This window comes from Cervus elaphus, chromosome 33, assembly GCF_910594005.1.
Source record: "Cervus elaphus chromosome 33, mCerEla1.1, whole genome shotgun sequence".
Classification (NCBI taxonomy): domain Eukaryota; kingdom Metazoa; phylum Chordata; class Mammalia; order Artiodactyla; family Cervidae; genus Cervus; species Cervus elaphus.
In genome coordinates, this window is record NC_057847.1 from 7,183,399 (window position 1) to 7,325,340 (window position 141,942).

General features: G+C 52.5%; 1 protein-coding gene and 7 pseudogenes across 1 annotated transcript; all 8 read left to right on the forward strand.

Moving 5' to 3' along the window:
* The first annotated feature begins 24,599 nt into the window (after positions 1 to 24,599).
* On the forward strand, positions 24,600 to 24,717 carry LOC122688792 (annotated as a pseudogene).
* Positions 24,718 to 30,919: 6,202 nt separating this feature from the next.
* Positions 30,920 to 31,038, forward strand: LOC122688864 (annotated as a pseudogene).
* A 6,240-nt stretch (positions 31,039 to 37,278) lies between these two features.
* LOC122688876 lies at positions 37,279 to 37,397 on the forward strand (annotated as a pseudogene).
* A 6,239-nt stretch (positions 37,398 to 43,636) lies between these two features.
* On the forward strand, positions 43,637 to 43,755 carry LOC122688781 (annotated as a pseudogene).
* Positions 43,756 to 50,217: 6,462 nt separating this feature from the next.
* LOC122688887 lies at positions 50,218 to 50,336 on the forward strand (annotated as a pseudogene).
* A 6,233-nt stretch (positions 50,337 to 56,569) lies between these two features.
* Positions 56,570 to 56,688, forward strand: LOC122688897 (annotated as a pseudogene).
* A 5,457-nt stretch (positions 56,689 to 62,145) lies between these two features.
* LOC122688277 (liprin-alpha-1-like) lies at positions 62,146 to 113,487 on the forward strand. The gene is given in 27 exon segments (XM_043894176.1): positions 62,146 to 62,184; positions 72,118 to 72,216; positions 72,684 to 72,848; positions 73,502 to 73,576; positions 74,926 to 75,153; positions 77,005 to 77,181; positions 79,495 to 79,718; positions 81,515 to 81,743; positions 84,059 to 84,282; positions 86,081 to 86,312; positions 88,338 to 88,367; positions 91,021 to 91,172; positions 91,999 to 92,149; positions 97,280 to 97,423; positions 97,863 to 98,036; positions 100,763 to 100,837; positions 100,945 to 101,059; positions 101,062 to 101,144; positions 102,730 to 102,789; positions 103,284 to 103,310; positions 109,515 to 109,690; positions 109,780 to 109,887; positions 110,184 to 110,383; positions 111,791 to 111,895; positions 112,008 to 112,187; positions 113,095 to 113,204; positions 113,410 to 113,487. Coding segments are annotated over 27 exon segments (3,654 nt in total). The 5' UTR covers positions 62,146 to 62,151.
* LOC122688898 lies at positions 63,000 to 63,118 on the forward strand (annotated as a pseudogene).
* Positions 113,488 to 141,942: the final 28,455 nt, after the last annotated feature.

Sequence of the window (141,942 nt, forward strand, 5' to 3'; positions counted from 1 at the left end):
GCTGCCCATGGGGCCAACGGAGTGCTTACCGCTCAGGTTTGTCCAGAGACTGGACGCATTCCTTGTCTTTGGAGGACTGAATATGCTTTTCAGTTTTTTCCCGTTCAACTCACTCTGCTCTCCGGACAAACAAAAACCAGGCAGTTTTTAGATAATGATCTTCAATACAGCAAAACTCTACACATTTTCATATCTCTTAGCATCTGTCTGAGGTAAAGCTTGACCTAATACATGAGGTATTTTAAAGTGTATCTGTGAAATGCAAACCAGACCATCTCCAAATCTCCCAAATAGTATTGCCTATCAAAAGTGCAAGTGAAACTCTCTCAGTCCGGTCTGACTCCTTGTGACCCCATGGCCTATACAGTCTGTGGAATTCTCCAGGCCAGAACACTGCCGTGGGTAGCCTTTCCCTTCTCCAGGGGATCTTCCCAACCCAGGGATCAAACCCAGGTCTCCTGCAATGCAGGCGGATTCTTCACCAGCTGAGCCACAAGGGAAGCCCAAGAATACTGGAGTGGGTAGCCTATCCCTTCTCCAGGGGATCTTCCTGACCCAGGAATCGAACCGGGGTCTCCTGCATTGTAGGCAGATTCTTTACCAACTGAGCTATCAGGGAAACCATTATTGGCTATTGGTGATGTGCAAAATAGTTATTCCAGCATGGTTTAAATCAATATGATTTCCCTTTCTTGCTTTGGAGCTGCTTATAATACCCTCTAGAGGGACTTCTGTGGCAATCCAGTGGCTAGGATTCTGAGCTTCCACTGTAGCGGGGCACAGGTTCAATTCCTGCTCAGGGAACTCAGATCCCACATGCCAGATAAACTATAAGACTCTCTGGAATGCAGGAATTTTACTTAAAAATGGTAGTTCTTATTCAGAAGTTAATCAAATTAAATCTGGAAGGAATTTGATCCGAAAACTCTTATAAGATTTTTAAAACAAAAAGTGCCTATTTACCTATTGCAATCATTGTCTATGCCTATCTGCTTTGGGAGAAAGAAAAGTACAGTTGAATTATTAAGTTATGCAACAAAAATAAAAGATTTTGATTCTCCTGAATTTTCTTTTTCATTCAAAAATAGCTCCAGGCTTCTTTTCCTCCCAAGTGTCTTCTTTTATCCTTGAAACTCTCAAGCTAAAACTTAGTAATTCTAAATTTGTGTGTTTATGGGAGAGGATTCTCTACATTTTAACAGAAGGTAGAGAACTTTATAGGCTGACCAAAACACAAACTTATGCTTTATGGAGAATCTGGATGATTTTGATTTTAATGTCTCTATCATTCACAGAGATGTTTCAAAACAGCCTAAATACTTCATTGCCTAAGTGTATGAAGAAGTTTGAGTAGATCACCCTATCTCGGATTTGAGTCTAGTCCTCAGAAGGGAAAATCCCTTCAAGATTATTTGTTGTTTACACAGAAAAGCAGCCCAGCCAAAAACTGCTGGACATGACAGAACCTGATCAACTTTTAAGTGAAGGGATGGTTCTGTTTTGAACTCACGGATTATTCTGAAAGGCAGGCATTTCTCTTGATGGGATTAACTAGCAAAGACTAGTTCCTCCAAGAAAACTTCTTTTAGCAGGGAAAGTTGATTTGATGACAGACTGGCCAATCTTGACGGTTTGATAAATTTTGCTTTTGGAATATGATGTGACAGAAGAATACTGACAAGTAAAGCTACACCATCTGCTGCAAAGCCTGCCTCGCCCACCTCAACCCCTACTATAACCAGGCTCTCTCCAGAACAACACAGAACCTTGTATTTGCTCTGGATTGTGCCACACATACCACCATGTCTTACTGGTGATGCGCAGACATGTTGACAACTTCTGCAAGAGACGGGCCACGCCCTGTGCATCTCTGTGGTCCTGGTGACCAGTCTGACTCATGATGTGCTCAGGCGTCTGCATCCTGGGCTCCGAATTCAAGGATTCAACCAAATGCAGATCCAAACTATTTGGGGGAAAGTTCCATAAAGTTCCCAAAGGTAAACTAGAATTCCCTGCACTCCAGCAGTCACTGACACAGCATGTCTGTCACATGAGGCGTTTTAAGTCCCTGAGGTGATTAAAAGTGCACAGGAGGGCAGGGTGGGGTGTTCTATGCAAGAACTGTGTCATTTTATTTAAGGGACTTCAACACCTTTTTTGCATCAATGCTCCCTCGTGCCCCCCTCCCTGCAGATATCCAGGGATGACTACATAGCTGTTGCTCAGTTGCTAAACCGTCCCCGCCTCTCTGCGACCCATGGACTGCAGTATGTCAGGCTTCCTTCACTATCACCCTGAGTTTGCTTACACTCATGTCCACTGAGTCAGTGATACCATCCACCCATCTCATCCTATGTCGTCCTCTTCTCTTGCCATCACTTTTTCCTACCATCAGGGTCTTTTCCAAAGAGTCAGCTCTTCACATCAAGGGGTCAAAGTACTGGAGCTTCAGCTTCAGCATCAGTCCTTCCAATGAACATTCAGGGTTGATTTCCCTTATGATTGACTGGTTTGATCTCCTTGCATTTCAAGGGATTTTCAAGAGTCTTCTCTAGCACCACAATTCAAAAGCTTCAATTCTTTAGCACTCACCTTTCTTTACAGTCCATCTCTCACATCCATACAGGACTACTGGAAAAACCATTGCTTTGAGTAGATGGACCTTTGTTGGCAAAGTCATGTCTCTGCTTTTTAATATGCTGTCAAGGTTTGTCACAGCTTTACTTCCAAGGAGCAAGCATCTTTTAGTTCTGTGGCTACAGTCACTGTCTACAGTGATTTTGGAGCCCAAGAGAGAATATCTGTCACAGTTCCCACTTTTCCCCCATCAATTTGCCATGAAGTGATGGGACCAGATGCCATGATATTTGTTTTTTTAAATGTTGAGCTTTAAGCCAGCTTTTTCACCCTCCTCTTTCACCTTCATCAAGAGGTTCTTTAGTTCCTCTTTGCTTTCTGCCATTAAAGTGCTATCATCTGCAGATTTGAGATGGTTGAATTTCTCCTGGCAATCTTGATTCCAGCTTGTGATTCAGCCAGCCCAGCATTTCGCATGATATACTCTGCATAAAGTGCTTCCCAGATGGCACTAGTGGTAAAGAACATGCCTGCCAATGCAGGTAATATGTAAGAGATATGGGTTTGATCCCTGGGAAGGGAAGATCCCCTGGAGGAGGGCATAGCATCCCACTCCAGTATTCTTGCCGGAGGAGAATCCATGGACAGAGGAGCCTGGCAAGCTGCAGTCCACAGGATCACACAGAGCTGGACACGACTGAAGTGACTTAGCATGCATGTGTGCACTCTGCATATAAGCTAAATAAGCAGGGTGACAATATGCAGCCTTGACATACTACTTAGCAGGTAGGAAATTCTTAAAATGCTGAAAAGTTAAATCAGTAATTCAACAGGAAGACAGAAGGCCTCCAAGTCCAGAGAGAAGACAGAGGTCAAAGGAGGAAAGATAATGACAGGACACTGGAAACAAGAAATAATGAGGATGCAATGACATGCAGAACACGCCAGCTGTCTACCATCACCTGAAGAGCACAGTGAGAGTCCATGTGAGGTAATGCCAATCCAAAACAGACACCTAAGCATGCATGAGGCAGAGCTAGTTATTTCACGTGTTAGGACACAAACAAGTAGATGAAGAAGTAAGACAGTTACACTCAGCAAAAGCACCTGTGAATTCACTCATCTGTGTATTCATTCAATATCACTCTCTCATGTAGGAATCATCAATGTGTTACTCAGGAGTATGAGTATAAAGGTGTAAGAAGCAGGACTAAAAGGGATGCCCAGGTGGCACAGCGGTAAAGAATCTGCTTGCTAATGCAGGTGATGCAAGAGATGTGGGTTCAATCTCTGAGTTGGGAAGATCCCCTGAAGTAGGAAATGGCAACCGACTCCAGTATTCTTGCCTGGAAAATTCCACAGAAACAGAAGCCTGGCAGACTACAAGTCCACAGTGCAGCAAAGAATCAGACATGACTGAGCGCGAGCGTGTGCGCACACACACACACAGAGGACTAAAACACCGTAGATCTTTAAGCAGTATTCACCAAATCTACACATTTTACTATTCATCAGTACACTAAGACCAACTGCTTCTTCTAGCCCATAATGTCAGTTTTCTCCTTGCAAACTTGTGCAAATCTTGTAAAACAAGAGTCAGTTATTTTCTACCTTAAGGCCCCAAATTCTTTTTCTTATCGGCAACCATCAACTATGTCAGACTAGTGACTACCAATCTGTACAAGAACCTAAAGTTCATCCGGATAATTCTGACTCTGTTTGGCCCACAAAGTGAAGTTACTCTCAAGGGTTCTTCGCTGGTCCATCAGTTTAAAGTCAGGTTTTAAAAAGGATGAGTATTAGGGATTTATTCATCCACCCTTTCAATCAAAGGCCGACTGATTACTATACACCAGATACTGGAGATGAAAATATACATACTGGGCTTCACGTTCAAGGAAAATCCCACCACACAGCATTCCATGCTGCTCATAACACCATTCTTATTTGCTCAACCCTGCTACAGCGATCTTCCACTGCTTTTAAAACTGTATGTCACTCTTTCTATATACGAAGGAGGTGCTAGTGAGCTCACTATCATTCCACAGTTTCCGCCGAAATAGGTTCTTTTCACCAAACATATGGACAATGCAACCACACATTCACATTTCAGTTAACCACATAGAAGAATTTCCAAGTTTCAAACATTCGAATAACAAGCCCTCCCTCTCCCAGCCTCACAAGACCAAATTGTTTCCGTCTCCAGCACAGGGACTGCGTGCCCCTTCCCACTCCCACCCCAATTATCTGCAGGTTTCTACCAGAATTTCCTTTTCCCATGATTCCCCGTCTGCCTAAAAATGAAATAGACCTATTGCTGCTCAGTTAGAGGCTCTCACTCACCACTCACGAGTGTCACTAATGTTCGCTTCGTTCCTCCCTGAGACTCACGGCACCTAACACCCCAGACACAGCTCTCACCCACCCGCTGGCCAGAGCAGAGGGCATTCCTGGCTGCCACGAATCACCACGTATTTTGACCTCCATGGGCCGAAACCAACATACCCTGCAACTGATGGCTGCTCCTCCAGCTCCTGAGAGAAACTGTAGCTCCCAGAGAGGAGAGGCTTGGGAGCAGGCGACGCAGAGGGAGGGGAGGCTGTCAAGAGAGACCGTGGACTTTTCTGTGGCCAAGTCTGTTGACAGTGCTCAACCAGTGTTTCTCAAGTGGGGTTCCAGGGAACACTGGGGTTCCAGGGTCCTGAGATTCATTAAGAATTGCTGGGTGGTACATACTATAGTAATAAGGGGGGTTCCAAGGTAGCTCAGTGGGAAAGAATCCGCCTGTAATGCAGGAGATATGGGTTCAATCCCTGGGTTGGGAGGATCCCCTGGAGAAGAAAATGGCAACTCGCCCTAGTATCCTAGCCTGGTGAATCCCACGGACAGAGGAGCCTGGCAGGTGGGGTAGCAAGAGAGTCAGACACGACTTAGTGACTAGACACTAGACAACTAGTGAACATTCATGAACAGGAATAGCATTTGATGGTTTTAACATTCTTCTTGACAGATGCATCATCCACCCTTCCCCTCCTTGTCTCCCTTGATTGCAACAACTCATCTTTAGCTGGACAATTAGTCAATTAAAGGAATAGTCAAATGTCTTTATGAGGATATAAAATTCCTATATTTTCCTTCACTGAACGTTGGACAAAAAAGTGTTGCCTGCCATTTTAGTAAACAAAGAATGTTGCTTGCCATTAAGCTCTTGGTCACTGCAGCTGCCCCTGATGGTGTACCTGAAGGGATTGGGGTGGAGAGAAGCAGGATGCAGGCCCCAGACAGACCCCTTTAACATGCACATCAAAGGAATGATTTCAGTGAGCCCAGACTCTTATATCTGCCCATTCACAGAAAGGCAACTATAATCATTAATTTGAGATGTCGGCTTATTTGTGATTAGCAGTAATCTCGATCTTTGACGACGTGATTTTTGTTTTGTTTTGCCACAAAGACTTCTTCTATACATCCTGGCTCCTCCCTTCCCTCTTTGAGCTCTCTCCCTCATAGCTCTCTGAGATGCTGTCTCCCAGGCTATAGTTCTCAGTAAGGTCCCCAAATGAAACATAATTCTCAACTTTTAGGTTGTGCTTTTTTTTTTTTCCTAGTCAATAACTTATTTAGGAAATTGAATGATTCTAGATCTGTACTTGGTTCTGAACTTTTGTTTACTCACCAATATACAAAGTATTGCCAACATGTGATTGTGATATTTCCAGGGGCCCTGAGTAGCCATTCAGTTTGAGATTGCTGTGTGTCAGTGTCCACCATCACTATGGGTCTGTCCGCTATTGCTGTGTGCATGTGTCCACCACAGCTATTGTCTGTGTCTCCATTGCTGTGTGTCTGTGTTCACCATTGCTGTGTGTACATGACTACCATTTTGCAAATTCCCCTCAGCCCTTGGCATTTAACAACATTCCAGTTGTTCGTTTTACCTGGGGAGGAAAGATTTGTGGGACTGTGGTATCTTTGTCTGTGGACTGTGAAGAATACATGTCTTGAAAAGCTAGTTTTCAAGTTTAGAGGAAATACAGGCCTACAAGTAATATAGAGACCACCCATAAACTCTGAGATGTATGATGTATTAAAGGTCTATTTAAGTAGTCATTTAATAATACAGAAGGATTTTTCCTTGAAATTGCTGAGACATCCTCAGTTCAACCCAGAAAATGCTGTTCCATTCCTAATGTACTTAACATGCATAGTTTTAAATTTTTTTATTATTTTTTATATTTTGGCTGTTCTGAGTCTTTGTTGCTTTGCGTGGGCTTTTTCTAATGACAGCAGGCAGGGGCTACCCTCTAGTTTCAGTGCTCGGGCTCCATTGCAGTAGCTTCTCTTGCTGTGGAGTACAGGCTCCAGGGTGCATGGGCTTCAGTAGTTGTGGCTCGTGCATTTAGTTGCCCCACGGCATGTGCAGTCTTCCCAGACCAGGGACCCACCCTCTGTCTCCTGCATTGGCAGATGGATTCTTAACCCCTAGACCATCAGGAAGGCCAACATGCATATTCTCTCTTCAAGTAAGATGAGAGAAACTAACCACCAGATGGATGATTGTAAAATTAGGAGGTGGGTTTCAAACACACAACTAAATAATTACAGGTTAAGGTGACAAGTGCTAGGATAGAATTCTGTGGGAAGAACAGGGTAGTTGCTGAAGAGGTGACAATTACTTGGTCTTGGGGGACCTGGAGTAATCTTCATCATGAGGCAAGATTTGAGGCCATTTGTAAAAGTTTGTATAAGCTTGAGAGAGGATATGAGGACTTTCCCAGCAGGTGGGAGAAAGTTTGCTGAAAGGCACAGATGTGGAAAACATTACAATATTTGGGGTAAGGAATTCTGTGTTGGTGAAATTGACCCACAGGAAAGTTGAAATTGGATTTGGGTGAAGCCGAGACTGACAGGGATGGATATGGTCAGATGGCTCTGGGGTGGCAGTGATAAGAGAGGGGGAAATCTGCTCCTGAGATTTTTATCAGGGCTGACTGAGTTAGGAAGTGGTACCTAACTGGATGCAGGCGGGGAGAGTCAGCTTCTTTCCTGGGTGTCTGGAGCAGATGGCCATATGCCAATGTTGGGTATTCAAAGGAGGTACATGTGTGGGGAAATTAAGGAACAGGTGACCAATGGGCCCTGTTGATTTGTTTTTTCTTTTAAGTTTTTACTTGAAATAATTCCAGATTCACAAGAAACAGCATCCATAGTACCCAAAGGTCCTGTGTAGCCTTTCCCCAGTTTTCCCCAATGATGACATCTCACAGAAGTATAGCACAATGTTAAAACCTGAAAACTGACATGGGTATTTTTTATGGACCTTTTTTCAGTTTTGCCAGTTTCACATCCACTTGTGTGTGTATGTGAATGAGTGTATGTGCATGCATGATTGTGTGTGTAGTTCTATACAGCTGTATCACATGTGCTGATTTGTCTAACCGTCACTACAATCAAGAGACAGAATTGTTGGAAATTCCCTGGTGGTCCAGTGGTTAGGACTCAGAGCTTTCAGTTCTGGGGCCCAGGTTCAATCCCTGATAGGGACCGATCCTGCAAGTCATGCAGCCAACTGAAAAAAAAGATACACAATTGTTCCACCTCTGCAAAGATCCCTTTCCTCTTTACTAATCCCTGACAGTTTCTATTCTGATTTCCATCTCTTAGTTTTGTCATTGTGAAAGTGTTATATAAATGGAATCATGTAGTATGTAACCCATAGCCTTTTGATACTGGCTATTTTCACTCAGTATTAATTCTGTTGCAATCCAGCCGAGTGTTGAGTGTATCTAAAGCTCATTTCTTTGCACTGCTGAATAATATTCCATGGTATGAATGCTCTAACATTTGTTTATACATTGAGGGATCTTTGGGTTGCTTTCAGGATTGAGCTATTTGCTGCCCAATTCTGTAATTTGATTATGGAACTTCCACAGGACTTCCTCCAACAGACTCTTAGAGGGCACAGACAAAACCTTGTGAGCACGAGGAGCCAGGAAATAGGAGCAGTGTCCCCACACGAGACTGAGCCGTGCCTGCCTGTGAGTGTCCAGGAGTCTGGCGGAGGCATGGGTCGACAGTGCCCTGCTGGGGGTCACAGGCCCTGAATACAACAGTGCGGGCACAAGGCCTGTTGAAGGAGGTTGCCATTACCAGAATTACCCCTAGCAGAACATTAAGTTTCTTTTTTTAATGAAGAATAATTGCTTTACAGAATTTTGCTGTTTTCTGTCAAACCTCAGCATGAATCAGCCATAGGTATGTGCATTTTTGTGCTGATATAAGTTTTCTCCCACTGTTCGTGGGTTTCTCAAGGCAGGAAAACTGAAGTGGTTTACCACTCCCTTCTCCTGTGGACCACGTTTTGTCAGAACTCTCCACCGTGATCCGTCCCTCTTGGGTGGGCCTACATGGCATGGCTCATAGTTTCATTGAGTTAGACAAGGCTGTGATCCATGTGATCAGTTTGGCTAGTTCTCTGTGACTGTGGTTTTCACTCTGTCTGCCCTCTGGTGGATAAGAATAAGAGGCTTGTGGAAGCTTCCTCATGGGAGAGACTGACTGTGGGGGAAACTAGGTCTTATTCTGGTGGGCGGAGCCATGCTCAGTAAATCTTGAATCTGACTCTCTGTTGATGGGCGGGGCTGTGTTCTCTCCCCCTTGTTTGCCCTGAGGCAAACTGTGGTCCGGGTAATTGTGGTAATGGTGACCTTCAAAAGGAAGTGTGCACACACTGTTGTGTTCAGCGCCTGGACCCCGCAGCAGGCCACTGTCGACCCGTGCCTCCACCAGAGACTCCTGGACACTCAGAGGAAAGTCCGGCTCAGTCTCTTGTGGGGACACTGCTCCTCTCTCTTGGCTCCTGGTGTGCACAAAGTCTTGTACTGTGTTTGCACAAACAAACATGTACTCCAAATCTGTGTCCCTGGTCCTGTGGAAGTTCTGTAACCAAATCTCACTGGCCTCCAAAGAGAATTCCCTGGGGGTTCTAAGCCGCCCTTCTGGATCCCCAGGTTGGGAAATCTGTTGTGGGTCCTAGAACTTTCTTAACAGGGTGAGAATTTCTTTGGTATAATTGTACGGTTTGTGGGTCATCTGCTCGGCGGCTCTGTGGTGGTGCAAACGGTGACCTCCTCCACGAGGGCTTATGCCACACGCTGCATGACCCAGGTCTGCTGCAGCCAGAGCCCATGACCCCATGGCTGGCCACTGCTGACCCAGGCCTCTGCAGGAGACACTCAGACACTCAAAGGCAGGCCTGGCTCAGTCTCTGTGGGGTCTCTGGGTCCTGGTGAGCACAAGGCTTTGTTTGAGCCATCTGAGCATCTCTGGTGGGTATGGGGTTTGATTCTAAACATGATTTCGCCCTTCCTATCCTCTTGTTGGGGCTTCTCCTTTGTCCTTGGACATGGGGCATTCACACCATGGATTACTATACAGCAATGGAAAGAAATGAGCTTTCAATACACTCAACACTTGGCAGTATTGCAACAGAATTATACTGAGTGAAAATAAGTCAGTATCAAAAGGCTATGGGTTACATTCTATATGATTCCATTTATATAACACTTTCAAAAATGACAAAATTAAAGAGATGGAAAATAGAATAGTAATAGGCCTTGGAGTACGAAATGAAGCAGGGCAAAGGCTAACAGAGTTTTGCCAAGAGAACGCACTGGTCATAGGGAACAGCCTCTTCCAACAACACAAGGGATGCCTGTATACATGGACATCACCAGATGCTCAATACTGAATCAGATTGGTTATATCATTTGCAGTCAAAGATGGAGAGGCTCTATACAGTCAGCAAAAAAAGACCAGGAGCTCACTGTGGCTCAGATCATGAGCTCCTTATGGCCAAGTTCAGACTTAAATTGAAGAAAGTAGGGAAAACCCCTGAATCTGCCTACAATTCAGGAGACCTGGGTTCGATGCCTAGGTCAGGAAGATGCCCTGGAGAGGGGAATGGCAACCCACTGCAGTATTCTTGCCTGGAGAATCCCATGGACAGAGGATCCTGGCAGATGACCGTCCGTGGTGTCACAAACAGTTGGAGACCATTCAGGTATGACCTAAATCAAATCCCTTATGATTATTCAGTGGAAGTGACAAACAGATTCAAGGGAGTAGATCTGATAGACAGAGTTCCTGAAGAACTATGGACGTAGGTTCATGATATTGTCCAGGAGGCAGTGATCAAGACCATCCCCAAGAAAAAGAAATGCAAAAAGCAAAATGGCCATCTAAGGAGGCCTTACAAATAGCTGAAAAAGAAGCGAAGCTAAAGGCAAAGGAGAAAAGCAAAGATATACCCATCTGAATGCAGAGTTCCAAAGAAAAGCAAGGAGAGTTAAGAAAACCTTCCTCAGTGAACATTGCAAAGAAATAGACAAAAACAACAGAATGGGAAAGACTAGAGATCTCTTCAAGAAAATCAGAAATACCAGGGGAACATTTCATGCAAAGATGAGCACAATAAAGGCCAGAAACGGTTTGGACGTAATAGAAGCAGAAGATATTAAGAAGAGGTGGCAAAAATGCACAGATGAACTATGCAAAAAAAGATCTCCATGAGCCAGATAACCATGATGGTGTGATCCCTCATCTAGAATCAGACATCCTAGAGTGTGAAGTCAAATGGGCCTTAGGAAGCATCACTACAGACAAAGCTAGTGGAGGTGATGGAATTCCAGCTGAGCCATTTCAAATCCTAAAAGATGATGCTGTGAAAGTGTTGCACTCAATGTGCCAGGAAATTTGGAAAACTCAGCAGTGGCCACAGGACTGGAAAAGTTCGGTTTTCATTCCAATCCTAAAGAAAGGCAATGCTAAAGAATATTCAAACTACTGGACGATTGCACTCTTCTCACATGCTAGCAAAATAATGCTCCAAAGTCTCCAAGGCAGGCTTCAACAATATTTGAACCATGAACTTGCAGATGTTCAAGCTGTATTTAGAAAAGGCAGAGGAACAAGAGATCAAATTGCCTCCATCCATTGAATCATGGTAAAATCAAGAGAGTTCCAGAAAAACATCTACTTTCTTGACTGTGCCAAAGCCTTTGACTGTATGGATCACAACGAACTGTGGAAAGTTCTTAAAGAGGTGGAAATACCAGACCACCTTACCTGCCTCCTGAGAAATCTGTATACAGGTCAAGAAGCAACACTTAGAACTGAACATGGAGCAATGGACTCCTTTCCAAATTGGGAAAGGAGTATGTCAAGGCTGTATATTGTCACCCTGCTTATTTAACTTACATGCAGGGTGCAAAATGCTGGGCTGGATGAAGCACAGCTGGAATCAAGGTTGCCTGAAGAAATATCAGTAACCTCAGATATGCAGATGATACCACCCTTATGGCAGAAAGTGAAGAGGGACTAAAGTGCCTTTTGATGGAAGTGCTAGAGGAGAGTGAAAAAGCTGGCTTAAAATTCATCATTGAAAAAACTAAAATCATGACATCCGGTCCCATCACTTCAAGGCAAATCGATGGGGATACAATGGAAACAGTGACAGACTTTATTTTCCTTGGCTCCAAAATCACTGCATATGGTGACTGCAGCCATGATATTAAAAGACCCTTGCTCCTCGAAGAAAATCTATGACAAACCTAGAGAGCATATTAAAAAGCAGAGACATTACCTTGCTGAGAAAGTTCTGTCTAGTCAGAGCTATGGGTTTTCTGGTAGTCATGTATAGATGTGAGAGTTGGACCATAAAGAAAGCAGAGCATTGGAGAGTTGATGTGAACTGTGGTGTTAGAGAAGATTCTTGAGAGTCCCTTGGATTGCAAGGAGATCCAACCTGTGAATCCTAAAGGATATCAGCCCAGAATTTTCATTGGAAAGACTGATGCTGAAACTGAAGCTCCACTACTTTGGCTACCTGGTGTGAAAAACTGACTCATTGGAAAAGACCCTGATGCTGGGAAAGATTGAAGACATGGGGACAAAGGGATAGCAGAGGATGAGCTGGTTGGATGGCATCACTGACTCGATGGACATGGGTCTGAGCAAGCTCCGGTGTCGGTGTTGGACAGGGAAGCCTGGCGTGCTGCAGTCCATGGGGTCATCAAAAGGCAGGCATGACTGAGCGACTGAAGTGAACTAAACTGACCAGTTTCCTCCTTTTGAGAGAAATGCCCAGCATATGTTAAATGTATGTTTAGAATGTATTTTTAAGAAGGTGCCAGACTATTTTCCAGAATTGCTGTTCAGTTCAGTTCAGTTGGTGATATCAGCACCAGGACCCAGGAGAAAGAAACAGTGACCCCACAGGTGAGTTGCCTGGGATGTCCAGGAGTCTCCGGCAAAGGCGTGGGTTGGTGGTGGCCTCCTGCAGTGCTGGGGGCACGGACTGTAGCAGTACATGCATGGGATCTTTTGAGGGAGGTCACCGTTCTCTTCATTCAGTTCAGTTCTGTTCACTCACTCAGTCCTGTCCGACTCTTTGTGACCCCATGGACTGCAGCATGCCAGGCCTCCCTGTCCATCACCAACTCCGAGAGTTTATTCATACTCATGTCCATTGAGTCAGTGATGCGATCCATCCATTCATTAACTCCACCATAGTTTGGTCCCAGGTAAATAGCTGGAGTAACAGGCAAATTTGGCCTTGGAGTACGGAAGGAAGCAGGGCAAAGGCTAACAGAGTTTTGCCAAGAGAACGCACTAGTCCTGGGAAACACCCTCTTCCAACAACACAAGAGAAGACTCTACACACAGACATCACCAGATGGTCAACACCGAAATCAGATTGATTATAATCTTTGCGGCCAAAGATGGAGAAGCACTCTACAGTCAGTAAAAACAAGACTGGGAGCTGACTGTGGCTCAGATCATGAACTCCTCATTGCCAAACTCAGACTTAAATTGAAGAAAGCAGGGAAAACCAGTAGACCATTCAGGTATGGCGTAGATCAAATGCCTTATGACTGTACAGTGGAAGTGAGAAATAGATTTAAGGAACTAGATCTGATAGACAGAGTGCCTGAGGAACTATGAACGGAGGTTTGCGGCATTGCACATGAGACAGGGATCAAGACCATCCCCATGGAAAAGAAATGCAAAAAGGCAAAATGGTTGTCTGAGGAGGCCTTACAAATAGCTGTGAAAAGAAGAGAAGGGAAAAGCAAAGGAGAAAAGGAAAGATATTCCCATTTGAACACAGAGTTCCAAAGACTAGCAAGGAGAGATAAGAAAGCCTTCCTCAGCAATCAGTATGAAGAAATAGAGGGAAACAACAGAAAGGGAAAGACTAGAGATCTCTTGAAGAAAATGAGAGATACCAAGGGAACACTTCTTGCAAAGATGGGTTTGATAAAGGACAGAAATGATATGGACCCAACAGAAGCAGAAGATATTAAGAGGTGGCAAGAATACACAGAAGAACTGTACAAAAAAGATCTTCACGACCCAGATAATCATGATGGTGTGATCACTGACCTAGAGCCAGACATCCTGGAATGTGAAGTCAAGGGGGCCTTAGAAAGCATCACTATGAACAAAGCTAGTGGAGGTGATGGAATTCCAGTTGAGCTGTTTCAAATCCTAAAAGATGATGCTGTGAAAGTGCTACACTCCATATGCCAGCCAATTTGGAAAACTCAGCAGTGGCCACAGGACTGGAAAAGGTCGGTTTTCATTCCAATCCCAAAGAAAGGCAATCCCAACGAATGCTCAAACTACTGCACAATTGCTCTCATCTGACATGCTAGTAAAGGAATGCTCAAAATTCTCCAAGCCAGGCTTCAGCAATACATGAACCGTGAACTTCCAGATGTTCAAGCTGGTCTTTAGAAAAGGCAGAGGAACCAGAGATCTAATTGCCAACATCCACTGGATCATCGAAAAAGCAAGAGAGTTCCAGAAAAACATCTATTTCTGCTTTATTGACTATGCCAAAGCCTTTGACTGTGTGGATCAAAATTAACTGCAGAAAATTCTGAAAGAGATGGGAGTACCAGACCATCTGATGTGCCTCTTGAGAAACCTATATGCGGGTCAGGAAGCAAAAGTTAGAACTAGACATGGAACAGCAGACTGGTTCCAAATAAGAAAAAGAGTAGGTCAAGGCTGTATATTGTCACCCTGCTTATTTAACTTATATACAGAGTGCATCATGAGAAACACTGGGTTGCATGAAGCCCAAGCTGGAATCAAGATTGCTGGGAGAAATATCAATAAACTCAGATATGCAGATGACACCACCCTTATGGAGGAAAGCGAAGAGGAACTAAAAAGCTTCTTGATGAAAGTGAAAGAGGAGGGTGAAAATGTTGGCTTAAAGCTCAGCATTCAGAAAACTAAGGGCATGGCATCTGGTCCCATCACTTCGTGGGAAATAGATGGGGAAACAATGGAAACAGTGTCAGACTTGATTTTGGGGGGCTCCAAAATCACTGCAGATGGTGATTTCAGCCATGAAATTGAAAGATGCTTATGGCTTGGAAGGAAAGTTATGCCCAACCTAGATAGCATATTAAAAAGCAGAGACATTACTTTGGCAACAAACGTCCATCTACTCAAGACTCTGGTTTTTCCAGTGGTCATGTATGGACGTGAGAGTTGGACTGTGAAAAAAGCTGAGCGCCAAAAAATTGATGCTTTTGAACTGTGGTGTTAGAGGAGACTCTGGAGAGTCCCTTGGACTGCAAGGAGATCCAACCAGTCCATCCTAAAGGAGATCGGTCCTGGGTGTTGATTGGAAGGTCTGATGCTGAAGCTGAAACTCCAGTACTTTGGCCACCTCGTGCGACGAGTTGACTTATTGGGAAAGGCCCTGATGCTGGGAGGGACTGGGGGCAGGAGGAGAAAGGGATGACAGAGGATGAGATGGCTGGATGGCATCAGCGACTCAATGGACATGTGTTTGAGTAAGCTCCGGGAGTCTGTGATGGGCAGGGAGGCCTTGAGTGCTGTGATTCATGGGGTTGCAAAGAGTGGGACAGGACTGAGCGACTGAACTGAAATAGCAAGGAGGAAGCACAACTCCACCCATCAACAGAAAGTTGGATTAAAGATTTACTGAACATGGCCCTGCCCATCAGAACATGACCCAGTATCCCCCACAGTCAGTCTATCCCATCAGGAAGCCTTCATAAGCCTCTTATCCTTGTCCATCAAAGGGCAAACAGACTGAAAGCCACAGAATGGCTGTACCGTTTTAATATTCTCAGAGGCAATACGTGAGAGATCTAAGTTTGCTACATCCTTGCTACTGTCACCATTTAAAAATTTTTAGCTGTTGTAATAGATGGATGTATGGCAATATCTCTTCATCATTGTAATGGGCAATTTTCTAATGGTAAATGACCATCTTCAGTTCAGTTCAGTTGCTCAGTCATGTCCGAATCTTTGCGACCCCATGAACTGCAGCACGCCTGGCCTCTCTGTCCATCACCAACTCCCAGAGTCCACCCAAACCCATGTCCATTGAGTCGGTGATGCCATCCAACCATCTCATCCTCTGTCGTCCCCTTCTCCTCCTGCCCCCAGTCTTTCACAGCATCAGGGTCTTTTCCAATGAGTCAGCTCTTCACATCAGGTGGCCAAACTATTGGAGTTTCAGCTTCAGCATCAGTCCTTCCAATGAACACCCAGGACTGATCTCCTTTAAGATGGACTGGTTGGATCTCCTCACAGTCCAAGGGACTCTCAAGAATCTTCTCCAACACCACAGTTCAAAAGCATCAATTCTTCTGCGCTCGGCTTTCTTTCTAGTCCAAGTCTCACATCCATGCATGACCACTGGAGAAAATGACCATCTTAGCATGTGTTTATCTTCTGTGTGTTCTCTCAGTGAAGTCTCTGTCTTTTGCCCATTTTCTTGTTAGATAGTAGGCTCACTGTCACTCCTCTGCGCCACCTCATTCTGCCTTGTTGCTGCTGGGGTGGGGGGTAGGAGTGCCATCTGCCCCCTGCTCAGACACCAGGGAGGAGGTTGGGGCAGTGGGTTTCTGGGCAGCACATCCTCCTGCCAACCAGCTTTAGCACATCCCTGCAGGTCGGGGGGAATGTTCGGTTCTCCACTTGGCCACACTGACTCCAAGAGGGGTCAGTTTTCTTTTCATTTTTGGTTGGTCAACAAGTATTAAAAATGAGGTTTTTTCCTACCAGACATCCTTTCCCCAGTCCTTTGTGTAGAGCTGGTCCTGGGCCCAGGCCTCTCTAGCACCCCATCAGGGATGAAGAAAGAAAGAAAACCCAGGAGCTTACATCAGTCCTCAGGTTGTGACGTTCCTGCCTGGTCCCCTTCCCTGCATTTTTCATAGTTTTCCTGTATGTGCTGGTGTCTAAGGCCCCAGACCCCTTTGTTAGTTAGCCTGGGGCTCAGTAGAGCTCCTGTGGAGAGACATTGGTGTTGGCCCTTGACGTCAGGAGGTGATGGGTGAGGGCCTGGACCTCACTGGACGAGGCCCGAGATCTGCGTTTTCTTCATACACTGGGGGTGAGCCTCTTGGTGATGACGCCTGTCTGTCAGGGCTCCGTGACACTGTACACACAGGACACCTTGCAGGCGCCTGCCTGTTCCTAAGGGCACAACAGACAGCAGCTCTTGTTCTCCTATAGGTGAGACTCTTGGCTCCAGAAGGTCATTTCTGAGCTTAGTGGGAGAACAAAAGCCAGATGATGGGGATTCCAACACCAAGCACTTGGTGAGGGAAGTCAGTTTGCCTCTGAGATTCTGAGCTGGAGAAGGAGAGAGAGGCCTGTGAAGGAGGGAGAAGGAAGCCTGGAGCTCAGGCAGGACAGGAGGAGGAGCTGAGGGGAGCGGAGAGAGGGGAGGCGTGCAGGTAAATCACAGGGAGAGGGCCGTGCCGCTGGTGCTGTCAGGGGAGCACAGGGGCAGAGACGGGAACGCTGCCCCGGAGGCCAGGGCAGGCTCCCTCAGCCCGCATCCAGCGCAGGGCTGCGTTCCTGACCGACGTCTCCGCGGCCTGTGACCTGTGCTTCCCCAGAATCAGACAGCCACTGCCTCCACTCCTGGTGGTCACTGTTTCCATTGTGTAAAGAAGAGAAAAGAGACTGAACAAGGAGACAGGAGGTTAGAAAGAAAAGAGTGAGTTCACAGTGATTTACATGTATAGTAAGCGCCACTCTTTTATTACTACTACATCTCGTGTTTAGTAACCATCTGCTTTATTTCAGTGAGGAGAAAATTGACGTTATCCATGTGCTTACGTCGGTTTCTTTCTGCTCGGTACTGGGCCTCGTGTATCTGTTCACGGCTGTGACGTGTGCTTGAAGGAAACATGCATTCCTCCAGTGCTGCCGTGATACAGGGGGATGCGGCTGGTGGAGGGTGAAGGAGGCCTCCCCAGAGCAGAGAGGCTGGAGCTGAAGCCAGGTGGCTGTGGGTGTGGCCAGGGTGAGAGGTGTGGGGGATGTTCTAGATAAAGGATGCGGCGTTTGTGGATGAGGAACCAAAGGGAAGCTGGTGAGGGCAGACTTGCTCAGCGGGAGCGGGCAGGACACAGACAAGGGGTCAGGGAAGGGGGCCAGGCCCTGGGAGCTTAGCAGGTGCCCAGGGTCTCTGTGTGGGTCCAAGAGTGAGGATAGTGATATCGTCCACAGGATACTGTGACACAGGTATGAGTGGGGACGATGGGAGCACAGGCACAGATCCACACCTTTACAGTCGAGCGGCCCACCATTTAGGACAGGTATCCGAGCCTTGGATATGATGGGGACCAGGCGGACCCCCGCGTCGTGGACAGACGGAGGCTCCACACGTGGGGATGGAGAGGGCAGAGCAGTGGGGGTGGAGGATGGTGAGCAGTTCCGAGGCTCGGCCGTCCATCAGCTCCCAGCTGGGTGACTCGTTCCTGCTTTACTGTCATCAGGACCACTGAGGAAGACGTGAGCAAGGTGTATCTTTAGAGTGTTTTGGTCCAAGATGCTTCTGCAGTGTCCAGATGAAAATGTCTAGGGAGTAGTTGCCTGTGTGGATGTGGAGGGAAAACCAGAGCTGATCACAGAAACACAGGCTGAAGACATTTGTCCCGGGTGGTTGGGTGGGTGCGGGTCAGGTGAGGGGGGCTGGAGGCGGTCACTGGGGGTGAGGGGAAGTCCAGGGACAGAGGGTGTGATGCTGTGATGACAGGAAGCAATGCCATGCGGCAGACACGAGGGCGAGAGTTGATGCCCTTTGAGGATCAAGGCAAAGGTCTGCAGATGAGATTGAGTATAAAATCATGCGGGGACGGTCGAGGCTGAGTGAGGGAGCTGGTGAAAGTCTGGCTCGCACAGTGTTTCCACCTGCGTCCCTGGGAACCCTGGCTCTTCAGGAGCGTTTGTATCACATCCGCTCTGTCTCTTTCTGACACGCACACTTGTTTTATAGTCAGTTGATTATGAGAATTGCTGTCAAAATGACATAGCTCTTCCAACAGCATAACTTCTGGAAGTATTTATTTAGCGTGGCGTTGTCTAGTCACTAAGTCGTGTCTGACTCTCTTGCTACCCCACCTGCCAGGCTCCTCTGTCCGTGGGATTCACCAGGCTAGGATACTAGGGAGAGTTGCCATTTTCTTCTCCAGGGGATCCTCCCAACCCAGGGATTGAACCCATGTCTCCTGCATTACAGGCGATTCTTTCCCACTGAGCTATGTTGGAACCCCCTTATTACTATAGTATGTACCACCCAGCAATTCTTAATGAATCTCAGGACCCTGGAACCCCACTTGAGAAACACTGGTTGAGCACTGTCAACAGACTTGGCCACAGAAAAGCCCACGGTCTCTCTCGACAGCCTCCCCTCCCTCTGCGTCGCCTGCTCCCAAGCCTCTCCTCTCTGGGAGCTACAGTTTCTCTCAGGAGCTGGAGGAGCAGCCATCAGTTGCAGGGTATGTTGGTTTCGGCCCATGAAGGTCAAAATACGTGGTGACCCGTGGCAGCCAGGAATGCCCTCTGCTCTGGCCAGCGGGTGGGTGAGAGCTCTGTCTGGGGTGTTAGGTGCCGTGAGTCTCAGGGAGGAGCGAGGCGAACACTAGTGACACTCGAGAGCGGTGAGTGAGAGCCTCTCCCTGAGCAGCACTGGGTCTACTTCATTTTTAGGCAGATGGGGAATCATGGGAAAAGGAAATTCTGGTAGAAACCTGCAGATAATTGGGGTGGGAGTGGGAAGGGGTACGCAGTCCCTGTGCTGGAGACGGAAACAATTTGGTCTTGTGAGGCTGGGAGAGGAAGGGCTTGTTATTCGAATGTTTGAAACTTGGAAATTCTTTTATGTGGTTAACTGATATGTGAATGTTTGGTTGCATTGTCCATATGTTTGGTGAAAAGAACCTATTTCGGCAGAAACTGTGAAATGATAGTGAGCTCACTAGCACCTCCTTCGTATATAGAAAGAGTGACATACAGTTTTAAAAGCAGTGGAAGATCGCTGTAGCAGGGTTGAGCAAATAAGAATGGTGTTATGAGCAGCATGGAATGCTGTGTGGTGGGATTTTCCTTGAACGTGAAGCCCAGTATGTATATTTTCATCTCCAGTATCTGGTGTATAGTAATCAGTCGGCCTTTGATTGAAAGGGTGGATGAATAAATCCCTAATACTCATCCTTTTTAAAACCTGACTTTAAACTGATGGACCAGCGAAGAACCCTTGAGAGTAACTTCACTTTGTGGGCCAAACAGAGTCAGAATTATCCGGATGAACTTTAGGTTCTTGTACAGATTGGTAGTCACTAGTCTGACATAGTTGATGGTTGCCGATAAGAAAAAGAATTTGGGGCCTTAAGGTAGAAAATAACTGACTCTTGTTTTACAAGATTTGCACAAGTTTGCAAGGAGAAAACTGACATTATGGGCTAGAAGAAGCAGTTGGTCTTAGTGTACTGATGAATAGTAAAATGTGTAGATTTGGTGAATACTGCTTAAAGATCTACGGTGTTTTAGTCCTCTGTGTGTGTGTGTGCGCACACGCTCGCGCTCAGTCATGTCTGATTCTTTGCTGCACTGTGGACTTGTAGTCTGCCAGGCTTCTGTTTCTGTGGAATTTTCCAGGCAAGAATACTGGAGTCGGTTGCCATTTCCTACTTCAGGGGATCTTCCCAACTCAGAGATTGAACCCACATCTCTTGCATCACCTGCATTAGCAAGCAGATTCTTTACCGCTGTGCCACCTGGGCATCCCTTTTAGTCCTGCTTCTTACACCTTTATACTCATACTCCTGAGTAACACATTGATGATTCCTACATGAGAGAGTGATATTGAATGAATACACAGATGAGTGAATTCACAGGTGCTTTTGCTGAGTGTAACTGTCTTACTTCTTCATCTACTTGTTTGTGTCCTAACACGTGAAATAACTAGCTCTGCCTCATGCATGCTTAGGTGTCTGTTTTGGATTGGCATTACCTCACATGGACTCTCACTGTGCTCTTCAGGTGATGGTAGACAGCTGGCGTGTTCTGCATGTCATTGCGTCCTCATTATTTCTTGTTTCCAGTGTCCTGTCATTATCTTTCCTCCTTTGACCTCTGTCTTCTCTCTGGACTTGGAGGCCTTCTGTCTTCCTGTTGAATTACTGATTTAACTTTTCAGCATTTTAAGAATTTCCTACCTGCTAAGTAGTATGTCAAGGCTGCATATTGTCACCCTGCTTATTTAGCTTATATGCAGAGTGCACACATGCATGCTAAGTCACTTCAGTCGTGTCCAGCTCTGTGTGATCCTGTGGACTGCAGCTTGCCAGGCTCCTCTGTCCATGGATTCTCCTCCGGCAAGAATACTGGAGTGGGATGCTATGCCCTCCTCCAGGGGATCTTCCCTTCCCAGGGATCAAACCCATATCTCTTACATATTACCTGCATTGGCAGGCATGTTCTTTACCACTAGTGCCATCTGGGAAGCACTTTATGCAGAGTATATCATGCGAAATGCTGGGCTGGCTGAATCACAAGCTGGAATCAAGATTGCCAGGAGAAATTCAACCATCTCAAATCTGCAGATGATAGCACTTTAATGGCAGAAAGCAAAGAGGAACTAAAGAACCTCTTGATGAAGGTGAAAGAGGAGGGTGAAAAAGCTGGCTTAAAGCTCAACATTTAAAAAAACAAATATCATGGCATCTGGTCCCATCACTTCATGGCAAATTGATGGGGGAAAAGTGGGAACTGTGACAGATATTCTCTCTTGGGCTCCAAAATCACTGTAGACAGTGACTGTAGCCACAGAACTAAAAGATGCTTGCTCCTTGGAAGAAAAGCTGTGACAAACCTTGACAGCATATTAAAAAGCAGAGACATGACTTTGCCAACAAAGGTCCATCTACTCAAAGCAATGGTTTTTCCAGTAGTCCTGTATGGATGTGAGAGATGGACTGTAAAGAAAGGTGAGTGCTAAAGAATTGAAGCTTTTGAATTGTGGTGCTAGAGAAGACTCTTGAAAATCCCTTGAAATGCAAGGAGATCAAACCAGTCAATCATAAGGGAAATCAACCCTGAATGTTCATTGGAAGGACTGATGCTGAAGCTGAAGCTCCAGTACTTTGACCCCTTGATGTGAAGAGCTGACTCTTTGGAAAAGACCCTGATGGTAGGAAAAACTGAGGGCAAGAGGAGAAGAGGGCGACATAGGATGAGATGGTTGGATGGTATCACTGACTCAGTGGACATGAGTGTAAGCAAACTCAGGGTGATAGTGAAGGAAGCCTGACATACTGCAGTCCATGGGTCGCAGAGAGGCGGGGACGGTTTAGCAACTGAGCAACAGCTATGTAGTCATCCCTGGATAGCTGCAGGGAGGGGGGCACGAGGGAGCATTGATGCAAAAAAGGTGTCGAAGTCCCTTAAATAAAATGACACAGTTCTTGCATAGAACACCCCACCCTGCCCTCCTGTGCACTTTTAATCACCTCAGGGACTTAAAACGCCTCATGTGACAGACGTGCTGTGTCAGTGACTGCTGGAGTGAGGGAATTCTAGTTTACCTTTGGGAACTTTATGGAACTTTCCCCCAAACAGTTTGGATCTGCATTTGGTTGAATCCTTGAATTCGGAGCCCAGGATGCAGACGCCTGAGCACATCATGAGTCAGACTGGTCACCAGGACCACAGAGATGCACAGGGCGTGGCCCGTCTCTTGCAGAAGTTGTCAACATGTCTGCGCATCACCAGTAAGTCATGGTGGTATGTGTGGCACAATCCAGAGCAAATACAAGGTTCTGTGTTGTTCTGGAGAGAGCCTGGTTATAGTAGGGGTTGAGGTGGGCGAGGCAGGCTTTGCAGCAGATGGTGTAGCTTTACCTGTCAGTATTCTTCTGTCACATCATATTCCAAAAGCAAAATTTATCAAACCGTCAAGATTGGCCAGTCTGTCATCAAATCAACTTTCCCTGCTAAAAGAAGTTTTCTTGGAGGAACTAGTCTTTGCTAGTTAATCCCATCAAGAGAAATGCCTGCCTTTCAGAATAATCCGTGAGTTCAAAACAGAACCATCCCTTCACTTAAAAGTTGATCAGGTTCTGTCATGTCCAGCAGTTTTTGGCTGGGCTGCTTTTCTGTGTAAACAACAAATAATCTTGAAGGGATTTTCCCTTCTGAGGACTAGACTCAAATCCGAGATAGGGTGATCTACTCAAATTTCTTCATACACTTAGGCAATGAAGTATATAGGCTGTTTCGAAACATCTCTGTGAATGATAGAGACATTAAAATCAAAATCATCCAGATTCTCCATAAAGCATAAGTTTGTGTTTTGGTCAGCCTATAAAGTTCTCTACCTTCTGTTAAAATGTAGAGAATCCTCTCCCATAAACACACAAATTTAGAATTACTAAGTTTTAGCTTGAGAGTTTCAAGGATAAAAGAAGACACTTGGGAAGAAAAGAAGCCTGGAGCTATTTTTGAATGAAAAAGAAAATTCAGGAGAATCAAAATCTTTTATTTTTGTTGCATGACTTAATAATTCAACTGTACTTTTCTTTCTCCCAAAGCAGATAGGCATAGACAATGATTGCAATAGGTAAATAGGCACTTTTTGTTTTAAAAATCTTATAACAGTGTTCAGATCAAATTCCTTCCAGATTTAATTTGATTAATTTCTGAATAAGAACTACCATTTTTAAGTAAAATTACTGCATTCCAGAGAGTCTTATAGTTTATCTGGCATGTGGGATCTGAGTTCCCTGAGCAGGAATTAACCTCTGCCCCACTACAATGGAAGCTCAGAATCCTAGCCACTGGATTGCCAGAGAAGTCCCTCTAGAGGGTATTATACGCAGCTCAAAAGCAAGAACGGGAAATCATATTGATTTAAACCATGCTGGAATAACTATTTTGCACATCACCAATAGCCAATAATGGTTTCCCTGATAGCTCAGTTGGTAAAGAATCTGCCTACAATGCAGTAGACCCCGGTTCGATTCCTGGGTCAGGAAGATCCCCTGGAGAAGGGATAGGCTACCCACTCCAGTATTCTTGGGCTTCCCTTGTGGCTCAGCTGGTAAAGAATCCGCCTGCAACGCAGGAGACCTGGGTTTGATCCCTGGGTTGGGAACATCCCCTGGAGAAGGGAAGGGCTACCCACGGCAGTGTTCTGGCCTGGAGAATTCCATGTCCTCTATAGGACAGGGGGGTCACAAGGAGTCAGACACTACTGAGAGAGATTCGCTTTCACTTTTGATAGGCAATACTATTCGGAAGATTTGGAGATGCTCTGGTTTGCATTTCACAGATACACTTTAAAATACCTCATGTATTAGGCCAAGTTTTACCTCAGACAGATCCTAAGAGATATGAAAATGTGTAGAGTTTTGCTGTATTTAAGCAAACCCTGGCTGGGCCAGGCGGGTTGTGGCCGGGGTTGGCGGTCTGCGGAGGCGGGGCGGCCTCGGACGGCCATCGGGCTGCCGGCCCTGGCCGACCAGAGTCCAGTCGCAGGTCGTGCGGCTCAAGTGCAGCCCGCGGCCCTTGGAGAGGTGTGGCCGGCTGGCCTGACTGGCAGGCAAGTCAGACCGAAAGGGAGGCGCAACGCAGGGTTCTTAAGGTTCTAAACGCGCCAGGCTGCAGCCAGCCCCGACTAGGGCCATACCACCCTGACACGCCGGATCTTGTCTGATCTGGGAAGCGAAGCAGGGTCTGGCCTGGTTAGTACTTGGGTGGGAGACCGCCTGGGAATACCGGGTGCTGTAGGCTTCCTGCCTCCCCTGTCCTTTAGCCCTGGCTCCCCCGGCGCGGTTGGCCGCCCCGAGCCCCACCTGCCCCTGGACCCTCGCACCCGGCGCGATCAGAGCCGTCGCCTGCCTTCCAGCCGGCCGGCCAGCCGGCCTGCCGGCGGCCCTCGAAGACAGCAGCGGCCCAACTCTTGGGTCCCCGCAGCCCCAGCCCCTCCCCCGGTGGGTGGCCGGGGCCCCGACTCCCGCCGCAGGCCTGGGTTGCCTCCGGATTTGGCTTCCAGGAAACCAGATGACAGTCGGGTCTCCATCTGGGGCTCCCTTGGCATGCCTCAGGCAGTCCCGGGGGCTGCCCCAGCCCGAGCCCCAGCCCAGTACTCCCAGGCGACCGTTCGCGCGCGCGCGCGCGCACACACACACACACACACACACACACACACACACAGAAACACACAGACACACCCCGCCCCGGACAGGTGAAGAGCTGCAAAGCACAGGGAAGGGAGACTCAGAAAGAGGGGAGAGAGTCCTAGTCTGGCAGAGACAACCCTCACAACCCTCACGTTCGGTTTCAAAAGACCCGTGGTCCAATGAATAACAGGGCGGATGTAGATAGAGTGGTGGCGGAGTCAGCCAATGCACAGACAGCGAGGGCGGAGCGCGCGCAGCGAGCCTCTGACGGCGGGCGGGCGGCGTGCGACGCAGTCGGGCCCCCTACGCGCTGCGCCCTGAGCGGCGGTCGGTATCGGTGCTGGAGACGGCGGCGGCGACGGTTTCGTGGCGGCCGCGCGCTGCTCTCTGAGCGGCGGGTGGTGGTGCGGCCTAGCCCCTCACTCCTGACACTTCCCCTCCCCCAGCGCACGGCGGTAAGTCGGGGGCCGGGGTGGTGGAGGCCGGAGACCGGCGGGCTCCTCCTCCACTCTGGGAGGGCGGGTGGGCGGGTGCGCGGGGCGTCCCAGGCCCTCTCGGCGCCCCAGTCTCGCGCCCTAGCGCGCACCTTCTGCCCTGGGGGAGCGGGCCCCGAGGCCTGGCTCTTGAGGCTCTGAGGAGGGATTGCTCTCTGTGGGGTCTGGGCCCGGGGCTCTGGCGTCAGAGCCTCCCTTGAGTGAGCGTTTCTCGAGCAGGTTGGACTCCTTCATTTGCCCGGCAGTGATTAGGTGGGCAGGCCCTCTGCGGGAGCAGCGCCTTGAAACCCCGAGGGACGGTTTCCTCAGCACTTCGCTGATCACCGAGCGGGATTGGGCTTTCTTTGTTTTGGCTTCTCCAAGGAGAGATTTGCAACCCCAGGGGAGGGTGAGTGGGTCGGGAGTTTGTGAGCTTATGAAAACTGCATCTGAGAAAACTAAGGTCATTGAATGGAGTGAAACCTTACTTTTTGTTCTCCCACGTGTCCCGCGTAAAGCCAGGCGAGAAACGGTGTGGTTTCTGGATTACTTACTCTAGGCATAAGGACCTTGGAAATTAAGTCAATTGAGTATATGAACAATGTTTCTTGAGAATTTGGCACATTCTCTGTGTTTAGAATTGAACCGAAGTATTTTTCATTTGTGTCTTTTACCCAGGAGATACTCATACCACCCCTCCCCAAGATTTAACAATCAAGAATGTCTTCAAACATTGTCAAATGTTACTTGGGAGGCAAAACTGCCTCTCAGTGAGACTGCTGCTGTACAGAGAATAGTCCCAATATTTCAATAAAAACATCTTACCTTTAAAAAAAAGAAGAAGAAGAAAGAGGGAGAGAGAGACAGCAAGAGGACCACACAGATTCCCCACACCCAGCCCCACCCCCACGCCTCCACACCCTCCCCCGTCCATCGTGGGTGTGCACCCGGGCCCCGGTCGGCCTGACCACAGCCTCGCCCACCGACACCCTCACACACACACTCTCACACACTCACCCTCTGGTCTGGGGGCGGGGGCTGGGTCTTGCCTTAGGTAGCCAAGCTGAAGGGGACCTTTGAGACTTCGGCTGCGAGGAAGTCTTGGGGACCCCACGGGGGACTGCCAGCCCCGGGGCACCGCGTCCAGCCTGGGCCGCCCCAAGGGAACGCCCCCTCCCTTGGGGAAGCGGCTTCTTCCGCAGGGCCTCTCTCTGGGGTGGTCACGGTTGTGCCAGTGTGTCTGTCGCGGATCGGATGCCATCCTCTCTCCCGTGTCTGTCTCCCTCTGTGTGTCTCCACCTGTGTGTGTGTGTGTGTGTGTGCGTGTGTGTGTCCGCGCGCGTGTCTGTCTTCATCTCCCTCTGGCCGTCTGGGAGTCTGTCTCTGAACCTTCGTCTCTTTCTGCCTCTGAGTCTCCTGACCCCCGGCCTCTCACAGGCGCTGTGGGTCTGGCTCTGGCTGAGGAGCTTGCGCCGGCCGGCTGTCTCCCTTGGCCTGGGTGGGTGCGAGTGTCTGTGTGTGTGTCCGTGTCCGTGCCCCTGCCTGTCGCTCGTCCGGTCTCTCAGGAAGGTCCTGTGCTTGGCGGGCGGCGTGGGGACAAGGGGGGGCCGCGGTCGGGCGAAGGGGCGGGGCTGCCGCGCTCCAGTCGCCGGCGGCGGCCCGCCCGCAAGCCAGACACCTCCGGGGCCACTTGGGCCTGAGCAGCAATCCGGAGGGGTGGGTGGGGGGCCCGAGCGGGGGGCGGGCCTGGAGAGGCCCAGGGTGGGTGGGCGCCGAGACCTCCGCGCCCCTCACCCCAACCCCCAGCCCAGGCCTGCACGCCCGACCGGCCGGCCGCTCGTGGTCCCGGCAACCCTCCGGGCCCCCGGGCCGGGCCAGGCTTGCTTGCCAGGGTGGCGGTGTGCGGGGACGGGGCGGCGTCGGCCGGGCTGCCGGGCCTGGCCGGCCCGAGTTCGGTCGCTGGTCGTGCGGCTCAAGTGCAGCGCGCGCCCCGTGGGAAGGTGCGGCCCGGGCTGGCTCGACCGGCACGTCAGAGCGAGAGGGAGGCGCAGCGCAGGGCTTTGAAGGCGCCTGGCGCCAGCCGCCTCCCTCTGATGAGATCATACCACCCTGAACGGGCCAGATGTCTTCTGATCTGGGAAACTAAGCAGGGTTAGTTAGTACTTGGATGGGAGACCCCCTAGTAGTTAGGAGCTCCAGGCTTTTGCACAAAGTAGACGACAAGCCAACGTATAGGTGATGAAACGTTTATCGTGAAAAATCCAATGAAACCTGAATTCAAAGATGGTTTATGGCATAGAAGCAAGTGTTTTCCATTAGGTTCCTCCTCCCCCACCCCCCCGGAATTAACTTGCCTGATGGTTTCCCATTAGCATAATGCTTAGTTTTTATTCCTTCTTTCCTTGTCTGTATCCATCTTTTTGCATCATCATGTGGTGCCTTATTGGCATAATTTTCCGCCTTTTGTCTTTTTTGTAACTTTTCGAAAAAGGACTTCTTAGGCATTAACATACTGATATTTCCGTAAGGGGGAACTACTTCTTCCCTACAACTGCATTGAAAAAATTTGACGTTGAGAAAATCTGTTTTAATGTAGCAGGATTATTATTTTATCTTTCCAATCTAGCATTTGTTAAATCCTTAACTGCTGATAAGTGTTCAGGCTTCCCTGGTGGCTCAGCTGGTGAAGAATCCACCTGGCATGCAGGAGACCTGGGTTCGATCCCTGGGTTGCAGAGACCCCCTGGAGAAGGGAACGGCTACCCACTCTAGTATTCGGGCCTGGAGAATTCCATGGACTGTATAGTCCCTGCGTTCGCAGAGTCAGACATGACTGAGCGACTTTCACGGGTCACCAACAACGATTCAGCCTGAAATAAGAACTTTCAAAAATCTTTGAACACAGACGCTCTAACTTATTTTCCCTCTGGGATCAATATCCTGCATTTCCTTTCAGGTTAGGTATACACAATAGGCACAGAACTCTCTTTTTATGTATTTTATGTGCATATAAATTAACATCCTAGCAAATTTAAAAGAGAAACACTAAAGACAGTATTGCACAGAGCAGTCTCTGTTAAATGCCCCATTATCTCACTGAAGTTCCTATACACATGCAGGGACTGAAGGAGGACAGGAAGATGGCAGAAGAGCAACCCGCGAGCCACTGCTGTGTCTGTGCACATCAACTACAGACTGCAAGGTAAGGACCGTATTTTACATAAATAGAAACATCGTTACAATTCAGATTTCCTTTTTAAGTTGCCTCCATAATTGGTTTGCAATAGCAACAGATTCTCCCCTTTCTTCATAGCCATACGCCAACACGTATCATTTTTAAAAATCTATTAATGTCAGACAAAACCATCACAATGCTTCAGGAGTGACTTCAAGAAAACTCCAGTCAAGTCACAGTACTCAGGCAGGTGGGTTTAATAAACAAGTCCTAGGTAGATATCAATCCACCTCAAAGTGGGCAGTAATGTTGGAACACATCTAGGATTTCCTTTTTAAACACACGCTCCAAGGAAAGCAGTACTGAATTTACCAGAGGAACGGTAAAAAGAGGACATCACTGGAAGGGAGTTTACACAGCCAGTCTGGCCCTGCGGTCTGACGCTGGGGCAGCATCTGTCTGCTCGCTTGGCCCCTGTGTCCCTCGGGGAGGACACGGGCTCGGGAGTGCAGAACAGTGTCATCACCAGGACTGCCCGGAGCTGCTGCGAACATCCAGAAAGTTGCACTTGAAGAGTTCTTTAGAGGGCTTCCCTGGTCATCCAGTGGCTGCTCCCAATGCAGGGGCCTGGGTTCCATCTCTGGCCAGTGAACTAGATCCCATACACTGCAAGTAAGAGTTTGCACGCCACAATTAAAGATCCCATGTGTGGCAACCAAGACCTAGTGCAGCTTACAACAAAGAAAAAGGCACCACACGTTCTTTAGAAAGTGCTATAAAAGGCTATGAACGATTGCTTCTACGAAGCAAATAGTAAGAAATACGTGTATTAGTTGCTCAGTTGTGTCCGAGTCTTTGTGACTCCATGGACTATGTAGCCTTCCAAGTTCCCCTGTCCGTGGAATTCTCTAGGCAAGAATACTGGAAGAGGTCGCCATTCCCTTCTCCAGGCGATCTTCTCAACCCAGCCGTGGAACCCAGGTCTCCTGCATTGCAGACAGATTCTTCACCACCTGAGCCACCAGGGAAGCCCAGGAAATACGTAGACCGGACTCCTATGAATAAAGACAGGTGCCATTAGAGAGAAAATAACCTACTAGGTTCATTTAGTTCTATTATTGCGCTTCTCCTTGGGAGTTAAAAATAAGAGTACTTCTGGAGAAACTGACAAAGCTGTGATTTATCTTAATGAAAGACTTGTGATGGAGATCTTGAAACCTGTTTCCTGAAAGAAATGAGTTATAAATATATTTCTTAAGCCTGGTGGCAACGTTTCTAATGACAGAATTCATCTCCCATGCAGCTCAATGAGTCCCTGTTTTTAAACAAGAGAATGAATGAAAGCGTTGAGTGCAGCAGCCATGAGATTCCCTACCGTCACAGCTCACAGTAAGGCAAGAAGGATCAAAGTAACTGTTGTCTGTCTGTTTTAGCAGTTGGTGACAATCCAGTAGATCCTGTCTTCAATTCACGTAGAACTCTTTAAGGAAGAGTGTGAAGGCCCTCAGGAAGGTCCCGTGCTTGGCGGGCGGCGTGGGGACAAGGGGGGCCGCGGTGGGGCGAAGGGGTGGGGCTGAGGCGCTGGGGTGGACCGCGCAGGTGGCTCGCGGTGGGTTTGGGCCCTGGGCAGGTGCCGGGCAGGATGGGCACTCAGGGCCCCGGCTGCGCTACGCCTACGCCCGCGGGAGGCTCAGAGGACCGAGGGCCGCGGTCCGCGGCGGGCCCGAATCAGACACCTCCGGGGCCACGTGGCCCTGAGCCTGGAAGGCGAGTGGGGCGGGGCGCGGGCGCCGACAGGGGGCGGGCCTGGAGAGGCCCAGGGCGGGAGGGCGCCGAGACCTCCGCGCCCCTCACCCCAACCCCAGGCCCAGGCATGCACTGCCAGCCGGCCACTCGGGGTCCAGGAAGCCCTCCGGGGCCCCGGGCCGGGCCAGGCGGGTTCTGGCCGGGCTTGGCGGTGTGCGGAGGCCGGGCGGCGTCGGACGGCCGCCGGGCTGCCGGCACTGGCCGACCGGAGTCCGGTCGCAGGTCGTGCGGCTCAAGTGCAGCCCGCGGCCCTTGGAGAGGTGTGGCCGGCTGGCCTGACCGGCAGGCAAGTCAGACCAAAAGGGAGGCGCAACGCAGGGCTCTTAAGGTTCTTAAGGCGCCTGGCTGCAGCCACCTCCGTCTAGGGCCATACCACCCTGAACGCGCCAGATCTTGTCTGATCTGGGAAGCGAAGCAGGGTCTGGCCTGGTTAGTACTTGGGTGGGAGACCGCCTGGGAATACCGGGTGCTGTAGGCTTCCTGCCTCCCCTGTCCTTTAGCCCTGGCTCCCCCGGCGCGGTTGGCCGCCCCGAGCCCCACCTGCCCCTGGCCCCTCGCACCTGGCGCACTCAGAGCCGTCGCCTGCCTTCCAGCCGGCCGGCCAGCCGGCCTGCCGGCGGCCCTCGAAGACAGCAGCGGCCCAACTCTTGGGTCCCCGCAGCCCCAGCCCCTCCCCCGGTGGGTGGCCGGGGCCCCGACTCCCGCCGCAGGCCTGGGTTGCCTCCGGATTTGGCTTCCAGGAAACCAGATGACAGTCGGGTCTCCATCTGGGGCTCCCTTGGCATGCCTCAGGCAGTCCCGGGGGCTGCCCCAGCCCGAGCCCCAGCCCAGTACTCCCAGGCGACCGTTCGCGCGCGCGCGCGCGCGCACACACACACACACACACACACACACACACACACACACACACAGACACACAAAGACACACACAGAAACACACAGACACACCCCGCCCCGGACAGGTGAAGAGCTGCAAAGCACAGGGAAGGGAGACTCAGAAAGAGGGGAGAGAGTCCTAGTCTGGCAGAGACCACCCTCACAACCCTCACGTTCGGTTTCAAAAGCCCCGTGGTCCAGTGAAGAACAGGGCGGATGTAGATAGAGTGGTGGCGGAGTCAGCCAATGCACAGACAGCGAGGGCGGAGCGCGCGCAGCGAGCCTCTGACGGCGGGCGGCGTGCGACGCAGTCGGGCCCCCTACGCGCTGCGCCCGGAGCGGCGGTCGGTATCGGTGCTGGAGACGGCGGCGGCGACGGTTTCGTGGCGGCCGCGCGCTGCTCTCTGAGCGGCGGGTGGTGGTGCGGCCTAGCCCCTCACTCCTGACACTTTCCCTCCCCCAGCGCACCGCGGTAAGTCGGGGGCCGGGGTGGTGGAGGCCGGAGACCGGCGGGCTCCTCCTCCACTCTGGGAGGGCGGGTGGGCGGGTGCGCGGGGCGTCCCAGGCCCTCTCGGCGCCCCAGTCTCGCGCCCCAGTCTCGCGCCTTCTGCCCTGGGGGAGCGGGCCCCGAGGCCTGGCCCTTGAGGCTCTGAGGAGGGATTGCTCTCTGTGGGGTCTGGGCCCGGGGCTCTGGCGTCAAAGCCTCCCTTGAGTGAGCGTTTCTCGAGCAGGTTGGACTCCTTCATTTGCCCGGCAGTGGTTAGGTGGGCAGGCCCTCTGCGGGAGCAGCGCCTTGAAACCCCGAGGGACGGTTTCCTCAGCACTTCGCTGATCACCGTGCGGGATTGGGCTTTCTTTGTTTTGGCTTCTCCAAGGAGAGATTTGCAACCCCAGGGGAGGGTGAGTGGGTCGGGAGTTTGTGAGCTTATGAAAACTGCATCTGAGAAAACTAAGGTCATTGAATGGAGTGAAACCTTCCTTTTTGTTCTCCCACGTGTCCCGCGTAAAGCTAGGCGAGAAACGGTGTGGTTTCTGGATTACTTACTCTAGGCATAAGGACCTTGGAAATTAACTCAATTAAGTATATGAACAATGTTTCTTGAGAATTTGGCACATTCTCTGTGTTTAGAATTGAACCGAAGTATTGTTCATTTGTGTCTTTTACCCATGAGATACTCATAACACCCCTCCCCAAGATTTAACAATCAAGAATGTCCTCAAACATTGTCAAATGTTACTTGGGAGGCAAAACTGCCTCTCAGTGAGACTGCTGCTGTACAGAGAATATTCCCAATATTTCAATAAAAACATCTTACCTTTAAAAAAAAGAAGAAGAAGAAGAAAGAGGGAGAGAGAGACAGCAAGAGGACCACACAGATTCCCCACCCCCAGCCCCACCCCCACGCCTCCACACCCTCCCCCGTCCATCGTGGGTATGCACCCGGGCCCCGGTCGGCCTGACCACAGCCTGGCCCACCGACACCCTCACACACACACACTCTCACACACTCACCCTCTGGTCTGGGGGCGGGGGCTGGGTCTTGCCTTAGGTAGCCAAGCTGAAGGGGACCTTTGAGACTTCGGCTGCGAGGAAGTCTTGGGGACCCCACGGGGGACTGCCAGCCCCGGGGCACCGCGTCCAGCCTGGGCCGCCCCAAGGGAACGCCCCCTCCCTTGGGGAAGCGGCTTCTTCCGCAGGGCCTCTCTCTGGGGTGGTCACGGTTGTGCCAGTGTGTCTGTCGCGGATCGGATGCCATCCTCTCTCCCGTGTCTGTCTCCCTCTGTGTGTCTCCACCTGTGTGTGTGTGTGTGTGTGTGTGCGTGTGTGTGTCCGCGCGCGTGTCTGTCTTCATCTCCCTCTGGCCGTCTGGGAGTCTGTCTCTGAACCTTCGTCTCTTTCTGCCTCTGAGTCTCCTGACCCCCGGCCTCTCACAGGCGCTGTGGGTCTGGCTCTGGCTGAGGAGCTTGCGCCGGCCGGCTGTCTCCCTTGGCCTGGGTGCGTGCGAGTGTCTATGTGTGTGTGTCCGTGTCCGTGCCCCTGCCTGTCGCTCGTCCGGTCTCTCAGGAAGGTCCTGTGCTTGGCGGGCGGCGTGGGGACAAGGGGGGGCCGCGGTCGGGCGAAGGGGCGGGGCTGCCGCGCTCCAGTCGCCGGCGGCGGCCCGCCCGCAAGCCAGACACCTCCGGGGCCACTTGGGCCTGAGCAGCGATCCGGAGGGGTGGGTGCGGGACCTGAGCGGGGGGCGGGCCTGGAGAGGCCCAGGGTGGGTGGGCCCCGAGACCTCCGCGCCCCTCACCCCAACCCCCAGCCCAGGCCTGCACGCCCGACCGGCCGGCCGCTCGTGGTCCCGGCAACCCTCCGGGCCCCCGGGCCGGGCCAGGCTTGCTTGCCAGGGTGGCGGTGTGCGGGGACGGGGCGGCGTCGGCCGGGCTGCCGGGCCTGGCCGGCCCGAGTTCGGTCGCTGGTCGTGCGGCTCAAGTGCAGCGCGCGCCCCGTGGGAAGGTGCGGCCCGGGCTGGCTCGACCGGCACGTCAGAGCGAGAGGGAGGCGCAGCGCAGGGCTTTGAAGGCGCCTGGCGCCAGCCGCCTCCCTCTGATGAGATCATACCACCCTGAACGGGCCAGATGTCTTCTGATCTGGGAAACTAAGCAGGGTTAGTTAGTACTTGGATGGGAGACCCCCTAGTAGTTAGGAGCTCCAGGCTTTTGCACAAAGTAGACGACAAGCCAACGTATAGGTGATGAAACGTTTATCGTGAAAAATCCAATGAAACCTGAATTCAAAGATGGTTTATGGCATAGAAGCAAGTGTTTTCCATTAGGTTCCTCCTCCCCCACCCCCCCGGAATTAACTTGCCTGATGGTTTCCCATTAGCATAATGCTTAGTTTTTATTCCTTCTTTCCTTGTCTGTATCCATCTTTTTGCATCATCATGTGGTGCCTTATTGGCATAATTTTCCGCCTTTTGTCTTTTTTGTAACTTTTCGAAAAAGGACTTCTTAGGCATTAACATACTGATATTTCCGTAAGGGGGAACTACTTCTTCCCTACAACTGCATTGAAAAAATTTGACGTTGAGAAAATCTGTTTTAATGTAGCAGGATTATTATTTTATCTTTCCAATCTAGCATTTGTTAAATCCTTAACTGCTGATAAGTGTTCAGGCTTCCCTGGTGGCTCAGCTGGTGAAGAATCCACCTGGCATGCAGGAGACCTGGGTTCGATCCCTGGGTTGCAGAGACCCCCTGGAGAAGGGAACGGCTACCCACTCTAGTATTCGGGCCTGGAGAATTCCATGGACTGTATAGTCCCTGCGTTCGCAGAGTCAGACATGACTGAGCGACTTTCACGGGTCACCAACAACGGTTCAGCCTGAAATAAGAACTTTCAAAAATCTTTGAACACAGACGCTCTAACTTATTTTCCCTCTGGGATCAATATCCTGCATTTCCTTTCAGGTTAGGTATACACAATAGGCACAGAACTCTCTTTTTATGTATTTTATGTGCATATAAATTAACATCCTAGCAAATTTAAAAGAGAAACACTAAAGACAGTATTGCACAGAGCAGTCTCTGTTAAATGCCCCATTATCTCACTGAAGTTCCTATACACATGCAGGGACTGAAGGAGGACAGGAAGATGGCAGAAGAGCAACCCGCGAGCCACTGCTGTGTCTGTGCACATCAACTACAGACTGCAAGGTAAGGACCGTATTTTACATAAATAGAAACATCGTTACAATTCAGATTTCCTTTTTAAGTTGCCTCCATAATTGGTTTGCAATAGCAACAGATTCTCCCCTTTCTTCATAGCCATACGCCAACACGTATCATTTTTAAAAATCTATTAATGTCAGACAAAACCATCACAATGCTTCAGGAGTGACTTCAAGAAAACTCCAGTCAAGTCACAGTACTCAGGCAGGTGGGTTTAATAAACAAGTCCTAGGTAGATATCAATCCACCTCAAAGTGGGCAGTAATGTTGGAACACATCTAGGATTTCCTTTTTAAACACACGCTCCAAGGAAAGCAGTACTGAATTTACCAGAGGAACGGTAAAAAGAGGACATCACTGGAAGGGAGTTTACACAGCCAGTCTGGCCCTGCGGTCTGACGCTGGGGCAGCATCTGTCTGCTCGCTTGGCCCCTGTGTCCCTCGGGGAGGACACGGGCTCGGGAGTGCAGAACAGTGTCATCACCAGGACTGCCCGGAGCTGCTGCGAACATCCAGAAAGTTGCACTTGAAGAGTTCTTTAGAGGGCTTCCCTGGTCATCCAGTGGCTGCTCCCAATGCAGGGGCCTGGGTTCCATCTCTGGCCAGTGAACTAGATCCCATACACTGCAAGTAAGAGTTTGCACGCCACAATTAAAGATCCCATGTGTGGCAACCAAGACCTAGTGCAGCTTACAACAAAGAAAAAGGCACCACACGTTCTTTAGAAAGTGCTATAAAAGGCTATGAACGATTGCTTCTACGAAGCAAATAGTAAGAAATACGTGTATTAGTTGCTCAGTTGTGTCCGAGTCTTTGTGACTCCATGGACTATGTAGCCTTCCAAGTTCCCCTGTCCGTGGAATTCTCTAGGCAAGAATACTGGAAGAGGTCGCCATTCCCTTCTCCAGGCGATCTTCTCAACCCAGCCGTGGAACCCAGGTCTCCTGCATTGCAGACAGATTCTTCACCACCTGAGCCACCAGGGAAGCCCAGGAAATACACGTAGACCGGACTCCTATGAATAAAGACAGGTGCCATTAGAGAGAAAATAACCTACTAGGTTCATTTAGTTCTATTATTGCGCTTCTCCTTGGGAGTTAAAAATAAGAGTACTTCTGGAGAAACTGACAAAGCTGTGATTTATCTTAATAAAAGACTTCTGATGGAGATCTTGAAACCTGTTTTCTGAAAGAAATGAGTTATAAATATATTTCTTAAGCCTGGTGGCAACGTTTCTAATGACAGAATTCATCTCCCATGCAGCTCAATGAGTCCCTGTTTTTAAACAAGAGAATGAATGAAAGCGTTGAGTGCAGCAGCCATGAGATTCCCTACCGTCACAGCTCACAGTAAGGCAAGAAGGATCAAAGTAACTGTTGTCTGTCTGTTTTAGCAGTTGGTGACAATCCAGTAGATCCTGTCTTCAATTCACGTAGAACTCTTTAAGGAAGAGTGTGAAGGCCCTCAGGAAGGTCCCGTGCTTGGCGGGCGGCGTGGGGACAAGGGGGGCCGCGGTGGGGCGAAGGGGTGGGGCTGAGGCGCTGGGGTGGACCGCGCAGGTGGCTCGCGGTGGGTTTGGGCCCTGGGCAGGTGCCGGGCAGGATGGGCACTCAGGGCCCCGGCTGCGCTACGCCTACGCCCGCGGGAGGCTCAGAGGACCGAGGGCCGCGGTCCGCGGCGGGCCCGAATCAGACACCTCCGGGGCCACGTGGCCCTGAGCCTGGAAGGCGAGTGGGGCGGGGCGCGGGCGCCGACAGGGGGCGGGCCTGGAGAGGCCCAGGGCGGGAGGGCGCCGAGACCTCCGCGCCCCTCACCCCAACCCCAGGCCCAGGCATGCACTGCCAGCCGGCCACTCGGGGTCCAGGAAGCCCTCCGGGGCCCCGGGCCGGGCCAGGCGGGTTCTGGCCGGGCTTGGCGGTGTGCGGAGGCCGGGCGGCGTCGGACGGCCGCCGGGCTGCCGGCACTGGCCGACCGGAGTCCGGTCGCAGGTCGTGCGGCTCAAGTGCAGCCCGCGGCCCTTGGAGAGGTGTGGCCGGCTGGCCTGACCGGCAGGCAAGTCAGACCAAAAGGGAGGCGCAACGCAGGGCTCTTAAGGTTCTTAAGGCGCCTGGCTGCAGCCACCTCCGTCTAGGGCCATACCACCCTGAACGCGCCAGATCTTGTCTGATCTGGGAAGCGAAGCAGGGTCTGGCCTGGTTAGTACTTGGGTGGGAGACCGCCTGGGAATACCGGGTGCTGTAGGCTTCCTGCCTCCCCTGTCCTTTAGCCCTGGCTCCCCCGGCGCGGTTGGCCGCCCCGAGCCCCACCTGCCCCTGGCCCCTCGCACCTGGCGCACTCAGAGCCGTCGCCTGCCTTCCAGCCGGCCGGCCAGCCGGCCTGCCGGCGGCCCTCGAAGACAGCAGCGGCCCAACTCTTGGGTCCCCGCAGCCCCAGCCCCTCCCCCGGTGGGTGGCCGGGGCCCCGACTCCCGCCGCAGGCCTGGGTTGCCTCCGGATTTGGCTTCCAGGAAACCAGATGACAGTCGGGTCTCCATCTGGGGCTCCCTTGGCATGCCTCAGGCAGTCCCGGGGGCTGCCCCAGCCCGAGCCCCAGCCCAGTACTCCCAGGCGACCGTTCGCGCGCGCGCGCGCGCACACACACACACACACACACACACACACACACACACACACACACAGACACACAAAGACACACACAGAAACACACAGACACACCCCGCCCCGGACAGGTGAAGAGCTGCAAAGCACAGGGAAGGGAGACTCAGAAAGAGGGGAGAGAGTCCTAGTCTGGCAGAGACCACCCTCACAACCCTCACGTTCGGTTTCAAAAGCCCCGTGGTCCAGTGAAGAACAGGGCGGATGTAGATAGAGTGGTGGCGGAGTCAGCCAATGCACAGACAGCGAGGGCGGAGCGCGCGCAGCGAGCCTCTGACGGCGGGCGGCGTGCGACGCAGTCGGGCCCCCTACGCGCTGCGCCCGGAGCGGCGGTCGGTATCGGTGCTGGAGACGGCGGCGGCGACGGTTTCGTGGCGGCCGCGCGCTGCTCTCTGAGCGGCGGGTGGTGGTGCGGCCTAGCCCCTCACTCCTGACACTTTCCCTCCCCCAGCGCACCGCGGTAAGTCGGGGGCCGGGGTGGTGGAGGCCGGAGACCGGCGGGCTCCTCCTCCACTCTGGGAGGGCGGGTGGGCGGGTGCGCGGGGCGTCCCAGGCCCTCTCGGCGCCCCAGTCTCGCGCCCCAGTCTCGCGCCTTCTGCCCTGGGGGAGCGGGCCCCGAGGCCTGGCCCTTGAGGCTCTGAGGAGGGATTGCTCTCTGTGGGGTCTGGGCCCGGGGCTCTGGCGTCAAAGCCTCCCTTGAGTGAGCGTTTCTCGAGCAGGTTGGACTCCTTCATTTGCCCGGCAGTGGTTAGGTGGGCAGGCCCTCTGCGGGAGCAGCGCCTTGAAACCCCGAGGGACGGTTTCCTCAGCACTTCGCTGATCACCGTGCGGGATTGGGCTTTCTTTGTTTTGGCTTCTCCAAGGAGAGATTTGCAACCCCAGGGGAGGGTGAGTGGGTCGGGAGTTTGTGAGCTTATGAAAACTGCATCTGAGAAAACTAAGGTCATTGAATGGAGTGAAACCTTCCTTTTTGTTCTCCCACGTGTCCCGCGTAAAGCTAGGCGAGAAACGGTGTGGTTTCTGGATTACTTACTCTAGGCATAAGGACCTTGGAAATTAACTCAATTAAGTATATGAACAATGTTTCTTGAGAATTTGGCACATTCTCTGTGTTTAGAATTGAACCGAAGTATTGTTCATTTGTGTCTTTTACCCATGAGATACTCATAACACCCCTCCCCAAGATTTAACAATCAAGAATGTCCTCAAACATTGTCAAATGTTACTTGGGAGGCAAAACTGCCTCTCAGTGAGACTGCTGCTGTACAGAGAATATTCCCAATATTTCAATAAAAACATCTTACCTTTAAAAAAAAGAAGAAGAAGAAGAAAGAGGGAGAGAGAGACAGCAAGAGGACCACACAGATTCCCCACCCCCAGCCCCACCCCCACGCCTCCACACCCTCCCCCGTCCATCGTGGGTATGCACCCGGGCCCCGGTCGGCCTGACCACAGCCTGGCCCACCGACACCCTCACACACACACACTCTCACACACTCACCCTCTGGTCTGGGGGCGGGGGCTGGGTCTTGCCTTAGGTAGCCAAGCTGAAGGGGACCTTTGAGACTTCGGCTGCGAGGAAGTCTTGGGGACCCCACGGGGGACTGCCAGCCCCGGGGCACCGCGTCCAGCCTGGGCCGCCCCAAGGGAACGCCCCCTCCCTTGGGGAAGCGGCTTCTTCCGCAGGGCCTCTCTCTGGGGTGGTCACGGTTGTGCCAGTGTGTCTGTCGCGGATCGGATGCCATCCTCTCTCCCGTGTCTGTCTCCCTCTGTGTGTCTCCACCTGTGTGTGTGTGTGTGTGTGTGTGTGCGTGTGTGTGTCCGCGCGCGTGTCTGTCTTCATCTCCCTCTGGCCGTCTGGGAGTCTGTCTCTGAACCTTCGTCTCTTTCTGCCTCTGAGTCTCCTGACCCCCGGCCTCTCACAGGCGCTGTGGGTCTGGCTCTGGCTGAGGAGCTTGCGCCGGCCGGCTGTCTCCCTTGGCCTGGGTGCGTGCGAGTGTCTATGTGTGTGTGTCCGTGTCCGTGCCCCTGCCTGTCGCTCGTCCGGTCTCTCAGGAAGGTCCTGTGCTTGGCGGGCGGCGTGGGGACAAGGGGGGGCCGCGGTCGGGCGAAGGGGCGGGGCTGCCGCGCTCCAGTCGCCGGCGGCGGCCCGCCCGCAAGCCAGACACCTCCGGGGCCACTTGGGCCTGAGCAGCGATCCGGAGGGGTGGGTGCGGGACCTGAGCGGGGGGCGGGCCTGGAGAGGCCCAGGGTGGGTGGGCCCCGAGACCTCCGCGCCCCTCACCCCAACCCCCAGCCCAGGCCTGCACGCCCGACCGGCCGGCCGCTCGTGGTCCCGGCAACCCTCCGGGCCCCCGGGCCGGGCCAGGCTTGCTTGCCAGGGTGGCGGTGTGCGGGGACGGGGCGGCGTCGGCCGGGCTGCCGGGCCTGGCCGGCCCGAGTTCGGTCGCTGGTCGTGCGGCTCAAGTGCAGCGCGCGCCCCGTGGGAAGGTGCGGCCCGGGCTGGCTCGACCGGCACGTCAGAGCGAGAGGGAGGCGCAGCGCAGGGCTTTGAAGGCGCCTGGCGCCAGCCGCCTCCCTCTGATGAGATCATACCACCCTGAACGGGCCAGATGTCTTCTGATCTGGGAAACTAAGCAGGGTTAGTTAGTACTTGGATGGGAGACCCCCTAGTAGTTAGGAGCTCCAGGCTTTTGCACAAAGTAGACGACAAGCCAACGTATAGGTGATGAAACGTTTATCGTGAAAAATCCAATGAAACCTGAATTCAAAGATGGTTTATGGCATAGAAGCAAGTGTTTTCCATTAGGTTCCTCCTCCCCCACCCCCCCGGAATTAACTTGCCTGATGGTTTCCCATTAGCATAATGCTTAGTTTTTATTCCTTCTTTCCTTGTCTGTATCCATCTTTTTGCATCATCATGTGGTGCCTTATTGGCATAATTTTCCGCCTTTTGTCTTTTTTGTAACTTTTCGAAAAAGGACTTCTTAGGCATTAACATACTGATATTTCCGTAAGGGGGAACTACTTCTTCCCTACAACTGCATTGAAAAAATTTGACGTTGAGAAAATCTGTTTTAATGTAGCAGGATTATTATTTTATCTTTCCAATCTAGCATTTGTTAAATCCTTAACTGCTGATAAGTGTTCAGGCTTCCCTGGTGGCTCAGCTGGTGAAGAATCCACCTGGCATGCAGGAGACCTGGGTTCGATCCCTGGGTTGCAGAGACCCCCTGGAGAAGGGAACGGCTACCCACTCTAGTATTCGGGCCTGGAGAATTCCATGGACTGTATAGTCCCTGCGTTCGCAGAGTCAGACATGACTGAGCGACTTTCACGGGTCACCAACAACGGTTCAGCCTGAAATAAGAACTTTCAAAAATCTTTGAACACAGACGCTCTAACTTATTTTCCCTCTGGGATCAATATCCTGCATTTCCTTTCAGGTTAGGTATACACAATAGGCACAGAACTCTCTTTTTATGTATTTTATGTGCATATAAATTAACATCCTAGCAAATTTAAAAGAGAAACACTAAAGACAGTATTGCACAGAGCAGTCTCTGTTAAATGCCCCATTATCTCACTGAAGTTCCTATACACATGCAGGGACTGAAGGAGGACAGGAAGATGGCAGAAGAGCAACCCGCGAGCCACTGCTGTGTCTGTGCACATCAACTACAGACTGCAAGGTAAGGACCGTATTTTACATAAATAGAAACATCGTTACAATTCAGATTTCCTTTTTAAGTTGCCTCCATAATTGGTTTGCAATAGCAACAGATTCTCCCCTTTCTTCATAGCCATACGCCAACACGTATCATTTTTAAAAATCTATTAATGTCAGACAAAACCATCACAATGCTTCAGGAGTGACTTCAAGAAAACTCCAGTCAAGTCACAGTACTCAGGCAGGTGGGTTTAATAAACAAGTCCTAGGTAGATATCAATCCACCTCAAAGTGGGCAGTAATGTTGGAACACATCTAGGATTTCCTTTTTAAACACACGCTCCAAGGAAAGCAGTACTGAATTTACCAGAGGAACGGTAAAAAGAGGACATCACTGGAAGGGAGTTTACACAGCCAGTCTGGCCCTGCGGTCTGACGCTGGGGCAGCATCTGTCTGCTCGCTTGGCCCCTGTGTCCCTCGGGGAGGACACGGGCTCGGGAGTGCAGAACAGTGTCATCACCAGGACTGCCCGGAGCTGCTGCGAACATCCAGAAAGTTGCACTTGAAGAGTTCTTTAGAGGGCTTCCCTGGTCATCCAGTGGCTGCTCCCAATGCAGGGGCCTGGTTCCATCTCTGGCCAGTGAACTAGATCCCATACACTGCAAGTAAGAGTTTGCACGCCACAATTAAAGATCCCATGTGTGGCAACCAAGACCTAGTGCAGCTTACAACAAAGAAAAAGGCACCACACGTTCTTCAGAAAGTGCTATAAAAGGCTATGAACGATTGCTTCTACGAAGCAAATAGTAAGAAATACGTGTATTAGTTGCTCAGTTGTGTCCGAGTCTTTGTGACTCCATGGACTATGTAGCCTTCCAAGTTCCCCTGTCCGTGGAATTCTCTAGGCAAGAATACTGGAAGAGGTCGCCATTCCCTTCTCCAGGCGATCTTCTCAACCCAGCCGTGGAACCCAGGTCTCCTGCATTGCAGACAGATTCTTCACCACCTGAGCCACCAGGGAAGCCCAGGAAATACGTAGACCGGACTCCTATGAATAAAGACAGGTGCCATTAGAGAGAAAATAACCTACTAGGTTCATTTAGTTCTATTATTGCGCTTCTCCTTGGGAGTTAAAAATAAGAGTACTTCTGGAGAAACTGACAAAGCTGTGATTTATCTTAATAAAAGACTTCTGATGGAGATCTTGAAACCTGTTTCCTGAAAGAAATGAGTTATAAATATATTTCTTAAGCCTGGTGGCAACGTTTCTAATGACAGAATTCATCTCCCATGCAGCTCAATGAGTCCCTGTTTTTAAACAAGAGAATGAATGAAAGCGTTGAGTGCAGCAGCCATGAGATTCCCTACCGTCACAGCTCACAGTAAGGCAAGAAGGATCAAAGTAACTGTTGTCTGTCTGTTTTAGCAGTTGGTGACAATCCAGTAGATCCTGTCTTCAATTCACGTAGAACTCTTTAAGGAAGAGTGTGAAGGCCCTCAGGAAGGTCCCGTGCTTGGCGGGCGGCGTGGGGACAAGGGGGGCCGCGGTGGGGCGAAGGGGTGGGGCTGAGGCGCTGGGGTGGACCGCGCAGGTGGCTCGCGGTGGGTTTGGGCCCTGGGCAGGTGCCGGGCAGGATGGGCACTCAGGGCCCCGGCTGCGCTACGCCTACGCCCGCGGGAGGCTCAGAGGACCGAGGGCCGCGGTCCGCGGCGGGCCCGAATCAGACACCTCCGGGGCCACGTGGCCCTGAGCCTGGAAGGCGAGTGGGGCGGGGCGCGGGCGCCGACAGGGGGCGGGCCTGGAGAGGCCCAGGGCGGGAGGGCGCCGAGACCTCCGCGCCCCTCACCCCAACCCCAGGCCCAGGCATGCACTGCCAGCCGGCCACTCGGGGTCCAGGAAGCCCTCCGGGGCCCCGGGCCGGGCCAGGCGGGTTCTGGCCGGGCTTGGCGGTGTGCGGAGGCCGGGCGGCGTCGGACGGCCGCCGGGCTGCCGGCACTGGCCGACCGGAGTCCGGTCGCAGGTCGTGCGGCTCAAGTGCAGCCCGCGGCCCTTGGAGAGGTGTGGCCGGCTGGCCTGACCGGCAGGCAAGTCAGACCAAAAGGGAGGCGCAACGCAGGGCTCTTAAGGTTCTTAAGGCGCCTGGCTGCAGCCACCTCCGTCTAGGGCCATACCACCCTGAACGCGCCAGATCTTGTCTGATCTGGGAAGCGAAGCAGGGTCTGGCCTGGTTAGTACTTGGGTGGGAGACCGCCTGGGAATACCGGGTGCTGCAGGCTTCCTGCCTCCCCTGTCCTTTAGCCCTGGCTCCCCCGGCGCGGTTGGCCGCCCCGAGCCCCACCTGCCCCTGGCCCCTCGCACCTGGCGCGCTCAGAGCCGTCGCCTGCCTTCCAGCCGGCCGGCCAGCCGGCCTGCCGGCGGCCCTCGAAGACAGCAGCAGCCCAACTCTTGGGTCCCCGCAGCCCCAGCCCCTCCCCCGGTGGATGGCCGGGCCCCGACTCCCGCCGCAGGCCTGGGTTGCCTCCGGATTTGCCTTCCAGGAAACCAGATGACAGTCGGGTCTCCATCTGGGGCTCCCTTGGCATGCCTCAGGCAGTCCCGGGGGCTGCCCCAGCCCGAGCCCCAGCCCAGTACTCCCAGGCGACCGTTCGCGCGCGCGCGCGCGCGCACACACACACACACACACACACACACACAGAGACACACAAAGACACACACAGAAACACACAGACACACCCCGCCCCGGACAGGTGAAGAGCTGCAAAGCACAGGGAAGGGAGACTCAGAAAGAGGGGAGAGAGTCCTAGTCTGGCAGAGACCACCCTCACAACCCTCACGTTCGGTTTCAAAAGCCCCGTGGTCCAGTGAAGAACAGGGCGGATGTAGATAGAGTGGTGGCGGAGTCAGCCAATGCACAGACAGCGAGGGCGGAGCCCGCGCAGCGAGCCTCTGACGGCGGGCGGCGTGCGACGCAGTCGGGCCCCCTACGCGCTGCGCCCGGAGCGGCGGTCGGTATCGGTGCTGGAGACGGCGGCGGCGACGGTTTCGTGGCGGCCGCGCGCTGCTCTCTGAGCGGCGGGTGGTGGTGCGGCCTAGCCCCTCACTCCTGACACTTTCCCTCCCCCAGCGCACCGCGGTAAGTCGGGGGCCGGGGTGGTGGAGGCCGGAGACCGGCGGGCTCCTCCTCCACTCTGGGAGGGCGGGTGGGCGGGTGCGCGGGGCGTCCCAGGCCCTCTCGGCGCCCCAGTCTCGCGCCCTATCGCGCACCTTCTGCCCTGAGGGAGCGGGCCCCGAGGCCTGGCCCCTGAGGCTCTGAGGAGGGATTGCTGTCTGTGGGGTCTGGGCCCGGGGCTCTGGCGTCAGAGCCTCCCTTGAGTGAGCGTTTCTCGAGCAGGTTGGACTCCTTCATTTGCCCGGCAGTGGTTAGGTGGGCAGGCCCTCTGCGGGAGCAGCGCCTTGAAACCCCGAGGGACGGTTTCCTCAGCACTTCGCTGATCACCGTGCGGGATTGGGCTTTCTTTGTTTTGGCTTCTCCAAGGAGAGATTTGCAACCCCAGGGGAGGGTGAGTGGGTCGGGAGTTTGTGAGCTTATGAAAACTGCATCTGAGAAAACTAAGGTCATTGAATGGAGTGAAACCTTCCTTTTTGTTCTCCCACGTGTCCCGCGTAAAGCTAGGCGAGAAACGGTGTGGTTTCTGGATTACTTACTCTAGGCATAAGGACCTTGGAAATTAAGTCAATTAAGTGTATGAACAATGTTTCTTGAGAATTTGGCACATTCTCTGTGTTTAGAATTGAACCGAAGTATTGTTCATTTGTGTCTTTTACCCATGAGATACTCATAACACCCCTCCCCAAGATTTAACAATCAAGAATGTCCTCAAACATTGTCAAATGTTACTTGGGAGGCAAAACTGCCTCTCAGTGAGACTGCTGCTGTACAGAGAATATTCCCAATATTTCAATAAAAACATCTTACCTTTAAAAAAAAGAAGAAGAAGAAGAAAGAGGGAGAGAGAGACAGCAAGAGGACCACACAGATTCCCCACCCCCAGCCCCACCCCCACGCCTCCACACCCTCCCCCGTCCATCGTGGGTATGCACCCGGGCCCCGGTCGGCCTGACCACAGCCTGGCCCACCGACACCCTCACACACACACACTCTCACACACTCACCCTCTGGTCTGGGGGCGGGGGCTGGGTCTTGCCTTAGGTAGCCAAGCTGAAGGGGACCTTTGAGACTTCGGCTGCGAGGAAGTCTTGGGGACCCCACGGGGGACTGCCAGCCCCGGGGCACCGCGTCCAGCCTGGGCCGCCCCAAGGGAACGCCCCCTCCCTTGGGGAAGCGGCTTCTTCCGCAGGGCCTCTCTCTGGGGTGGTCACGGTTGTGCCAGTGTGTCTGTCGCGGATCGGATGCCATCCTCTCTCCCGTGTCTGTCTCCCTCTGTGTGTCTCCACCTGTGTGTGTGTGTGTGTGTGTGTGTGTGTGTGTGTGTGTGTGTGTGTGTGTGTGTCCGCGCGCGTGTCTGTCTTCATCTCCCTCTGGCCGTCTGGGAGTCTGTCTCTGAACCTTCGTCTCTTTCTGCCTCTGAGTCTCCTGATCCCCGGCGGATCGGATGCCATCCTCTCTCCCGTGTCTGTCTCCCTCTGTGTGTCTCCACCTGTGTGTGTGTGTGTGTGTGTGTGTGTGTGTGTGTGTGTGTGTGTGTGTGTGTGTGTGTGTGTGTGTGTCCGCGCGCGTGTCTGTCTTCATCTCCCTCTGGCCGTCTGGGAGTCTGTCTCTGAACCTTCGTCTCTTTCTGCCTCTGAGTCTCCTGATCCCCGGCCTCTCACAGGCGCTGTGGGTCTGGCTCTGGCTGAGGAGCTTGCGCCTGCCGGCTGTCTCCCTTGGCCTGGGTGCGTGCGAGTGTCTATGTGTGTGTGTCCGTGTCCGTGCCCCTGCCTGTCGCTCGTCCGGTCTCTCAGGAAGGTCCTGTGCTTGGCGGGCGGCGTGGGGACAAGGGGGGGCCGCGGTCGGGCGAAGGGGCGGGGCTGCCGCGCTCCAGTCGCCGGCGGCGGCCCGCCCGCAAGCCAGACACCTCCGGGGCCACTTGGGCCTGAGCAGCGATCCGGAGGGGTGGGTGCGGGACCTGAGCGGGGGGCGGGCCTGGAGAGGCCCAGGGTGGGTGGGCGCCGAGACCTCCGCGCCCCTCACCCCAACCCCCAGCCCAGGCCTGCACGCCCGACCGGCCGGCCGCTCGTGGTCCCGGCAACCCTCCGGGCCCCCGGGCCGGGCCAGGCTTGCTTGCCAGGGTGGCGGTGTGCGGGGACGGGGCGGCGTCGGCCGGGCTGCCGGGCCTGGCCGGCCCGAGTTCGGTCGCTGGTCGTGCGGCTCAAGTGCAGCGCGCGCCCCGTGGGAAGGTGCGGCCCGGGCTGGCTCGACCGGCACGTCAGAGCGAGAGGGAGGCGCAGCGCAGGGCTTTGAAGGCGCCTGGCGCCAGCCGCCTCCCTCTGATGAGATCATACCACCCTGAACGGGCCAGATGTCTTCTGATCTGGGAAACTAAGCAGGGTTAGTTAGTACTTGGATGGGAGACCCCCTAGTAGTTAGGAGCTCCAGGCTTTTGCACAAAGTAGACGACAAGCCAACGTATAGGTGATGAAACGTTTATCGTGAAAAATCCAATGAAACCTGAATTCAAAGATGGTTTATGGCATAGAAGCAAGTGTTTTCCATTAGGTTCCTCCTCCCCCACCCCCCCCGGAATTAACTTGCCTGATGGTTTCCCATTAGCATAATGCTTAGTTTTTATTCCTTCTTTCCTTGTCTGTATCCATCTTTTTGCATCATCATGTGGTGCCTTATTGGCATAATTTTCCGCCTTTTGTCTTTTTTGTAACTTTTCGAAAAAGGACTTCTTAGGCATTAACATACTGATATGTCCATAAGGGGGAACTACTTCTTCCCTACAACTGCATTGAAAAAATTTGACGTTGAGAAAATCTGTTTTAATGTAGCAGGATTATTATTTTATCTTTCCAATCTAGCATTTGTTAAATCCTTAACTGCTGATAAGTGTTCAGGCTTCCCTGGTGGCTCAGCTGGTGAAGAATCCACCTGGCATGCAGGAGACCTGGGTTCGATCCCTGGGTTGCAGAGACCCCCTGGAGAAGGGAACGGCTACCCACTCTAGTATTCGGGCCTGGAGAATTCCATGGACTGTATAGTCCATGCGTTCGCAGAGTCAGACATGACTGAGCGACTTTCACGGGTCACCAACAACGGTTCAGCCTGAAATAAGAACTTTCAAAAATCTTTGAACACAGACGCTCTAACTTATTTTCCCTCTGGGATCAATATCCTGCATTTCCTTTTAGGTTAGGTATACACAATAGGCACAGAACTCTCTTTTTATGTATTTTATGTGCATATAAATTAACATCCTAGCAAATTTAAAAGAGAAACACTAAAGACAGTATTGCACAGAGCAGTCTCTGTTAAATGCCCCATTATCTCACTGAAGTTCCTATACACATGCAGGGACTGAAGGAGGACAGGAAGATGGCAGAAGAGCAACCCGCGAGCCACTGCTGTGTCTGTGCACATCAACTACAGACTGCAAGGTAAGGACCGTATTTTACATAAATAGAAACATAGTTACAATTCAGATTTCCTTTTTAAGTTGCCTCCATAATTGGTTTGCAATAGCAACAGATTCTCCCCTTTCTTCATAGCCATACGCCAACACGTATCATTTTTAAAAATCTATTAATGTCAGACAAAACCATCACAATGCTTCAGGAGTGACTTCAAGAAAACTCCAGTCAAGTCACAGTACTCAGGCAGGTGGGTTTAATAAACAAGTCCTAGGTAGATATCAATCCACCTCAAAGTGGGCAGTAATGTTGGAACACATCTAGGATTTCCTTTTTAAACACACGCTCCAAGGAAAGCAGTACTGAATTTACCAGAGGAACGGTAAAAAGAGGACATCACTGGAAGGGAGTTTGCACAGCCAGTCTGGCCCTGCGGTCTGACGCTGGGGTAGCATCTGTCTGCTCGCTTGGCCCCTGTGTCCCTCGGGGAGGACACGGGCTCGGGAGTGCAGAACAGTGTCATCACCAGGACTGCCCGGAGCTGCTGCGAACATCCAGAAAGTTGCACTTGAAGAGTTCTTTAGAGGGCTTCCCTGGTCATCCAGTGGCTGCTCCCAATGCAGGGGCCTGGGTTCCATCTCTGGCCAGTGAACTAGATCCCATACACTGCAAGTAAGAGTTTGCACGCCACAATTAAAGATCCCATGTGTGGCAACCAAGACCTAGTGCAGCTTACAACAAAGAAAAAGGCACCACACGTTCTTTAGAAAGTGCTATAAAAGGCTATGAACGATTGCTTCTACGAAGCAAATAGTAAGAAATACGTGTATTAGTTGCTCAGTTGTGTCCGAGTCTTTGTGACTCCATGGACTATGTAGCCTTCCAAGTTCCCCTGTCCGTGGAATTCTCTAGGCAAGAATACTGGAAGAGGTCGCCATTCCCTTCTCCAGGCGATCTTCTCAACCCAGCCGTGGAACCCAGGTCTCCTGCATTGCAGACAGATTCTTCACCACCTGAGCCACCAGGGAAGCCCAGGAAATACGTAGACCGGACTCCTATGAATAAAGACAGGTGCCATTAGAGAGAAAATAACCTACTAGGTTCATTTAGTTCTATTATTGTGCTTCTCCTTGGGAGTTAAAAATAAGAGTACTTCTGGAGAAACTGACAAAGCTGTGATTTATCTTAATGAAAGACTTGTGATGGAGATCTTGAAACCTGTTTCCTGAAAGAAATGAGTTATAAATATATTTCTTAAGCCTGGTGGCAACGTTTCTAATGACAGAATTCATCTCCCATGCAGCTCAATGAGTCCCTGTTTTTAAACAAGAGAATGAATGAAAGCGTTGAGTGCAGCAGCCATGAGATTCCCTACCGTCACAGCTCACAGTAAGGCAAGAAGGATCAAAGTAACTGTTGTCTGTCTGTTTTAGCAGTTGGTGACAATCCAGTAGATCCTGTCTTCAATTCACGTAGAACTCTTTAAGGAAGAGTCTGAAGGCCCTCAGGAAGGTCCCGTGCTTGGCGGGCGGCGTGGGGACAAGGGGGGCCGCGGTGGGGCGAAGGGGCGGGGCTGAGGCGCTCCGGTGGACGGCGCCGGGGGCTTGCGGTGGGTTTGGGCCCCGGGCAGGTGCCGGGCAGGATGGGCGCTCAGGGCCCCGGCTGCGCTATGCCTACGCCCGCGGGAGGCTCAGAGGACCGAGGGCCGCGGTCCGCGGCGGGCCCGAATCAGACACCTCCGGGGCCACGTGGCCCTGAGCCTGGAAGGCGAGTGGGGCGGGGCGCGGGCGCCGACAGGGGGCGGGCCTGGAGAGGCCCAGGGCGGGAGGGCGCCGAGACCTCCGCGCCCCTCACCCCAACCCCAGGCCCAGGCATGCACTGCCAGCCGGCCACTCGGGGTCCAGGAAGCCCTCCGGGGCCCTGGGCCGGGCCAGGCGGGTTCTGGCCGGGCTTGGCGGTGTGCGGAGGCCGGGCGGCGTCGGACGGCCGCCGGGCTGCCGGCACTGGCCGACCGGAGTCCGGTCGCAGGTCGTGCGGCTCAAGTGCAGCCCGCGGCCCTTGGAGAGGTGTGGCCGGCTGGCCTGACCGGCAGGCAAGTCAGACCAAAAGGGAGGCGCAACGCAGGGCTCTTAAGGTTCTTAAGGCGCCTGGCTGCAGCCACCTCCGTCTAGGGCCATACCACCCTGAACGCGCCAGATCTTGTCTGATCTGGGAAGCGAAGCAGGGTCTGGCCTGGTTAGTACTTGGGTGGGAGACCGCCTGGGAATACCGGGTGCTGTAGGCTTCCTGCCTCCCCTGTCCTTTAGCCCTGGCTCCCCCGGCGCGGTTGGCCGCCCCGAGCCCCACCTGCCCCTGGCCCCTCGCACCTGGCGCACTCAGAGCCGTCGCCTGCCTTCCAGCCGGCCGGCCAGCCGGCCTGCCGGCGGCCCTCGAAGACAGCAGCGGCCCAACTCTTGGGTCCCCGCAGCCCCAGCCCCTCCCCCGGTGGGTGGCCGGGGCCCCGACTCCCGCCGCAGGCCTGGGTTGCCTCCGGATTTGGCTTCCAGGAAACCAGATGACAGTCGGGTCTCCATCTGGGGCTCCCTTGGCATGCCTCAGGCAGTCCCGGGGGCTGCCCCAGCCCGAGCCCCAGCCCAGTACTCCCAGGCGACCGTTCGCGCGCGCGCGCGCGCGCACACACACACACACACACACACACACACACACACACAGACACACAAAGACACACACAGAAACACACAGACACACCCCGCCCCGGACAGGTGAAGAGCTGCAAAGCACAGGGAAGGGAGACTCAGAAAGAGGGGAGAGAGTCCTAGTCTGGCAGAGACCACCCTCACAACCCTCACGTTCGGTTTCAAAAGCCCCGTGGTCCAGTGAAGAACAGGGCGGATGTAGATAGAGTGGTGGCGGAGTCAGCCAATGCACAGACAGCGAGGGCGGAGCGCGCGCAGCGAGCCTCTGACGGCGGGCGGCGTGCGACGCAGTCGGGCCCCCTACGCGCTGCGCCCGGAGCGGCGGTCGGTATCGGTGCTGGAGACGGCGGCGGCGACGGTTTCGTGGCGGCCGCGCGCTGCTCTCTGAGCGGCGGGTGGTGGTGCGGCCTAGCCCCTCACTCCTGACACTTTCCCTCCCCCAGCGCACCGCGGTAAGTCGGGGGCCGGGGTGGTGGAGGCCGGAGACCGGCGGGCTCCTCCTCCACTCTGGGAGGGCGGGTGGGCGGGTGCGCGGGGCGTCCCAGGCCCTCTCGGCGCCCCAGTCTCGCGCCCCAGTCTCGCGCCTTCTGCCCTGGGGGAGCGGGCCCCGAGGCCTGGCCCTTGAGGCTCTGAGGAGGGATTGCTCTCTGTGGGGTCTGGGCCCGGGGCTCTGGCGTCAAAGCCTCCCTTGAGTGAGCGTTTCTCGAGCAGGTTGGACTCCTTCATTTGCCCGGCAGTGGTTAGGTGGGCAGGCCCTCTGCGGGAGCAGCGCCTTGAAACCCCGAGGGACGGTTTCCTCAGCACTTCGCTGATCACCGTGCGGGATTGGGCTTTCTTTGTTTTGGCTTCTCCAAGGAGAGATTTGCAACCCCAGGGGAGGGTGAGTGGGTCGGGAGTTTGTGAGCTTATGAAAACTGCATCTGAGAAAACTAAGGTCATTGAATGGAGTGAAACCTTCCTTTTTGTTCTCCCACGTGTCCCGCGTAAAGCTAGGCGAGAAACGGTGTGGTTTCTGGATTACTTACTCTAGGCATAAGGACCTTGGAAATTAACTCAATTAAGTATATGAACAATGTTTCTTGAGAATTTGGCACATTCTCTGTGTTTAGAATTGAACCGAAGTATTTTTCATTTGTGTATTTTACCCATGAGATACTCATAACACCCCTCCCCAAGATTTAACAATCAAGAATGTCCTCAAACATTGTCAAATGTTACTTGGGAGGCAAAACTGCCTCTCAGTGAGACTGCTGCTGTACAGAGAATATTCCCAATATTTCAATAAAAACATCTTACCTTTAAAAAAAAGAAGAAGAAGAAGAAAGAGGGAGAGAGAGACAGCAAGAGGACCACACAGATTCCCCACCCCCAGCCCCACCCCCACGCCTCCACACCCTCCCCCGTCCATCGTGGGTATGCACCCGGGCCCCGGTCGGCCTGACCACAGCCTGGCCCACCGACACCCTCACACACACACACTCTCACACACTCACCCTCTGGTCTGGGGGCGGGGGCTGGGTCTTGCCTTAGGTAGCCAAGCTGAAGGGGACCTTTGAGACTTCGGCTGCGAGGAAGTCTTGGGGACCCCACGGGGGACTGCCAGCCCCGGGGCACCGCGTCCAGCCTGGGCCGCCCCAAGGGAACGCCCCCTCCCTTGGGGAAGCGGCTTCTTCCGCAGGGCCTCTCTCTGGGGTGGTCACGGTTGTGCCAGTGTGTCTGTCGCGGATCGGATGCCATCCTCTCTCCCGTGTCTGTCTCCCTCTGTGTGTCTCCACCTGTGTGTGTGTGTGTGTGTGTGTGCGTGTGTGTGTCCGCGCGCGTGTCTGTCTTCATCTCCCTCTGGCCGTCTGGGAGTCTGTCTCTGAACCTTCGTCTCTTTCTGCCTCTGAGTCTCCTGACCCCCGGCCTCTCACAGGCGCTGTGGGTCTGGCTCTGGCTGAGGAGCTTGCGCCGGCCGGCTGTCTCCCTTGGCCTGGGTGCGTGCGAGTGTCTATGTGTGTGTGTCCGTGTCCGTGCCCCTGCCTGTCGCTCGTCCGGTCTCTCAGGAAGGTCCTGTGCTTGGCGGGCGGCGTGGGGACAAGGGGGGGGCCGCGGTCGGGCGAAGGGGCGGGGCTGCCGCGCTCCAGTCGCCGGCGGCGGCCCGCCCGCAAGCCAGACACCTCCGGGGCCACTTGGGCCTGAGCAGCGATCCGGAGGGGTGGGTGCGGGACCTGAGCGGGGGGCGGGCCTGGAGAGGCCCAGGGTGGGTGGGCGCCGAGACCTCCGCGCCCCTCACCCCAACCCCCAGCCCAGGCCTGCACGCCCGACCGGCCGGCCGCTCGTGGTCCCGGCAACCCTCCGGGCCCCCGGGCCGGGCCAGGCTTGCTTGCCAGGGTGGCGGTGTGCGGGGACGGGGCGGCGTCGGCCGGGCTGCCGGGCCTGGCCGGCCCGAGTTCGGTCGCTGGTCGTGCGGCTCAAGTGCAGCGCGCGCCCCGTGGGAAGGTGCGGCCCGGGCTGGCTCGACCGGCACGTCAGAGCGAGAGGGAGGCGCAGCGCAGGGCTTTGAAGGCGCCTGGCGGCAGCCGCCTCCCTCTGATGAGATCATACCACCCTGAACGGGCCAGATGTCTTCTGATCTGGGAAACTAAGCAGGGTTAGTTAGTACTTGGATGGGAGACCCCCTAGTAGTTAGGAGCTCCAGGCTTTTGCACAAAGTAGACGACAAGCCAACGTATAGGTGATGAAACGTTTATCGTGAAAAATCCAATGAAACCTGAATTCAAAGATGGTTTATGGCATAGAAGCAAGTGTTTTCCATTAGGTTCCTCCTCCCCCACCCCCCCGGAATTAACTTGCCTGATGGTTTCCCATTAGCATAATGCTTAGTTTTTATTCCTTCTTTCCTTGTCTGTATCCATCTTTTTGCATCATCATGTGGTGCCTTATTGGCATAATTTTCCGCCTTTTGTCTTTTTTGTAACTTTTCGAAAAAGGACTTCTTAGGCATTAACATACTGATATTTCCGTAAGGGGGAACTACTTCTTCCCTACAACTGCATTGAAAAAATTTGACGTTGAGAAAATCTGTTTTAATGTAGCAGGATTATTATTTTATCTTTCCAATCTAGCATTTGTTAAATCCTTAACTGCTGATAAGTGTTCAGGCTTCCCTGGTGGCTCAGCTGGTGAAGAATCCACCTGGCATGCAGGAGACCTGGGTTCGATCCCTGGGTTGCAGAGACCCCCTGGAGAAGGGAACGGCTACCCACTCTAGTATTCGGGCCTGGAGAATTCCATGGACTGTATAGTCCATGCGTTCGCAGAGTCAGACATGACTGAGCGACTTTCACGGGTCACCAACAACGGTTCAGCCTGAAATAAGAACTTTCAAAAATCTTTGAACACAGACGCTCTAACTTATTTTCCCTCTGGGATCAATATCCTGCATTTCCTTTTAGGTTAGGTATACACAATAGGCACAGAACTCTCTTTTTATGTATTTTATGTGCATATAAATTAACATCCTAGCAAATTTAAAAGAGAAACACTAAAGACAGTGTTGCGCAGAGCAGTCTCTGTTAAATGCCCCATTATCTCACTGAAGTTCCTATACACATGCAGGGACTGAAGGAGGACAGGAAGATGGCAGAAGAGCAACCCGCGAGCCACTGCTGTGTCTGTGCACATCAACTACAGACTGCAAGGTAAGGACCGTATTTTACATAAATAGAAACATAGTTACAATTCAGATTTCCTTTTTAAGTTGCCTCCATAATTGGTTTGCAATAGCAACAGATTCTCCCCTTTCTTCATAGCCATACGCCAACACGTATCATTTTTAAAAATCTATTAATGTCAGACAAAACCATCACAATGCTTCAGGAGTGACTTCAAGAAAACTCCAATCAAGTCACAGTACTCAGGCAGGTGGGTTTAATAAACAAGTCCTAGGTAGATATCAATCCACCTCAAAGTGGGCAGTAATGTTGGAACACATCTAGGATTTCCTTTTTAAACACACGCTCCAAGGAAAGCAGTACTGAATTTACCAGAGGAACGGTAAAAAGAGGACATCACTGGAAGGGAGTTTGCACAGCCAGTCTGGCCCTGCGGTCTGACGCTGGGGTAGCATCTGTCTGCTCGCTTGGCCCCTGTGTCCCTCGGGGAGGACACGGGCTCGGGAGTGCAGAACAGTGTCATCACCAGGACTGCCCGGAGCTGCTGCGAACATCCAGAAAGTTGCACTTGAAGAGTTCTTTAGAGGGCTTCCCTGGTCATCCAGTGGCTGCTCCCAATGCAGGGGCCTGGGTTCCATCTCTGGCCAGTGAACTAGATCCCATACACTGCAAGTAAGAGTTTGCACGCCACAATTAAAGATCCCATGTGTGGCAACCAAGACCTAGTGCAGCTTACAACAAAGAAAAAGGCACCACACGTTCTTTAGAAAGTGCTATAAAAGGCTATGAACGATTGCTTCTACGAAGCAAATAGTAAGAAATACGTGTATTAGTTGCTCAGTTGTGTCCGAGTCTTTGTGACTCCATGGACTATGTAGCCTTCCAAGTTCCCCTGTCCGTGGAATTCTCTAGGCAAGAATACTGGAAGAGGTCGCCATTCCCTTCTCCAGGCGATCTTCTCAACCCAGCCGTGGAACCCAGGTCTCCTGCATTGCAGACAGATTCTTCACCACCTGAGCCACCAGGGAAGCCCAGGAAATACGTAGACCAGACTCCTATGAATAAAGACAGGTGCCATTAGAGAGAAAATAACCTACTAGGTTCATTTAGTTCTATTATTGCGCTTCTCCTTGGGAGTTAAAAATAAGAGTACTTCTGGAGAAACTGACAAAGCTGTGATTTATCTTAATAAAAGACTTCTGATGGAGATCTTGAAACCTGTTTTCTGAAAGAAATGAGTTATAAATATATTTCTTAAGCCTGGTGGCAACGTTTCTAATGACAGAATTCATCTCCCATGCAGCTCAATGAGTCCCTGTTTTTAAACAAGAGAATGAATGAAAGCGTTGAGTGCAGCAGCCATGAGATTCCCTACCGTCACAGCTCACAGTAAGGCAAGAAGGATCAAAGTAACTGTTGTCTGTCTGTTTTAGCAGTTGGTGACAATCCAGTAGATCCTGTCTTCAATTCACGTAGAACTCTTTAAGGAAGAGTCTGAAGGCCCTCAGGAAGGTCCCGTGCTTGGCGGGCGGCGTGGGGACAAGGGGGGCCGCGGTGGGGCGAAGGGGCGGGGCTGAGGCGCTCCGGTGGACGGCGCCGGGGGCTTGCGGTGGGTTTGGGCCCCGGGCAGGTGCCGGGCAGGATGGGCGCTCAGGGCCCCGGCTGCGCTATGCCTACGCCCGCGGGAGGCTCAGAGGACCGAGGGCCGCGGTCCGCGGCGGGCCCGAATCAGACACCTCCGGGGCCACGTGGCCCTGAGCCTGGAAGGCGAGTGGGGCGGGGCGCGGGCGCCGACAGGGGGCGGGCCTGGAGAGGCCCAGGGCGGGAGGGCGCCGAGACCTCCGCGCCCCTCACCCCAACCCCAGGCCCAGGCATGCACTGCCAGCCGGCCACTCGGGGTCCAGGAAGCCCTCCGGGGCCCCGGGCCGGGCCAGGCGGGTTCTGGCCGGGCTTGGCGGTGTGCGGAGGCCGGGCGGCGTCGGACGGCCGCCGGGCTGCCGGCACTGGCTGACCGGAGTCCGGTCGCAGGTCGTGCGGCTCAAGTGCAGCCCGCGGCCCTTGGAGAGGTGTGGCCGGCTGGCCTGACCGGCAGGCAAGTCAGACCAAAAGGGAGGCGCAACGCAGGGCTCTTAAGGTTCTTAAGGCGCCTGGCTGCAGCCACCTCCGTCTAGGGCCATACCACCCTGAACGCGCCAGATCTTGTCTGATCTGGGAAGCGAAGCAGGGTCTGGCCTGGTTAGTACTTGGGTGGGAGACCGCCTGGGAATACCGGGTGCTGTAGGCTTCCTGCCTCCCCTGTCCTTTAGCCCTGGCTCCCCCGGCGCGGTTGGCCGCCCCGAGCCCCACCTGCCCCTGGCCCCTCGCACCTGGCGCACTCAGAGCCGTCGCCTGCCTTCCAGCCGGCCGGCCAGCCGGCCTGCCGGCGGCCCTCGAAGACAGCAGCGGCCCAACTCTTGGGTCCCCGCAGCCCCAGCCCCTCCCCCGGTGGGTGGCCGGGGCCCCGACTCCCGCCGCAGGCCTGGGTTGCCTCCGGATTTGGCTTCCAGGAAACCAGATGACAGTCGGGTCTCCATCTGGGGCTCCCTTGGCATGCCTCAGGCAGTCCCGGGGGCTGCCCCAGCCCGAGCCCCAGCCCAGTACTCCCAGGCGACCGTTCGCGCGCGCGCGCGCGGGCGCGCGCACACACACACACACACACACACACACACACACACACACACACACACACACACACACACACAGACACACAAAGACACACACAGAAACACACAGAAACACACAGACACACCCCGCCCCGGACAGGTGAAGAGCTGCAAAGCACAGGGAAGGGAGACTCAGAAAGAGGGGAGAGAGTCCTAGTCTGGCAGAGACCACCCTCACAACCCTCACGTTCGGTTTCAAAAGCCCCGTGGTCCAGTGAAGAACAGGGCGGATGTAGATAGAGTGGTGGCGGAGTCAGCCAATGCACAGACAGCGAGGGCGGAGCGCGCGCAGCGAGCCTCTGAAGGCGGGCGGGCGGCGTGCGACGCAGTCGGGCCCCCTACGCGCTGCGCCCGGAGCGGCGGTCGGTATCGGTGCTGGAGACGGCGGCGGCGACGGTTTCGTGGCGGCCGCGCGCTGCTCTCTGAGCGGCGGGTGGTGGTGCGGCCTAGCCCCTCACTCCTGACACTTTCCCTCCCCCAGCGCACCGCGGTAAGTCGGGGGCCGGGGTGGTGGAGGCCGGAGACCGGCGGGCTCCTCCTCCACTCTGGGAGGGCGGGTGGGCGGGTGCGCGGGGCGTCCCAGGCCCTCTCGGCGCCCCAGTCTCGCGCCCTAGCGCGCGCCTTCTGCCCTGGGGGAGCGGGCCCCGAGGCCTGGCCCTTGAGGCTCTGAGGAGGGATTGCTCTCTGTGGGGTCTGGGCCCGGGGCTCTGGCGTCAAAGCCTCCCTTGAGTGAGCGTTTCTCGAGCAGGTTGGACTCCTTCATTTGCCCGGCAGTGATTAGGTGGGCAGGCCCTCTGCGGGAGCAGCGCCTTGAAACCCCGAGGGACGGTTTCCTCAGCACTTCGCTGATCACCGTGCGGGATTGGGCTTTCTTTGTTTTGGCTTCTCCAAGGAGAGATTTGCAACCCCAGGGGAGGGTGAGTGGGTCGGGAGTTTGTGAGCTTATGAAAACTGCATCTGAGAAAACTAAGGTCATTGAATGGAGTGAAACCTTCCTTTTTGTTCTCCCACGTGTCCCGCGTAAAGCTAGGCGAGAAACGGTGTGGTTTCTGGATTACTTACTCTAGGCATAAGGACCTTGGAAATTAACTCAATTAAGTATATGAACAATGTTTCTTGAGAATTTGGCACATTCTCTGTGTTTAGAATTGAACCGAAGTATTGTTCATTTGTGTATTTTACCCATGAGATACTCATAACACCCCTCCCCAAGATTTAACAATCAAGAATGTCCTCAAACATTGTCAAATGTTACTTGGGAGGCAAAACTGCCTCTCAGTGAGACTGCTGCTGTACAGAGAATATTCCCAATATTTCAATAAAAACATCTTACCTTTAAAAAAAAGAAGAAGAAGAAGAAAGAGGGAGAGAGAGACAGCAAGAGGACCACACAGATTCCCCACCCCCAGCCCCACCCCCACGCCTCCACACCCTCCCCCGTCCATCGTGGGTATGCACCCGGGCCCCGGTCGGCCTGACCACAGCCTGGCCCACCGACACACTCACACACACACTCTCACACACTCACCCTCTGGTCTGGGGGCGGGGGCTGGGTCTTGCCTTAGGTAGCCAAGCTGAAGGGGACCTTTGAGACTTCGGCTGCGAGGAAGTCTTGGGGACCCCACGGGGGACTGCCAGCCCCGGGGCACCGCGTCCAGCCTGGGCCGCCCCAAGGGAACGCCCCCTCCCTTGGGGAAGCGGCTTCTTCCGCAGGGCCTCTCTCTGGGGTGGTCACGGTTGTGCCAGTGTGTCTGTCTCGGATCGGATGCCATCCTCTCTCCCGTGTCTGTCTCCCTCTGTGTGTCTCCACCTGTGTGTGTGTGTGTGTGTGTGTGCGTGTGTGTGTCCGCGCGCGTGTCTGTCTTCATCTCCCTCTGGCCGTCTGGGAGTCTGTCTCTGAACCTTCGTCTCTTTCTGCCTCTGAGTCTCCTGACCCCCGGCCTCTCACAGGCGCTGTGGGTCTGGCTCTGGCTGAGGAGCTTGCGCCGGCCGGCTGTCTCCCTTGGCCTGGGTGCGTGCGAGTGTCTATGTGTGTGTGTCCGTGTCCGTGCCCCTGCCTGTCGCTCGTCCGCTCTCTCAGGAAGGTCCTGTGCTTGGCGGGCGGCGTGGGGACAAGGGGGGGGCCGCGGTCGGGCGAAGGGGCGGGGCTGCCGCGCTCCAGTCGCCGGCGGCGGCCCGCCCGCAAGCCAGACACCTCCGGGGCCACTTGGGCCTGAGCAGCGATCCGGAGGGGTGGGTGCGGGACCTGAGCGGGGGGCGGGCCTGGAGAGGCCCAGGGTGGGTGGGCGCCGAGACCTCCGCGCCCCTCACCCCAACCCCCAGCCCAGGCCTGCACGCCCGACCGGCCGGCCGCTCGTGGTCCCGGCAACCCTCCGGGCCCCCGGGCCGGGCCAGGCTTGCTTGCCAGGGTGGCGGTGTGCGGGGACGGGGCGGCGTCGGCCGGGCTGCCGGGCCTGGCCGGCCCGAGTTCGGTTGCTGGTCGTGCGGCTCAAGTGCAGCGCGCGCCCCGTGGGAAGGTGCGGCCCGGGCTGGCTCGACCGGCACGTCAGAGCGAGAGGGAGGCGCAGCGCAGGGCTTTGAAGGCGCCTGGCGCCAGCCGCCTCCCTCTGATGAGATCATACCACCCTGAACGGGCCAGATGTCTTCTGATCTGGGAAACTAAGCAGGGTTAGTTAGTACTTGGATGGGAGACCCCCTAGTAGTTAGGAGCTCCAGGCTTTTGCACAAAGTAGACGACAAGCCAACGTATAGGTGATGAAACGTTTATCGTGAAAAATCCAATGAAACCTGAATTCAAAGATGGTTTATGGCATAGAAGCAAGTGTTTTCCATTAGGTTCCCCCCGCCCCCCGAATTAACTTGCCTGATGGTTTCCCATTAGCATAATGCTTAGTTTTTATTCCTTCTTTCCTTGTCTGTATCCATCTTTTTGCATCATCATGTGGTGCCTTATTGGCATAATTTTCCGCCTTTTTTCTTTTTTGTAACTTTTCGAAAAAGGACTTCTTAGGCATTAACATACTGATATGTCCATAAGGGGGAAAGACTTCTTCCCTACAACTGCATTGAAAAAATTTGAACTTAAGAAAATCTGTTTTAATGTAGCAGGATTATTATTTTATCTTTCCAATCTAGCATTTGTTAAATCCTTAACTGCTGATAAGTGTTCAGGCTTCCCTGGTGGCTCAGCTGGTGAAGAATCCACCTGGCATGCAGGAGACCTGGGTTCGATCCCTGGGTTGCAGAGACCCCCTGGAGAAGGGAACTGCTACCCACTCTAGTATTCGGGCCTGGAGAATTCCATGGACTGTATAGTCCCTGCGTTCGCAGAGTCAGACATGACTGAGCGACTTTCACGGGTCACCAACAACGGTTCAGCCTGAAATAAGAACTTTCAAAAATCTTTGAACACAGACGCTCTAACTTATTTTCCCTCTGGGATCAATATCCTGCATTTACTTTCAGGTTACGTATACACAATAGGCACAGAACTCTCTTATTGTGTCTTTTATTTGCATATAAATTAACAGCCTAGCAAATTTAAAATAGAAACACTAAAGACAGTGTTGCGCAGAGCAATCTCTGTTAAATGCCCCATTATCTCACTGAAGTTCCTATACACATGCAGGGACTGAAGGAGGACAGGAAGATGGCAGAAGAGCAACCCGCGAGCCACTGCTGTGTCTGTGCACATCAACTACAGACTGCAAGGTAAGGACCGTATTTTACATAAATAGAAACACAGTTACAATTCAGATTTCCTTTTTAAGTTGCCTCCATAATTGGTTTGCAATAGCAACAGATTCTCCCCTTTCTTCATAGCCATACGCCAACACGTATCATTTTTAAAAATCTGTTAATGTCAGACAAAACCATCACAATGCTTCAGGAGTGACTTCAAGAAAACTCCAGTCAAGTCACAGTACTCAGGCAGGTGGGTTTAATAAACAAGTCCTAGGTAGATATCAGTCCACCTCAAAGTGGGCAGTAATGTTGGAACACATCTAGGATTTCCTTTTTAAACACACGCTCCAAGGAAAACAGTACTGAATTTACCAGAGGAACGGTAAAAAGAGGACATCACTGGAAGGGAGTTTACACAGCCAGTCTGGCCCTGCGGTCTGACGCTGGGGTAGCATCTGTCTGCTCGCTTGGCCCCTGTGTCCCTCGGGGAGGACACGGGCTCGGGAGTGCAGAACAGTGTCATCACTAGGACTGCCCGGAGCTGCTGCGAACATCCAGAAAGTTGCACTTGAAGAGTTCTTTAGAGGGCTTCCCTGGTCATCCAGTGGCTGCTCCCAATGCAGGGGCCTGGGTTCCATCTCTGGCCAGTGAACTAGATCCCATACACTGCAAGTAAGAGTTTGCACGCCACAATTAAAGATCCCATGTGTGGCAACCAAGACCTAGTGCAGCTTACAACAAAGAAAAAGGCACCACACGTTCTTCAGAAAGTGCTATAAAAGGCTATGAATGATTGCTTCTACGAAGCAAATAGTAAGAAATACGTGTATTAGTTGCTCAGTTGTGTCCGAGTCTTTGTGACTCCATGGACTATGTAGCCTTCCAAGTTCCCCTGTCCGTGGAATTCTCTAGGCAAGAATACTGGAAGAGGTCGCCATTCCCTTCTCCAGGCGATCTTCTCAACCCAGCCGTGGAACCCAGGTCTCCTGCATTGCAGACAGATTCTTCACCACCTGAGCCACCAGGGAAGCCCAGGAAATACGTAGACCGGACTCCTATGAATAAAGACAGGTGCCATTAGAGAGAAAATAACTTACTAGGTTCATTTAGTTCTATTACTGCGCTTCTCCTTGGGAGTTAAAAATAAGAGTACTTCTGGAGAACCTGACAAAGCTGTGATTTATCTTAATAAAAGACTTCTGATGGAGATCTTGAAACCTGTTTCCTGAAAGAAATGAGTTATAAATATATTTCTTAAGCCTGGTGGCAACGTTTCTAATGACAGAATTCATCTCCCATGCAGCTCAATGAATCCCTGTTTTGAAACAAGAGAATGAATGAAAGCGTTGAGTGCAGCAGCCATGAGGTTCCCTACCGTCACAGCTCACAGTAAGGCAAGAAGGATCAAAGTAACTGTTGTCTGTCTGTTTTAGCAGTTGGTGACAATCCAGTAGATCCTGTCTTCAATTCACGTAGAACTCCTTAAGGAAGAGTGTGAAGGCCCTCAGGAAGGTCCCATGCTTGGCGGGCGGCGTGGGGACAAGGGGGGCCGCGGTGGGGCGAAGGGGCGGGGCTGAGGCGCTCGGGTGGACGGCGCCGGTGGCTCGCGGTGGGTTTGGGCCCCGGGCAGGTGCCGGGCAGGATGGGCGCTCAGGACCCGGCTGTGCTACGCCTACACCCGCGGGAGGCTCAGAGGACCGAGGGCCGAGGGCCGAGGGCCGCGGTCCGCGGCGGGCCCGAATCAGACACCTCCGGGGCCACGTGGCCCTGAGCCTGGAAGGCGAGTGGGGGGGGGGGGGGGGGGGGGGGGTGTGGGTGGGGGTGGGCGCGGGCTCCGACAGGGGGCGGGCCTGGAGAGGCCCAGGGCGGGAGGGCGCCGAGACCTCCGCGCCCCTCACCCCAACCCCAGGCCCAGGCATGCACGGCCAGCCGGCCACTCGGGGTCCAGGAAGCCCTCCGGGGCCCCGGGCCGGGCCAGGCGGGTTCTGGCCGGGCTTGGCGGTGTGCGGAGGCCGGGCGGCGTCGGACGGCCGCCGGGCTGCCGGCCCTGGCCGACCGGAGTCCGGTCGCAGGTCGTGCGGCTCAAGTGCAGCCCGCGGCCCTTGGAGAAGAGTGGCCGGCTGGCCTGACCGGCAGGCAAGTCAGACCGAAAGGGAGGCGCAACGCAGGGTTCTTAAGGTTCTTAAGGCGCCTGGCTGCAGCCACCTCCGTCTAGGGCCATACCACCCTGAACGCGCCAGATCTTGTCTGATCTGGGAAGCGAAGCAGGGTCTGGCCTGGTTAGTACTTGGGTGGGAGACCGCCTGGGAATACCGGGTGCTGTAGGCTTCCTGCCTCCCCTGTCCTTTAGCCCTGGCTCCCCCGGCGCGGTTGGCCGCCCCGAGCCCCACCTGCCCCTGGCCCCTCGCACCCGGCGCGCTCAGAGCCGTCGCCTGCCTTCCAGCCGGCCGGCCAGCCAGCCAGCCGGCCTGCCGGCGGCCCTGGAAGACAGCGGCGGCCCAACTCTTGGGTCCCCGCAGCCCCAGCCCCTCCCCCGGTGGGTGGCCGGGGCCCCGACTCCCGCCGCAGGCCTGGGTTGCCTCCGGATTTGGCTTCCAGGAAACCAGATGACAGTCGGGTCTCCATCTGGGGCTCCCTTGGCATGCCTCAGGCAATCCCAGGGGCTGCCCCAGCCCGAGCCCCAGCCCAGTACTCCCAGTCGACCGCGGGCACACACACACACACACACACACAGACACACAGACACACAAAGAGACACACAGAGACACACAGACTCACCCCGCACCCTGCCCCGGACAGGTGAAGAGCTGCAAAGCACAGGGAAGGGAGACTCAGAAAGAGGGGCGAGAGTCCTAGTCTCGCAAAGACCACCCTCACAACCCTCACGTTCGGTTTCAAAAGCCCCGTGGTCCAGTGAAGAACAGGGCGGATGTAGGTAGAGTGGCGGCGGCGTATGCCAATGCAGACCAGACCGGAGTCCGGTCGCAGGTCGTGCGGCTCAAGTTTAGCCCACGACCCTTGGAGAGGTGTGGCCGGCTGGCCTGACCGGCAGGCAAGTCAAAGCGAAAGGGAGGTGCAATGCACGGTTCTTAAGGTTCTTAATGCGCCTGGCTGCAGCCACCTCTGTCTTCACCCCCCATCTCACTCCTACCCAAAGACTCAGTGTCTGTGCCATGAGCCTCCCCTACATTGAGGTGTCAGGGGCCGTTGTGTAGTCCCAAAGCTATTCATATCTCTCTTCCGATTTCCACCATCAGACTTTCATTTCTTTGGCTGGGAAGTTTTTATGTCTCTTGAGTCTTAAGTGCTGAGGCTTTTATACACCCCACCTGTCTTCCTTTGGGCCTCTCTAGGTTTTGTGGAAGCGTACTTGTTATAAACTGGAGAAGGAAATGGCAAAGGTATGAAGTGAATTCTGGACATGTTTAAAGAGTCTTGTCTTGAAAGTTCCCCAAGAAAATGGCAACCCACTCCAGTGTTCTTGCCTGGAGAATCCCAGGGATGGGGTCGCACAGAGTCGGACACGACTGAAGTGACTTAGCAGTAGCAGCAGCAGCATCTCTACTCAGAGTCAGCAATTTGACCTTCTTGTACTTCTTTTCCTTGTTGGTTTTAGTATCAAGGTTATGCTAGTCTTATGAAACAAGGAGGAGAGTGTTCCTGGTTTACCGCAAGAGTTCCTGTGAGATTGCTGTTTACTTCCCTGGCTTTTTGGAAGAATTGATTGACAAAACAATTAGGTTTCATTGTGGGGAGGCTTTTCACTTCAGATTTAATTTTTTTCATGCAAATAAAAATTTCTGATTTTGTATGTCTTCTTGGGTCTATTTAGGTAAATCATTTCCCAGTGCTAAGAATTTAGTGAGGCCAGCAGACTCTGCAATTGGTAAGTGACGTAAATAGTAAGTTCATAATATTTTTGTTGTCTGCAAGATGGGTTGTCTCCACTTTTAAAAATCCTTGATATTGGTGATTTGTGCCCTGCCTCTTAATCAGTTTCTCTAGGGGTTTATCATTTTTATCAATCCTTTCAAAGAGCCAACTTTTGGCATTGTTTTTTAAAAATATTCATATGCGCTTACTGTTTCCTTATTTTCCGCTCCTTTTTCTCCCATCTACCTTGTGTGTCGTTTGCTATGCTTCTTTTCTGGTTTCTTGGGATAGAGGCTTAATTGATTTTTAGCCTTCCTTCTTTTCCAGGATATGTGTTTAAGGCTTTAAGACCCTGTAAACATAGTTCGCTGGGTCCCACAAGTTTGAATAAGCCAGACTTTCATTATCTTTTATGGAAAAGTATTTCTAATTTTCGTTGTGTTTTTTAAAATTATTATTCATGAAGTTCTTCAAGAAGTATGTCCTTTAAATTCCCAATGTTTGGGAAGGTTTTTCTAGTGACCCTTTTTGGATTCCTAGCTTAATTCCATGAAGAGCCCTGTCTTAGGCTTTTTGGGCTACTGTTACCAATACTGTAGACTAGCTGCTAGACAAGAGAAAGTTGTTTCTTAGAGTACTGGAGGCTGGGCAGTCCCAAGATCACCAGCAGGTGCCACGCCTGGTGAGGCCTGGTTCCTGGTTCCTAGACTGCCTGCTGCTTCTCCCTGTTCTCGCATCACAGGAGCCCATTCCCTCCTGACCTGACCCCTCCCAGAGTCCCTGCCGCTGAGTATCATCTCCACGTGCGGGGTGAAGTTTGAGGGCACATAGACCGTCAGCCCATTGCAATCCCTAAGCATACCCTGCATTATTTCAGTCCTTTGAAATAATTCGAGCTTTCCTGGTGGCCCAATATATATTCCTTTTGTTATATGTTCCTTGGGCCCCTGAAAATCATGCGTATCAGGGGGAATGCAGTGTTCCGTGCGTATCACTTAGATCAGGTTTGTCAATCATATAATTCAGATTTCGGTAGCCACGTTGAGTAAAGCAGAAGTAGGTGAAATCATCTGTAATACGTTTTATTTTAACACACCCAAAGCGGTACCCTTTCTGTGTGAGATCAGCATGATGGAACCCAGTGAATCAGTTTCTGTTCTCTTCTTCACGCTGCGTCTTTAAACTCCAGTGCGTGTCTCACGTGTGCAGCACGCCTCAGCGCAGCGCCGGCCGCACTTCAGGTCCTTCATGGCTGCAGGTGACCACGCACCAGGGAGCCCAGTTCTGTGAGAGATGTGTCTTTAACCTCTGCCATTGCGATTGTGAACCTGGCTGTTACTCCTTTTCTGTTTCTGTCAGTTTTTATGTATTGATATTTTGAGGTTATGTTATTAGGTACATTCAAATTTAGAATCCTCATCTTTTTGGTAGACGGAACTTGTATCAGTATGAGATGCTTCCTTTTATCGCTAGGAATGCTTCTTACTCTAGGCACTGTTTGACAGTGATATTGCCACATCAGGTTTCTGTCCTTGTTTGCCTGCGTATCTTTCCGTATCACCTGTCTGTGGTCTTCCATCTTCACATGCACCTCTGTGAATAGTGTAGAGTTTTGATGTTAATCAGTTTGACACTTTTTATCTTTCCGTGAGAACCTTTGCTCTGTTTACAGTTTGATGTTCCCGTAGTGTAGAGTTTTGATGTTAATCAGTTTGACACTTTTTATCTTTCCGTGAGAACCTTTGCTCTGTTTACAGTTTGATGTTCCCGTGTGCAGACAGCGTGTTGCTGTTTGCTTTCTGTCTGTCCCGCCTCTTCTGTGTCCTTGTCTCGGGCCTTCTGTTAGAAGGATGAGGTGCTTTTCTAGTTCTTCCTCCTCTGCCAGGTGGTTGGGTGAGCGTGCGCAGATACGGCGTGTGGTTTACATTTAAGTCTAATTTAGTGCTGTTACTGCCTCCCTGACACGGCTGTTTCCTCCTTGTCACTGTTATCCTTTAAAACTGTAGATATATTTTTGGTGTTGTCATGATTGTAGAGTTAATGTGTACTGTCAGAATTACCTCATGGTTGGTCTTTACTTGTTTTTTATATTTCAGTCAGAGACTACTTTTCTTTTTCCCAAAGCCCGGCCTTAATATCTTTCTAGTTCATGTCTGTGGGTGATGAGTTGTGTCATTTCCATTTGCCCTAAAAGTCTTTATTTTCTTTCCCTTTGGAAGCGTGTTTTTGTTGGGTGTAGAACTCCAGGTTGGCGGTGTTTGTTTTCAGCATTTTACAGGCGCCCGTCAATGATCTCCTGACTTCGTTGTTCTTGAAAAGTCAGCTCTCGGCGTTGCTGTGCCATTAAAAGCCACACCTTTTTTCCTCTGAGCGCTGGAACATTTTCTTCTCGCCTCAGGCACCTGCAGAGCTGCTGAAACCAATGTGTGGTTTTCACTTTTGAGTCAATAGTCTGATTCTTGAGCCAACTCTTGCCCCCGTCCGTGCCAGTCAGTTCCGTCACTCAGCATCTGACCCGTTGCGACCCCATGGACTGCAGCACGCCAGGCTTCTCTGTCCATCACCAGCCCCCGGAGCCTGCTCAAGCTCATGTCCATCGAGTCGGTGATGCCATCCAACCGCCTGGTCTTCTGTCGTCCCCTTCTCCTCCCACCTTAAGTCTTCTCCAGCATCAGGTTCTTTTCCAGTGAGTCAGTTTCTCGCATCAGGTGGCCAAAGTATTGGAGCTTCAGCATCAGTCTTTCCAGTGAATATTGAGGACTGATTTGCTTTAGGATGGACTGGTTGGATCTCCTTGCAGTCCACGGGGCTCTCAAGAGTCTTCTCCAACATCACAGTCCAGAAGCATTGATTCTTCGGCATTCAGCTGTCTTCATGGGCCAATTCTCACATCCATGCATGACTACTGGAAAAAACATAGCTTTGACTAAATGAACCTTTGTCGGCAAAGTAATGTCTCTGTTTTTTAACATGCTGCCTAGGTTCGTCATAGCTTTCCTTCCAAGGAGCAAGTGTCCTTTAATTTCACCATCTGCAGTAAGTTTGGAGCCCAAGAAAATAAAGTCTGTCACTGTTTCCATTGTTTCCCCATTTATTTGCCATGAAGCGATGGAGCCGGATGCCATGATCTTCATTTTTTGAATGCTGAGTTTTATGCCAGCTTTTTCACTCTCCTCTTCCACTTTCATCAAGAGGCTCTTTAGTTCCACCCCCTGGAGGCATTTCTTATTCCCCTTTCTGTCTTTTCGCCCTCATAAGGGGACCCATTTATAGCTTTTAACAACATAGTTTCACAACGGGCTCTTTCTATACTTTTTTCCCTTTTATATATATATTTTTAACTGATCCATCCTTCAGTTCACTGATCCTCTCTTCAGCTACGTCCAGTTTGATGTTAAGCCCAGAGACTGAGTTCTTAAATTCAGTCCCTGTTATTTTAACGTTGTAGCATTGGTTTTGATTCTCAGAAATTTCTCCTTTGGTCAAGTATATTTTTTGAACTGGTGACGTTTGCATCTGATACCTCTAGCATACCTCTGATATTCTGATAGACATCTGCTACCTCTGGATGTGTTTCAGTTCTTTTTCTCTTGGTCCTGTTTGTTGTTACACCCTTTTTTGCTTTGTTGGTTGCATGTTGGACACTATGTTTGGAAAACCCTAGAGGTCCTGAGTGATGCTGTCTTCTCCAGACTTTCCTCTGATGTAGACCTCTAGTGGGGACAGAGCTCTCTGTTCACTCAGGGCCTGAGTGACTTGAGGCTGGGGGGTCCTTGTAAGCTGAGTCTCAGCAGCCTTCACCCACCTTCCCCGCCTCCCCCCACCCGACCCCAGGGAGGAGCCCTCCAGCGTCTCCGTCTGGAAGCCTGGGGGCCCTCCCAGGGCCCCTCCTTCTCGGCAGGTCCTGAATCCCACCGTCCGCCTCCTGAAGACCACGAGGTGATTGATACTCAGCGCTCAGCCAGTTTGGGCAGAGTGTTGGGTACGTTTTCTGTGCCCAACTTTTCTTGGGGAGATTGGTCTCTACCATCCGGACTGACTTGTCAGGCCTGTGCTCATATGTTTGTCTTCCCAGCCCGAGGAACCGTCCAGAGCTGTGTTACCCAGTCCCCTCTGCTGGACTTTCCCCTGCCTTTCGTTCGCAGAATCAGCTTTGTTCAGATGCCCCGGGGGAAGGAGCGGCCCTCTCAGTCTCCAGCTCCCTCACTGGGCTTCCCTAGTGCTTGAAATCTTGGATTGTGGCTGCCTGAGGACCTCTTTTAAAATGTATTTAGCTTTTCTAGCTCTGGGTAGGCTGACCTACAAGCTGCTTGCGTCTGTAACTGGAAGTGGGGAAGCCCTGGGTGTCTTCTCTCATCTGAGGCCACATGTAAGCATCACAGTAATTATACTGATCATCTTTATTTGATCCCGGGAAAACAAGAGGCAGGGGTCCTTGCTTAGTACCCACGGTTGTGTTTCGGATCAGAATCCCCAGCTTGCCCATGCTCTTTCAGTGCCACTTGAATTTGGGAGGAAGGTGGAGCAAGCGGCCCACGCAGCCTGGGGACGGAGGAGCCGGTGTGCCTGCTTCCCCTGCGCGTGCCAGCCCAGGGCAGGCCTTGCGATGACAGGATGCTGGTGGTGGACGAGAAGCTGAGGAGGGCGGGGCTGCGTGACCTGTGTTCTGTGATGGGGTCACATGTGGGTTTTCTTTTTCAGTTTGAAAAGTGACTGCTTTTACCACCTTTAGTATTTTTTGGACCAAGGCAGATATATAAATAGGTAAATAAACGCTCTTTCGTCGATTAAAAAAAAAAAAGAAAAGTGACTGCTTTTAATCTTCCCTCCAGTTTCACTTTAGGTTGAAAATGAAGATTTTATTCTTCAAGTTGAGCACAGTGATTTTACAGTCTTTTTCAAAGCCACAGTTGAGGTTTTCAAAAGACGTCTCAGAGAACTCCAGTAGATAAAGCGAAAAAAAGAGAACGTGTTCAGGGTGCACTGAGGGCGGGACCCCAAACTGTACCCTGTCTCCCCAGAGTCTGTCATTGCTGAGACGGGCGGACATAGGACCCCAAGCACCCAGGGGACTGAGTCCTCAAGTGACCGCAGAGGTCCGGGCTGAGCCAGGAGCAGTGTGGGCTATGCCCTGGTGCGTGGAGAGCCGCGAGGCTGGGAGTGGGGCCAGGAGAGGGGGTGGGAGACTCTGGCGAAGAGGGAGTGCGGGGCAGCCCCTGGCGGGATCTGGGAGGCGCTGGCTGTCAGGGCTGGAGGCAGGGCCACCCCTGAACCTCCACCATGCAGCCCCCATGGGGCCGAGTCTTCTGGCGGCCCAGGGTCGAAGTTAAGAGGGCGAGCTCGCAGCAGGTTGAATGAACCCCTGTCCCCACTGTGGGTTCACTGTAAGCGCCCGGAGCGAGGTTGGTCAAGCCCTTGCTGAGCTCGAGTGAGGGAGCCAGTCAGGGAGGACCAAGCTCAGGGTGAGAGTGAGGGGCAGCCAGCGTGGTGAGTGCTCCTCCGCCGGGTGGGTTCTGGGCACACCCTTGAGTTCAGGGGTGCCCTTTCAGTAGCCTCACTGCAGGCTTGTTTCAGGGGTGGAGGAAGCAGAAGCCCACTTAGAAGACGTGCTCATCCCTAGTGGTGGTGGTTTCTGAAGCAGTTTATACTGTTCGGTTTGACTGTGACCCAGTGACCTTGCAGGGTCACGTTTGACAGTGGGCCTGAGCTGTGGGCACGGCCTTCCTTCTCCCGCACCCAACACATACCTGCCATCTTTTTGGCAGCCCCTCCCCGCTCTCTGCACCCTTGATGGTGGGCCTGAGCCCAGCCCCTCTGTTACCATGGAGCCCCTTGTGACAGAGTGGGTTCCATGTTCTGGGCTCCTGGGAGATGTGCTGGAGGCAGAGCCTTCGTGCCATTTCTTCTTGAGACAGCAGAGCTGGTGGTCATAGTGTGAGAGCGGTGTGTGAGAGCAGTGTGTGAGAGTGGTGTGTGTGAGAGCGGTGTGTGTGAGAGCGGTGTGTGTGAGAGCGGTGTGTGTGTGAGAACGGTGGTCATAGTGTGAGATCGGTGGTGATACCTCAGGTGCTGAGGTATCTGCCTGGGAAACAGCAGGTGCCCCCGAGTGGGGGGCTGCCCCCATCCGCGAGGATGGGTCGCAGAAGGGCCAGCCTATGGGCGCTTTTCCCATGCTGCAACCCCAAGAAAAAGGCCAAGACAAGAAATAAGTTGGCCTCATCCCAAGTCCTGGAAGCAGAGTGGCCGGAGGTGAGAGCAGCCGGGGGCTGGGCCCGTCGGGTTGGCCCTCACCTGGCGAAGCGTTGGGGTTGTGTTTCACTGTGTTCGCATGGTTGTGGGCCCTGCCGGCCAGGGCGTTCTGGCCTCCTGGGCAGGATCGACCCCAGCAGGTTGACCTTGTAAGAGGCTGTGCATGTGGTGCATGGACGATGGGTGGGGGCCCCACAGGAAGGGAAACAGTGGCTGGAGGAGTCACTGGGGCACGTGGACTGAGCCATAGAGTCAGTCCTTGGAGCAGAAAGGCTAAGCCCCTTAAGGTCTCTCTTCTTCCAAACAAGGGATCCCCTGGCTGGAGGAGTCTCTGGGGCATGTGGATCGAGCTAGAGAGTCAGTCCTTGAAGCAGAAAGGCTAAGCCCCTTAACGTGTCCCATCTTACAAAGCACAGACCAGTGCGTCCAGTGTTCTCGTGACGGGTACCTAGTGCTCATGTATATAACATACACCCTCATAGCTTCACATGTCTGCTGCATGCCTCTTACAAAGTGTTGGGCAGTGCTCTAGGTGCCGAATACTTAGTATGTAGTAGGGGATATGTGGCCCAGGATTTTTGTATTTGTGCAAAGATCAATCGAAGAATGAAAGAGTCCGTGTGGTTTGGTCTGAGCAAGTTCACCACGTGGACAGCCCCGCGTACATACATATTGTGATAAAATACATATAACATGAATTTACCATTTTAAGCAGTTCATGGAATGACTGGGTGACTTCAGTGGAGTCAGGCTAACAGACGGCCTTGGGGTGCCATCAGCCTCTTTCGCAGAGGAACACTCCAAAGCCTGGTGGCCTTGTAGACCTTACCTTTCTTCTTCACTCTCCCCAGGGGCTCTAGGTCACTTGTCTGTGTGTCGTTTAAGAATCTCTTTATCCACTTTGTTGTTAGGTGTATGTTTAGGAAAGTTTCTCAGACTTCCCTGGGTCTTGAGAAGGCTGGCTTGGATTCCGGGTTCTCCCCTGCCACGTGCCTGCCAGGTCGAGGTGGAGGCTGCAGGCCAGTCTGAGTTGTAGGGGTCTGTGTCGTCTTGGGGTCAGCGGACCCCCTCTTCTCCGGAGGGGCAGGGAGATCCTTTGAGTGGAGCCTGGAGAGAATGGACAGTGTCAGTCTTCAGAGTCTCGCTCTCTTTAACTTAACATTTGTGTTTGCATTTAGTTACTTCCTCATTTACCTGTTTTCTAGGAGTTGGCCACATCTCAACAACTAAAGGCATGCAGGGAGCAGCTTCTTACAAGAGAAGCGGAAATCGCGGAGCTGAAAGCCGAAAGGAACAACACCAGGGTCAGTAGGCGGAGTCTCACGTGTTGACCTGTGCCCCGCGGGGGTCACCGCTGGGCTCCGTGTTGCTGTCTTTAAAGTCTGTCTGGTTTTCAAGTCATTTTTCACATCTTCCCACTGAGCAGACCGAGGTGGATCAGTTTGGGGTTCTCATACCTTGCTTCAAATTTATGATGAGAGCTAATGTAATTTTAGTACATTTGAGGGGAGAGTTCTCTTAGCTTCCATTTTTGTCCATGCTGCAGTTTGTGTGGGATCTTAGTTCCCCGACCAGGGATTAAAACCCATGAGCCCTGCAGAAGTGTGGAGTCTTAACTCCTGGGACACTGGGGAAGTCCACTCTAACTTCAGACTGAACTGGCGGGATTCTGACGTGCCTTAGCATGGTTTTGGTCTTAGCGTGAGGCTGAGAGGCGTTCTCAGCCCTGAATTCAAGTGTGAGGTTGAAGGTGCTCCTTTGCGCCTTGCAGCTGCTGCTGGAACACCTGGAGATCCTGGTTTCCCGGTATGTGCCGTCCCTCGGGATGACGGCGGGCCCGCAGCAGGCGCAGTCCCCAGCCAGCATGACCAGCGAGGTGGAGCTGCTCAGGGCGCTGAGATTGCTCTTTGAGCACCACAAGGCCCTGGACGAGAAGGTACCAGCCACGCGGCCGTCCTGGATTTGTACATTTGCTGCCTGGTTAGGTGGACGATGCGTGTATTTATGGAACTAGTTGACTTTTGAGCTTCTTGAATTCTTGTAAATACAAGCTTTTCTGTAAGAACTCAGAGTTTTATATGGTTAAAAAGCGTTGCCTGAGTACATGCTCAGACATGTCCGAGTCTTTGCGACCCTGTGGACCGTAGCCCACCACGCTCCTCTCTTCATGGGGCTTCCCAGGCAAGAATACTGGAGTGGGTGGCCATCTCCTACTCCAGGGGATCTTCCCGACCCAGGGATCGAACCTGCCCTCTCACATTGGCAGGCAGATTCTTTACCACTGAGACACCTGGGAGGAGCCCAGTTAAAAAGTATTAGTTGGCATAAATGTCTCAAGGTTTTTTTTATTCTCTATATCAATTTGCAATTAAAAACTGGGTAATACAGTTCTTTTAGGATAACAGTTTTTTCCTCTGAAACTGAGAATTTAAAGCTGTTACTAAGCAGATTTTCTTCACCTTAAGGACAATGAGAGACATTAAAGGTATTCTCTTACAGTAGCCATGGAATCGGGTGAGGGTAGAATAAGAAGTGCACTAACGTATGTACACACATCAACACACAGTGATTCAGCCCCTTTTATTTCAGTTGAGAGAGCAACTGCGACACGCTCTCGAAAGGTGTAGTTCCTTAGAAGAGGAATTAAGGACCGCACACAAACAGGTGAGTTTGGACAGTCATCGTGCAATTCAGTTAAGGGTTCGTCATTTGTGTACTTTCATTTTCAAAAAGTATGAAGGCTGTAGTGGTGGACATCAGGTGTTATTTATCTTTGAAATGGGGCGCAAGGGCCTGAGGAATAACCCCAGGGAGGGTGGGGCCTGGAGCCAGGGAGAGACGTGTTGGAGGGCGGCGGGGTGGGCAAGGAGAAGAGGAGGCTTGGTGACATGGGTTCCTCCAGCCCCCGGGAGCTGCCCGGCAGGGCGGGGCACAGCGCCTGCTTGCAGAGTGCTGGAGACCAGGCGGAAGCGGGACAGCAGAGGCCACTCGCAGGGAGCCTTCAGAGACCCTGAGTTGGCGCTGCAGGGTGCCCTGGAGCAGGAGTCTGCTGGCTCCCGTTGTGCCATCTGAAGCAGAGAGTAGCGAGAAGATGTGCTGACCAGGCTGATGGGGCTGAACCCATAGGCAGCTTCTTCGCTGGAGCGGAACTGGGATGATGGCAGGTGGTCCTGCAGCCAGCGAAGGGGGTGGCCCAGCCCTGGGGAGGGGTCGTGAGGAACACAGGGGGTGTGGGCTGTGACCACGCGGCCAGGGAGCCGGCAGCCAGCACCTCGAGGCTGCCCCTCGGATGCTTTGAGGTCATGTCTGGGAGAGAAGGCAGGACCTGGGTTGAGAGTCGGACAGGGGGGAGACTTGCAGATACCAGGGTGTGAGGTGTGAGAGCGGGAGGGCGGCACGGGCCCCAGCAGGCACTCTCCCGTGCGTCTCTGATGGCAGAGCCACCCTTGTGCTGCGAGGGACTATCCCCCAGAACAGCCCGAGTGCCTGTGCCCCGACAGGAGAGCCGCGAGGTGCTGGCCCTCCAGTCCCCTGGCTGCCCTGCTCGCTCCTGTCTGTGCGTGTTCAGACCAGCCTGGAACACGGAGGCCTGGGAACCTGTGAGGACGGCACTCCTCGGGGAACTAGTACAAGTGATGACCGCTGAGGTGGACCCAGCGGATGCGGAGCTGAAGGATTTTTTCCTTCTTATTTTCCTTCAGCCTGCCTGATGGAGACAAGGATGTATGTTTTTAATTTTGGCTTTTTGTCTCTGACTCGGTCATCCCACCCATGTGAATAACCTCATAGGATTGCCTACCGTCCACGCTAAGACCTGAGTGTCACCAGGCCATCTAGGAACTGGATTCTCCTGCTGCCCATTTCTTCAGTACTACTAGCTTAAGAGATGGCAGAGTCTCATAACCATGGCCGTTTATCCAAAGTCGGGGCTTCCATGTCAAATTGTGTTCGGTTCCTGACAGACGAGAGCTGTCCTGAATGTCGCTGACGAGCCGTGGTCCTCTCGTGCCCAGGTGCAGAGCCAGAGGGAGCAGGACTGGGAGTCCGCGCAGCAGGCCCGCGTGGTGGCCACCGTGGCCCAGGCCTTCGAGAGTGACGAGGATGTGTCTGACGGCGAGGGCGACAGGGTCACCCTCCTCAGCTTGGCCGGTCAGCTACCGCCCAGTGGGCAGGCCGATGGCGACACTCTGCCTGTGATGATTCAGGAGCTACTGGATGCCATCAACGAGGAGATCTGGTGGGTGCGCCCAAACTCAGCTCCCCAGAAAGTGGGCTTCTCTGAGGAGCTGTCTTCTCCTACGAGAAGTCTGAGTGTTCCATAGTGAGAGAACTGACTTCAGGCCTGCTTCAAGGATTTTCAGTTCTGAGATCGCCCTTGATGAGAGAGCTCAGTCATGCAGGGCGTTCTGTCTACAGCTGGTGTCAGTCCTTTGTGGAGAGGGCGTTGTAGGGTGTCGCCCCAGCTCTGAGCCCCAAGGTGGGTGAGGTGCCGAGGCGGTGTCCTCCCCGGCCCGGGTACCCTCCAGCCCTGAGGGTTCACCCTCCCGGGTCCATCGGAGACTCCCACGTTCTGGTGAAACACCACCTGGAACAGAAAAGCAGGGGTTTGGGGGTTGGCAAATTCCCACTCAGATCTGCATTGTCCTTTTGAACATAATACAGTGTGAAGATTGGCTTGTTGTAAGACAGTGGTCCAAGGACATGTGTTTGAGTTTTTTTCATGTCGTCAGTATGTTTAAGATGTTTTCTTTAGACACTGTCTTGGCAGTTGTAATAGTTTACAGAACGGGATAGAATGCAAAGGCCCACCTCGTGGTGAGCAGCGGGCCTTGGGTCTGGGTGCAGCCGGGTGTCCGGGGGCCCCGAGGCCTGCCTGGGCCACACGCGCACAGCTATGCCCCTGTCCCGGGCTCGCGTCCAGAGCGGCCGCAGGCCGGTGACCGTGCGCAGGACCAGGCAGAGCTGCTGCTCAGATTGTTCTCGTCACGTCAGCCCAGGCCGAGGTGCCCGTGCCTGTGTGCCGAGCACGCGGGGCTCGGGGGGAAGGCAGGGGTGAACGGCACAGCCAGCAAACGCAGGTGGTGCCGCCTGGACTTTTCATGCCATGACAGACTGCTTCCTTGGCCTTGTTTCAGCTCAGACTAGCTCAGAAAGATGGGCTTTCCCCGTCCCCGCAGGAAATATGGAACGGTTCCATATTAATATTTTTGTTTTTACAGCAAGTTGTCAGGTAAAGTGAATTTTCCTTAGGCAGTAAGTTGACTTGTTTATCAATGGTAAATTCTGTCCATCAGCTTGCTATCACAAGTGAGTAACTTTCAGGACTTATAGGCAGAATGAAGCTGAAGAGGTTATGACCTGCAAGAATCCTGTAGTTTATTTTGGAAATCATTTTATATGCATCATCGAGTATTTAAACTGCTATATAAAATCATCCACTACACATTAGGGGAGAAGAGCAGTAAGCATGAATGCTAGGTTAATGCGGCACTTTGACATGAATCCAGAAACTCGCACAAAGCTGGTGGAGAACTTCATCAAGTGATGTGTTTGTACATATTCAACCATTAAAAAAGAAAAATCCCCTCAGCACTTCATCTGGTCTGGGGACTTTTGTTTAGAAACTCCAGCTTGTTCGTGAATCACTGTGTTGGTTATAGAGAGTTCCCGATTCCCAGTGGAAAAGACTTGAGGCACTGACGTGCACCTCTGCCCTGAAAACAGGGAAGGTGAAGGTGGTCAACTTCAGGTATCTCCTCCCAGGGATAGAGTCGCCACCCAGGCCCCATCTGAATGTTAGCGTAAATAAGTCAAATCAAACGTGAATGACCAGGGGCCAGTTTGTAAGACTCAGTGCTAAGTTATTCTAAGTTTGAGAATATTCAAAAGAGGGAAAGTTGAACCTTTTAGCCGAGATGAGAAATGAGCAGATGTTCCCAGAATTTGCTCATCGTGACACAGAATGCCAGCCCAAATTTGTTGTCCAGAAACGTTCCTGTGCTGACGAGGGCAGCTGACGAGTTTTGCTCTCTTTTAGGTGGATCCAGGAGGAGAAGGAGAGCGCGGAGCAGCGGGCCGAGGAGCCTGAGAGCAGGGCGGGCGGGGCGCGCTTAGGCAGCCTTCGGCGTTTTAAGTCCCTGAGCTCCGACAACCTGTGTCCTGCCTCCTCACTTGCCGGCTCCTGCCCGCCCAGCACGGAGCGCTCGCCGCCCCAAAGCAGGCGGCACAGCCTGGCGTGCGAGGGAGACCGGCTGGGCGTCATGACTCCGGTATATGTCTGCCCCTTCCCTGCCACATCCCTCCCCAAGCACACTGTTTTTCTTTCTTTGTTTTTTCTGTTTTTCCCCAGAGGAAAATCAGGTACATTTGTTCCGCTCAGAGGACTAAGACTTTTAAAACTGCCTGGACTTTAGTCATTCCATAATGGCACACGGACCAATTAGGCTTCATATTTGGACCACCGGCTTAGCACGCCATCGTGAATTCAGCCAGAGCCTGCCTCTGGAGCGGTGGGCCTGGCCTGTGCTGGGCACGGCAGCGGCAGGGAAGTTTCTGTGGTCAGGAAGCAGACAGCCTCGTGAAAGTAACCATAGGCCGCCCTCATGGCGAGTGAAAGCTGGGCAGCACATGTTCCATCGGGGACGCGTGGCTGCAGGGTGCAGGGCATGTGGTGGCAACAGAACCAAGACTCTAAACTGGTCCGCTTGCTGATGGGCCTGGCCGCATGCTCAGGCCAGCTGTGCACGTGAAACCAGTTAAAGGCCCGGTGCCCCAGGGCCCCAGGGAAGAAGTCGGGCTGCCTCACTCTTCCGAGTCTCAGAAAGGGATGACGCCCTAGGGCTTCTGGTGACAGATTGTGCGGCTCTAAAGCACATGTGCTGGCTTTCTTGCCTGTGTAGCCTCGGTTTCTGAGTGCACTGCTGTTTACCCCGTGAATCATGTGTACAACACTCTGCCTTGAAACTGCACTTGTATTATCCCTTTTTTCTGTTACCACCCATTTCCTGTGAGCTGCGTTTTTAGCATAGAGTTCAATTAACTGTGGGTCATTTTAGATGCATGTGAAGTGGTAACTGGTCCATTTTGTGGTCTTTTCACACACTGCTTTTATAATTTGTATCATTGTCTAAGTAGTTGATATGTAAAATTCTCGGACGATTGCTCTGTGGTTTCATGCTTGATTTCTTTCCGAGTATTTGTAAAAAAACAGTTCTGAATATTTTTCCGTGTGGAGTTTTCTGACGGTGTGTCTGCTGTCATCATTGATTTTGATTTCCTGACTCATCCTGTAGTCTGTTTAGCCGTCATCAATCCAGACGGCAGCCTCCCATCCCCCCCAACCAGAGGCTGTAGTTCACACATCCACCTCCCCTCCCCCATCCTCCCCCTTGCTCTTGTCATATCAGTGCTGTGTTCCATTCGTCTGGTTTGTGCTTTGTCTTCGTGTCTCATTAAATTGTGAATTTCCCGCATAGCAGTAAGTTAGAGTTAGTGTATCACTATGCAGTTACAGGCATAATGTAGATGGATCGTACACTATGTGGACAGCAGATGCCTCTCCTAAGCAGCCTTCAGAGACCCCCAGTGGGCGCTGCAGGGTGCCCTGGAGGAGGAGTCTGCTGGTTCCCGTTGTGCCATCTGAATGTGAGAGAAGCGATAGGATATGCTGAACATGCTGATAGGGGTTAACCCACAGGCAGCTGGTTCGCTGGAGCGGAGCCGGGATGATGGCACGTGTCCTGCAGCCAGCGAAGGGGGTGGCCCAGCCCTGGGGAGGGGTCGTGAGGAAGACAGGGGCAAGGGCTTTGGCCACAAGGGCCAGGTAGTTGGCAGCCAGCACCTCGAGGCTGCCCCGCGGTTGCTTTCAGGTCATGTCTGGGAGAGAAGGCAGGACCTGGGTTGAGAGTCGGACAGTGGGGAGACTTGCAGAGAACAGGGTGTGAGGTGTGAGAGCGGGAGGGCGGCACGGGCCCCAGCAGGCACTCTCCCGTGCGTCTCTGATGGCAGAGCCGCCATTGTGGTGCGAGGGGCTATCCCCCAGAACAGCCCGAGTGCCTGTGCCCCGAGACGAGAGCCGCAGGGGGCTGGCCCTCCAGTCCCCTGGCTGCCCTGCTCGCTCCTGTCTGTGCGTGTTCAGACCAGCCTGGAACACGGAGGCCTGGGAACCTGTGAGGACGGCACTCCTCGGGGAACTAGTACAAGTGATGACCGCTGAGGTGGACCCAGCAGATGTGGAGCTGAAGGATTTTTTCCTTCTTATTTTCCTTCAGCCTGCCCGATGGAGGCATGGATGTATGTTTTTAATTTTGGTTTTTTGTCTCTGACTCCATCAGCCCACCCTTGTGAATAACCTCATAAGATTGCCTTCCGTCCTCGCTGAGACCTGAGTGTCACCAGGCCATCTAGGCACTGGATTCTCCTCCTGCCCGTTTCTTCAGTACTGCTCGCTTAAGCGATGGCAGTGTCTCATAACCATGGCCGTTTATCCAAAGTCGGGGCTTCCATGTCAAATTGTGTTCGGTTCCTGATAGACGTGAGCTGTCCTGAATGTCGCTGACGAGCCGTGGTCCTCTCGTGCCCAGGTGCAGAGCCAGAGGGAGCAGGACTGGGAGTCTGCGCAGCAGGCCAGCGTGGAGGCAACCGTTGCCCAGGCCTTCGAGAGTGACGAGGATGTGTCTGACGGCAAGGGCGACGGAGTCACCCTCCTCAGCTCGGCCGATCAGCTGCCGCCCAGTGGGCAGGCCGATGCCGACTCTCCGCCTGTGATGCTTCATGAGCAGCTGGATGCCATCAGTGAAGAGATCCGGTGGGTACGCCCAAACTCAGCTCCCCATAAACTGGGCTCCTCTGAGGAACTCTCTTCTCCTACGAGAAGTCTGAGTGTTCCATAGTGAGAGAACTGACTTCAGGCCTGCTTCAAGGATTTTCAGTTCTGAGATCGCCCTTGATGAGAGAGCTCAGTCAGGCAGGGCGTTCTGTCCACAGCTGGTGTCAGAACTCTGTGGGGCGGTGTTGTGGGGTTTCCCCCTCAGCTCTGAGCCCCAAGGTGGGTGAGGTGCCGAGGCGGTGTCCTCTGCGGCCCGTGTGCCCCCCAGTCCTGTGGGTTCACCCACCTGTGTCCATCGGAGACTCCCACGTTCCAGTGCAAAGCCACCTGGAACAGAAAAGCAGGGGTTTGGGGGTTGGCAAATTCCCACTCAGATCTGCATTGTCCTTTTGAACATAATACAGTGTGAAGATTGGCTTGTTGTAAGACAGTGGTCCAAAGACATGTGTTTGAGTTTTTCTCATCTTATCAGTATATTTAAGATGTTTTCTTCCCACACCGTCTTGGCAGTTGTAACAGTTTACAAAATGGGATAGAACGCAAAGGTGCTCCTCGTGGTGAGCAGCAGGCCTTGGGTCTGGGTGCAGCCGGGTGTCCGGGGGCCGGAGGCCTGCCCGGGCCACACCGGCACAGCTACGCCCCTGTCCCGGGTTAACATCCAGAGCGGCCGCAGGCCGGTGACCCTGCGCAGGACCAGGCAGAGCTGCTGCTCAGATTGTTCTCGTCACGTCAGCCCAGGCCGAGGTGCCCGTGCCTGTGTGCCGAGCACGCGGGGCTCGGGGGGAGGCAGGGGTGAACAGCACAGCCAGCAAACGCAGGTGGTGCCGCCTGCACTTTTGATGCCGAGACAGACTGCTTCCTGCGCCCTGTTTGAGCTCAGAAGAGCTCAGAAAGATGGGCTTTCCCCATCCCCACAGGAAATGTGGAACGGTTCCATATGAATATTTTTGTTTTTACAGCAAGTTGTCAGGTAAAGTGAATTTTCCTTAGGCAGAGTGACTTGTTTTATAAATGATAAATTCTGTCCATCAGCTTGCTATCACAAGTGAAAAACTTTCAGGACTTATAGGTAGAATGAAGCTGATCAGGTTATGACCTGCGAGAATCCTGTATTTTATTTTGGAAATCATTTTATAGGCATCATTGAGTATTTAAACTGCTATATAAAATCATCCACTACACATTAGGGGAGAAGAGCAGGAAGCGTGAATTCTAGGTGAATGCGGCACATTGACATCAAGCCAGAAACTCGCACAAAGCTGGTGGAGAACTTCATCAAGTGATGTGTTTGTACATATTCAACCATTAAAAAAGAAAAATCCCCTCAGCACTTCATCTGGTCTGGGGACTTTTGTTTAGAATCTCCAGCTTGTTCGTGAATCGCTGTGTTGGTTATAGAGAGTTCCCGATTCCCAGTGGAAAAGACTTGAGGCACTGACGTGCACCTCTGCCCTGAGAGCAGGGAAGGTGAAGGTTGTCAACTTCAGGTATCTCCTCACAGGGAGAGAGTCGCCACCCAGGCCCCATCAGAATGTTAGCGTAAATAAGTCAAATCAAACGTGAATGACCAGGGGCCAGTTTGTAAGTCTCAGTGCGAAGTTATTCCAAGTTTGAGAATATTCAAAAGAGGGAAAGTCGAACCTTTTAGCCGAGATGAGAAATGAGCAGATGTTCCCAGAATTTGCTCATCGTGACACAGAATGCCAGCCCAAATTTGTTGTCCAGAAACGTTCCTGTGCTGACGAGGGCAGCTGACGAGTTTTGCTCTCTTTTAGGTGGATCCGGGAGGAGAAGATTTCGAAGCAGCGGGCCGAGGAGCCTGAGAGCAGGGCGGGCGGGGCGCGCTTAGGCAGCCTTCGGCGTTTTAAGTCCCTGAGCTCCCTCAGCCTGTGTCCTGCCTCCTCACTTGCCGGCTCCTGCCCGCCCAGCAGGGGGCGCTCCCCACCCCGAGGGAGGCAGCACAGCCCGGAGCTCCAGGGAGACTGGCTGGACGTCCTGACTCCGGTATGTGCCTGCCTCCTCCCTGCCGCATGCCTCCCCGAGCATACTGGTTTTCTTTCTTTCTTTTTTCTGTTTTTCCCCAGAAGAAAATCAGGTACATTTACTATGCTCAGAGGTCTAAGACTTTTAAAACTGCCTGGTCTTTAATCATTCCATAATGACCCAGGGACCAATCCGTCTTGATATTTGGACCACCGGCTTAGCACGCCATCATGAACTCAGCCAGAGACTGCCTCTGGAGTGGTGGGCCTGGCCTGTGCTGGGCACGGCAGCGGCAGGGAAGTTTCTGTGGTCAGGGAGCAGACAGCGTCATGAAAGTAACCTTAGGCTGCCCTCATGGCGAGTGAAAACCAGGCAGCACATTTTCCATCGGGGACGCGTGGCTGCAGGGTGCAGGGCATGTAGTGGCAACAGAACCAAGAATCTAAACTGGTCTGCTTGCTGATGGGCCTGGCCACGCGCTCCGGCCGGCTGTGCGTGTGGAACCAGTTAAAGACCCGGTGGCCCAGAGCCCCAGGGAAGAAGTCGGGCTGCCTAATTCTTCCGAGTCTCAGAAAGGGATGACGCCCTAGGGCTTCTGGTGACAGAGTGTGCCGCTCTAAAGCACATGTGCGGGCTTTCTTGCCTGTGGAGCCTCGGTTTCTGAGTGCATTGCTGTTTACCCCGTGAATCACGTGTACAACACTCTGCCTTGAAACTGCACTTGCATTATCGCTTTTTTCTGTTACCAGCCATTTCCTGTAAGCTGCATGGTTAGCATAGAGTTCAATTAACTGTGGGTCATTTTAGATACAAGTGAAGTGGTAACTGGTCCATTTTGTGGTCTTTTGACACACTGCTTTTCTAACTTGTATCATTGCCAAAGAAGTTGATATATAAAATTCTTGGACGATTTCTCTGTGGTTTCATGCTTGATTTCTTTCCGAGTATTTGTAAAAGAACAGTTCTGAATATCTTCTCCTTGTGGAGTTTTCGGACGGTGTGTCTGCCGTCATCATTGGCTTTGATTTCCTGACTCATCCTGTTGCCTGTTTAGCCGTCATCAATCCAGACCCCAGCCTCCCATCCCCCGCCCCCGGAGGCTGTAGTTCACACATCCATCTCCCCTCCAGCATCACACCACTTGCTCTGGTCATATCAGTGCTGTGTTCCGTTCGTCTGGTTTGCGCTTTGTCTTCGTGTCTCATTAAATGGTGATTTTCCCTCATAGCAGTAAGTTAGAGTTACTGTATCACTATACAGTTAGAAGCATAATGTAGATGCATTATGAGCTATATAGACAGCAGATGCCTCTCCCAAGCAGCCTTCAGAGACCCTCAGTGGCTGCTGCAGGGTGCCCTGGAGGAGGAGTCTGCTGGTTCCCATTGTGCCATCTGAAGGTGAGAGAAGCGAGAGGATGTGCTGACCGGGCTGATGGGGCTGAACCCATAGGCAGCCGGTTCGCTGGAACGGAGCCGGGATGATGGTAGCTGGTCCTGCAGCCCGCGAAGTGGGAGGTCAGGCCCTGGGGAGGGGTCGTGAGGAAAACAGGGGGCGTGGGCTGTGACCACGCAGTCAGGGAGCCGGCAGCCAGCACCTCGAGGCTGCCCCTCGGATGCTTTGAGGTCATGTCTGGGAAAGAAGGCAGGACCTGGGTTGAGAGTCGGACAGGGGGGAGACTTGCAGAGAGAAAGGTGTGAGGTGTGAGAGCGGGAGGGCGGCACGGGCCCCAGCAGGCACTCTCCCGTGCGTCTCTGATGGCAGAGCCGCCCTTGTGCTGCGAGGGGCTATCCCCCAGAACAGCCCGAGTGCCTGTGCCCCGAGACGAGAGCCGCAGGGGGCTGGCCCTCCAGTCCCCTGGCTGCCCTGCTCGCTCCTGTCTGTGCGTGTTCAGACCAGCCTGGAACACGGAGGCCTGGGAACCTGTGAGGACGGCACTCCTCGGGGAACTAGTACAAGTGATGACCGCTGAGGTGGACCCAGAGGCTGCGGAGCTGAAGGATTTTTTCCTTCTTATTTTCCTTCAGGCTGCCCAATGGAGGCATGGATGTATGTTTATAATTTTGGGTTTTTGTCTCTGACTCCATCTGTCCACTCTTATGAATGACCTCATAGGATTGCCTTCCGTCCACGCTGAGACCTGAGTGTCACCAGGCCATCTAGGAACTGGATTCTCCTCCTGCCCGTTTCTTCAGTACTGCTCGCTTAAGAGATGGCAGTGTCTCATAACCATGGCCGTTTATCCAAAGTCAGGGCTTCCATGTCAAACTGTGTTCGGTTCCTGATAGACGTGAGCTGTCCTGAATGTCGCTGACGAGCCGTGGTCCTCTCGTGCCCAGGTGCAGAGCCAGAGGGAGCAGGACTGGGAGTCTGCGCAGCAGGCCAGCGTGGAGGCAACCGTTGCCCAGGCCTTCGAGAGTGACGAGGATGTGTCTGACGGCAAGGGCGACGGAGTCACCCTCCTCAGCTCGGCCGATCAGCTGCCGCCCAGTGGGCAGGCCGATGCCGACTCTCCGCCTGTGATGCTTCATGAGCAGCTGGATGCCATCAGTGAAGAGATCCGGTGGGTACGCCCAAACTCAGCTCCCCATAAACTGGGCTCCTCTGAGGAACTCTCTTCTCCTACGAGAAGTCTGAGTGTTCCATAGTGAGAGAACTGACTTCAGGCCTGCTTCAAGGATTGTCAGTTCTGAGATCGCCCTTGATGAGAGAGCTCAGTCAGGCAGGGCGTTCTGTCCACAGCTGGTGTCAGAACTCTGTGGGGCGGTGTTGTGGGGTTTCCCCCTCAGCTCTGAGCCCCAAGGTGGGTGAGGTGCCGAGGCGGTGTCCTCTGCGGCCCGTGTGCCCCCCAGTCCTGTGGGTTCACCCACCTGTGTCCATCGGAGACTCCCACGTTCCAGTGCAAAGCCACCTGGAACAGAAAAGCAGGGGTTTGGGGGTTGGCAAATTCCCACTCAGATCTGCATTGTCCTTTTGAACATAATACAGTGTGAAGATTGGCTTGTTGTAAGACAGTGGTCCAAAGACATGTGTTTGAGTTTTTCTCATCTTATCAGTATATTTAAGATGTTTTCTTCCCACACCGTCTTGGCAGTTGTAACAGTTTACAAAATGGGATAGAACGCAAAGGTGCTCCTCGTGGTGAGCAGCAGGCCTTGGGTCTGGGTGCAGCCGGGTGTCCGGGGGCCGGAGGCCTGCCTGGGCCACACCGGCACAGCTAAGCCCCTGTCCCGGGTCCACGTCCTGAGTGGCCGCAGGCCGGTGACCGTGCGCAGGACCAGGCAGAGCTGCTGCTCAGATTGTTCTCGTCACGTCAGCCCAGGCCGAGGTGCCCGTGCCTGTGTGCCGAGCATGCGGGGCTCGCGGGGAAGGCAGGGGTGAACAGCACAGCCAGCAAACGCAGGTGGTGCCGCCTGCACTTTTGATGCCGAGACAGACTGCTTCCTGCGCCCTGTTTGAGCTCAGAAGAGCTCAGAAAGATCGGCTTTCCCCGTCCCTGCAGGAAATGTGGAACGGTTGCATATTAATATTTTTATTTTTACAGCAAGTTGTCAGGTAAAGTGAATTTTCCTTAGGCAGTAAGTTGACTTGTTTATCAATGGTAAATTCTGTCCATTAGCTTGCTATCACATGTGAAAAACTTTCAGGACTTATAGGTAGAATGAAGCTGATCAGGTTATGACCTGCAAGAATCCTGTAGTTTATTTTGGAAATCATTTTATAGGCATCATCGAGTATTTAAACTGCTATATAAAATCACCCACTACACATTAGGGGAGAAGAGCAGGAAGCATGAATTCTAGGTGAATGCGGCACATTGACATCAAGCCAGAAACTCGCACAAAGCTGGTGGAGAACTTCATCAAGTGATGCGTTGTTACACATACAACCATTAAAAAAGAAAAATCCCCTCCGCACTTCATCTGGTCTGGGGACTTTTGTTTAGAAACTCCAGCTTGTTCGTGAATCGCTGTGTTGGTTATAGAGAGTTCCCGATTCCCAGTGGAAAAGACTTGAGGCACTGACGTGCACCTCTGCCCTGAGAGCAGGGAAGGTGAAGGTTGTCAACTTCAGGTATCTCCTCACAGGGAGAGAGTCGCCACCCAGGCCCCGTCAGAATGTTAGCGTAAATAAGTCAAATCAAACGTGAATGACCAGGGGCCAGTTTGTAAGTCTCAGTGCTAAGTTATTCCAAGTTTGAGAATATTCAAAAGAGGGAAAGTCGAACCTTTTAGCCGAGATGTGAAATGAGCAGATGTTCCTGGAATTGCTCATCGTGACACAGAATGCCAGCCCAAATTTGTTGTCCAGAAACGTTCCTGTGCTGACAAAGGCAGCTGACGAGTTTTGCTCTCTTTTAGGTGGATCCGGGAGGAGAAGGAGAGCGCGGAGCAGCGGGCCGAGGAGACTGAGAGCAGGGCGCGCTGGGCGCGCTTAGGCAGCCTTTGGTGTTTTAAGTCCCTGAACTCCGACAACCTGTGTCCTGCCTCCTCACTTGCCGGCTCCTGCCCACCCAGCAGGGAGCGCTCCCCGCCCCGAAGGAGGCAGCACAGCCCGGAGCTCCAGGGAGACCGGCTGGGCTTCATGACTCTTGTATGTATCTACCTCCTCCCTGCCGCTTGCCTCCCCGAGCACACTGTTTTTCTTTCTTTGTTTTTTTCGTTCTCCCCAGAAGAAAATCAGGTACATTTACTATGCTCAGAGGTCTAAGACTTTTAAAACTGCCTGGTCTTTAATCATTCCATAATGGCCCAGGGACCAATCCGTCTTGATATTTGGACCACCAGCTTAGCACGCCATCATGCACTCAGCCAGAGACTGCCTCTGGAGCGGTGGGCCTGGCCTGTGCTGGGCACGGCAGTGGCAGGGAAGTTTCTGTGGTCAGGGAGCAGACAGCCTCGTGAAAGTAACCATAGGCCGCCCTCATGGCGAGTGAAAGCCGGGCAGCACATGTTCCATTGGGGACGCATGGCTGCAGGGTGCAGGGCATGCGGTGGCAACAAAACCAAGACTCTGAACTGGTCCGCTTGTTGATGGGCCTGGCCGCTCCCTCAGGCCAGCTGTGCGCATGAAACCAGTTAAAGGCCCGGTGCCCCAGAGCCCCAGGGAAGAAGTCGGGCTGCCTCACTCTTCCGAGTCTCAGAAAGGGATGACGCCCTAGGGCTTGTGGTGACAGAGTGTGCGGCTCTAAAGCACATGTGCCAGCTTTCTTTCGTGTGTAGCCTCGGTTTCTGAGTGCATTGCTGTTTACCCCGTGAATCACGTGTACAACACTCTGCCTTGAAACTGCACTTGTATTATCCCTTTTTTCTGTTACCAACCATTTCCTGTGAGCTGCGTTGTTAGCATAGAATTAAATTAACTGTGGGTCATTTTAGATGCATGTGAAGTGGTAACTGGTCCATTTTGTGGTCTTTTGACACACTGCTTTTCTAACTTGTATCATTGCCAAAGAAGTTGATATATAAAATTCTTGGACGATTTCTCTGTGGTTTCATGCTTGATTTCTTTCCAAGTATTTGTAAAAGAACAGTTCTGAATATTTTCTCCTTGTGCAGTTTTCTGATGGCGTGTCTGCTTTCATCATTGGTTTTGATTTCCTGACTCATCCTGTTGTCTGTTTAGCCGTCATCAATCCAGACTCCAGCCTCCCATCCCCCCCACTGGAGGCTGTAGTTCACACATCCATCTCCCCTCCGCCAACTTCCCCCTTGCTCTGGTCATATCAATGCTGTGTCCCGTTAGTCTGGTTTGTGCTTTGTCTTCGTGTCTCATTAAATGGTGTTTTTCCTGCATAGCAGTAAGTTAAAGTTAGTATATCGCTATAGAGTTAGAAGCATTGTGTAGGTGGATCATGCACTACATAACCTGTGTAATCATAAATGAGATTATGCTTCCATGAAGAAATGCTCCTCTACACGTAGAGTTAATGGTCTTTTGACCCAATATCCTTTAGGTGTTGATGCTTGGAGTTTAGACGGTAAATCTCATCAGTTTTTGCATGGTTAATGTCTCTCCTAGACTCTTGTACAAAGTATCTTTTATGGTTCATAAGATGTGAAGACTCCACTTGCCATTATGCTAGCTTTCCTTACAGATTTTTATGGGATGCCTGCTTTAATGGATTTATTCTGAGAAGTTTTATATCAAATTCTAGGTAAGGATTTTACATTAATGTCCAATAGGTGGTTAGATTTGTTCAGGTTTAAAATAGGTATTATGGTAACTTCCTAATCAGTGAAATTACTACTTTAAAGTATAACGGGTTTTCTATTAAGGGAAACTAACTTATAGCAAATTTTGGCTGAGAACAGACAATTCTTAAGGCCCTTTGCTGACCAGAATGCTCTGCTTTAATAAATCATGATATTGTAATAGAATGGTATCTCCTGAGTAATAATTTATAGTGTTTCTCTAGTAAACCTTGAATAGCTCATTTCACTTCTGTGGTTAAAAATATGCTCTGTTTCCAGTTCCATGTTCTCTAAGTCTTCATCTCACTTCTATGTTTGCCGTCATGTTTGCTTTACTGTATTTGCCTGTGACGCTTCTTGCATTTTTAGCATCAGAGTTGGAATCAATCTGGTTTCTGTTCATTTCTTTGCATGCACCTTTCAGCCTAGTGAGTTAAGGAAGCATCGTCGAAAGGTTAACTATTTAATAATATAGCATGCGTTTGTTTCTCTGTGAAGTATTAAAGAGTCCTTATCCTGTTACATGAATGAACACTATGTGGTTATGTACTGGTGAATAATTGACATTTTAATGGAAGTTTTGAAACTCATCCACCAGTTGAAATATGCTGATGGTTCTCTTGGTAATAGGTCATTCGGGGACTCTTGTAACAGTTTGCCTTTCTCCCACTTGTTTACCTTCTAATCAACTCATGCTTATTTATAATAGACATAGGATTATTTTTAAAATTGTCTTCAGTTATTTTTTGGCCGTGCTGCACAGCTTATGGGATCTTAGTTCCCCAACCAGGGACCAGGCCGGTGTCCCGGCAGTGAGAGTGCCAAGTCCTAACGTCTGGACCACGGTGGAATTTCCGCTCAGCATGTTATTCAAAGACACGGCTGAATCCGAGCCATAGGTGGTAGCTTTGGGGGAAGGCAGTCTAATGACGGGGGTAGCAGCGTGCAGGAGCCTCTGTGTGCCAGGCAGCGTGGCGAGTGCTTTCCGAGCCTGTCATCTCATCTGGAAGACACCCAGGTGAGGGCCAGGCGGCTGTCATCCCCAGTCAGCAGACGTGGACACTGAGGCTCAGAGAGGCCGGGCCCCGTGCCCAGGCTCGCACACCCAGCAGTGCGGTGCGGACTGGTCTGATGAGAGCCTGGACACTTAACCCTGCTGCCGTCCCGCCCCCTTTCCTCCAGAGGCCCTCGTGTCCCTCACAGCATCCCTGATGGAGGGAGCATCAGGAGGAGCTCGCTGCCCCTCCCCTCGGGTCCCTTGGATGAGCCCCTGTTGTTGAGTCCAGTGCCCCGAGGGCTGGCCATCCTTGTCCCTCTCCCGCTCCCAGCCCGCTGACCGACCACTCCTGGGACCTTCCCGCAGGATTCGGGCAGCCGCGCTCCAGTTCTCGCAGCTCAGTGCCCGGGAGCCCTTCTGCTGGGCCCCGCGGAGCAGCACTGTGCCCTGGGGCTGGTGACCTGGCTGTGCCGCTCACCGGCTCTGTGGCCTGCTGTGCCCTCCCGTTTCGTGAGGACACCGTCCTGCCCATGCTAGTCACGTGGGCACCCAGGGGGCGGGCTTCCCTCCTGGGGATGGGCGGCCAGGCTGGGGACCCAGAGGCCTTCCTCAGGAGGAGGCCCGGGGAAGGGGCTGGCCGCGGTCCCTGACTTTGAGGCAGGTGTTTGTCTCCCCTGAGTCCACGGTCAACCCAGGCGTGTCACTTCCCACTCTGTTTCTATTGTTTTCTGATTTTTATAAAGGCTTATTGTACCTTGAATTTGAGACTGATCCCTGTTCAGTTCCGTGGGGATAATTTCTAGCCTCTGTAGCCTTCTGTTGCCTGAGGGTTCTTGTTGGAGATCAGGGGAGGGTGCATAGTTTACCCAGCTGCTGTTGAACGGGCTCAGCTGTATTTTGCACTGAGTCACTTTGTTGTCACCAAGCTCCTGTGGGGCTGCAGTGGATCAGTATTCTTTAGAGAATCCCACTACAAAGGCACAGGTTAGTTGGTTAAAACAACACACTCATTGTTTACAAAAATACTTGCCGTGCATGTTTCCTGAAACTTCCCCTGGCTTAACCACACACCCAAATGTACTAGTGAGACCTGGCTGGACCCTGAAGGGGTTAATCTCTTCCCCACACTGTTACCACCACTGTCTTTCCTGTCCTCACACCCAGGACCAGCGGAAAAGCTGGGACTCCAGGAGAAACATCTTTTTTTTTTTTTTTAATTGGTTTATGTTTGAATTGAAGGATAATTGCTTTACAGAATTGTGTTCTTTTCTGTCAAACCTCAGCGTGACTCAGCCGTAGGTATACATATACCCCTTCCCTTTTGATCCTCCCTCCCATCTCCCTCCCCATCCCACCCCTCTAGTCTCATACAAGGTCATCTCTGAGTGAAGACCTAGGGGTGCTCTATGTAAACCACAGTGAGCAAAGTACACTCGAACTGCGAGTGAGCACTTCAGTGTCAGCCCCCAGTCTGTCCGTTACTGAGAAACACGAGCCAGACACGTGGTGTTCGCATGCCGGGCGAGGTACCTTTTCTGTCTTTCCCCTGTTGTCCTGGGCTCCAGTGGCTGCATCGTCACTACCAATGATCTTGGGTGGTGGCACAAGCTGTGTCCTTTGCTCCTTCAAACAGAAGGGTCTGGACGCCTTTGCTGAGAGGCTTCTTCCTCTTGCTAGTGGTGCTTCTGAGCAGCATCTGGCGATGAGCAGAGTCCTTTCATCAGGGCAGTTCATGCCATGCAGGGTTCACGGTGCTGGCATCGCTCTGCTGTCCTGCCCGGCGTGGCCGTCTGGTCGCTGGATTCCAGGGAGGGCGGAGCCCGGCTTCAGGGAGGCCCCCGTCCAGGGTGTCTGCACTCAGTCGGGTGCTCTCGCTGCCCCACGCCCTGCTTCTCTTGAACAAGACAGTCCTGTAAGATGGCACTAAGCTGGAACAAGGGTGGTTTTTTGTTAGTTTGTTTTTTGTTTTTTTTTGTACTTGGAGGAAAGCATAGCAAAAAGCTTTACAAATAAGTTTTCGGTTATAATGTAAAGCCTGTGAGGTTGCCTTTTCTGACACAGTCTATCGTTAGCCAGTTTTACACTGCCATTTTACACCTGTCTCACTCAGCTGCCTGCTTTAATGGAAGAGGAAGAAGACGACGAGACCACCATCAAAGGTGAAACCTCGAGCCCTACCTCGCCACGGTCCCTTCGGCTGGACCGGCTGCACACGGGGGCGCTGCGCGCGGCCGGCCCCGAGGACGTCAGGGACACCCGCAAGTAAGGGGCCTGCGCGCCTCGTCGTCAGTTTCAGGAGCCCTGCGCCTCTTCTCTTGAAAGAGTTAGAAGGATGTCTTTAAAGGAATCCCACTGGGTTCGGTGCCTGTGTTTAGTGGTGAACTTCAGGTGCTGGGTGAGAAGAGCTCAGTGGCCTGGCTGATTTTAGAAAACGTCCATCTCTACGGATTGACCCCGCTGTGGGAGCTTTCTTCCTGCTCTTGCTAGAGGTCTGCCCCACCCGGGGCGCGTTCCTGAGGGTGACGGCCCCGTGCCTCTTGGGTTCCCTCTTGAGGGTCCCTCCCTTTTCCTCAAGGGTCTCCTCTCAGGAGACTCCATCCCCTGCAGTGACTGACACTGTCCTCATTCAGACCACCGCCTGCTAAGCTCCCGTTCTCAGCCAGGCAGCACTCGATGGAGGACACGTGTGGTCTCTTGACCAGCAGCTGTGCTGCCACGGCCGGGGACGGTCACCCTGCGGAGGTGGGGGGAGCTGCCCAGAGTGGGGGAGCTCGCCTTCTCTGGGAGCCTCGTCACCTGCCAAGCGGAGACCCTGAGGGAGGGTCGGAGTGCCCTCTGCACCAGCTGGCCTGGAGTCAAGCCCTCCCCGGGGGGAGCTCCAGTCCGAGACTCTCAGCTTCCCGGGGCGGATGTCTGTGGCCGGGAGCCTGCACTGCTTGTGTGGAGTGTGGTTGGTGAAGGCGCCTCCACTGTGTGCTCGAGGTTGAGGTGCGGGTGTTGCTGGGTGGCCGGTTCTAACAGTAGATCTTGAGGACGGGTGTGTGTTTGCACAAGGGCGCCGGTTAAAGGTCCTTCTCTCTCCCCGAAGCTCGACCGGCTCTCAGGACAGCCCCGGGGGCAACCCCAGCAGCAGCACCATCAGCCAGGACTCGCTGCAGAAAGCTGCGAAGAAGAAGGGCATCAGGTCCTGCATCGGCCGCTTGTTTGGCAAGAAGTAAAAGGGCCGGCCTGGACTCCCGGCAGGGAGGCCTTAGGACCAGGTGGGTGCTTCCCCGTTGAGAGGGAGGAGGGCCTGCAGGCATGTCCCTTCTGTGTCTCCCCCGCTGCGCCACGAGGCTCCTGTCACTCACGCTCGGGGTCCTCCTGGGAGCAGGAGCGGAGGAGGCATCCGTCTTCTCGGTGGGTCCAAGATGATCTGATGAGTTAATGAGTGGATGGGTGGATGAATTATGTGTAGAGGGATGGAGGGATGGATTAGTGAGTGGATGCATGGATGAAGAGATATCTGGCTTGATGGGTGGACGGAATTCATGAGTGGGTGGAATATGGACTAGTGAGTGTGTATGGATGGTTGAAGAGATGACTGGCTCGATGGGTGGATGAATGAAGCATGGAATGAATAAAGCAGATGTTTATACTCCAACGCTAGAAACATATTCTATGAAGTTGATTGAGTAGGAGCTGGGCAATGATTGTTTCCTCCAGAACACTGACAAGTGTTTGGAAACGGCCTAAGTGCTCATCAGTGAGGGGTGAGGTCCAATCTCTGGACATCGCACAAGGAACGGCCCTCCTCCTCCTTCCTGCCACCTTCCTCATCCCCAGGAGCTCCTCAGGGGCTCTGCCCATGGCCCACGCCCCACCACACAGTCACGCAGGTCCTCCTGGGGTCTCCTCACCACACAGTGTTACCATTAAGCCCCCATGTCTCTCGGCTTCATCTCCTTGAGGACAGGGTATGTTCCTGCCTCTTCAGCCAGATATTTGTAGAGTGTCTTGTTTGTGCTGGGTGTGGGATATACACCCAGGGGTAAGTGAAACAAGGTGTGGTCTGGACCACAGTTAAGACACAAGAGAGAAAAAGGAGCAGATTATTCAATGCTATCCCTAGTCTTAGTAAAGACAACGCTGAGATGGAAGGTGCATTGATTATATGCCAGATGCTGGGCATGCCCCTTCCCAAGCAGGGGCTGCCACCTCCCGATTTACAGAGGAGGACACAGTGATGGTCACGCGGTCAGGGAGTGGTGAGGGCAGGTGCACACCCAGGCAGTGGGACCGTGCACTTTGCCGAGCCCCAGCCCCCGCTCTGGTGGGTGCAACGGGAATGAGATGGTTCTATGGCGTCCCTGACTCAATGGCCTTGAGTTTGAGCAAACTCCAGGAGGTAGTGAAGGACAGCAAAGCCCGGAGTGCTGCAGTCCACGGAGTGCCAAAGAGTCGGACACAACTGAGCGACTGAACTAAAGCCTGAGTGTGTGCTAAACTGCTTCGGTCGTGTCTGACTCTTTGCGACCCCAGGGAGTGTAGCCCACTAGCTCCTCTGTCCATGGGATTCTCCAGGCAAGAATACTGGAGTGGGCTGCCATGCCCTCCTCCAGGGCATCTTCTCGACCCAGGGATCCAACCCACATCTCGTTATCTCTCACATTGGCAGGCAGGACCTTTACAGCTCGCGCCACCTGGAAAGGCCCCGTGAACGCTGATGCAGAAAAGAAGGGCTGCTCCTAAGTTAAACTGGAAGAGCAGCAAGCACAGGTTGTAACGAGGAAACCACACGATGAGCGACAACAGTGCGGACAGAAACAAGCAGGGACGCCTTCACCCACATAAAGAAAACAAGTGTGCCGTTCGGAAGAGGAGCCCGTCAGCCCTTGGAGGGACAGTTGGAACCAGAATGAAAACCGAGGCCGTGGTCAGCAGTGCCCACGCACACGGCCTGAGTGGCGTGGTGTCACTCACCGGGCTTCCTGCGTCCCCAGAGCTGCTGCCGGCGGTAACATCTCTGAGTGCTAGGCCGGCAGCGTCCCCGAGTGAGCTGAGGCATCGCTGCTGTCCTTGCAGTGCTGCTGCGGGGCCCTCTGTGGGCGGCCACCCTCGTCCCCTGCCCCACCGCCCGCTGGGGCCTTGCTGTCCCCCTGGGATCCTTTCAGCCCCTGAGCATGGGTGTTCCCAGGCCTCTGCCTAGTCGGACTGGGACGCAACTCAGGACTTGGGCTTGAGATATCAAGGCGACCTTGAATCTGAAAGGACACTGCCCTGGGGCCCGTGAGAGAGCAGGAGAGCAGAGCCCCCATGTGGAGAAGCAGAGCTGGGGAGCGTGCCCACAGCACTGCTGCCTCCTGCGCAAGTGCCCCCTCACCTCTCCTTGACCTGAAACAGACCCCAGCTGCTGCTGCTCCGCAGGTGATTCCTACAGATGCACCTCCTGCAAGAGCTGTTGTCCTGCTGCTCGGGGGCTGCCTGAGTGTGCTCAGGAGCATCAGACAAGTGGGGCTGCCATGCCTGATTCTGCGGGAGGGCCTGACGCTGGGGGAGGGCCTGACGCTGGGGGAGGGTCTGACGCTGGACTAGGGCTGGATGTTGAGGGGGTACGTCTGATGCTGGGGAGAACGTCTTGTGCTAGACTAGGGTCAGAAGCTCGGGGAGAGCCTGTTGCTGGCCGAGTGTCTGATGCTGGACTAGGGCCTCATGCTGGGGGGTGGGGGACTTCTGATGCTGGACTAGGGTCTGAGGCTGGGGGAATGTCTGATGCTAGACTAGGGTCTGATGCTAGGGGAGGGCCTGTTTCTGGGCGACTGTCTGATGTTGCACTATGGTCTGATGCTGGGGAGGGCCTGATGCTGGGCTAGGGCCTAAGGCTGGGGTGGGGGGAGCTTCTGATGCTGGACTAGGGTCTGAGGCTGGGGGAATGTCTGATGCTAGACTACGGTCTGATGCTGGGGGAGGGCCTGTTGCAGGGCGACTGTCTGATGTTGCACTATGGTCTGATGCTGGACTAGGGCCTGATGCTGGGGGAGGAGGGCCTGATGCTGGGGCGGGGAGGAGGAAAATCTGATGCTGGACTAGGGCCTGATGTTGGTCTAGGGCCTGATGCTGGGGGAGGGTCTGATGCTGGACAAGTGCCGGATATTGAGGGGGTACGTCTGATGCTGGGGAGACAGTCTTATGCTAGACTAGGGTCAGAAGCTCGGGGAGAGCCTGTTGCTGGCCGAGTGTCTGATGCTGGACTAGGGCTTCATGCTGAGGGGGGACTTCTAATGCTGGACTCGGGTCTGAGGCTGGGGGAACGTCTGATGCTAGACTAGGGTCTGATGCTGGGGAAGGGCCTGTTGCTGGGCGAGTGTCTGATGTTGCACTAGGGTCTGATGCTGGACTAGGGCCTCATGCTGGGAAGGAATGTCTGATGCTGTGGGGCGGTCTGATGATGGTGGGCAGCCTGCTCCCAGATGTACGCAGAGTTGTGATTATAAATCTCTATGAGAAAAAAAAAAAAACTATGAGAAATCTTTTTTCATACTTTCCTGACCACCTTTGTATGTTCTTTCTTTCTGAAGCATAATTGCTGTGCAATATTGGTTTGATTTCCGCCGTAAATCAACATGAATTAGCCCTAGGTGTGCGTATGTCCCGTCCCTCTTGAATCTCCCTCCCACCTCCCCTTGCTACATTCTTGTTTCTATGGGTATATGAATAATAAAGAGTGTTGACTAAATTGACATAAAAAGGTCCCACACACAAGCGTGCACACGCTCACTCCCTAGTGCATTCCCCTGGCCAGCCCGCCCGGGCACCCGCGGTGAGCCTTGACACCTGCACTCTCTTCCCACCCTCGGCCCGCTGCCCTCGCCTCTGCAGCAGAGGGGCCCTGGCCCCGAAGATGCTGAAGTGATGGAGCCTCTTGTCTCCGGATCCAAGGGCATGAACAGCCCGTCGGTCATCCTTTGGGGACACCTATACTTCCGCCTTCTAGCCTTTCCATTCTCTCCATCCGTTTCTCTTACCAGAATGTCCATGTGATGACACGGGCTCCCATTACCAGCTCTGGCCTGTTCTCAGGGAGAGTCCAGCTTTCCCTCGGCACTCTTAAGTGGCAGTGGGAAATTTGGCTTCAGTACTTTATTGAAAGAAAGCAATAAATAATACTGTGATAAAAATTGTTCCAAAGTAAACTGTATGTACTTTCTCACATATTCAGGAAGTTCACAAAAGATTAAGAGAAAAACAGAATGGTAACAATGAACTGTACAGGTAAACTGAAGGCACTACCCACATGTAAAGAGACATGCCGTCTCTGTCTACCAAGCTATCAGCGGCATCATAAATAACACACCGTGATCTGAACGCATCTCTTGCTGGCTTTTTTAATGTGCCGCTGAACAAGTAAAAGTTACATTTGCTACTTATACAATCCAGAATGGCTATGTCATCAAAATCTAAAAATGTATGCCTAGATCCATTCTTTAAACAAATTTACAAACAGATGTAAAAAGATGGTTTACAGAAGAAAAATGAGGCCTTTGTCAGAGCTGCATCATGCTGTCTGTCTGTCGGGGATGTGACTCCTTCACCATGCGGCGCATCGGCTCCGCAGTGAACGCAGGGCATCGCGATTGGTCCCCAAAGAGTCTCAGCGGAGAGGAGGGATCCGGGTCCACAGAGACCAGGTTTTGGGAGAGATTGTCATAGGCTTCTTCTAGTCATACTTTCAGCCCAGATTTCAGTAGAAGCTCACACTCAACACCCGTACTTTTACATCACTTCATGCTGCAGACAAAAAGCATTTCTTGCTGGAAAAAGCACAGTTTAGGTCAGTCGTTAAAATGCGACAATTGGTTGAAATTAAGGTTGCTCATTTCAGAGTGTTGGAGAGCTTGGTTACATTCTGGAAGGATAATGCACACCGTGTCATGATGGTTTTACAATCGCAGGAAAACCCCTTCTCTCATGGGTTATCATTTAAAAATCAAACAGGTATAATGACAATAAATGCATCATTTACAAAAGCCCTATGTTTGTTCATAGGCTTTATACAGACAAGCAGTACAGTACATTCATTTGAAAGACTAAAATCAGGTATCAGAAGATGAATTGATCTGAAAGGATATTTATAGCCTGAATATACAAGAATAAGTATCTATCTAAATGAAGTCATAAGTTTACATGAATATAAGAAACATTAAATTCTAAAATATTTTCTCTATGGTATGCATGAACTTTTCACTAATGAAAAACCCTGTAATGAAATCTCTTCAGGTCCACATAACAAGTAGTAACAGATTAAAGATTGCACTGCTGCGGTGGGAGGGACACCCGTGCCCAGGGACGCTAGGAAGCCTCAGGCCGTGGTCTGACCACTCCTGCGGCAGCCGGGCGCCAAGGTCACGTTCTCTGCCGCTGAGGGCTCTCCAGGGCCGACCTCCGCAGACCCGCCGACCCTCCACTCCCAGGGCGTGGCCTCCGTGCCCCCTCGGGACCAGGCCGGCCTGTGCTCACCCCGAAGCTCAGCAGGAGTGAGTCCTGACTGTGGCGGAGTCCAGCCTCTGCGTTCCTGCCACGCTGCCGGGTCCCAGGAGCGCGGGAGGAAGCGTGCAAACCCAGAGTGCGGTTAGTCGTGGAACATCACACGGGCTGGAGGACACACACACTCACTCCCGCCGCAGCACCCACTCCTACTCAGGGTCTGGGGAAACTTCTAGAGGGTGGATGATCCAGAGAGAGCGAGCCTGGGGGCTGCCACGTGGGGGTCCCTGCCACCCGGGGTGGGGGTGGGGGCGGTCACACTAGAGCAGCAACGGCACATTCGATGACAGAAGCGCCGACATGGGGACAGCCACTGCACGTGACCAGCTGCCAGCCTCTCCTTAGACCTCCAGATTCACAGGGCTCCAGATTCACAGATTTGACACAGTCTTGTTGTTACCCAATTTTACATTTGCCTCATTCCCTCAGCTGCCAGCTTTACGGGAAGAGGAACGAGATGACAAGACCACCATCAAATGTGAAGCCTCGACCCCCACCTCGCTGCGGTCCCTTCGGCTGGACCGGCTGCAGACAGGATGCTGTACACGGCCAGCCACACGGACGTCAGGGACGCCTGCAAGTAAGGGGCCTGTGCGCCTCGTCGTCAGTTTCAGGAGCCCTGCGCCTCTTGTCTTCAAAGTGATGGAAGGATAATTTTAAAGGAATCCTACTGGATTCGGTGTCTGTGTTTGGGGGGGTGTGTGTGTGTGTGTTCTGGTAGGCAGGTTTCTCTGGAGCTGGTGTTAAGGTGGACGTCTAACTCTGTGTGTGTGTGCGTGTGCACGTGTGCACAAGTGGGTAGTTCTTTGTTGCTACGCGTGGCAAATCTAGGGTGTTCTGGTCGCTTCATAGAGAACAATTCAAAGTACAAAGATTTTCTGAACACAGTGGGTGATCTCAGTTCTGTCAGTCAGCCAGAGACAACATTGACTACAGGGAAAATGGCTTATCTATAAAACGTGAAAAATATTTTAGTGTTCCAGAAAAAATATCACTTGAATATAGTTTAACATTTATGGCATTATAGATGTGAGAATGAGTTGGTTTCTCAAAACTGTTTTCTTTCTATTAAGCCCCGATTTGTCTCAAAGGTATTCTTTTAATTGCTAAATTTACGCAGCCAACGCATCCACTTTCAGGGAATTGTTCAGGGTTGGTGAATCTCAGATTTTCATGTTCCGTGGAAAGTCCCAGGGAGAGCACTGCGGGCGTAACAGGTGCTGGACGTGCTCCGTGAGGAGTGGAGGCCGAGGCCGCCGGGACCGTCCGAGTCCCTGTGGGTCACGCGGTGTCCTGGGCGTGCGGGGACACCCCCGGGCCTCACGTAGCTCCTGCTCTCAATGCTGTCTTTCCTCTTCCCCTTGGCGCCATCTCGCAGGGGAAGCCAAGTCAGCAGGCTTGCTGAGCTGTGTGTGTCCTGAGGCCTCCCCGTGGGACTCGGCCCCAGCTCCAGGCTCTGAGCCACGCAGCGCTGCAGGGCTGGGGCCCGGTGCTGGTGAAGGGGAGCCCTGCGAACCCTCGTAGGAGGTGCTGGGCTGTGCGGACGGTCAGTCTCAGAAAACAAGGCCACACCTGTTGTCTGGGTGGTGCCCCGAGTGTGGCATTTGATGGGAAGAGGCTCACACAGCATCTCGTTAGGAAAGACAGCTTGACCGTGGTGCTCATGTTCTGCTTTAACGCGCCCGTTGTCATCCACAGACGGTGTGACTTTCTCTCGGGCTTGTCTGTTCCCCGTAGAATTCACCGTATTTCTGAATGTCTTTCTCCCGTGACTCTAATTTTAAGGTGAGGAAGCATGCCACATCAGTTTACTGCTAGAGCAAGTGTTTTAATGAATTGCACTTGGGGACTCGGACTTGAATTTGATCCTCGAGGGGGCAGAGGAGAGCCCAGCTAAGTTGCCCTGCAGTGCGGCCCGAGCAGGGTCATCGCAGCATTCCGCAGAGCAGGCAGCCCCCCAGGCTCATCTCTCAAGCCGTCTCTGTAAAGAGAGGTTTCAGCTGAGAGTGAGCCGGTGACAGCAGAGTGGTGCGATATCTTACAGCCAAGGAAATAAACTCCAGCAGAAGCCAGGCGAGTCTTCCATTTGCTTCTGGATGGTGGTTGTGGTTGGGACGCCAACTCCAGGCATGTGGTATATGCCTCGTTCCCCTGGGATATGGGAATTTAAAAAGTTTGCCTTTTCAGAAACTCTCCTTGAGCTATTAAGGGGCTTCCCCAGTAGCTCAAACGGTAAAGCGTCACCTGCAATGTCAGAAACCTGGGTTTGATCCCTGGGTTGGGAAGATCCCCTGGAGAAGGACATGGTAACCCACTCTAGTACTCTTGCCTGTAAAATTCCATGGACAGAGGAGCCTTCTAGGCTACAGTCCGTAGGGTCGCAAAAAGTCGGACACAACTGAGAGAATTCACTTTCACTTTCACTATTGAGCTATTAAGACACACGTTGTATTTTCGGGTATAATTACTTCTAGAAAATAGGATATTTACTATTCTAGGAAACCCAAGGTTGACTTAAAGGAAGAGTTACTTGAAATTTGATGTGAAACATTTGAGCTTGAAGCATACATAGACTTCACAGTCTTAAGTAAAGTCGCATGCTATCTGAGTGTCTTGTAAAGCTGCTGTATTTCTTTAGGGAATTCCCTGGCAGTCCAATAGCTATGACTCTGCGCTTCCACTGCAGGGGCCTGGGGTTTGATCCCTGGTTGGAGAACGAGGGACCCGCAAGCCACACAGCGCCCTAGCCAAGAGAATAACCAGGGTCTTAATGCAGCACCAGCTAATCAGCGGAACAGCGGCACGGGAGAGCAGCAGCCCCACCCAGCCGTCCCCTGGCTCACTGGGTGAGTTCTGTGTGGAAAGTCTGCATTGCTCCGCGTGGGTCTGTTGTGCAATGCTGTGCATCCCAGAAGCTCTCTCAGGGCCAGGCTCCTCTGCTCAGGCCCTGCTGTGGTTTCCTCTTCTACATATCTGTCCTCACTGTTTAGAAAGGGGAGAGTGGATGTTTCTCCTTGACTACCTTCCTCTCTTGGATGTGCAGACTTCTGAACCTTTAAGGTTGGCAATAACTCTTTCCTCCTGGAAGGAGGTGGTTCTGTAGGGAATAGCGGGGAGTCATTCAGCATTCCATGACTCAGGTGTTCTTTGTAAAATGTCTGAACTGTCATTAAGTAGATGGTTTAGAAGATTAACGGAAAATGAGGAGATACGTACTGTTTCACTGTTGCACATTCATAAAGAGAATAAATACCTAGGTTAACTTGTTTTATATCCGTGTGTAGTAGTGATTCGTGAATTTTGAATGTCTCATTACTTGTGGGCACGAGCTGCTCCAGGTAGCCTGGAGACAAGGCTTGCGTTTTGCACAATGGGAGGGGCCGGCTGCTGTGGTCTGGCGGGAGGTGTGTATGCGCCCCCACCCCATGCCCACCCCACCCCGTCCTGGGCTGGGAGCGTCAGTCCCTCCACAGCCACGCATAACCTCCTGCCTCGTGTCTCCCGTCCCCAGCTCTGGGTCGGGATGCCGGCCTGGTATGTGGCTGCTTGCCCAGCCAGCGTGAAGAGCGCCGCCATCATGTCCGCCCTGTCGGGCGCAGGAATCCAGCGTGAGATCGGCATCAGCAACCGCTGCGCCAGCTGAAGCTGCGGCTGGCGATCCCGGAGATCACGTCCCTGAGCAGCCCCTCCGCCCCTCCCACGTCCAGAACCGTGCCCCTGCCCCCTTCCGTAGGGAGAGCTCACCCCCCCCCCCGACCCGCCTCCGCGTTTGTGTCGCTTCTGGGGTTTTCTATACAGACGTCCACTGCTCCAGCTTAAAGTTCTAGCATTCAAAACCATGACAGCTTTTCATTGTGGCAGTTGTGTTGTTAAAAGATAGAGGATGGAATACTTCAGACAGATTATTTTTGTAACAGCTGGGCTGCAGTGGCATTGTAACAGAGAAATGGGAGTTTTTGAAAACATAAAAAAGGGAGTTTTGAAAATGTGAAAATTGTAACAAAAGGAAGTTTTTGAAAATGTATTAAAACACATGGAAATATAAATGTCAAGAAAGTGAAAGAGGAAAGGCTTAGCCCCCAGGCTGCATTGCTTTCCCCTCATTTGCCTTGTCTGGCCTGTGCTCTTCAGCAATTTCCTTTTTGGGAGCTGTAGACCCTGGGCTCTCAGGGTTTTAAGAGTCCGTACATCTGCCAGTTCACACCAAGTCGTATTGTGTTCATCCAAGTTCCCTCCACGTGGGAAACCTTGAAAGGCCTGTAAGAGGGTCCTCCTCGTTGGAAAAGTTAAAGCAAATCTGGTGCAAACATGGATTGCCGCCAGGAGATCAGCGCCGGCCAGCTCCTCATTTCTCGAGTGCGGACTCAGGACACAGCCCAGTCGCCAAGCTCGGTATGTCCACTCTGGAGAGGAACCGTGCTGAGGAGACGTGGCCTCCCAGACGTACCTGCCCTGAGGAGCTGCCCTGGCTCAGCTCACGATCATTGCACACGGAAAGCGTGAAGGCTTTCTCGTCCGTCTGGCCTCTAAGTGCGAGCGTGACGGTGGTGGGCTCACCCTGCACAGATGCGCTTGTTCTCAGCATATCTGCTCCGCTCTCTGTGCCCCGGAGGGCTCACCAGAGCCACCTTTTGAGAAATGGAGGTGCTGAGAGTTCCCCGGAGGTTTGATGAAGAGTCTCAGTAAAGGAGCTTCTTATGAGTTGAGTTTAACCGGCGGTGACCACAAGCAGCAGCCCCCGCGAGGAGGCTGCCCCCCAGGGATGGGGTACAGCAGGTCCCCAGGAGCCCACCCGCCCCCTGGGGGCTCAGCTGTCTCAGCCGGCGATGCCGCGGGGTGCCGTTGCTGGAGCCCCCGCAGCTTCCTCTGATACAGAGAGACCCAGTCCCTGGCGGGCACCTGCTCAGGGCCATGCCCCCAGAACCCAGAGCTGGCCGCTGTGCCCTGCCTGGGCGAGAGCCTTCTAAGCGCGCGGCGTTCACAGCTCCTGGAGAATGCCTCCCTGCACTCAGCGGCGCCCCCGGGCGTTCTGTCCTCTCGCCGTCTCCCCTGGCTCAGGCGGTCAGCGCTGCATGCGAAGCGCTGGGGCTCCCTCCTTGTGGCTGGGACCCAGTGTTAGGAGGGCAGGGTCGTTCCAGGAGCAGGCCTGGCATGTTCTCCCTGCGCTGATGATGGGGCGGTGGGGGCCGGCCTCTGCCCCCGCCCGCCCCTCCGCGCCCGGGCTCCCGGTTCTGCCACCTGTCCTCTCTGCCACTGCTGCCCTGGCCGGGGTGTGGCTGGTCCCGGGGCCCCCTAGACCTCAGGAAACGTCTGGTGAGCACAGGAGATGGAGATACTCACGGCCACGCCGCCAACCGCCAGTCCCGCCCGCACGCTCCTCTCCCTCCCCGGGCGGCCCCACCTCAGGGCGGCCGTTCTCGGCTTTTGGTGGAAAACAAAAATGTCGTTTCACATTCAATTTGTTCTGGATCAGTGTCTCTCTTAGGTATTGGTTAAACATATGAATAATCCATATTTAATCTCACGTTGTGTTTGTTTCAGGAACTTGAAGTTGGTAGACTTGCTCCCTGTAGACAGACTCGATGCCTGTCTCCCTTCTGGGACCGCGGTTGAGCCCTGGGGCCTAGTGTTCTCTTCTGTGGGTGTGCTTGCCGGGGTGGGGGTGGGGGGCGCTCTTTGCATGAGATGTTGGGATTGAGGCCTTTGCATGGCTGCTGCCTGCTGCTCTGACCCTGTGACCCTTGTCTCCAAGTTCGGTTGCCCCTCCCCTGCAGAGTGAAGGTGCTCCTGTCCCCCACTCACCAGTCCTAATCGTTCTGCTCTTTTGTATCCCTAACCACGTAACATCAGGAGGATGAGGAGGGAAGCTGGGCTCAGGTTGGAGACTTTCTGTAATGTATTCTTCACTATATATATAGCAACAAAAAGACTGGGAGGATGAGAATTTGTAATTTACTTTTCTTGATGTTTTCAACACCTTGATTTAGTCAGAATACTGGTAACGGTTTGAAAGCATTAGCTGAAGCAAAGCACAAGATTAAAGAGAACGTCTCATAGGCAGTTTTGAACATCTCTGGTAGTTAATTCTCATGGACATACACGTTCTTTCCTGCAAAGCCCTATGGCTTGGGCAGCTACTTGGGTGGTGTGTTTCAGTCCCCGGTGGGGTAGCGTCAGTTACGAGATCTGCTAATGAGAAAATCATGTTTAAATAAATTTCCAACACAAGAGTTGCCATAGAGACGCTGCCTCTGTCGGTATTTACCGTGGACTGTCCTAATCCTATGTGTTCCAAAGTCTTTCCTACTGATGGACTTCTCAGAAATTGAGCCTACTCTTGCTTAATGCACATGTTGAATTTGTAGGTCCCCAGTTGAACTCAAAAGCAAAAACTCTGTCACAACTGTTTTGCAACCTTGCTTTGAGACAGTTTGATTGAAAACAGTGATTTTCCTGCCTGTGACCCCACCGACTTTGTTCTGTGACACTCGACAAGTCCAAGTCTACCAGGTGTGGGCAGGAGTTTCCCTGAGGGGCTCCCTAGTGGCAGTGCTGTGTATGGACCCTGAAAGATACCTGTGTAACCAAAGAATCAAAGGAATTCTGAATCAGAGTTTTCCTGACCACAAGCTGAGAGGTGAAATACCCATTTCCCTCTATTTGTGCTTCAGAAGTAAAGCCAATTATATCACTTAACAGAAGAGCAAAGTGGCTATAATATGATTCTGTGAACTCCCCCTCGCCTTGATGCCAGGAGCCGTTATGGGGGGTCCCGCCCGTGACAAAGTCATGAAGAAAATACTGGGCAGGCAAGGCCGTCCGGGACCCCATCCGTGACGAGGTCATGAGGAAAACACCTGACAGGCAAGGCCGTCTAGGATAAGGGACCCTCCAGGTTGGCCTCGGCCTCTACCCTACCCTATATCCTCCCCCTTTATCTGCTGTTGTTCTTATTTGCCCTGCTGCAGATTCTTGTGTTGCCTGCCGAGAGCTCACCTGCTCTTCTTTCACTGAATAAAGACCAACTTAAAAGCTAATTAATAAATCTCCTGGACACTGGTACCCTATGAAGGGGCCAGGGATGAAGGAAATGCTTCAATTCAATCCCTTTTGCTGGCATTCTGGCTTGTTTGATAAATATGTGCTCTCATTGCACAAAATGCTCATGATTGTTCTAAACATCCCAAGCACAGTACACTAACAAAAGAAACTATTAAGCATAGGCCCCTTTGCGGGGTGAGAAAAGCTCCACAAATATTATAGCCACATATACGCCTAATAGAAAATAGTTTAGATAGAGATTAGCTGGCGACTTCTTGCAGGTAATTAACTTTTAGACTAAGAGCCTATTTTGTGCCATATCTTCTGTTTTTGCAATCCTTTGCATTTCTGTTCTGTGAAAAATGTAATCCTATCTAGTTCCCATGGAGATGACACCTAATAGAAAGAAAATAGATTAACCACAAAAAAGACAGGGTCGGCTACTGAAGTTGCTTAAAGTTGCACCAGGTGCAAGCCATAAATTGTCAACAGGCCTGAAAGCCAAAAGATATTATACATAGAGATTAACCATTAATAAGGCCCTAATAGGCACAGAGCCCTTTGGGGGGGTGAAGAAGCCCTATTAAAAAATACAAAAAATATTGTTTTAAAAGTGGTTATTAGATCAACGTTAGATTGATGTTAATGTGCTGAGGTTGTGCAGTAGAAACTATTGTTAATGTAGTTGCAGATCTAGTAAAATAAGAGTTTAGCCCTAGTGTAAAAACAATAAGATAATTGTTAATTTTAACCAAGAGCGCTAAACAGGGGCTGCCTCACCAGAGCCACAGAGTCTTTGTGTGTTAAACTTTTTACATAAATTTAACTGAAAATTTCTGCAAAAAGACTGACTTTTATGTTAACAAGATTGTATGTCTATTATGTTACAACTTGCTGTACCATGAGACTCCCAATTTTCTGTTTTCTGCTAACCTCAAGGCCAGAAGATAATGTACAAAAAATCTATGGGAAAAGACTCTCATAAACAGAAAATATACAGAGCACACCTGGTTTTGTGAAGGACAAGCTGATGTTGTTAAACTAAGTCTGTATGCTTATCTGCCCCTTAGAAATGTACCAACTTAGGGTATAAAGGCTATGGTGAAAAATAAAGCAACTGCCAGACTCTGCCGCACCTTCCTGGTCTGGTCTCTCTCTCTCTCTCTCATTCGCCGACGCCGTTCATCCTGAGGGTTCCCCTGGATCCTGCTGGGGCTGGACCCCGGCACCTTGACTTAGGTATTCTGTGCCTCTGCTCCAGATAAATATCCTCATTAATTATTTAACCCAGTCAGTAATGACCATCAGTGAATTGAAAAGAGCGCATTTCACTGTTGCTTAAATATCAGTATATTTTACACTAAGAGGCAGAACTTTGCCTGCATCTTGGGAATTACGCTGACATATAAATTAAGCTGAACGTTTGCTTTTTGCAATGGAAATCCAAACAAGGAAGAGCCATGCCAACGACGCCAGAATTGCTAAGTTTTGGTCTTCAGCGTAAGCAAGGACCCCTTTCTGTGAAGCCGTCAAGGGCAGATGACGTAACGTGCATCTCCCCTGTGCTGGCACACAGTGACCTGCTCCTGAGCCAAAGGGAAGTTTGAGATGGCCTCGGGCTCTCCGGCAGAAGACATCAAGCTGTGGTCAGAGATTTTAATGTCTTAATTTAGCCAGTAGCATCACCCAGGGGTCTGCATGGGACTGTGCTATCCACTGGTGGTACCGGATTGAACGGGATCCATGCCATCACTCTCACCTTGTTCAGAGTTCAGAAAACTGATTTGTGTTTGTGACCGTTTCAGTGATGGAAAAACAGACCCTACAGAGTCTCTTCTGTGCCAAATGTTCTCTTTCCCTGAGAGAGCCCTGTTGTGTGCATTTTTTCCACGGGCTGGGATGACAGCCCAGGAGATGTGGGTCTCCCTGGGACTGAGCCTGATCCTCCCAGGAACTTATATTATCGACCACTAAAATGTGAATAGACTATATAATGAGTGAACAAAAATGAGGAGGCTTCTCCTTCCATGGAATTCTCTATTTAGCAAAGTCTTTGCATTCTGTGTCTATTTAAAAATCCATAATCAACAAGTAAGAAAATAATACCACATATTCATGCTCTAAGTGTCAGGCTTATGAGATGAGAGTTGTAATTGAAAGAGTGAAAACACATGATACTGTGATGATGTAAAAATGTTTCATGTTTATCTCCACTCATGATTATTTATAGAAATGTATTTTCTAATAGAAAGTTGTTTTTTTTTTTCTATTAGAACTTGTGTTCTTGTTGGAGTTTTTATGATTCCTTCTAGCTTTTTTGGTGTAAATAGTAGATCAGAGGCCAATTTCTGAAACAATCCACGCTGGTAGTCAGGAAGTATTAGGTCCAAGAATTCCATAACGTATGGAATTCCTCAGCACATACCTTAGTCTTCTTGGACTGAAGAACGTCAAGTGCCTTCTTTGGAGTGTGTGTATATACATGTCAGGTGTCTACTGTCACTGTGCAGATCTTGCACATATTCCATTAGATCTATTCCTGAGGAGTTCATAGGTTTTGATGACATTATAATAAAGGGTATTCTTCAAAATGTCAATTTCTGGCTTATTTCCAGTATTTAGAAATAGAGTGCATTTTTACATGTTGACCTTGTATACTGCAACTTTGCTGAACTCACTTTCATGCTTGTAACTGTTTTGTCGATTCATTTTCCATGTTAATCATCATGTCATCAGCAAAGACAGTTGTATTGCTTTTTCAGTTCATGTGATTTCGATTTCTTTTTTCTTGTCTTGTTACAGTGGCTAGGAGTTCCAGTACAGAGTGGAATAAAAGACATAAGAGAAGACGTCCTTGCTCTGTTCCTGATCTTTGGGAGAAAGCACCATATGATGTCAGCTCTACATGTTTCATAGATGCTATTCATGAGGTTGAGGCAGTTTTCTTCTGTTCCTAGATTGCTAAGATTTCCACATATCAATGATGAATATTGTCAGATGCCTTTTCTCTATCTTTTAAGGTAATACTGTGGTTTTTATTTTCAGCCCATTGATGTGGTGGATTTCACTGATTTTTTCCAAATGTTGGCCTAACCTTATGTTCTTGGGATAAACCCTGCTTGTCATGATACCTTGTACTTTTCAATGACAACTGATTTCCTGATGAGTCTTTAAGGAATTTTGCACCTGTGTCTCAGAGGCATACTGATATTCTTGTAATATGTTTGTGTGGTTTTGGTATCAAGAGAATTCTGGCCTCGGAATGAGTTGGGTGTTATTTTTGTCACTATTTTGGAATAGTTTGTGTTAACTGGGATTTTCTTCATAGCTGTTTGTTAGGATTCACTGGTAAAGTCATTTAGGGTAGAGATTTTGTGTGTGTGGGTGTCTGGGTGGATAGGATTTCTAACTACAGATTTGAGTTTTAATAGATCCAGGTCATCTGTTTCTTACTGAGTGGCTCTCATAGGTTGTGTCTTTCAAGAAAGTAGGGTATGTTATCTAAGCTGCCTAACATTGTTCACAGTTTGCCCTATCCTTCCAGTGTCTGTAGGATCTGTACTGATGCTCCCTCTGTGATTCTTGACATTGGTAGTTTATGTCTTCTCTTCTTTCTTCATCACTCTGCTTAGTCAATTTTACTGATACTTCTGAAGAACCTGATTTTAGTTTCTTCATTTCGTTTTGTTTCTCTGGTTCCCATTTCATTGATTTTTGCTCTTTCTTTTTCTTCTTTCTGCTTACTGTGGATTTCATTTGTTCTTTTATTAGTGTTTTAAGATCGAGTCTTAGACTATTGACTCACAATCTCTCTCATTTGTGTAAGTATTTAATACTCTCCGTTTCCCTCCAGGTGCTGATTTAACCATGTCCTGCAGTTTTTAGCATATTGTATGTTCACTGTTATCCACTTCAAATTATTTCCCGTTTCATTTGTGATTTCTTCTTTGCCACATGAATTCTTTAGACATATGCTAATTTCCTGATGTTTGGTAGATTCCTGGATATCAGGGTTTTTTAATTTCTATTTTGATTCTGTTGAGATCAGAAAACATCCTTTGCATGATTTTAGTCACTTTAAGTGTGCTGAGATTGGTCTGTCTTTTGAAGAATGTCCTGTGTCCCCTTGAAAAGAGTGTTATCGTGCTGCTGTTGGACGGAGTGCTCTATAAAGTGTCAGTGAGATCAGGTTGGGTGATAGTGCTGTTTAACAGGGCTTCCCTGGTAGCTCAGATGGTAAAGAATCTGCCTGCAATGTGCGAGACCTGGGTTTGATCCTTGGGTTGGGAAGATCCCCTGGAGGAGCATTGGCAACCCACTCCAGTATTCTAGCCTGGTGAATTGTTTAAAAGCTTCTACATCCTCACTGACCTTGGATGGTTGTCTGCTTGGCTTCCTTGTTCAATCAGTTATTGAGTCACTGAGAGGAAGATTGGGGACCCTGACTGTAATTGTGGGTTTGTCTATTTCTTCTTTCAGTCGAGTTTAGTTCTTGTATTCCTTATCTCTTCTTTTTAAACCTATTTTTAATTCACTTAACTGACTTTGAAATTAGCAGATGTTTTGCTAGAGAAATTTAGAAAACAAAGTGTTCAAACTAAAATTAAAGCCAGCCAGAGATGTTTTTAGTGAGTAGAGTTAGGTTGATCCTTCAAACTTGTTCATGAGTCATGGTCATTCTTTGTTGATATATTATTATATTACATATAAAAGCTATTTCAGAGAAGTAATGTGCAGTCAGTTACAGTTTTATCATGGTTTGGTCGATAGGTTAAATTTATTACCACAGATGAGTCATAGACTTTTAATGGTGTAGTTTCTTTGTCTAAAAGTTTGCCAGCAAATTTAAAAGGTAGCAAATAAAAGATCAAATTATTTTGAAGTTACGAGCAACAATGTTGTCTTTAGCTTAGCCTTTGAGAATATGTAATTGTTTAAAAATCCATTTTTAAGATGACTTAAATGGCCCTTGTGACTGTTTCCATGGGGTTTTTTTTGTTGTTTTTTCCTGAATTAACCATCCTTAGTTATTGAAAGCAGACCCTCGCATACAGGGACGTGAGCCTTGAGCGGATCGGCACCGAGTGACTGCCCAGCCTGGGCCTCCGGCAGTACCGCAGCTACGTCATGGAGTGCCTTGTGGACACGCGGATGCTGGACCACTTGACCAAGAAAGACCTTTGCGGACAACTGAAAATGGTTGATAGTTTTCACAGGTCAGTCAGTGCAAGTAGTTCTTACTAGTTGGCTGAGAGACGTTTGCCTGTGGCCAGGTCTAACTTTTTTCTTTTTCTCTTGGAAACAGAAACAGTTTGCAGTGTGGAATTGTGTGCCTGTGAAGGTTGAATTATGACCGAAAAGAACTGGAAAGGAAAAGAGAAGAAAGCCAGAATGAACTAGCACAGAATGAAAGGCTAGTACAGTCCTATTTCTCGGTTCCCAGTGTACAAGCCGCCTCAGAGGTTTCCTGTTGGGAAGAAAAACTCAGGACGTGCTTTCCGAGGAGAAATCACGCCTCGCATCGTTACGGGGAGGGGTGGGAAGGAGTGTCTGAGACCGGCCTCTGTGGCCAGAGAACTTGTGCGCTGCCCTCGGGCCCACATCGCTCTGCAGCTTGTGTGTCTTGAGGGGAGAGCACTTCCCCACGACTCTGGAGATCTCCCTGTGACTGTGCCCTGCGTCCTGTTCCACTCACAAATGCTGCTGCAGGCGGCCGATCACTCCAGAGCCGAGAAGGGCAGGGCCCGCTGTGCACGCCTGTGAGTGTGAAGAACACTGCTCTGGCCCCCCGTCAAAGGACTTGAGGAGGCAGCATGGTCCTGTGCCCAGGCCGGAGGGGGTGTCCTTGACGATGGAGCGGGAGCCTCTCCGCTGGGGCGGGAGGAAGCCGGAGGCACTTCAGTTGCCAGGCAGGTGGGGAGGCCGGAGGGGACGCGGGCTGTCCGTGCGGGGTCTCCCTGGGACAGTGCCTCGCTGTGCACTTGTGGCTCTGAGCGCCTGAGTACAACGGAGCGATTCTCAATAAGGCGTTAGCTGTAGGGCTTCCCTGGTGGTCCAGCGGGTTAGAATCATCCGCCTGCTAATGCAGGGGACAATAGTTCGATCCCAGGCCTGGGAAGGCCCCATACGCCATGAGGTGACAAGCCCCCGTGCCCTCGAGCCTGGGTTCCACAACAAGACAAGCCACTGCACTGTGAAGCCTGACCGTGATAACCGGAGAAAGTGTGCACACAGCACCAGAGACGCATCACAGCCGAGAATAAATAAAATAAAATTTCAAAACGGATATTCCCCATTAAACACAGGGTAAGACCTCCCCGAACGTTCAGAAAATAGATCACTGATAGCAGTAACAGTAACAAAACTTACTGAACGAGGCCAGGTACCTTCATAGGTTCATTCACTTAATCCTTACTATCGCCCTGTGCATGGAAGTGCCGTTTTCATCTCCAGTTTTTACTAAGAAGGAAAGTAAAGATAAAAATACGGCTGGGGAGATGGCCCGTTGAAAGCTCACCTTGGTGTGATTGAGTTCATTTGAGTCATTAGAAAACCTATTTAAATTTTGCTATTTAAGTTTTAGTCTCCCTCAAAGTTATTTTATATTGAAACATTGGTTTCTGCTTAGGAATGGTGTCTGTGAGTTGTGTTTTGGGGAGCAACTGGATGGCCTTACCCTATTCCAGGCCCCGTGTGCTTGGGGGACTGTTTCATAAGTGTACTGAAAACACACAAAACATTAATTCCCCGTGACACACAACCGTGACTCGTTCAGCCCCACACTGTGGTTCTCCTCTTCATTGGACGTTAAGGAGACGTCAGTGTGACAAGGAGACTCGGACACCTGAAGAAGCATCCATGGGCTCTGTTCAGTGTGAGACAGGGCTGGTTACAGCTTGAAAATGTTTCCATGGCAAATGACAGTGTGTTGTATTATATAGCAAGATGTGATTTCTCCAAAGTGAGAAGTGAAACCTGCTAACTGTCAGGAGGAATGTCCTCCCGGGCAACCAGGGTGGTCCAGTTAGGGTGCAGTCAGGGTCCTGGCACACGTGTTACCCCACCCTTGCCACGCTCCTCTGGTCCCAGTTTGGGCAAATCAGTCACATGGTCATCACGAATGGGGTCAAATACACGTGGACAAAAGTGCAGTAGCAAACTCGGCCATTTAAAGGGCTGGTGGCTTTTTGTTTTTGTCCTTTGTTTTAAAATCTGTCTTGTTTTCTGTCCTGTAACTTCCAAGGATGATGATAACAGCTTGAGGAGGGCGCCCCCTTGGAGGAAAACATTCAGACCACAGCATGTCTGTGGCTCAGCTGCTGCGTGCGCAGAGTCTCTGCCCGCAAACCGCCGGGTCCCGTCCTCGCTGTCCCCACCCTCGGGCCCCTGCACGCTGTCAGTCGATGGGGCGAAGGAAGAAGGTGAGGCCGAGAGAGGTCCTCCCCCGAGTTCAGCCGGGCCGTAAGTACACCGGCTTGGCAGTTGTCCTTTCAAACCCAGCTCTGGTTTTCCCTCTGACGGCCTCTCTGCTAGAGAACGCTGCTCCTTCAGGCTGGGTGCCCGGGGCCGCTGTGTCCCCACTTGATGGCAAGACAGACGGCCAGACAGCCTGGGCCGGGGTCAGGCTCTGTGGCTCAGACGCCCTGTGCACGCGCCCCCCATGCCGCCAGGATCCCGTCCGTGACAGCGGCGTCTCGGGCTCCTTTCTCCCCGGTTGGAGGTGCCGGCCACACTGGGGGATCCCAGAGGGAGTGTACGCTCACCCCGAGGGAGCGGGGCCTGGAGGGTCCCTTTGGTGCCATTTTCTTCCTGTTATTAGCCCTTCCCATGAGTAGATTTATAAGCTTTGCTCTCACTTGCTCTGACAGAGCAAAGTGTTAAGCTGGGCACTTTCGGTGAGGGGGCTTACAGGGAAGCAGCATCGTCTCTTCACCAGAACTCAATAATACGCTTAACCAGGGGTGGGGGAGACCCAGTGACTCTCTCCTGTTTTAAATGGCATTTTCCTTCCAAGGAGCATGCAGCTCATTTTTACAAGTCTTAACTGCAGCTTAGCTTTAGTCGATTGAAGAGTCTTACTGCTTGCTTTTTTATTTTCCATTCTCCTCATTATAAATCCAACATTTCCCTGCCAGATGCACACGCTGGCATAGACATTAGAGTTTAGATAAATTAGAAAGAATCCTAGAAAGAGGTGTTGGGAATATAATATATGGCAGATGACCTTTTACAAACCCCGTGAGATAGGCAGGGTATAAACTGTGTAACTGGGTTGTTCTCAAGGCTTTTGAAGTCGCAGTGCAGCAGGTGTCCGGGGCGCTTAGAATCAGAGGGTTTAGATAGGTGGCCTGCTCCATCAGCAGCCCCCGCTGTCTTCAGCCCTCTCTGGAACCCTGGCCAGAGACTCATCAGATGTGTTCCTGAGGGGCCCAGGGGAAGACGGAAAATGTTGAATTGGGGGCAGCGGGTTTCTGCTAGGGGGTTATGGAGATTTCCCAGTCAACTTGGAGTTGGGGGTCGGGGCCGACCCATTGGGCCCTACAGCCTGTACTGTGATGAGAAAACAACATTAGTGGTGACATTTCCGAGGGAGGCTGAGACTGAGGTTCCGCTTTCTTAGATCAGCCCCGTGCTCTGCCCTCCCTGGAGCGGCCTGTGGAGAGCGGCATGGCCCCCAGGACAGCAGATCGCGGGGCTCCAGGCCACGAGGGCCCGGCCACTGACCCACAAGTAGCTGGTCCCTCCCCACGTCCCGTTCTCACAGATCCAGTCCAGAGGGCTGGAAGAGACGTCATGCATCCCTGTGAATCTGGAGGTCCAAGGAGAGGCTGGCAGCTGGTCACGTGCAGTGGCTGTCCCCATGTCGGCGCTTCTGTCATCGAATGTGCCGTTGCTGCTCTAGTGTGACCGCCCCCACCCCCACCCCGGGTGGCAGGGACCCCCACGTGGCAGCCCCCAGGCTCGCTCTCTCTGGATCATCCACCCTCTAGAAGTTTCCCCAGACCCTGAGTAGGAGTGGGCGCTGCTGCGGGAGTGAGTGTGTGTGTCCTCCAGCCCGTGTGATGTTCCACGACTAACCGCACTCTGGGTTTGCACGCTTCCTCCCGCGCTTCTGGGACCCGGCAGCGTGGCGGGAATGCAGAGGCTGGACTCCGCCACAGTCAGGACTCACTCCTGCTGAGCTTCGGGGTGAGCACAGGCCGGCCTGGTCCCGAGGGGGCACGGAGGCCACGCCCTGGGAGTGGAGGGTCGGCGGGTCTGCGGAGGTCGGCTCTGGAGAGCCCTCAGCGGCAGAGAACGTGACCTTGGCACCCCGCTGCCGCAGGAGTGGTCAGACCACGGCCCGAGGCTCCCTAGCATCCCTGAGCACGGGTGTCCCTCCCACCGCGGCAGTGCAATCTTTAATTTAATCTGTTACTACTTGTTATATGGACCTGAAGAGATTTCATTACAGGGTTTTTCATTAGTGAAAAGTTCATGCATACCATAGAGAAAATATTTTAGAATTTAATGTTTCTTATCTTTATGTAAACTTATGACTTCATTTAGATAGATACTTATTCTTATATATTCAGGCTATAAATATCCTTTCAGATCAATTCATCTTCTGATACCTGATTTTAGTCTTTCAAATGAATGTACTGTACTGCTTGTCTGTATAAAGCCTATGAACAAACATAGGGCTTTTGTAAATGATGCATTTATTGTCATTATTCTTGTTTGATTTTTAAATGATAACCCATGAGAGAAGGGGTTTTCCTGCGATTGTAAAACCATCATGACACGGTGTGCATTATCCTTCCAGAATGTAACCAAGCTCTCCAACAATCACTCTGAAATGAGCAAACTTAATTTCAACCAATGGTCGCATTTTAACGACTGACCTAAACTGTTCTTTTTCCAGCAAGAAATGCTTTTTGTCTACAGCGTGAAGTGATGTAAAAGTACGGGTGTTGAGTGTGAGCTTCTACTGAAATCTGGGCTGAAAGTATGACTAGAAGAAGCCTATGACAATCTCTCCCAAAACCTGGTCTCTGTGGACCCGGATCCCTCCTCTCCGCTGAGACTCTTTGGGGACCAATCGCGATGCCCTGCGCCCGCTGCGGAGCCGATGTGCTGGATGGTGAAGGAGCCACATCCCCGACAGACAGACAGCATGATGCAGCTCTGACAAAGGCCTCATTTTTCTTCTGTAAACCATCTTTTTACATCTGTTTGTAAACTTGTTTAAAGAATGGATCTAGGCATACATTTTTAGATTTTGATGACATAGCCATTCTGGATTGTATAAGTAGCAAATGTAACTTTTACTTGTTCAGCGGCACATTAAAAAAGCCAGCAAGAGATGCGTTCAGATCACGGTGTGTTATTTATGATGCCGCTGATAGCTTGGTAGACAGAGACGGCATGTCTCTTTACATGTGGGTAGTGCCTTCAGTTTACCTGTACAGTTCATTGTTACCATTCTGTTTTTCTCTTAATCTTTTGTGAACTTCCTGAATATGTGAGAAAGTACATAAAGTTTACTTTGGAACAATTTTTATCACAGTATTATTATTGCTTTCTTTCAATAAAGTACTGAAGCCAAATTTCCCACTGCCACTTAAGAGTGCCGAGGGAAAGCTGGACTCTCCCTGAGAACAGGCCAGAGCTGGTAATGGGAGCCCGTGTCATCACATGGACATTCTGGTAAGAGAAACGGATGGAGAGAATGGAAAGCTAGAAGGCGGAAGTATAGGTGTCCCCAAAGGATGACCGACGGGCTGTTCATGCCCTTGGATCCGGAGACAAGAGGCTCCATCACTTCAGCATCTTCGGGGCCAGGGCCCCTCTGCTGCAGAGGCGAGGGCAGCGGGCTGAGGGTGGGAAGAGAGTGCAGGTGTCAAGGCTCACCGCGGGTGCCCGGGCGGGCTGGCCAGGGGAATGCACTAGGGAGTGAGCGTGTGCACGCTTGTGTGTGGGAGCTTTTTATGTCAATTTAGTCAACACTCTTTATTATTCATATACCCACAGAAACAAGAATGTAGCAAGGGGAGGTGGGAGGGAGATTCAAGAGGGACGGGACATACGCACACCTAGGGCTAATTCATGTTGATTTACGGCGGAAATCAAACCAATATTGCACAGCAATTATGCTTCAGAAAGAAAGAACATACAAAGGTGGTCAGGAAAGTATGAAAAAAGATTTCTCATAGAGTTTTTTTTTTTTTCTCATAGAGATTTATAATCACAACTCTGCGTACATCTGGGAGCAGGCTGCCCACCATCATCAGACCGCCCCACAGCATCAGACATTCCTTCCCAGCATGAGGCCCTAGTCCAGCATCAGACCCTAGTGCAACATCAGACACTCGCCCAGCAACAGGCCCTTCCGCAGCATCAGAGCCTAGTCTAGCATCAGACATTCCCCCAGCCTCAGACCCTAGTCCAGCATCAGAAGTCCCCCCTCAGCATGAAGCCCTAGTCCAGCATCAGACACTCGGCCAGCAACAGGCTCTCCCCGAGCTTCTCACCCTAGTCTAGCATAAGACTGTCTCCCCAGCATCAGACGTACCCCCTCAATATCCAGCACTTGTCCAGCATCAGACCCTCCCCCAGCATCAGGCCCTAGATGAACATCAGGCCCTAGTCCAGCATCAGACTTTCCCCCTCCCCGCCCCAGCATCAGGCCCTCCTCCCCCAGCATCAGGCCCTAGTCCAGCATCAGACCCTAGTGCAACATCAGACAGTCGCCCAGCAACAGGCCCTCCCCCAGCATCAGACCCTAGTCTAGCATCAGACATTCCCCCAGCCTCAGACCCTAGTCCAGCATCAGAAGTTCCCCCCACCCCAGCCTTAGGCCCTAGCCCAGCATCAGGCCCTCCCCAGCATCAGACCATAGTGCAACATCAGACAGTCGCCCAGAAACAGGCCCTCCCCCAGCATCAGACCCTAGTCTAGCATCAGACATTCCCCCAGCCTCAGACCCTAGTCCAGCATCAGAAGTCCCCCCACCCCAGCCTTAGGCCCTAGCCCAGCATCAGACACTCGGCCAGCAGCAGGCTCTCCCCGAGCTTCTGACCCTAGTCTAGCACAAGACGTTCTCCCCAGCATCAGACGTACCCCCTCAACATCCGGCCCTAGTCCAGCGTCAGACCCTCCCCCAGCGTCAGGCCCTCCCCCAGCATCAGGCCCTCCCCCAGAATCAGGCACGGCAGCCCCACTTGTCTGATGCTCCTGAGCACACTCAGGCAGCCCCCGAGCAGCAGGACAACAGCTCTTGCAGGAGGTGCATCTGTAGGAATCACCTGTGGAGCAGCAGCAGCTGGGGTCTGTTTCAGGTCAAGGAGAGGTGAGGGGGCACTTGCGCAGGAGGCAGCGGTGCTGTGGGCACGCTCCCCAGCTCTGCTTCTCCCCGTGGGGGCTCTGCTCTCCTGCTCTCTCACGGGCCCCAGGGCAGTGTCCTTTCAGATTCATGGTCGCCTTGATATCTCAAGCCCAAGTCCTGAGTTGCGTCCCAGTCCGGCTAGGCAGAGGCCTGGGAACACCCATGCTCAGGGGCTGAAAGGATCCCAGGGGGACAGCAAGGCCCCAGCGGGCGGCGGGGCAGGGGACGAGGGTGGCCGCCCACAGAGGGCCCCGCAGCAGCACTGCAAGGACAGCAGCAATGCCTCAGCTCACTCGGGGACGCTGCCGGCCTAGCACTCAGAGATGTTACCGCCGGCAGCAGCTCTGGGGACGCAGGAAGCCCGGTGAGTGACACCACGCCACTCAGGCCGTGTGTGTGGGCACTGCCTACCACGGCCTCGGTTTTCATTCTGGTTCCAACTGTCCCTCCAAGGGCTGACGGGCTCCTCTTCCGAACAGCACACTTGTTTTCTTTATGTGGGTGAGGGCGTCCCTGCTTGTTTCTGTCCGCACTGTTGTCGCTCATTGTGTGGTTTCCTCGTTACAACCTGTGCTTGCTGCTCTTCCAGTTTAACTTAGGAGCAGCCCTTCTTTTCTGCATCAGCGTTCACGGGGCCTTTCCAGGTGGCGCGAGCTGTAAAGGTCCTGCCTGCCAATGTGAGAGATAACGAGATGTGGGTTGGATCCCTGGGTCGAGAAGATGCCCTGGAGGAGGGCATGGCAGCCCACTCCAGCATTCTTGCCTGGAGAATCCCATGGACAGAGGAGCTAGTGGGCTACACTCCCTGGGGTCGCAAAGAGTCAGACACGACCGAAGCAGTTTAGCACACACTCAGGCTTTAGTTCAGTCGCTCAGTTGTGTCCGACTCTTTGGCACTCCGTGGACTGCAGCACTCCGGGCTTTGCTGTCCTTCACTACCTCCTGGAGTTTGCTCAAACTCAAGGCCATTGAGTCAGGGACGCCATAGAACCATCTCATTCCCGTTGCATCCACCAGAGCGGGGGCTGGGGCTCGGCAAAGTGCACGGTCCCACTGCCTGGGTGTGCACCTGCCCTCACCACTCCCTGACCGCGTGACCATCACTGTGTCCTCCTCTGTAAATCGGGAGGTGGCAGCCCCTGCTTGGGAAGGGGCACGCCCAGCATCTGGCATATAATCAATGCACCTTCCATCTCAGCGTTGTTTTTACTAAGACTAGGGATAGCATTGAATAATCTGCTCCTTTTTCTCTCTTGTGTCTTAACTGTGGTCCAGACCACATCTTGTTTCACTTACCCCTGGGTGTATATCCCACACCCAGCACAAACAAGACACTCTACAAATATCTGGCTGAAGAGGCAGGAACATACCCTGTCCTCAAGGAGATGAAGCTGAGAGAGATGGGGGCCTAATGGTAACACTGTGTGGTGAGGAGACCCCAGGAGGACCTGCGTGACTGTGTGGTGGGGCGTGGGCCATGGGCAGAACCCCTGAGGAGCTCCTGGGGATGAGGAAGGTGGCAGGAAGGAGGAGGAGGGCCGTTCCTTGTGCGATGTCCAGAGATTGGACCTCACCCCTTACTGATGAGCACTTAGGCCGTTTCCAAGCACTTGTCAGTGTTCTGGAGGAAACAATCATTGCCCAGCTCCTACTCAGTCAACTTCATAGAATATGTTTCTAGCGTTGGAGTATAAACATCTGCTTTATTCATTCCATGCTTCGTTCATCCACCCATCAAGCCAGCCATCTCTTCAACCATCCATACACACTCACTAGTCCATATTCCACCCACTCATGAATTCCGTCCACCCATCAAGCCAGATATCTGTTCATCCATCCTTGCACTCACTAATCTATCCCTCCATCCCTCTACACATAATTCATCCACCCATCCACTCATTAACTCATCAGATCATCTTGGACCCACCGAGAAGACGGATGCCTCCTCCGCTCCTGCTCCCAGGAGGACCCCGAGCGTGAGTGACAGGAGCCTCGTGGGGCAGTGGGGGAGACACAGAAGGGATATGCCTGCAGGCCCTCCTCCCTCTCAACGGGGAAGCACCCACCTGGTCCTAAGGCCTCCCTGCCGGGAGTCCAGGCCGGCCCTTTTACTTCTTGCCAAACAAGCGGCCGATGCAGGACCTGATGCCCTTCTTCTTCGTGGCTTTGTGCAGCGAGTCCTGGCTGATGGTGCTGCTGCTGGCGTTGCCCCCGGGGCCGTCCTGAGAGCCGGTTGAGCTTTGGGGAGAGAGAAGGACCTTTAACCGGCGCCCTCGTGCAAACACACACTGGTCCTCAAGATCTACTGTTAGAACCGGCCACCCAGCAACACCCGCACCTCCACCTCGAGCACACAGTGGAGGCGCCTTCACCAACCACACTCCACACAAGCAGTGCAGGCTCCCAGCCACAGACATCCGCCCCGGGAAGCTGAGAGACTCTGACTGGAACTCCCCCCGGCGAGGGCTTGACTCCAGGCCAGCTGGTGCAGAGGGCACCTTGACCCTCCCTCAGGGTCGCCGCTTGGCAGGTGACGAGGCTCCCAGAGAAGGCGAGCTCCCCCACTCTGGGCAGCTCCCCCCACCTCCGCAGGGTGACCGTCCCCGGCCGTGGCAGCAGAGCTGCTGGTCAGGAGACCACACGTGCCCTCCATCGAGTGCTGCCTGGCTAAGGACGGGAGCTTAGCAGGCAGCGGTCTGAATGAGGACAGTGTCAGTCACTGCAGGGGATGGAGTCTCCTGAGAGGAGACCCTTGAGGAAAAGGGAGGGACCCTCAAGAGGGAACCCGAGAGGCACGGGGCCGTCACCCTCAGGAACGCGCCCCGGGTGGGGCAGACCTCTAGCAAGAGCAGGAAGAAAGCTCCCACAGCGGGGTCAATCCGTAGAGATGGACGTTTTCTAAAATCAGCAAGGCCACTGAGCTCTTCTCACCCAGCACCTGAAGTTCACCACTAAACACAGGCACCGAACCCAGTGGGATTCCTTTAAAGACATCTTTCTAACTCTTTCAAGAGAAGAGGCGCAGGGCTCCTGAAACTGATGACGAGGTGCTCCGGCCCCTTACTTGCGGGCGTCCCTGACGTCCTCGGGGTCGGCCGCGCGCAGCGCCCCCGTGTGCAGCCGGTCCAGGCGAAGGGACTGTGGCGAGGCAGGGCTCGAGGTTTCACCTTTGATGGTGGTCTCGTCGTCTTCTTCCTCTTCCATTAAAGCAGGCAGCTGAGTGAGACAGGTGTAAAATGGCAGTGTAAAACTGGCTAACGATAGACTGTGTCAGAAAAGGCAACCTCACAGGCTTTACATTATAACCGAAAACTTATTCATAAATCTATTTGCTATGCTTTCCTCCAAGTACAAAAAAAACAAAAAACAAACAAACAAAAAACAACCCTTGTTCCAGCTTAGTGCCATCTTACAGGACTGTCTTGTTCAAGAGAAGCGGGGCGTGGGGCAGCGAGAGCACCCGACTGAGTGCAGACACCCTGGACGGGAGCCTCCCTGAAGCCGGGCTCCGCCCTCCCTGGAATCCAGCGACCAGATGGCGCCGCCGGGCAGGACAGCAGAGCGACGCCAGCACCGTGAACCCTGCATGGCATGAACCGCCCTGATGAAAGGACTCTGCTCATCGCCAGATGCTGCTCAGAAGCACCACTAGCAAGAGGAAGAAGCCTCTCAGCAAAGGCGTCCAGACCCTTCTGTTTGAAGGAGCAAAGGACACAGCTTGTGCCACCACCCAAGATCATTGGTAGTGACGATGCAGCCACTGGAGCCCAGGACAACAGGGGAAAGACAGAAAAGGTACCTCGCCCGGCATGCGAACACCACGATCTGGCTCGTGTTTCTCAGTAACGGACAGACTGGGGGCTGACACTGAAGTGCTCACTCGCAGTTCGGGTGTACTTTGCTCACTGTGGTTTACATAGAGCACCCCTAGGTCTTCACTCAGAGATGACCTTGTATGAGACTAGAGGGGTGGGATGCGGAGGGAGATGGGAGGGAGGATCAAAAGGGAAGGGGTATATGTATACCTACGGCTGAGTCACGCTGAGGTTTGACAGAAAAGAACACAATTCTGTAAAGCAATTATCCTTCAATTCAAACATAAACCAATTTAAAAAAAAAAAAAACAGATCTTTCTCCTGGAGTCCCAGCTTTTCCGCTGGTCCTGGGTGTGAGGACAGGAGAGACAGTGGTGGTAACAGTGTGGGGAAGAGATTAACCCCTTCAGGGTCCAGCCAGGTCTCACTAGTACATTTGGGTGTGTGGTTAAGCCAGGGGAAGTTTCAGGAAACAGGCATGGCAAGTATTTTTGTAAACAATGAGTGTGTTGTTTTAACCAACTAACCTATGCCTTTGTACTGGGATTCTCTAAAGAATACTGATCCACTGCAGCCCCACAGGAGCTTGGTGACAACAAAGTGACTCAGTGCAAAATACAGCTGAGCCCGTTCAACAGCAGCTGGGTAAACTATGCACCCTCCCCTGACCTCCAACAAGAACCCTCAGGCAACAGAAGGCTACAGAGGCTAGAAATTATCCCCACGGAACTGAACAGGGATCAGTCTCAAATTCAAGTTACAATAAGCCTTTATAAAAATCAGAAAACAACAGAAACAGAGTGGGAAGTGACACGCCTGGGTTGACCGTGGACTCAGGGGAGACAAACACCTGCCTCGAAGTCAGGGACCGCGGCCAGCCCCTTCCCCGGGCCTCCTCCTGAGGAAGGCCTCTGGGTCCCCAGCCTGGCCTCCCACCCCCAGGAGGGAAGCCCACCCCCGGGTGCCCACGTGATTAGGATGGGCAGGACCGTGTCCTGACGTAACAGGAGGGCACAGCAGGCCACAGAGCCGGTGAGCGGCACACCCAGGTCACCAGCCCCAGGGCACAGTGCTGCTCCGCGGGGCCCAGCGGAAGGGCTCCCGGGCACTGAGCTGCGTGAACTGGAGCGCGGCTGCCCGAGTCCTGCGGGAAGGTACCAGGAGTGGTCGGTCAGCGGGCTGGGAGCGGGAGAGGGACAAGGACGGCCAGCCCTCGGGGCACTGGACTCAACAACAGGGGCTCATCCAAGGGACCCGAGGGGAGGGGCAGCGAGCTCCTCCTGATGCTCCCTCCATCAGGGATGCTGTGAGGGACACGAGGGCCTCTGGAGGAAAGGGGGCGGGACGGCAGCAGGGTTAAGTGTCCAGGCTCTCATCAGACCAGTCCGCACCGCACTGCTGGGTGTGCGAGCCTGGGCACGGGGCCCGGCCTCTCTGAGCCTCAGTGTCCACGTCTGCTGACTGGGGATGACAGCCGCCTGGCCCTCACCTGGGTGTCTGCCAGATGAGATGACAGGCTCGGAAAGCACTCGCCACGCTGCCTGGCACACAGAGGCTCCTGCACGCTGCTACCCCCGTCATTAGACTGCTTCCCCCAAAGCTACCACCTACGGCTCGGATTCAGCCGTGTCTTTGAATAACACGCTGAGCGGAAATTCCACCGTGGTCCAGACGTTAGGACTTGGCACTCTCACTGCCGGGACACCGGCCTGGTCCCTGGTTGGGGAACTAAGATCCCATAAGCTGTGCAGCTCGGCCAAAAAAGAACTGAAGACAATTTTAAAAATAATCCTATGTCTATTATAAATAAGCATGAGTTGATTAGAAGGTAAACAAGTGGGAGAAAGGCAAACTGTTACAAGAGTCCCCGAATGACCTATTACCAAGAGAACCATCAGCATATTTCAACTGGTGGATGAGTTTCAAAACTTCCATTAAAATGTCAATTATTCACCAGTACATAACCACATAGTGTTCATTCATGTAACAGGATAAGGACTCTTTAATACTTCACAGAGAAGCAAACGTATGCTATATTATTAAATAGTTAACCTTTCGACGATGCTTCCTTAACTCACTAGGCTGAAAGATGCATGCAAAGAAATGAACAGAAACCAGATTGATTGCAACTCTGATGCTAAAAATGCAAGAAGCGTCACAGGCAAATACAGTAAAGTAAACATGACGGCAAACATAGAAGTGAGATGAAGACTTAGAGAACATGGAACTGGAAACAGAGCATATTTTTAACCACAGAAGTGAAATGAGCTATTCAAGGTTTACTAGAGAAACACTATAAATTATTACTCAGGAGATACCATTCTATTACAATATCATGATTTATTAAAGCAGAGCATTCTGGTCAGCAAAGGGCCTTAAGAGTTGTCTGTTCTCAGCCAAAATTTGCTATGTTAGTTTCCCTTAATAGAAAACACGTTATACTTTAAAGTAGTAATTTCACTGATTAGGAAGTTACCATAATACCTATTTTAAACCTGAACAAATCTAACCACCTATTGGACATTAATGTAAAATCCTTACCTAGAATTTGATATAAAACTTCTCAGAATAAATCCATTAAAGCAGGTATCCCATGAAAATTTGTAAGGAAAGCTAGCATAATAGCAAGTGGAGTCTTCACATCTTATGAACCATAAAAGATACTTTGCACAAGAGTCTAGGAGAGACATTAACCATGCAAAAGCTGATGAGATTTACAGTCTAAACTCCAAGCATCAACACCGAAAGGATATTGGGTCAAAAGACCATTAACTCTACCTTTAGAGGAGCATTTCTTCATGGAAGCATAATCTCATTTATGATTACACAGGTTATGTACTGCATGATCCACCTACACAATGATTCTAACTCTATAGCGATACACTAACTCTAACTTACTGCTATGCGGGAAATTCACAATTTAATGAGACACGAAGACAAAGCACAAACCAGACTAAGGGGACACAGGACTGATATGACCAGAGCTCAAGTGGGAGGATGGCAGAGGGGAGATGGATGTGTGAACTACAGCCTCCGGTGGGGGGGATGGGAGGCTGGAGTCCGGATTGACGAAGGCTAAACAGACAACAGGATGAGTCAGGAAATCGAAACCAATGATGAAAGCAGACACGCCATCAGAAAACTGCACAAGGAGAAAACATTCAGAAGTGTTCTTTTACAAATACTCGGAAAGAAATCAAGCATGAAACCACAGAGAAATCGTCCAAGAATTTTAAATATCAACTACTTAGACAATGATACAAATTATAAAACAGTGTGTCAAAAGACCACAAAATGGACCAGTTACCACTTCACATGCATCTAAAATGACCCACAGTTAATTTAATTCTATGCTAACAACACAGCTCACAGGAAATGGTTGGTAACAGAAAAAAGGGTTAATACAAGTGCAGTTTCAAGGCAGAGGGTTGTACACGTGATTCACGGGGTAAACAGCAGTGTACTCAGAAACCGAGGCTACACACGCAAGAAAGCTGGCACATGTGCTTTAGAGCTGCACGCTCTGTCTCCATAAGCCCTAGGGCGTCATCCCGTGTTGAGACACGGAAGAGTGAGGCAGCCCAACTTCTTCCCTGGGGCCCTGGGGCGCCGGGCCTTTATCTGGTTTCACGCGCACAGCTGGCCTGAGCGAGAGGCCAGGCCCATCAGCAAGCGGACCAGTTCAGAGTCTTGGTTCTGTTTCCACCGCATGCCCTGCACCCTGCAGCCACGCGTCCCCGATGGAAAATGTGCTGCCGGCTTTCAATCGCCATGAGGGCGGCCTATGGTTACTTTCACGAGGCTGTCTGCTCCCTGACGACAGAAACTTCCCTGCCGCTGCCGTGCCCAGCACAGGCCAGGCCCACCGCTCCAGAGGCAGGCTCTGGCTGAGTTTATCATGGCGTGCTAAGCTGGTAGTCCAAATATCAAGACGGATTGGTCCCTGTGCCATGATGGAATGATTAAAGACCAGGCAGTTTTAAAAGTCTTAGACCTCTGAGCATAGCAATTGTAACCGATTTTCTTCTGGGGAAAAACAGAAAAAACAAAGAAAGAAAAACAGTGTGCTCGGGGAGGCAAGCGGCAGGGAGGAGGTAGATACATACCAGAGTCATGACGCCCAGCCGGTCTCCCTGGAGCTCCGGGCTTTGCCGCCTCCCTCGGGGCGGGGAGCGCTCCCTGCTGGGCGGGAAGGAGCCGGCAAGTGAGGAGGCAGGACACATGTTGTCGGAGCTCAGGGACTTAAAACACCAAAGGCTGCCTAAGCACGCCCAGCGCGCCCTGCTCTCAGTCTCCTCGGCCCGGTGCTCCGTGCTCTCCTTCTCCTCCTGGATCCACCTAAAAGAGAGCAAAACTCGTCAGCTGCCCTCGTCAGCACAGGAACGTTTCTGGACAACAAATTTGGGCTGGCATTCTGTGTCACGATGAGCAAATTCCAGGAACATCTGCTCATTTCACATCTCGGCTAAAAGATTTGACTTTCCCTCTTTTGAATATTCTCAAACTTGGAATAACTTCGCACTGAGACTTACAAACTGGCCCCTGGTCATTCACGTTTGATTTGACTTATTTACGTTAACATTCTGACGGGGCCTGGGTGGCGACTCTCTCCCTGTGAGGAGATACCTGCAGTTCACAACCTTCATCTTCCCTGCTCTCAAGGCAGAGGGGCACGTCAGTGCCTCAAGTCTTTTCCACTGGGAATCAGGAACTCTCTATAACCAACACAGCGATTCACAAACAAGCTGGAGTTTCTAAACAAAAGTCCCCAGACCAGATGAAGTGCGGAGGGGATTTTTCTTTTTTTAATGGTTGTATGTGTTAGAAAGCATCACTTGATGAAGTTCTCCACCAGCTTTGTGTGAGTTTCTGGATTCATGTCAATGTGCCGCATTCACCTAGAATTCACGCTTACTGCTCTTCTCCCCTAATGTGTAGTGGATGATTTTATATAGCAGTTTAAATACTCGATGATGCATATAAAATGATTTCCAAAATAAACTACAGGATTCTTGCAGGTCATAACCTCTTCAGCTTCATTCTACCTATAAGTCCTGAAAGTTTCTCACTTGTTAGAGCAAGCTGATAGACAGAATTTACCATTTATGACAAGTCAACTTACTGCCTAAGGAAAATTCACTTTACCTGACAACTTGCTGTAAAAATAAAAATATTCATATGGAACCGTTCCACATTTCCTGTGGGGACGGGGAAAGCCCATCTTTCTGAGCTCTTCTTTGCTCAAACAGGGCGCAGGAAGCAGTCTGTCTCGGCGTCAAAAGTGCAGGCGGCACCACCTGCATTTGCTGGCTGTGCCGTTCACCCCTGCCTTCCCCCCGAGCCCCGCGTGCTCGGCACACAGGCACGGGCACCTCAGCCTGGGCTGACGTGATGAGAACAATCTGAGCAGCAGCTCTGCCTAGTCCTGCGCAGGGTCACCGGCCTGCGGCCACTCAGGACGAGGACCCGGGACAGGGGCGAAGCTGTGCGCGTGTGGCCCAGGCAGGCCTCAGGGCCCCCGGACACCCGGCTGCACCCAGACCCAAGGCCCGCTGCTCACCACGAGGAGGGCCTTTGCGTTCTATCCCATTTTGTAAACTGTTACAACTGCCAAGACGGTGTCAGAAGAAAACATCTTAAATATACTGATAAGATGAGAAAAACTCAAACACATGTCTTTGGACCACTGTATTACAACAAGCCAATCTTCACACTGTATTAAGTTAAAAAGGACAATGCAGATCTGAGTGGGAATTTGCCAACCCCCAAACCCCTGCTTTTCTGTTCCAGGTGGCTTTGCACCAGAACGTGGGAGTCTCCGATGGACACAGGTGGGTGAACCCACAGGGCTGGGGGGTACACGGGCCACAGAGGACACCGCCTCGGCACCTCACCCACCTTGGGGCTCAGAGCTGGGGGGGACACCCCACAACACCGCCCCACAGAGTTCTGACACCAGCTGTGGACAGAACGCCCTGCCTGACTGAGCTCTCTCATCAAGGGCGATCTCAGAACTGAGAATCCTTGAAGCAGGCCTGACGTCAGTTCTCTCATATGGAACACTCAAGACTTCTCGTAGGAGAAGAGAGCTCCTCAGAGAAGCCCACTTTCTGGGGAGCTGAGTTCGGGCGCACCCACCGGATCTCTTCACTGATGGTGTCCAGCTGCTCCTGAAGCGTCACAGGCAGAAGGTCGCCATCGGCCTGCCCGCTGGGCGGCAGCTGATCGGCCGAGCTGAGGAGGGTGACCCCGTCGCCCTCGCCGTCAGACACATCCTCGTCACTCTTGAAGGCATGGGCCCCGGTGGACACCACGCGGGCCTGCTGCGCGGACTCCCAGTCCTGCTGCCTCTGGCTCTGCACCTGGGCACGAGAGGACCACGGCTCGTCAGCGACATTCAGGACAGCTCTCGTCTGTCAGGAACCGAGCACAATTTGACATGCAAGCCCCGACTTTGGATAAATGGCCATGCTTATGAGACACTGCCATCTTTTAAGCGAGAAGTTATGAAGAAACGGGCAGCAGGAGAATCCAGTTCCTAGATGGCCTGCTGATACTCAGGTCTCAGCGTGGACGGAAGGCAATCCTGAGGTTATTCACAAGGGTGGGCTGATGGAGTCAGAGACAAAAACCCAAAATTAAAAACATACATCCATGCCTCCATCAGGCAGGCTGAAGGAAAATAAGAAGGAAAAAATCCTTCAGCTCCGCAGCCGCTGGGTCCACCTCAGCGGTCATCACTTGTACTAGTTCCCCGAGGAGTGCCGTCCTCACAGGTTCCCAGGCCTCCGTGCTCCAGGCTGGTCTGAACACGCACAGACAGGAGCAAGCACGGCAGCCGGGGGACTGGAGGGCCAGCCCCCCGCGGCTGTCCGCTAGGGGCACAGGCACTCGGGCTGTTCTGGGGGATAGCCCCTTGCACCACAATGGCGGCTCTGCCATCAGAGACGCACGGGAGAGTGCCTGCTGGGGCCCGTGCCGCCCTCCCACTCTCACACCTCACACCCTGTTCTCTGCAAGTCTCCCCCCTGTCCGTCTCTCAACCCAGGTCCTGCCTTCTTTCCCAGACATGACCTCAAAGCATCCAAGGGGCAGCCTCGAGGTGCTGGCTGCTGACTACCTGGCCCCCGGGGCCAGAGCCCTCGCCCCTGTCTTCCTCACGACCCCTCCCCAGGGCCTGTTCACCCCCTTCAATGGCTGCAGGACCACCTCCCATCATCCCTGCTCTGTTCCAGCGAACCAGCTGCCTATGGGTTCACCCCAGCCCGGTCAGCACATCCTCTCCATTCTCACCTTCAAATGGCACAAAGGAAACCAGCAGACTCCTCCTCCAGGGCACCCTGCAGTGCCTACTGGGGGTCTCTGAAGGCTGCTTGGGAGAGGCATCTGCTGTCCATATAGCGTATGGTCCATCTACATTATGCCTGTAACTGCATAGTGATACACTAACTCTAACTTACTGCTATGCGGGAAAATCACCATTTAATGAGACACGAAGACAAAGCACAAACCAGACGAACGGGACACAGCACTGATACGACCAGAGCAAGTGGTAGGATGCTGGAGGGGAGATGGATGTGTGAACTACAGCCTCCAGTGGGGGGGGATGGGCGGCTGCGGTCTGGATTGATGACGGCTAAACAGGCAACAGGATGAGTCAGGAAATCAAAATCAATGATGAAATCAGACACACCGTCAGAAAACTCCACAAGGAACAATATTCAGAAGTGTTTTTTTACAAATACTTGGAAAGAAATCAAGCACGAAACCACAGAGAAATCGTCCAAGAATTTTAAATATCAACTACTTAGACACTGATACAAATTATAAAAGGAGTGTGTCAAAAGACCACAAAATTGACCAGTTACCACTTAACATGCATCTAAAATGACCCATAGTTAGTTTAATTCTATGCTAACAACACAACTCACAGGAAATGGCTGGTAACAGAAAAAATGGATAATACAAGTGCAGTTTCAAGTAGAGTGTTGTACACGTGATTCACGGGGTAAACAGCAATGCACTCAGAAACCTAGGCTACACACGCAAGAAAGCCGGTACATGTGCCTTAGAGCCGCACGCTCTTTCTCCAGAAGCCCTAGGGCGTCATCCCGTGTGGAGACGCGGAAGAGTGAGGTAGCCCGACTTCTTCCCTGGGGCCCTGGGGCACCGGACCTTTAAATGGTTTCACGTGCACAGCTGGCCTGAGCATGCGGCCAGGCCCATAAGCAAGCGGACCAGGTTAGAGTCTTGGTTCTGTTGCCACCGCATTCCCTGCACCCTGCAGCCAGATGTCCCCGATGGAACATGTGCTGCCCGGCTTTCACTCGCCATGAGGGCGGCCTATGGTTACTTTCACGAGGCTGTCTGCTCCCTGACCACAGAAACTTCCCTGCCGCTGCCGTGCCCAGCACAGGCCAGGCCCACCGCTCCAGAGGCAGGCTCTGGCTGAGTTCACGATGGCTTGCTAATCCGGTGGTCCAAATATGAAGCCTAATTGGTCCCTGTGCCATTATGGAATGATTAAAGGCCAGGCAGTTTTGAACGTCTTAGACCTCTGAGCGGAGCAAATGTACCTGATTTTCCTCTGGGGAAAAACAGAAAAAACATAGGAAGAAAAATAGTGTGCTCGGGGAGGGATGCGGCAGGGAGGAGGCAGACACATACCGGAGTCAGGACGCCCAACCGGTCTCCCTCGTGCTCCAGGCTGTGCTGCCTCCCTCGGGGCGGGGAGTGCTCCCTGCTGGGCGGGCAGGAGCCAGCAAGTGAGGAGGCAGGACACAGGTTGAGGGAGCTCAGTGACTTAAAACGCCGAAGGCTGCCTAAGCGCGCCCCGCCCGCCCTGCTCTCAGTCTCCTCGGCCCGCTGCTTCGAAATCTTCTTCTCCTCTAAGATCCACCTAAAAGAGAGCAAAACTCGTCAGCTGCTTTTGTCAGCACAGGAACGTGTCTGGACAACAAATCTGGGCTGGCATTCTGCGTCACGATGAGCAAATTCTGGGAACATCTGCTCATTTCACATCTCGGCTAAAAGGTTCGACTTTCCCTCTTTTGAATATTCTCAAACTTGGAATAACTTAGCACTGAGTCTTACAAACTGGGCCCTGGTCATTCACGTTTGTTTTCACGTATTTACGCTAACATTCTGACGGGGCCTGGGTGGAGACTCTCTCCCTGTGAGGAGATACCTGAAGTTGACCACCTTCACCTTCCCTGCTTTCAGGGCAGAGGTGCACGTCAGTGCCTCAAGTCTTTGCCACTGGGAATCGGGAACTCTCTATAACCAACACAGCGATTCACGAACAAGCTGGAGATTCTAAACAAAAGTCCCCACACCAGATGAAGTGCTGAGGGGATTTTTCTTTTTTTAAGGTTGTATGTGTAACAACACATCACTTGATGAAGTTCTCCACCAGGTTTATGTGAGTTTCTGGACTCATGTCAATGTGCCGCATTTACCTAAAATTCACGCTTAGTGTTCTTCTCCCCTAATGTGTAGTGGGTGATTTTAAATAGCAGTTTAAATACTCGATGATGCATATAAAATGATTTCGAAAATAAAATACAGGATTCTTGCAGATCATAACCTCTTCAGCTTCATTCTGCCTATAAGTCCTGAAAGTTTCTCACTTGTGATAGCAAGCTGATGGACAGAATATACCATTTATAACAAGTCAACTTATTGTCTAAGGAAAATTCACTTTACCTGACAACTTGCTGTAAAAATAAAATATTAATATGGAACTGTTCCGTAATTCCTGCGGGGACAGGGAAAGCCGATCGTTCTGAGGTCGTCTGAGCTGAAACAGGGCCCAGAAGCAGTCTGTCTCGGCATCAAAAGTGCAGGCGGCACCACCTGCGTTTGCTGGATGTGCCGTTCACCCCTGCCTTCCCCCCGAGCCCCGCGTGCTCGGCACACAGGCACGGGCACCTCGACCTGGGCTGACGTGACGAGAACAATCTGAGCAGCAGCTCTGCCTGGTCCTGTGCACGGTCACCGGCCTGCCGCCACTCTGGACGTGGACCCGGGACAGGGGCGTAGCTGTGCGGGTGTGGCCAAAGCAGGCCTCAGGGCCCCCAGACACCCGGCTGTACCCAGACCCAAGGCCCCCTGAGCACCACGAGGTGGGCCATTGTGTTCTATCCCGTTCTGTAAACTGTTACAACTGCCAAGACGGTGTGGGAAGAAAACATCTTAAATATACTGATGAGATGAGAAAAACTCAAACACATCCTTGGACCCCTGTCTTACAACAAGCCAATCTTCACACTGCATATTAAAAAGGACAATGCAGATCTGAGTGGGAATTTGCCAACCCCAAACCCCTGCTTTTCTGTTCCAGGTGGCTTTTCACCAGAACGTGGGAGTCTCCTAGGGACACGGGAGGGTGAACCCTCTAGAGGGCTGGAGGGCACACGGGCCGTAGAGGACACCGCCTCGGCACCTCAGCCACCTGGGGGCTCAGAGCTGGAGGGATCACCCCACAACGACGCCCCACAGAGTGCTGACACCAGCTGTGGACAGAACGCCCTGCCTGACTGAGCTCTCTCATCAAGGGCGATCTCAGAACTGAAAATGCTCGAAGCAGGCCTGAAGTCAGTTTTCTCACTATGGAAAACTCAGACTTCACGTAGGAGAAGACAGCTCCTCAGAGAAGCCCAGGTTCTAGGGAGCTGAATTCGGGCGCACCCACCGGATGTCTTCGTTAATGGCATCCAGCAGCTCCTGAATCATCACAGGCAGAGTGTCTGCATCGGCCTGCCCGCTGGGCGGCTGATCGGCTGAGCTGAGGAGGGTGACCCCGTCGCCCTCGCCGTCAGACACATCCTCGTCACTCTCGAAGGCCTGGGCCACGGTGGCCACCACGCGGGCCTGCTGCGTGGACTCCCAGTCCTGTTCCCTCTCGCTCTGCACCTGGGAACAAGAGGACCATGGCTCGTCAGCGACATTCAGGACAGCTCACATCTATCAGGAACCGAACACAATTTGATATGGAAGCCCCGACTTTGGATAAACGGCCATGCTTATGAGACACTGCCATCTCTTCAGCGAGCAGTACTGAAGAAATGGGCAGGAGGAGAATCCAGTTCCTAGATGGCCTGGTGACACTCAGGTCTCAGCGTGGACGGAAGGCAATCCTATGAGGTTATTCACAAGGGTGGGCTGATGGAGTCAGAGACAAAAACCCAAAATTAAAAACAGTCCATGCTTCCATCAGGCAGGCTGAAGGAAAATAAGAAGGAAAAAACACTTCAGCTCCCCAGTCGCTGGGTCCACCTCAGCGGTCATCACTTGTACTAGTTCCCCGAGGAGTGCCGTCCTCACAGGTTCCCAGGCCTCCGTGTTCCAGGCTGGTCTGAACACGCACAGACAGGAGCGAGCAGGGAAGCCAGGGGACTGGAGGGCCAGCCCCCGCAGCTGTCCTCTCGGGGCACAGGCACTCGGGCTGTTCTGGGGGATAGCCCCTCGCACCACAAGGGCGGCTCTGCCATCAGAGACACACGGGAGAGTGCCTGCTGGGGCCCGTGCTGCCCTCCCGCTTTCACACCTCACACCCCTCTCTCGGCAAAGTTCCCCCCTGTCCGACTCTCAACCCAGGTCCTGCCTTCTCTCCCAGACATGACCTCAAAGCATCTGAGGGGCAGCCTCGAAGTGCTGACTGCCGGCTACCTAGCCCCCGTGGCCAGAGCCCTCGCCCCTGTCTTCCTCATGATTCCCCCCCAGGGCTGGGCCACCCCCTTCGCTGGCTGCAGGACCACCTCCCATCATCTCTACTCCATTCCAGCGAACCGACTGCCTACGGGTTCACCGTATCAGCCCGGTCAGCACATCCTCTCCGTTCTCTCGCCTTCAAATGGCACAAAGGGAACCAGCAGACTCCTCCTCCAGGGCACCCTGCAGTGCCCACTGGGGGTCTCTGAAGGCTGCTTGGGAGAGGCATCTGCTGTCCATATAGTGTATTATCCATCTACATTATGCCTGTAACTACATAGTGATACACTAACTCTAACTTACTGCTATGCGGGAAAATCACCATTTAATGAGACACGAAGACAAAGCACAAACCAGACGAATGGGACACAGCACAGATATGACCAGAGCAAGGGGGAGGATGGGGGAGGGGAGATGGATGTGTGAACCACAGCCTTCAGTGGGGGGGGGGCCGTGGGAGTCTGGGGTTTGCATTGATGATGGCTAAACAGACAACAGGATGAGTCAGGAAATCAAAACCAATGATGAAAGCAGACACACGTTCCGAAAACTCCACAAGGAAAAATATTCAGAACTGTTGTTTTTTTACAAATACTCAGAAAGAAATCAAGCATGAAACCACAGAGAAATGGTCCAAGAGTTTTAAATATCAACTACTTAGACAATGATACAAATTATAAAACAGTGTGTCAAAAGACCACAAAATGAAAAAAAAAACACCACAAAATGGAGCAGTTACCATTTCACATGCATCTAAAATGACCCACAGTTAATTTAATTCTATGCTAACAACGCAGCTCACAGGAAATGGGTGGTAACAGAAAAAAGGGATAATGCAAGTGCAGTTTCAAGGCAGAGTGTTGTACACGTGATTCACGGGGTAAACAGCAATGCACTTAGAAACCTAGGCTACACAGGCAGGAAAGCTGGCACATGTGCCTTAGAGCCGCATACTCTGTCACCAGAAGCCCTAGGTTGTCATCACGTGTTGAGACGCGGAAGAGTGAGGCAGCCTGACTTCTTCCCTGGGGCCCTGTGGCACCGGGCCTTTATCTGGTTTCACACCCACAGCTGGCCTGAGCTCGCGCCTAGGCCCATCAGCAAGCGGACCAGTTCAGAGTCTTGGTTTTGTTGCCACCGCATGCCCTGCACCCTGCAGCCACGCGTCCCCGATGGAAAATGTGCTGCCCGGCTTTCAATCGCCATGAGGGCGGCCTATGGTTACTTTCATGAGGCTGTCTGCTCCCTGACGACAGAAACATCCCTGCCACTGCCGAGCCCAGCACAGGCCAGGCCCACCACTCCAGAGGTAGGCTCTGGTTGAGTTCATGATGACTTGCTAAGCCGGTGGTCCAAATATCAAGATTGATTCGTCCCTGTGCCATTATGGAATGATTAAAGACCAGGCAGTTTTAAAAGTCTTAGACCTCTGAGCGGAGCAAATGTACCTGATTTTCCTCTGGGGAGAAAGAGAAAAAACAAAGGAAGAAAAACAGTGTGCTCGGGGAGGGATGCGGCAGGGAGGAGGCAGACACTTACCGGAGTCATCACGCCCAGCCGGTCTCCCTCGCGCGTCAGGCTTTGCCACCTCCCTCGGGGTGGGGAGCGCCCCCTGCTGGGCGGGCAGGAGCCGGCAAGTGAGGAGGCAGGACACAGGCTGAGGGAGCTCAGGGACTTAAAACGCCGAAGGCTGCCTAAGCGCGCCCCGCCCGCCCTGCTCTCAGTCTCCTCGGCCCGCTGCTTCAAAATCTTCTTCTCCTCTAAGATCCACCTAAAAGAGACCAAAGCTCGTCAGCTGCCTTTGTCAGCACAGGAACGTTTCTCGACAACAAATTTTGGCTGGCATTCTGTGTCACGATGAGCAAATTCCGGGAACATCTACTCATTTCACATCTCGGCTAAAAGGTTCAACTTTCCCTCTTTTGAATATTCTCAAACTTGGAATAACTTCGCACTGAGACTTACAAACTGGCCCCTGGTCACTCACGTTTGATTTGACTTATTTACGCTAACATTCTGACGGGGCCTGGGTGGCGACTCTCTCCCTGTGAGGAGATACTTGAAGTTGACAACCTTCACCTTCCCTGCTCTCAGGGCAGAGGTGCACGTCACTGCCGCAATTATTTTCCCCTTGGAATCGGGAACTCTCTATAACCAACACAGCGATTCACGAACAAGCTGGAGATTCTAAACAAAAGTCCCCAGACCAGATGAAGTGCAGAGGGGATTTTTCTTTTTTAATGGTTGTATATGTACAAACACATCACTTGATGAAGTTCTCCACCAGCTTTGTGCGAGTTTCTGGGTTCATGTCAATGTGCCGCATTCACCTAGAATTCACGCTTACTGCTCTTCTCCCCTAATGTGTAGTGGATGATTTTATATAGCAGTTTAAATACTCGATGATGCATATAAAATGATTTCCAAAATAAACTACAGGATTCTTGCAGGTCATAACCTCTTCAGCTTCACTTCTACCTATACGTCCTGAAAGTTTTTCACTGGTGATAGAAAGCTGATGGACAGAATTTACCATTAATAAGAAGTCAACTTACTGCCTAAGGAAAATTCACTTTACCTGACAACTTGCTGTAAAAATAAAAATATTCATATGGAACCATCCCATATTTCCTGCGGGGACGGGGAAAGCCCATCTTTCTGAGCTCTTCTTTGCTCAAACAGGGCGCAGGAAGCAGTCTGTCTCGGCGTCAAAAGTGCAGGCGGCACCACCTGCGTTTGCTGGCTGTGCCGTTCACCCCTGCCTTCCCCCCGAGTCCCGCGTGCTCGGCACACAGGCACGGGCACCTTAGCCTGGGCTGACGTGACGAGAAAAATCTGAGCAGCAGCTCTGCCTGGTCCTGCGTGGGGTCACCGGCCTGCGGCCTCTCTGGACACGGACTCAGGACAGGGGGGGTAGCTGTGTGGGTGTGGCCCAGGCAGGCCTCGGGGCCCCCGGACACCTGGCTGCACCCAGACCCAAGGCCCCTTGAGCACCACGAGGCGGGCCTTTGCGTTCTATCCCGTTTTGTAAACTGTTACAACTGCCAAGACGGTGTCGAAAGAAAATATCTTAAATATACTGATGAGATGAGAAAAACTCAAAACACATGTCCTTGGACCCCTGTCTTACAACAAGCCAATCTTCACACTGCATATTAAAAAGGACAATGCAGATCTGAGTGGGAATTTGCCAACCCCCAAACCCCTGCTTTTCTGTTCCAGGTGGCTTTTCACCAGAACGTGGGAGTCTCCTAGGGACACGGGAGGGTGAACCCTCTAGAGGGCTGGAGGGCACACGGGCCGCAGAGGACACCGCCTCGGCACCTCAGCCACCTGGGGGCTCAGAGCTGGAGGGATCACCCCACAACGACGCCCCACAGAGTGCTGACACCAGCTGTGGACAGAACGCCCTGCCTGACTGAGCTCTCTCATCAAGGGCGATCTCAGAACTGAAAATCCTCGAAGCAGGCCTGAAGTCAGTTTTCTCACTATGGAAAACTCAGACTTCACGTAGGAGAAGACAGCTCCTCAGAGAAGCCCAGGTTCTAGGGAGCTGAATTCGGGCACACCCACCGGATGTCTTCGTTAATGGCGTCCAGCAGCTCCTGAATCATCACAGGCAGAGTGTCGGCATCGGCCTGCACACTGGGCGGCAGCTGATCGGCCGAGCTGAGGAGGGTGACCCCGTCGCCCTCGCCGTCAGACACATCCTCGTCACTCTCGAAGGCCTGGGCAACGGTGTCCACCACGCGGGCCTGCTGCGCGGACTCCCAGTCCTGCTCCCTCTGGCTCTGCACCTGGGCACGAGAGGACCACGGCTCGTCAGCGACATTCAGGACAGCTCTCGTCTGTCAGGAACCGAGCACAATTTGACATGGAAGCCCCGACTTTGGATAAACGGCCATGCTTATGAGACACTGCCATCGCTTAAGCGAGCAGTACTGAAGAAACGGGCAGGAGGAGAATCCAGTTCCTAGATGGCCTGGTGACACTCAGGTCTCAGCATGGACAGAAGGCAATCCTATGAGGTTATTCACAAGGGTGGGCTGATGGAGTCAGAGACAAAAACCCAAAATTAAAAACATTCCATGCCTACATCAGGCAGGCTGAAGGAAAATAAGAAGGAAAAAACACTTCAGCTCCGCAGCCTCTGGGTCCACCTCAGCGGTCATCACTTGTACTAGTTCCCCGAGGAGTGCCGTCCTCACAGGTTCCCAGGCCTCCGTGCTCCAGGCTGGTCTGAACACGCACAGACAGGAGCGAGCAGGGCAGCCGGGGGACGGGAGGGCCAGCCCCCCGCGGCTCTCGTCTCGGGGCACAGGCACTCGGGCTGTTCTGGGGGATAGCCCCTCGCACCGCAAGGGCGGCTCTGCCATCAGAGACACACGGGAGAGTGCCTGCTGGGCCCGTGCCGCCCTCCCGCTCTCACACCTCACACCCCTCTCTCGGCAAAGTTCCCCCTTGTCCGACTCTCAACCCAGGTCCTGCCTTCTTTCCCAGAGATGACCTCAAAGCAACCGAGGGGCAGCCTCGAGGTGCTGACTGCCGGCTACCTGGTCCCCGTGGTCAGAGCCCTCGCCCCTGTCTTCCTCGCGATCCCTCCCCAGGGCTTGGCCACCCCCTTCGCTGGCTGCAGGACCACCTCCCATCATCCCTGCTCCGCTCCAGCGAACCAGCTGCCTATGGGTTCACCCCTATCAGCCCAGTCAGCACAGCCTCTGGGTTCTCTCGCCTTCAAATGGCACAAAGGGAGCTAGCAGAATCCTCCTCCAGGGCACCCTGCAGTGCCCACTGGGGGTCTCTGAAGGCTGCTTGGGAGAGGCATCTGCTGTCCATATAGTGTATCATCCATCTACATTATGCCTGTAACTGCATAGTAATACACTATCTCTAACTTACTGCTATGCGGGAAAATCACCATTTAATGAGACACGAAGACAAAGCACAAACCAGACGAACGGGACACAGCACTGATATGACCAGAGCAAGTGGTGTGATGCTGGAGGGGAGATGGATGTGTGAACTACAGCCTCCGGTGGGGGGGATGGGAGGCTGGAGTCTGGATTGATGACGGCTAAACAGGCAACAGGATGAGTCAGGAAATCAAAGCCAATGATGACGTCAGACACACCGTCACAAAACTCCACAAGGAGAAGATATTCAGAACTGTTCTTTTACAAATACTTGGAAAGAAATCAAGCACGAAACCACAGAGAAATCGTCCAAGAATTTTACATATCAACTTCTTTGGCAATGATACAAGTTAGAAAAGCAGTGTGTCAAAAGACCACAAAATGGACCAGTTACCACTTCACAGGCATCGAAAATGACCCACAGTTAATTTAATTCTATGCTAACAACACAACTCACAGGAAATGGGTGATAACAGAAAAAAGGGATAATACAAGTGCAGTTTCAAGGCCGAGTGTTGTACACGTGATTCATGGGGTAAACAGCAGTGCACTCAGAAACCTAGGCTACACACGCAAGAAAGCCGGCACATGTGCTTTAGAGCAGCACACTCTGTCACCAGAAGCCTTAGGGCGTCAGCCCGTTCTGAGACTCTGAAGAGTGAGGCAGCCCGCCTTCTTCCCTGGGGCCCTGGGGCACCGGGCCTTTAACTGGTTTCATGCGCACAACTGGCCTGAGCATGCGGCCAGGCCCATCAGCAAGCGGACCAGATTAGATTCTTGGTTCTGTTGCCACCGCATACGTTGCACCCTGCAGCCAGGTGTCCCTGATGGAACATGTGCTGCCCAGTTTTCACTCGCCATGAGGGCGGCCTATGGTTACTTTCATGAGGCGGTCTGCTCCCTGACCGCATAAACTTCCCTGCCACTGCCGTGCCCAGCACAGGCCAGGCCCACCGATCCAGAGGCGGGCTCTGGCTGAGTTCATGATTGCGTGCTAAGCCGGTGGTCCAAATATCAAGATTGATTCGTCCCTGTGCCATTATGGAATGATTAAAGACCAGGCAGTTTTAAAAGTCTTAGACCTCTGAGCGTAGCAAATGTACCTGATTTTTTTCTGGGGAAAAACAGAAAAAACAAAGAAAGAAAAACAGTGTGCTCGGGGAGGGATGCGGCAGGGAGGAGGCAGACACATACCAGAGTCAGGACGCCCAGCCGGTCTCCCTGGAGCGCTGGGCTGTGCCGCCTCCCTCGGGGTGGGGAGCGCTCCCTGCTGGGCGGGCAGGAGCCGGCAAGTGAGGAGGCAGGACACAGGCTGAGGGAGCTCAGGGACTTAAAACGCCGAAGGCTGCCTAAGCGCGCCCCGCCCGCCCTGCTCTCAGGCTCCTCGGCCCGCTGCTTCGAAATCTTCTTCTCCTCCCGGATCCACCTAAAAGAGAGCAAAGCTCGTCAGCTGCCTTTGTCAGCACAGGATCGTGTCTGGACAACAAATTTGGGCTGGCATTCTGCGTCACGATGAGCAAATTCTGGGAACATCTGCTCATTTCTCATCTCGGCTAAAAGGTTCGATTTCCCTCTTTTGAATATTCTCAAACTTGGAATAACTTCGCACTGAGACTTACAAACTGGCCCCTGGTCATTCACGTTTGATTTGACTTATTTACGCTAACATTCTGACGGGGCCAGGGTGGCGACTCTCTCCCTGTGAGGAGATACCTGAAGTTGACAACCTTCACCTTCCCTGCTCTCAGGGCAGAGGTGCACGTCAGTGCCTCAAGTCTTTTCCACTGGGAATCGGGAACTCTCTATAACCAACACAGTGATTCACGAACAAGCTGGAGTTTCTAAGCCAAAGTCCCCACACCAGATGAAGTGCTGAGGGGATTTTTCTTTTTTTAAGGTTGTATGTGTAACAACGCATCACTTGATGAAGTTCTCCACCAGCTTTGTGCGAGTTTCTGGATTCGTCAATGTGCCGCATTCACCTAGAATTCTCGCTTACTGCTCTTCTCCCCTAATGTGTAGTGGGTGATTTTAAATGGCAGTGTAAATACTCGATGATGCCTATAAAATGATTTCAAAATAAAATACAGGATTCTTGCAAGTCCTAACCTCTTCAGCTTCATTCTACCTATAAGTCCTGAAAGTTTCTCACTTGTGATAGCAAGCTGATGGACAGAATTTACCATTGATAAATCAAGTCAACTTACTGCCTAAGGAAAACTCACTTTACCTGACAACTTGTCGTAAAAATAAACATATTAATATGGAACCGTTCCATATTTCCTGCGGGGACGGGGAAAGCCCATCTTTGTGAGGTCATCTGAGCTGAAACAGGGCCCAGGAAGCAGTCTGTCTCGGCATCAAAAGTGCAGGCGGCACCACCTGCGTTTGCTGGCTGTGCCGTTCACCCCTGCCTTCCCCCCGAGCCCCGCGTGCTCGGCACACAGGCATGGGCACCTCGGCCTGGGCTGACGTGACGAGAACAATCTGAGCAGCAGCTCTGCCTGGTCTTGTGCGGGGTCACTGGCCTGCGGCCACTCTAGACACGGACCCGGGTCAGGGGCGTAGCTGTGCAGGTGTGGCCCAGGCAGGCCTCGGGGCCCCCGGACACCCGGCTGCACCCAGACCCAAGGCCCGCTGCTCACCACGAGGTGGGCCTTTGTGTTCTATCCCGTTCTGTAAACTGTTACAACTGCCAAGACGATGTCGAAAGAAAACATCTTAAATATACTGACGACATGAGAAAAAAACTCAAACACATGGCTTTGGACCCCTGTCTTACAACAAGCCAATCTTCACACTGTATTAAGTTAAAAAGGACAATGCAGATCTGAGTGGGAATTTGCCAACCCCCAAACCCCTGCTTTTCTGTTCCAGGTGGCTTTGCACTAGAACGTGGGAATCTCCGATGGACCCGGGAGGGTGAACCCTATGGGCTGGAGGGCACACGGGCCACAGAGGACACCGCCTCGGCACCTCACCCACCTGGGGGCTCAGAGCTGGGGGGGAAACCCCACAACGCCCCCCCCCACAGATGGCTGACACCAGCTGTGGACAGAATGCCATGCTTGAGTGAGCTCTCTCATCAAGGGCGATCTCAGAACTGAGAATCCTCGAAGCAGGCCTGAAGTCAGTTCTCTCACTATGGAACACTCAGACATCTCGTAGGAGAAGACAGCTCCTCAGAGAAGTCCAGTTTCTGGGGAGCTGAGTTCGGGCTCACCCACCAGATGTCCTTGTTGATGGCGTCCAGCTGCTCCTGAATCATCACAGGCAGAGTGTCGGCATCGGCCTGCACAATGGGCGGCAGCTGACCGGCCGAGCTGAGGAGGGTGACCCCGTCGCCCTCGCTGTCAGACACATCCTCGTCACTCTCAAAGGCCTGGGCCACGGTGGCCACCGCCCGGGCCTGCTGCGCGGACTCCCAGTCCTGCTCCCTCTGGCTCTGCACCTGGGAAAAAGAGGACCACGGCTCGTCAGCGACATTCAGGACAGCTCATGTCTATGAGGAACCGAACACAATTTGACATGGAAGCCCTGACTTTGGATAAATGGCCATGCTTATGAGACACTGCCATCTCTTAAGCGAGCAGTACTGAAGAAACGGGCAGGAGGAGAATCCAGTTCCTAGATGGCCTGGTGACACTTAGGTCTCAGCGTGGACGGAAGGCAATCCTATGAGGTTATTCACAAGGTTGGGCTGATGGAGTCAGAGACAAAAACCCAAGATTAAAAACATACATCCATGCCTCCATCAGGCAGGCTGAAGGAAAAAAAGGAAAAAATCCTTCAGCTCCGCAGCCGCTGGGTCCACCTCAGCGGTCATCACTTGTACTAGTTCCCCGAGGAGTGCCGTCCTCACAGGTTCCCAGGCCTCCGTGCTCCAGGCTGGTCTGAACACGCACAGACAGGAGCGAGCAGGGCAGCCAGGGGACTGGAGGGCCAGCCCCCTGCGGCTCTCGTCTCGGGGCACAGGCACTCGGGCTGTTCTGGGGGATAGCCCCTCGCACCACAATGGCGGCTCTGCCATCAGAGACGCACGGGAGAGTGCCTGCTGGGGCCCGTGCCGCCCTCCCGCTCTCACACCTCACACCCTGTTCTCTGCAAGTCTCCCCCCTGTCCGACTCTCAACCCAGGTCCTGCCTTCTCTCCCAGACATGACCTCAAAGCATCCGAGGGGCAGCCTCGAGGTGCTGGCTGCCGGCTGCCTGGCCGCGTGGTCACAGCCTACGCCCCCTGTCTTCATCACGACCCCTCCCCAGGGCCTGACCTCCTCCTTCGCGGGCTGCAGGACCACCTGCCATCATCCCGGTTCCGCTCCAGCAAACCGGCTACCTATGGGTTCACCCCCATCAACCGGGTCAGCACATCCTCTCGCTACTCTCTGCTTCAGATGGCACAACGGGAGCCAGCAGACTCCCCCTCAGGGCACCCTGCAGCGCCAACTCAGGGTCTCTGAACGCTCCCTGGGAGCGGCCTCTGCTGTCCCCCTCCCGCCTGGTCTCCAGCACTCTGCAAGCAGGCGCTGTGCCCCGCCCTGCTGGGCAGCTCCCGGGGGCTGGAGGAACCCATGTCACCAAGCCTCCTCTCCTCCTTGCCCACCCCGCCGCCCTCCTACATGTCTCTCCCTGGCTCCAGGTCCCACCCTCCCTGGGGTTATT